Source organism: Callionymus lyra, chromosome 19 (assembly GCF_982586985.1).
Source record: "Callionymus lyra chromosome 19, fCalLyr1.hap1.1, whole genome shotgun sequence".
In the NCBI taxonomy this organism is placed as follows: Eukaryota; Metazoa; Chordata; class Actinopteri; order Syngnathiformes; family Callionymidae; genus Callionymus; species Callionymus lyra.
In genome coordinates this window covers 9651614-9795792 of record NC_141836.1, presented here as the reverse complement: position 1 = coordinate 9795792, position 144179 = coordinate 9651614, and the positions used below count along the sequence as shown (strand labels likewise).

General features: G+C 37.2%; 1 protein-coding gene across 1 annotated transcript; it reads left to right on the top strand.

The window, feature by feature from the left end:
* The first annotated feature begins 57666 nt into the window (after positions 1-57666).
* Positions 57667-102876, top strand: ajap1 (adherens junctions associated protein 1). The gene is made up of 6 exons (XM_087781820.1): positions 57667-58479; positions 80323-81065; positions 91553-91640; positions 91771-92013; positions 93742-93873; positions 96377-102876. Exons 1-5 carry the CDS (start codon positions 58463-58465, stop codon positions 93812-93814), a joined length of 1164 nt encoding a protein of 387 aa, XP_087637946.1. The 5' UTR covers positions 57667-58462; the 3' UTR covers positions 93815-93873; positions 96377-102876.
* The last annotated feature ends 41303 nt before the right edge of the window (positions 102877-144179 follow it).

Genomic DNA, 144179 nt, shown 5'->3' with positions numbered 1-144179 from the left:
GCTTTCAGCAGCCGACAATGAAAAGAACTTGAGAAGAACGTTTGCTAAAAGATTGTTTAGAACATGAGCATTTTCTTTCTTCTTCCAGGTCTTTCGTGGGTGGACTTGGGGATTTTCCAACTCGGTCGCGGCAAATCTATGAATCATCGATCCATGTCTTTTGCCCGGTGAGGCAGGTGACCTCTGTGGCACCGTGACCTTCGGAACAGACGGACTTTCTGGGAGCAGAAATGCTACGATATAAAGAATTAAAAAAACCAAGTCACTCAGAACTAGTTCTAAATGACAGGGTTGTGAAAAAGAGATGAATTTTCTCTCTCGTCTTCTATTAGATTCTTACATCAAACCATCTTGAATAAGGAGAGAAGGATCGTGTGAGTTACGGACGAGTCGGACACACCGGAGCGTTTTCTGAGCGTTTGACGGAAGTGAGATTCTCGGGGAGTTGTGAGGCGAATAATTGCGTTTCTCTCGCACACGTCATTGTCGTCGTCTGCTTGTTAACAATATTGTAAAAGTCGACTAATGACCCGGAGGATGACGCTTTACTATCCGGGTTGATCTTGAAGTGTGAGAGCCTCCCACAGAGCTCATTGTAAACACAGCAATATGAAGCTTATTATTGTATTTTATCGCAGCTTCTTTACTGAGGTTGAGATGCTCTGATGAACACGGTTGTTTTCCACGTCGATGAATACAGACTTGATATCGTGATAGAAGGCGAATGAAGAATAGTTTTAATAACCATGTCCTGAAAGTTCCTTGTTGAAGTATTTTACAAGTACTTTTTTACTTTTTGTGTTTATAATTATGGCTGTTTTGGGCATTTACAAGATTTATTCCTTTATTTGGCGTTATTTCAGCTTGACTATTTCTAATTCAGAAAACTGTTTCTATTCTAAATCTTTTCAAACTTGAATTTATTATTTAAATTGCTATTGATTTTTTTTTGGTCTTGAATTCTAAAAATGGTTATTAAATCTTTCTTTGATTACTATCTTTCGATATTCACCAATCAAATGAACAACCTTTGAACACAATAAACTATAATGTTTTATGTTTTTGTCGACTTGTTTTGTCTTACGTTGGAGTTCTATGTATAACCTGCTAACTTATATGCCTACTATGCTAACTAGTGCTAACTTGTATGCTAACTAATGCTTACTTATATGCTACCTGGTTCTTACGTATATGCTAGCTAATGCTAACTTATATGTTAACTAATGCTTACTTATATGCTCACTACTATGCTAACTAATGCAAATTGATATGCTACCTGATGCTTACTTATATGATACCTAATGCTAACTTATATGTTAACTAATGCTAACTCATATGGTACCTGATGCTTACTTATATGCTCACTACTATGCTAACTAGTGCAAACGTATATGCTAACTAACGCTATATAGCAGGAACCGCTGAAGTTTTATGAAAACTATCCTTATTTATATGTATTAATTACACAAAAAGTGAATTTGCATCTTTCCTTTCCCTCAACCTGATCGACTTGCTTTATAATTATAAGAACAGGAGTCTCAGTATATTTTAATAATAAATCTGCCTTTTTATTGGCTGATTAAATATGTATATTTTAACTCTTGTCTCTAAAGGCTTCGAGTTAAGATGAAACTTTTAAGCAGGTTCAAGATAAACAAAACAAACTCTTTCATGTTCCCGGTTCGAGAAGTTTATTCTTAAAGATCAAGAAGATTTTTTGTTTTCTTAACGAGATCTTTCTAACTTTGTGTATCTTTTGAAACTCCTCGAGGACCTTAAGATAAAACTTTTCTGCCCCGCTCAACATATTCTAAAGTTACAGCACTTCTTTCTCTTCAAATAAATAAGCTGCTGTTGATATTTGCAAATCGTTGGAGGCCAAAGTGTTCCAAACTGATGATTAACCGTCGCCCTCCGACCATGAATCACTAGACTACTTTAAAAAATGAAAGGGGAAAATGAGAATGTGTCTCTTGGGAACCGTCGTCGTCGATGACAAAAATCCCGTCCTAGTGACTTTGCTCTTTTTTCTTACGCTGTCAAAAGTTTCAAGAAATCATTCAGTGATCTTATTAAGGCGATAATCGCTGAGGAATGGCTTGTTAGAAACAGATTAAGAAGAACGGCGCGCCGGGGTTCACCTCTGAGTAACCTGCGCCTCCGATTTATCTTCCTATGATTCTCTCCCGTCCATCGACGACGCCGTAGATCCTATTTTCAGGTTTAATTTTGATGCAGTCCGCCGCTCAACATAAGGACCCCCTGCTGTGCTCGGTCGGTTTCTCAATTTGTCTTGCTTGTGTTTGGAGGTTTGACCGCCGCTCCGTCTCACGAGCAACTCTTGCTCTTTCGCCGAGCCGTGACTAAGGCTTCAACTTTTTCTTCCACAAACTTTGGTCATTTAAAAGTTCCCTTTTGACTCATCGTGGCCCCATTCGGATGGAATGGGGAATCATCTCCGCGCTCGAGAGTGCCAAGAGCAAAATGTGGATGTAAAAAGACGATTCCGGTCTCAAATGGGAGTCTCATTCTTAAAAATATATTACAAACCAAAATAAGATATTTGTATTTAATAAGAGTTTTAAAATCGAGAAAACACCCCATGTTTAACTCCTTACTTTTACCAAAAACTGTTTCCTTCAACTGAGAAAAATCTCTAACAGTTTATTTTGGTGTCTAAACAAGAAGGAGCTGTCTTGCCTGCAGTTGATACAAATCTCTGCTGTGAGAATTCTGACCTGCTCTAGTAGAAGAACTCACATTTCTCCGATCCTTAAAACCCTGAATCGGCCAGTATCTTCCAGGATCAATTTTAAAATTCAGGGGCCACATATACAAAGAATTTCGTTGCACTTCTACTATTAAGACCTATTCATGGTCAGGCTCCTCCTTCCATCAGTGATCTGATCCAGTCTTATTTGTTGGAATAATATTTCTCCTTCACCTCACCACCACGTCAAGGTCTTGAGTTTTCCAAAATATTTTTTAAACCTTACTTGTAGCCTTTGACTTTGTGCCAAAATGGGTCATTTGACCTTGAAATGTCCCGATCGGATGTATGAAATATCTATTTTATAAGACCAAGGAACAACATGAGAAAAAAAAGACTTGCAGTTCATCAAGTGTCCACTAGAGGCTGGCTGCAGAAAGTGCAAGCATGAGCAAGAGCAGAAGCTCAAATGCTAAATACTGCATTTAGAATTAAATTAATTGAGCGATGACATTTAAAACTATCACACCATATTAAATAAAAGGCTTTTTATTGTAACTATAGATGCGTTTTATTCATTTTAGAAAAGAACAACAAGAACCTATTCTTTGATATTTATTGATTTCTTCTCTTTAAACATCAAACAGATGGACTCCATAAATAAAACATGGTATTCCTCGAAAACTTTGCCCTTTAAGCACGACCGCGCCTGATCCAAAAACGGTCAAAGAACCAAAAGCTACAATTGGAGTCGACTCGCGCACCGGCCGACACAAAGCTCCGCCGGGGATAAAACGATTAGTTCAATCCTTTTGTGAGTGATGAGGGAGGAAGCCGAGGCCTCTGGAAACTCCGGTCCGATGATCAATGGAATGCGTTGAATACGTTCCCATTTGGAGGAGAAAGAGATTTAGATAGACAATTCAATAAAACTCTCCCACCCACCCGAAAAAAAAGAGCCTCCACAGAAACAGATGGACTAATAATGGTGGAAGGTTAACTTTCTGGAAGCAATTACAGCGAACACACAATTGCAGCACTCGTACCTGAGCGTGGTAATGCAATATATGGAATATGCTGATAAGATAGAAAATGTATTTTCAAGGTTAGGGCGTCAGGCAGGAACCCGAGGAGGAAATAAAAGAGGTGCGGGGGGTGGTGGTGGTGGTGGGGGGTCTTCTTCAGCGTGGACCTCAAAGTAATCAAAATTATGAAGGTGAATTGCTGTGCATCACATACTTGTAGTTAGAATCTGTATTCCTGCCAAGAGTGGCGCCGGCGTCCTCGGTTTGTGTGTCTGCTTAATGGCTCTCGGAGAAAGTATGTTTCTTTTCTTTTTTTTTCTTGCAGCTGCTGGAACAAACAGAAGGCCATGGAACAGTTGAATGGAATCTTTTGTTGGGCAAGTAAACAGGAAAGTAAGGAAGGTTTTCGAACTGTTGAACCGACGTGTTGACAATGGCTAACAACAGCGGAGCCATTACCTGAGGAATTCAATCATTTCATGTGGTTTACGTACAAAGGTTTGGATTCTTTCTCCGTGTGCCTGCAATCACACGGTTTATCCAAGTTTTCCTGTTTCCATATAGTTATGTTACCAATCCTCCATTTCCACGTTCATATGTGTACTTCCTTTTTTTTCAAATTGGATTTCCTTATAATTCTCCCCTAAAGTAATAACAAACGTTCATATTGCCTTTTCAATTTGCACAACCATTTCCCAGTCGTACGACTTTATTTTTATCTAACTGGCTGATGTGGTTTTAAATCAGAGACACAAGCTAGTAACTAGTTATATTATTAAGTTGACCTTCTGCGCTGTTATTCAAACTAATTATGAGTCATAATTCTTTTAACTAAATAAATGATTAAGTCATATTAAATAGACTTGAAAATATGGAGTTCTAGTCATTTCAATTCTGCTGTATTTTAGTGTTGCATGCAATGTTTACTTTCCACGAGCATGGGTGAATATTGCTGTGTTCTTTTGTATAAATGTAAAATAAAACACCAGATCTAAGACCCTCATGAACATTCAAACATGTCCCATCTTGAGGAACTTTAAACACATAGGTATAACAAGGGAGATTACTAGAATTTTAGCCCATTTTGTCAACTGTAAGGGGGCAGAAATGGGGGCTGAAGACTCCCATGATGTCCAAAAAAGTCAATTAAAAAAATAAATGCGAACTACATCTATAACATACCAAGTAATTTACCAAAACTTTTTTTTTAACTATTATTTTTATTTATGAACTATTGTGATTATACCTTTTTGTCCCTTGTTTGCATCTGAACTCGGGTCCGGCTCTAGTCCAAACCCCACAGATGGAAGATTGTGTGGATTTTAACACCTTTTTTATTTGTAAGGGGGCGGAAATATAGGGCAAAGACCCCCTTGAAAATGTGTGGCCAATTTTAATCGACTTTAAACCATATGTATTACATTTAAATAGGCAGGATTTGCAGAATTTTAGACCATTTTTTTTCTGAAATTGTAAGGAAGCGGAAAAGTTGGGGGGCAATAGACCCCCATGAAATTCCAAATACCTCCACTGGTGTTAAATGTAAGGGGGTCGGTAAGGGGGGGAAGAAGACTACCCTGCAAATTCTAATATGTCCAATTTTGAAAAAAAGAGTAGTGGAATATATAACAAGAGGAAGATTTCACGGATTTTAGCACCTTTTTAGTTTTAAGGGGGTGGAAATTGGGGGCAGAGACCCCCTTTAAAAATGTATGGCCAATTCTAATTAACATGAAATTATAGTATTATTAATACTGCCAGACAATTTGAATATGTCCAATTTTGAAAAACAAATAACTGTACAGTAACTGTATATAAAACAAGAGGAAGATTTGCCGGATGTTAGCAACTTTTTTATTTGTAAGGGGGCGGCAGAGACCCCCATGAAATTCCAAATACCTCCACTAGTGTTAAATGTAAGGGGGGGGGGCGAAGAAGACTGCCATAAAAATTCTGCCAAGTAAGTCTTTCCTGAATTTTAGTCCCTTTTTCCTTATTGTAGGGGGGGATGTGGGCTGCCATGAAAGTCCAAATGCCTCCACTTATTATTCAATATAAACCAAGGGAGAATTCTAACCCGCTCTAGTAGAAGAACTCACATTTCTCCGATCCTTAAAACTCTTCACTGGCTTCCAGTTTCTTTCAGGATCAACTTTAAAATTCTGGTTCTTACTTTCAGATCTATTCATGGTCAGACTCCTCCTTACATCACTGATCTGATCCAGCCTTACACCCCAGCTCGGGCTCTGAGGTCTGTGGATCAGAATCTACTTATGGTTCCACGCACACGGTTCAGGACCAGAGAAGAGAAATCTTTTCAGGCTGTTGCTCCTAAGCTTTGGAACGATCTTCCTCTCTCTTTGCGCTTGATGGATCTACTGACTCCTTTAAGAAACATCTTAAGACGTTTCTATTTGTTCAGGCTTTTCCTTGATTTTCTGGAACTCCTGTGTTGTTCTCAGTATTATCTTGATCTTTAAAGTATATACTTTTTTGAGTATTGTTTTGTTTGTTTAAGCGCTTTGTGACCCTGGTCTGGAAAAGCGCTATATAAATAAATATTACTTACTTACTTACTTACATATGTATTACATGCTAAATAATGGGGATTTACAGAGTTTCTCTGACCAGAAATGCTTCAACTCATGTCTTGTTTTCCACTGAAAACTCAAATGTGTTTGAAACTTTCATAATTGAGGCATCGTTGCCTGAGCGGCTGATCTCTCCTTGTGAATCACGGCCCACGCTGTCATTAACGGTTAGGTGCTTCATTCCTCTTCCCTCTAATTCCAACATCATTTGCGCCGCAATTGAATCAGGCCGAGAGAAAAACAAAAAAGAAAAAAGGAAAAGGCGGCGGACATCGCTCGGCAACAGAGGACGACACATTCCTCCACTCCTTCCCGGACGATGGCCCGGAAGCTCACGCGAGCATCTGTTGAATGTATTAAATTCTGAAAGAAAAAAAAAAAAAAAAACCCCGGCCAATTACCAGAGAGAAACACGGCTCCTGGCAAGTCTGTCCTCGGTCCATTTCTGGTCAGCTGTTGATGGCTTGTTTCCATCCTCCTTCCTCCGGGCGCCATTGGCCGATTCCAGCTCCAAGGACGAGGATGTGAAGAGCCGCCGAGGCAATAAAAAGCCGACCCGACTGACTCACGCCGCTCATAAAGGAATCCGTGCTGGAGTGGGTGTGAGGAGGTGAACCTCTTTGTTTATGTTTGGCAGCAGTGGAACAAAAGGTAGATTCATGCTCTTCTCCCAGACACCGGGGTGTTTGGAGGACCTTCTTTTATGTATAGATACTGCACCCTGGGAGGAGGTGGTGTGTGTGGGGGGGGCAATTAGTTCCTTGGACTTAAATGAAAGGATGACAGGATGGATTGGCGCCACCGCTGATTAATAGTTCCGGTCGCTCGACACCAGATTAAAGTGACAGCAGGAATCCAGATAAGATCCTGTTCGAGAAGATACATAATGTCGAGCGTCAACCGTTACGCGCCGCTTTTATTGCCTCGGGCGGCGACGCTCGACTTTACTTTGGAGGAACTTTAGGAACTCGCTTGAGTGACCCAAATACGGGACCAGATATTTAGTTCCAGAGGGTGGTTCTGGTCCTGATCAGGACGCTGTAGGGGAGGTCACTGGAGTTTGATTATCATCGATTTTTTTTTTTTTTTTTTACAGCATCAAAAACTGACTTTTCATTTGAAAAACCATCTAATTTGTTAACAAATATGTCAATATTTTTTACACCGGATTTCTTAAACTAAATTAGTTGTAGTTAGTACATGGGAATATTTGATTTTGAAATATTATACTTTTCTTTTTTTTAATACATGGTTTACAATGGATATTTTTTTTAAATTAAATAGTTTAGGGTTAATTACTTCATGCACTGAAACAAAAAATAGAAGAAAAAAAAATGGATTGAAATTTGATGTTTTTTAAAATTTAAAGTCAGATTTTGATTCTGTAAAATTAAAAGTATCTACAAAACAAAAAAACTGCCTTTTAATACTAGGTCCAAAATCCAAAAAGTATCCACAAAACAAGAAAGACTGTCTTTAATATAATAGTCCAAAATCCAAATAGTGTTCATGAAAGAAAAAAGCCGATCTTTTAATACAATAGTCCATAATCCCAAAATTATCTACGAAACAAAGAAGCCAGTCTTTTAATAAAATAGTCCAAAATCCAAAAAGTATCCACGAAACAAAGAAGCCAGTCTTTTAATAAAATAGTCCAAAATCCAAAAAGTATCCACTAAACAAAGAGGCCGGTCTTTTAATAAAATAATTCAAAATCCAAAAAGTATCCATGAAACAAAGAAGCCAGTCTTTTAATAAAATAGTCCATAATCCAAAAAGTATCCACGAAACAAAGAAGCCAGTCTTTCAATAAAATAGTCCATAATCCAAAAAGTATCCACGAAACAAAGAAGCCAGTCTTTTAATAAAATAGTCCATAATCCAAAAAGTATCCACGAAACAAAGTAGCCAGTCTTTTAATAAAATAGTCAAAAATCCAAAAAGTATCCACGAAACAAAGAAGCCAGTCTTTTAATAAAATAGTCCAAAATCCAAAAAGTATCCACTAAACAAAGAAGCCGGTCTTAAAATAAAATAAATCAAAATCCAAAAAGTATCCACGAAACAAAGAAGCCGGTCTTTTAATAAAATAGTCCAAAATCCAAAAAGTATCCACGAAACAAAGAAGCCAGTCTTTTAATAAAATAGTCCAAAATCCAAAAAGTATCCACTAAACAAAGAGGCCGGTCTTTTAATAAAATAATTCAAAATCCAAAAAGTATCCATGAAACAAAGAAGCCAGTCTTTTAATAAAATAGTCCATAATCCAAAAAGTATCCACGAAACAAAGAAGCCAGTCTTTCAATAAAATAGTCCATAATCCAAAAAGTATCCACGAAACAAAGAAGCCAGTCTTTTAATAAAATAGTCCATAATCCAAAAAGTATCCACGAAACAAAGAAGCCAGTCTTTTAATAAAATAGTCCATAATCCAAAAAGTATCCACGAAACAAAGAAGCCAGTCTTTTAATAAAATAGTCAAAAATCCAAAAAGTATCCACGAAACAAAGAAGCCAGTCTTTTAATAAAATAGTCCAAAATCCAAAAAGTATCCACGAAACAAAGAAGCCAGTCTTTTAATAAAATAGTCCAAAATCCAAAAAGTATCCACGAAACAAAGAAGCCGGTCTTTTAATAAAATAGTCCAAAATCCAAAAAGTATCCACGAAACAAAGAAGCCAGTCTTTTAATAAAATAGTCCAAAATCCAAAAAGTATCCACAAAACAAAGAAGCCGGTCTTTTAATAAAATAGCCCAAAATCCAAAAAGTATCCACGAAACAAAGAAGCCGGTCTTTTAATAAAATAGTCAAAAATCCAAAAAGTATCCACGAAACAAAGAAGCCAGTCTTTTAATAAAATAGTCCATAATCCAAAAAGTATCCACGAAACAAAGTAGCCAGTCTTTTAATAAAATAGTCCAAAATCCAAAAAGTATCCACGAAACAAAGAAGCCGGTCTTTTAATAAAATAGTCCAAAATCCAAAAAGTATCCACTAAACAAAGAAGGCAGTCTTTTAATAAAATAATTCAAAATCCAAAAAGTATCCACGAAACAAAGAAGCCAGTCTTTCAATAAAATAGTCCAAAATCCAATAAGTATCCACGAAACAAAGAAGCCGGTCTTTTAATAAAATAGTCCATAATCCAAAAAGTATCCACGTAACAAAGAAGCCAGTCTTTTAATAAAATAGTCAACAATCCAAAAAGTATCCACGAAACAAAGAACCTGGTCTTTTAATAAAATAGTCCATAATCCAAAAAGTATCCACGAAACAAAGAAGCCAGTCTTTTAATAAAATAGTCAACAATCCAAAAAGTATCCACGAAACAAAGAACCTGGTCTTTTAATAAAATAGTCCATAATCCAAAAAGTATCCACGAAACAAAGAAGCCGGTCTTTTAATAAAATAGTCCAAAATCCGAAAAGTATCCACGAAACAAAGAAGCCAGTCTTTTAATAAAATAGTCAAAAATCCAAAAAGTATCCACGAAACAAAGAAGCCGGTCTTTTAATAAAATAGTCCAAAATCCAGAAAGTATCCACGAAACAAAGAAGCCGGTCTTTTAATAAAATAGTCAAAAATCCAGAAAGTATCCACGAAACAAAGAAGCCGGTCTTTTAATAAAATAGTCAAAAATCCAAAAAGTATCCACGAAACAAAGAAGCCAGTCTTTTAATAAAATAGTCAAAAATCCAAAAAGTATCCACGAAACAAAGAAGCCGGTCTTTTAATAAAATAGTCCAAAATCCAAAAAGTATCCACGAAACAAAGAAGCCAGTCTTTTAATAAAATAGTCCAAAATCCAAAAAGTATCCACGAAACGAAGAAGCCAGTCTTTCAATAAAATAGTCCAAAATCCAATAAGTATCCACGTAACAAAGAAGCCAGTCTTTTAATAAAATAGTCCATAATCCAAAAAGTATCCACGTAACAAAGAAGCCGGTCTTTTAATAAAATAATTCAAAATCCAAAAAGTATCCATGAAACAAAGAAGCCAGTCTTTCAATAAAATAGTCCATAATCCAAAAAGTATCCACGAAACAAAGAAGCCAGTCTTTTAATAAAATAGTCCATAATCCAAAAAGTATCCACGAAACAAAGAAGCCAGTCTTTTAATAAAATAGTCAACAATCCAAAAAGTATCCACGAAACAAAGAACCTGGTCTTTTAATAAAATAGTCCAAAATCCAAAAAGTATCCACGAAACAAAGAAGCCGGTCTTTTAATAAAATAGTCCAAAATCCAAAAAGTATCCACGAAACAAAGAAGCCGGTCTTTTAATAAAATAGTCCAAAATCCAGAAAGTATCCACGAAACAAAGAAGCCGGTCTTTTAATAAAATAGTCAAAAATCCAGAAAGTATCCACGAAACAAAGAAGCCGGTCTTTTAATAAAATAGTCAAAAATCCAAAAAGTATCCACGAAACAAAGAAGCCAGTCTTTTAATAAAATAGTCAAAAATCCAAAAAGTATCCACGAAACAAAGAAGCCAGTCTTTTAATAAAATAGTCAAAAATCCAAAAAGTATCCACGAAACAAAGAAGCCAGTCTTTTAATAAAATAGTCCAAAATCCAAAAAGTATCCACGAAACAAAGAAGCCAGTCTTTTAATAAAATAGTCCAAAATCCAAAAAGTATCCACGAAACGAAGAAGCCAGTCTTTTAATTAAATAATTCAAAATCCAAAAAGTATCCATGAAACAAAGAAGCCAGTCTTTCAATAAAATAGTCCATAATCCAAAAAGTATCCACGAAACAAAGAAGCCAGTCTTTTAATAAAATAGTCAAAAATCCAAAAAGTATCCACGAAACAAAGAAGCCGGTCTTTTAATAAAATAGTCCAAAATCCAAAAAGTATCCACGAAACAAAGAAGCCAGTCTTTTAATAAAATAGTCCATAATCCAAAAAGTATCCACGAAACAAAGAAGCCAGTCTTTTAATAAAATAGTCCAAAATCCAAAAAGTATCCACGAAACAAAGAAGCCGGTCTTTTAATAAAATAGTCCAAAATCCAAAAAGTATCCACGAAACAAAGAAGCCGGTCTTTTAATAAAATAGTCCAAAATCCAAAAAGTATCCACTAAACAAAGAAGGCAGTCTTTTAATAAAATAGTCAAAAATCCAAAAAGTATCCACGAAACAAAGAAGCCGGTCTTTTAATAAAATAGTCAAAAATCCAAAAAGTATCCACGAAACAAAGAAGCCAGTCTTTTAATAAAATAGTCCATAATCCAAAAAGTATCCACGAAACAAAGAAGGCAGTCTTTTAATAAAATAATTCAAAATCCAAAAAGTATCCACGAAACAAAGAAGCCGGTCTTTTAATAAAATAGTCCAAAATCCAAAAAGTATCCACGAAACAAAGAAGCCGGTCTTTTAATAAAATAGTCCATAATCAACAAAGTAAGTAAGTAAGTAAGTAAGTAATTCTTATTTGTATAGCGCTTTTCTAGACCAGGGTCACAAAGCGCTTAAACAACCAAAACAATATTCAATAAAATATATACTTTAAAGATCAAGATAAAACTGATAACACAACAGGAGTTCCAGAAAATCAAGGAAAAGCCTGAACAAATAGAAACGTCTTAAGATGTTTCTTAAAGGAGTCAGTAGATCCATCAAGTGCAAAGAGAGAGGAAGATTGTTCCAAAGCTTAGGAGCAACAGCCTAATTAGCCAGTCTTTTAATAAAATAGTCCAAAATCCAAAAAGTATCCACTAAACAAAGAAGCCAGTCTTTCAATAAAATAGTCCAAAATCCAATAAGTATCCACTAAACAAAGAAGCCATAAGGCCAAAGCACACCTTTGAATCAGGATTCCACCTGTACCTAAAAAAAAGACAAAATGGTGACTAAATCAAAGCTCTGACAACGTTGGGAAACAAGAAACTTTCGAAACTCAAACACAAGCAAGAACGAATTGACGGCCGAACCTGGTCAGGAGACAAGTTGTGTCAACTTCTTCCAGATCCAGGAATTCCTTTTCGATGGGGAAAAAGCAAACTTTATCCTCCTGCCTGCTTCTGTCAAGGCGGAAAAAAAGGGTAACACAAAACTGCAAGGACACCAACAAACTAACACCTACTTTTTAAATATTTCACTTCACTTCTCCTTTTAATTACATTCACATAAGTTGAAATGATGCTTAAGCATTAAATAAAAATGTGTTTACACAACTTTTCAAGTGAGTGCAACCTTGTTTTCGGTCTGGAGAGCATTCCACGTTTGGAACACTCTTTGGGTGTCACTTTTAAAATGGAAAAATCGGATTTATTTTCGGAGAGACGGTTGAAGCAACGGGGGAAGTTTCAAATATTCATCAAAGTCAGTTTTTTGAGAGATGAAAAAAAAAGAATCCAACAAAGAACTGACAAACGACTGGAGCTGAAACTCGGTTACACAATGTTTGTCTTCTTGCCATGTTGTGATTTTCACATCAGGCTCTTTCATTTCACACCCGTCAGCGTCCACTTCCTTCTATGCATTACTCCGCTCTCGCTCACCGCGGGCGACTCTGATTCTTAATATAAACAGTGGAATCAGGGGATTTTCTAAGCAAACTCAATTTTATCCTTCAAAAAAAATCTAAATTGTAACAAAGCTGAAACACTTCAAACCAACGGAGCCGTTATTTGAAGTCAAAGTCTTGTTTGGCTTTAGAAAAGTTTGAGATATTGAATCAGGATTAGTGCTTTTACATCTCGGTAGATAAAGTAACTCAGATTGATTCTAAAAGAAAGAGACATAATAAATAAAAAAAACAAAGCAACTTTCTTGATCTTATTTTAAGTATTTCAAGGCCATCTCTTTTTATTCACATTTTTTATTTATTCAACACATTTGTTACTCAATCTTTATTTATCAATTGTTTTACTTCCAGGCACCCCAGTTTCCTCCCATGGCTGGGATTGAACCTATTTGCATTTACTTCTATTTACTGCAATTTCAATGACTTATTTCATATCAATTTTATCTTTAAACATTTTCACCAAACTATCATCATGCTATATTTATTTATTATCTATATAAATATTGACATTTTTTGTCACAGCCTTGTTTTTTGTGCTTCTCAATTCCATCCGTCCCTAGACACTTTAATGACACCTAGCTGGAACCAATCAACAATCAGTACCACTGTAGCTGCTACTTAACTGGTTCCAGTCCGTGGTGTCAGATCGTTCTTGTTTCTCCCTATTGTTTCGTCATCTCTGTTTGTTTAATTTTGTGCGTTTGCTCTTCTTCTGATACTTTCATCTCCTTTTTTCTTTCTTAATTAATTGTACACACACTTGGGTCCTGCTAGGCTCGTGATTATTTTTTTTGTAAATCTACAACCACTTTAAAATGTATTCAAACTCTCTTTACTTAAAACTGATATATTTAAAAAATATAAAATAATTGACACCAAGCTTAAACCAATCAACAATCAGCACCATTGTGGCTGCTACTTATGTGGTTCCAGTCCGTGGTGTCAGATCGTTCTTGTTTCTCCCTATTGTTTCTTAATCTCTCTGTTGTTTCATCATCTCTCTTTGCTTAGTTGTGTGTTTCCTCTTCTTCTGATACTTTCACTTCCTTTGTTTCATTTATTTTTTCTTAATTAATTGCACACACACTTGGGTCTTGCTAGGTTTGTGATTTATTTTTATTTTTTATTCTACAACCACTTTAAAAATATATTAAAACTCTCTTTACTTAAAACTGATATTAAAAAAAAAAAGAAAAAAAGTTGGTTCCAGTCCGTGGTGTCAGATCATCTCTCTTTAATTTTGTGTGTTTCCTCTTTGGGTGATGCATTACACACTCGGCTCCACTTTTTTAAAATATATTAAAAAACTCTTTACTCATTCTACAACTGTTATATTAACAAAAGTGAAATTCTAAACACGTCGTCTGACCCCGTAAATATTTTATATTTCCCACTTCAATTGCAAGAAACACTTCTAAAGAATTGTGTTGAATGGCCTTTACATTAAAACAAAATTTTCTATTTGCGGTAAGCGTTGGTTCTCTGCATCCTTCTCAGCGAGCAATACGTTTTCCCCCTCGCATCCTCCTCGGCCTCCGACGATTCTTTGTTTGTAGCGGCTATCAAACTGTGAAAATGCTTCACAGGGTGTCCGTCAACCACATCAAACTCAATTATTCTCAGTGAAGTCCCATCCTCGCGCCAACACCAGCAAAGTAATTTCACACCAATTAAAAGCTGCAACAGAATATTCCACGTGAGTGTATTCAGGACCCCTCGAAAATTCCGCCGGTGGCTCCGGCAATATGATACAATGAGGTCAGTCTCAAGCTGCGCGTGATAATCATTACGTCGTGGACATTATGGCGTTTGTTCGGAGACATTCTTCACTTGAAATTTTTTTTTTTTTGGGACAAATGAACAACATATGTTGACGGCTTACGTTGAGATAATTAAAAACCCACCGACTCCCCGCCCCATTGCATTTAAGCGCCTCGGTTAAAGTGCCAGATTATTCTTAATGGATATTGGATTGTGCAGCCTGAGAAGATGGGCATTAGTCTAGCTTAGAGAATCACCTCATCGGCTCGCTGGATTGTTAAAAACACCATAAAGGTAGAAGCCAGATTTTCCCGTGGCTGCGAGCGGAAAAAAGTCACTGAGCGTTCGGAATCTTTTTATTATGTCGTGCCACAGGGACGTGTCATCATTTCTCGTCCCGTCGGATCGGTCACGGGGGATTTTTTCTTTTTTTTCTCTCTGATACTTCTTACGGATGCTGTTCTCGTTTGAATCATTTCCCTACTCCTGGTTCTTCTATTATGATGAGCGTTTCTGGAGGAGTAAATTGATTTTATGTGGTTGTTTAAGATCATTCTCCTTAAAAATATTCCTCAGTTTACAGTTTAAATGTTGATAAGTTTGCTTTCAAATTTGTCTGAAAATGAAGGCACATCCTCAGGAATTCTGAGTAAAAGTAAACCCCTTTTTTTTTAATTCTTCCACTCATTCTTATATATATTTGAGTTGTCAGGTTAGGAATCTGTCTAAACCATTTTACTTAAACAAAGAATAGAAATCAGATCTGGTTTTAAGCAAAACGTGAGAAGTGAGAAAGAAGAACAACACAGAGCGTCTTACATGCCTGTTAGAATTGTTTCTAAAGCACAGAGCTGTTAGTTCGCTATTATATCTTCCTCGCAGTTTCACATTTTCTACTCCCACATTCCTTTCCAACACAAGCACTGATAAAAGCACTAATAGTGATACAATTAATAATATAATAATAATAATAATAAAAATATAAGTGGTTGGTTAATATATTAAACATACTTTAGTCCAGGACTTTCCCTTCAAAAATACTTGTGATGTTCTTTATATGTTGTGTTATATATGTTCCTTTTTGAGGACTTTTTTCTTTTCTATTTTGTGTGATTGTCTTGTCTTTGCAAAAGCTAAAAACTTAACAAATCTTTTCTCATTCTCATTCTCTCCGGGTATATATTCAACTTTAAAATATGGAAGTAGAATATTTGATTCCTCCTGTGAAGCCAGTCTGAGATGGCGGCCATCTTGAAAATACAGTTTTGTAGTTTAGTAAATGGTCAGGATTTATCGATAGAATATTAATCTAGGAGCATAAACTAAAGGTATGGGGACTTATAAATGCTCACTTTTGAGGTAAACCATGCCCCGTTTATGCAAATTCAGGAAAAGTGGTAAATGGGACTAAAATCAAAAGGAAAATTATACAAATAAAAAGTTCATTCACTGTAGAGCATTTTTTTTAAAGACCCACGATGTTTTTAGAACCAAAATTTCAATATGTTTAATGTTTTTTTCTGCTAGATGTGCACGTGACTTAAACACGATAAACTCCTGGTTTTTAAAACTGGATTATGAAAAATAATTCTTATTAAAATGTTGTTTTATTATTTATTTAATCATTTCCATATTTAGTATCCCATATTTAATTTTTTTTTTCTTCTAAATTCCTTGAGCTTATCAACACATATAAAACGGATTGAATACAATACAAATTCCATATGATGACAAAAATGATACGAAAATCAACACAACCAAGTTCATCCCTCAACCACAAGTGAGAACAAGTCAAAAAAGTTTTCCAGCAGTAACAAAACAACCGTGTCAATTTCATCCTGGCGGGGAACAGATAATTAACGAGTCCCGTACTGCGAACTTCACAGAGCTTTTGTACGTTTGTTTGATCGCTTTTGTTGCGATAGAAGCAGAAAATCTGTGCATGTTTTCTTTGAGAATTCCAAAAAGGCTAATTGGGCTTCGTTGCAGTCGCGTTTGAACTGAAAAAAAAAACAAAACAGCAGATGGTAAATTGACAGTCGGCGCATGTGGTCGAAGTATAACTATCATATTATGTAGCATTGTTTTGAAAGCAGAGAAACTTTAATGATACTCTTAATATAACTTAACTATTATGCAAGTTTTCTGTTTAAGGACTCGTTTTTTCGTGGTATTAGTAGCTACTAATGAACTGAGATATAATGTTAATTCAAAATGAATGATGCATTTTTCCTTTATCTTTTTTTTAACCATCATATAAAGGTTTATTTTCTTCATCTCTACATTTGTCTCAAGGCCCCATTTAAAAAGAGTCACGGTATATCATTTGGTTATATATCATCTCGTAGGAAATTAAATTGGCCTCCCTTGATTCAAGGTTTTGCTATGTTTTATTTAAAAAAAAAAATCAGGTAAGGTAATTTCTCAAGTATTCATTAACATGATTCCTTTAAGCATCTCTACTATGATCCAAACAAGATGCTTCTTTTATTTTGGCCAGGTTTTTTTTTTCCTGCAGCCATTAGCCCGGACTATGATATCAAAAATCTGTAATTTCTTGAGTGGAAAGTTGACATTTGGCTTGATAGTCTTGGCATTTGGGTGACTCCGACTGACGATCAACTCTGACAGTTTTGATATTTCCACTGTAGCGAATCAAAACATGGGCTCCAGCAAACACACACTTTAATTCACCCTGAAATTAGTTTTTTTTTTACGAGGCTCATGTGGGTTATTAAGAGCTTTTTTCACAGAGGAGCTTAGTTCGGACTTCACTCCAGCCCAGCTAATTAAATAAGTGTTAATATTTCATGCCCACATTCCAGACGGAATTACCTTGATGCTCATGAATATTCCAGCGGGGTGAGGTGGAGGTTTCACACCATCTCCTTCCACATCACAACGTTTCCATCTAGGCGGAAAATCCGTGATTACACGTGACATCATTCTCTTTGAGACAACGGAGCTGAAAATACGGAACTTTTCTCTCTCCTGTCAACGCGGTGTGTCAACAACGATGAGATGTTTGCGGCTCTCTGTACTTTGCAAAATGCATACATGTCTCTTCTTCAGACAGAGTGAAGCCGTTCTGACGAGACAGTGATGTGTTTGTACTTTCTGTTGATTCAAAGACTTTGAAATCTCTGCAGAAGACACGTTTTTCTGTGTATTATTACCTGTAGATCAATTTAACATGTTTTTCTTACATATACACGTACAATTGTATGATTTTGAACCATAAACAAATTAGTTTTGCATGTATTTGATCAAGTTTCAACTTTATTTAAACATTATCTAACTCTTATAAAACAATTTTCAGCTATAATTAAGCTATTTTCAACTGTATTTAAAGAATGCTTTACTTTATCCAACTGCAATAAGACTAGTTTAACAGAACTGTTATACAACTATAATCAAATTGTTTTGCAAACAATTTTTAAGCGTTGGCAAACTATTTTCACTAATCAAAGGACTTTTATTAAACTATTTCTGACTGTATTTAAACAATCTTTTCACTATTATCAACAGTTATAAAATAATTTTCAAACTTTTATTTAACTATTTTGATTTGTATCTAAACAATTTTGCATTATTATCAACTGTTATTAAATTACTTTCAACTTCTAATAAACTATATCCAACTGTATTTAGACAATTTTACATTATTATCAACTGTTTTTCAATTATTTCCAACTGTTATTAAACTATTTTCAACTTTTATTAAACTTCTTTCATTTGTATTTTAACACTATTCCATTATTATCAACAGTTATTAAACTATTTTCCAACTTTTATTAAACTATTTCTTACTGTATTAAAACAATTTTTCACTATTATCAACTGTTATTAAACGATTTCCAACTGTTATTAATCTATTTTCAACTATTTTAAAACAATTTCCTAGTGTATTTAATAATTTTCTCTCTGTTATTAACTGTTATCAAATTATTTTCTACATTTTTTTACTCTGCCTAAAATATTTTCAAATGTAATCAAACCATTTCTCACTATAATCAACTGTTATCAAACTATGTTTAGCTGTCAGCAACTGTATACAAACAATTTTTATCTGTAATCAAATTTTTGGAAACTGGTATCAACCACTTTTTAAACTATTTTATTTAGTCTAATTCCTTCCGTCAAATTCAGATTAGGCCCTTTATTTCCTTGCCAGGTAAATCAAACATTTTGTATCTTGCCAATGGCAAAATATCACACCCGTGCTCCTTCCAGGTAAATCTCTGGCAGAATCCACCTTTAAGAACATTTAAGAAAAATTGTGTTCATATCTCGGATTTTCTTTGAGCAAACAGAAAGCCAGCGGTGCGAGAACGGAGTGGGAGGCTCAGTCGTGAAGACTTTTAGGACGCCTTCTCTCCATGTCTAAGTGGGAGACGGCCTTGAGAGACTATCTTACAACACCTCAGTCCAGCTACAGGAGGCTCCGGTGGTGAGAAAATCCTTCGTTCTCTTATCCAAGACTTGACTTTGAATGAGCCGTGGGAGACGGATCGTGGACGGTGGAAACACGTCGGTCGACCACATCCATCATCCCAGCTGTGAACGTCTTATTCCAGCCGCATTTTTATCGGCCGCAGAACGGACACACGGAACAACTCCGGCGGCTTCTGATGCTCCTTTCACTTTCATACCATGAGGAATCGATTACCCAACCCGGGCCACACACTTTGTACTCTGGAGCACGTGTTTCCCTACTAATGGCTTCAATCTTAGCAGTGGAAGGAGGCGCCGGCGCCCGGATTGAGACATGAATTGGGTTCGGAATGAGGCCGGCGCTCCTGTACACGGATTAGATCCGAGTTTAAATGTGCGGCGGCGCTGATAGGGAAAGCGCAGGCTTCCCTCCTCACTGTTGATCTTGCCACGAATTGCTCTCCGTGAAATAAATGGACTCACCTTTGACAGTGAAATATATCATCTCAACAACCTCTGCACCAGTGATTTGTGGCACCACAAGGTCGTGATGGTGATATATCTGACTGCCAGCTTTACTGCCAACAGGTAGCTGTCTGCCGCATCACTCACGGGGTTGAACTCCGGGCGCGGCGGCGAGGCGGATAGATGAGGTGATAAACTTGATGTTCTTGGTGAAGACAAGTGAGATCTGAGAGGGAAAGGGAAGAGTCTGCAGTGCACGGAGGCTAATTAAAGCGATAGTTCACGCCAACATTCAAATTTCCCTCATGTCGACTTAGGGTTTGGATTGTTCTCGGAGTAAAATGTTCATTTTATTGTAGCGACTGAGGCGCAGTTGACTTCATCTTTATACCAAAAAGACACTTAAAAAACATCCTAATACCTCCATACTTCTCGTCTTTAACGTCCCTCTTGTATTATATTGTTCCGGGAAAAACTTTTTTTGTGCATTGAAAGTGTCAGTGAGAAAGATTCACACTGATAGCCCGGGTCCGCCGCTACAAACAATCTTAAAATATAGACTTCTTCAATTTGTTCAGAACAATTCCACTTGTCAAGGCTCCAATACAAGATGAACATTACAAACTAGCAGTATGGAGGTGTTTGGAAGTTTTTAAATAAGTATTTTCGGATGAAAATACAGACAAAGACAAGTGAGCACTGGTCGCTAAATTAGCTTTTTTGCCTAGAATTAAGATTTATACTCTTTGTAATCCAGTTATGACATCAGATGATGTTTGGGTCAATAGTAGAAACTCTTTTTACTTTTACAATTGAATTCTTCTGCTTTTAATGTCAGTCAATTTAATTCACAACCACTGATCTAATGGCTAAGAAGTAAATTAAGTAAGTCAATTATATTTGCAGAGCGCTTAAACAATCAAAACAAAACTCAATAAAATATATACTTAAAAGATCAAGATAAAGTAAGAACCAGAATTTTAAAGTTGATCCTGAAAGAAACCGCCAGTGAAGAGTTTTAAGGATCGGAGAAATGTGAGTTCTTCTACTGTAGCGGGTCCTTAAGCAGCTGCTGAGACTAGACTTATTATAAGACTTTCATTTTTTCTCAGAGCTAAAGTAAGTTAGTGCTTCTGGTTCAGCCTTGATCATCTGATTGAATGGTTTCCAGAAGATTTTTGGCCACTGCTTAAAATGATGGTGTTGGCCGAGGATTCTTCTTTCTTTTATAATCCTTTGATCTCGGAGTCCTTGCCCTTTAAACCACTCTCTGCTACTGTAATTGAGCCCAGATATGAGTTGGGCTCTGATGCCAGCTGACCGGTCCAGAACAAAGAATCTTTAACCCTCCAGCCATTCTCGAGACACACACACAGAGCTTCAAACTGAATTAAACAGAACTCCCGCTCTGAGTGCGGCACCGATATTATAACCCCCGAAAGCGACAAAAACGCAAATCAATCTCTCACATGAAATATGCAAATGTAGTGTTGCTAGGCAAATGGTAGCCTTTGATTTCTCCGTCTGCCAAATCGGGGCCGAATATTACTTTAGCTAATAGTTGGTTGTCAGGAGCTGCGGGGGTTCTGGTTCAAATAGAATTTGAGGTGAGGCTTTCTCTGTGTGTCAGAAAAGTTATCCAGGGTGTTAGCAAGAATCTCAACTTAACTTAATAATTAAAAAAAAAAAGGTTAGTTGAGTCAGAATGATTTTATCCAATGCGTTTAGTTTGCCAACCATACTATAGTAAGAAAACATCTTCATGAAAGTTTTTAGGTCTGAATTCGTTTGAAGACCATGACAAGACTGAGTAAACCATTTCAATAAAAAAATATATAAATAAAACTTAAAGAACAGACATTAGAGATAAGAATTGGTTTAAATTCAATTTTCAATTTCAAGTTTACTTGTACAAGGAGAGAAATCGAATAGCATACCTTCTCATAGAATTTAAGATTTTTGGTTGCATCTTTATACTCTATAATCTTAACGTATGCTATTGATTATCTGAGAAACAAGAACAAAGTTCACAACTGATAAAAAACACACTAGAATGAATTACAAATGGTCTTAATTGAAGCATATACATGTTAGTGTTCTTCCTTAAGGCTTATCTGGGTCAAGCTTGTATCTTGCTAGTTACTAGCTAGTACTAGCTCATGTTACACAACTTTAAAACACAAGAGTGATTAACATGTAAGCACATTCATAACACATAGTTTTTCCGTGAAGACATATTCCGAAAATTCCGATGCATCCCCTCCACTGTAACCCCTACACTCCCCTGTGGTTAAACAAGTTACAAAAATGGCTTTGATTGAGGAAAAAACAACACATCTCATTGTTTAAAATGAAACATTTGTACCTGTTGCTGAAGGTGTTGGAGAAAAGTTTTCCTAAAGACATATTCATTTATTTTTAGCCATTTTTTTTTACAAATAATATCATCAGTTCTTAATGTGTTAAGCATGTGGTACAACTTTAAAGAAATGTTTGGGGATTATATATTTAGCCAAAAACACTTGGTCCAATTTACCAAGTCAACCTAGAAAAATACAAGGATCAACAAAAGTATATTTTAGAACTTGTTTTACTTCTTAAAGTTGTACTTAACATTTGTGGGATTAGGCTTAGTACCTTTAACTTTGTCCCAAGCACTTAAAACAACATGAATTTAAAAAGATGGTTCATAATAAACTTGAGGGTTCTTAAAATAAATAATAAAACATTGAGATACTGTGTCAATAAAACTAAAGTTTCATGAGGGTATTTGTCGAGTGAAATGCATCGATGTGGCGAAGCTGAGCATAACCCCGTCATAATGAGAGCGATAGAGGCTGCGTTTGTAATAATTGCACTTTAAATTAAAAAGCCAGTAAGTGATTCCGGCCATGTGCCAAGAGGGATGAAAAGTCAAGCGGACATTCGACAATAAATAGACTCCATAAAAGTGTCAAAAAGCTACAAAGCGGCAGCTTTTTTTTTTTTTTACTTCCTCCCTTTATTAAATGATGAGAAGAGTGACTATTGGAGCAGGCTGTGACAGCTCACACTTCCTCTGCTGCGGAGTGTTATATTTCAAGATGATTTTCCACCTCCCTGCCTTCATCTTATCAGCACATTTGCATATAGTGTTGGCAAAGTTTGCCAGCCGCTGATGACAGCCGTCTAATTCCGTTGAAACCACGGCGTCTGATTCGAATGTGTGTGTTTTCATCCGGTTGGAGTTCTGGCACGGAGCGAGGTAAGTGGGAGACGGTTACATCACCGAATAACAAAGCCAGTGACTCACGTTTTGTTATTAGAATCAATCAAGTTTCCCTAAAATGATGCTTTGAAAAATAAAAATGAAATCCTGTTGTGTTCAGATACTTGTTTTGTACGGAGCCACGGACAGTACATGGTAAAAGAAACAACAACATGGCAACAATGAAGTATTTTGAATACATTTTTTTGCCATTTCATTTCTAGGGCTTAGTAAGTTTTACTATTGCTTATCTTGATCGCATATTATCAGTCGAGAGTATAAGAAATACTAACTAATATTTAGGTAAAAATTGATCTCGTCAAAGTTAGGTTAGGTAAAACTTTATTGATCGCTCAAGAGGGAAATTGTTTTGTTGTTTAAAAAGTGTGTCTTTGTCTCCAATATCAGGAAGTTGCGTTGCTCACGACACAAAATGGCAGGAAAAGTTGGTGGAGCTCCGCAAGCTGAAGTACCCGGGGTAGCCCGGGGATTTTGAAAAAGACACAATACTCCCAAAAGAAGCAAAACTGCTATAGGTAAAAAGAGCATTTACTTATTTTATGACCTTTCTTGTAATGAGACGAAGATTACACGCCTATTAAAGCTGTTGTAGCACTTATAATAAGGTTAGTAGTAGTTAGTAGTTAGCATAGTTTTGTTTTGCCTTTTTGGCTATTGCTGAAAAATAACGCCAAAAATGAAAAATCAGGCACAGAGCAGTTCATGGCGGCCATTTTGATCCCCAAAAAGAGCCCTTTAGACCCCTGTAGCACCGTGAGTGACTCAAGTGCCTCTTATAGGTATAGATTAAATATTGTTTTGAATGTTTAAGCGCTTTGTGACCCTGGTCTGGAAAAGCACATTATAAATACAAATTACTTACTTACTTACTTACTTACTTAGATTAACCCAATGTTAGAACAGTGCAATTGCAATGTCTTGAAAACTCTGTTGCGCCCCAGTCTGCATTGTTGTGGATTACGGTTTTTACATTTTTATATCCTTAGAAATTAATTTCACTACTTTGACTATTATGGAAATGAATGCAAACATACGTCTACAGCCGTATTGTGGTCATGGACAAAGTAATGTAGTAAAGATCTTTGTTGAAAAAGTCACCGTTGTAGTTGTAGTGAGTAAGTAACGTCAGAGAAAGGTGACAAATTACAAGAATAGCATTATAATGTTACGTAGTGCTGCTTTAATAGTTTGTTGTGGACACGTTTCTAGGTAAAAGTAACTTGAGTAAAAAGTTTATTTAGCATCAATATTTATAAAAATAAAACTTTAATGCTGTGCTCAAAACTTGAAACATTGACTGGACACAATTATAATGCAGGACTTTCAGCAGTAAGGAGGGAATTCTTAATAAAAGAAATAGAGTCGGGGATGCCATCTTGATTAATGACTTCCTCCATGGAAGAAAGACGGCTTATTGAATTTTTCTAAGGTCATCCTCTCGCTCACTAACTGTTGCTACTTCCTATCATCTGTATAATATCCATCCGAAATGTTCCCAGAAAGCCAAAAAAAAAAAGGTCAGATAGTCTCTATGATTTCAGCTCTCTGCGAAGAAACAAAATAAAAATAAATCCAGGGTTATTATTACAAAAGGGAGCAACCAGGAAATGAAAATGCAAACAAATTTCCACATGGATGATCAATAAAAGAAAGTAATAACAGCCGCCTTGGTTTTCTGTTGAAGGAGTGCGACAAACACTGCAAGGTTAGTTCCACCTGAGCCGCTGCTTTTAAAAGTAGATTCTCGGCGACACAATGTTCTGGTCGTAGTTTTGTATCAAATCCAACTCGGGTCGACATTTGGACTTTTTAAAAACACTGAATCAAAACAGCCGGACCTCACGAGACTCCAAAAAACGCCCGGCGGGCCGTAGACCCCGAGTCAGCAGTAAATAACACCCAGAGTTATGACTGCCCGAGCTGTAATTGTGATTGATCGCCGCTCGTGACAAACTGCATCATTCCGCCGACCGTGACATGTTTATTGTTGCCGCGTTTGTACTTGCTGAGTCACAACTCATTCTTTAAGTACGTGCGTTTGAGCGATGATGTGGACCCTTTTACATTCGGAACCCCTCGGAACGGCGGGGCGTAATTTCGACAAATGGCGGACCGTCGATTGGAGGTGTCCTGGGAGTTGTACTTCCTGCGATAATTCACTTTTCCCCGTCGCTCGAGCTCCACCTGGGGAGTGAAGGAATTGACGCCTTTTATATGTTTGAATCCCCATGCCACAGATTCTTGAATCATATATATATATTTTCACTTCCTTTTTCCACTTGCTTACCTCGTCCGTCTTGCATCCCCCCCTCCCGCCCTCCTCTTTCTCTCAATGTCTTCCTTTTTCTCTCCCATCACAATTATCTCTTATAGCCTGTGAGGTGATTAATGGGTTTCATTTGACGTCCTCTCTCTACCTTTTCACAGCACACTCGCAAATAAAACCGCCGCCCAACACACAAATTGTCCCTCGGAAGAGCCGTAAAATGAGGGGGTCGGTCGGGTAAGGGGGCGGGTGGGGGGATACGGGGGCTGCGAGGAAAACAATGAAGCAAAAGAGAAAACATTTGGAGAAGAAGAGACCTGTAACCATTTCCTCTCCCAGCCTCCTCTCCTCCAGAGAAATCCCGCTACTGCTAATCTACGGTTATTGCTACTGTTGTCGGCACCAAATTAAACAAGGGAGGAGGATAAAAAAAAAAACGCCGGAACACTTTTCTTTTTCCTCTTTGTTTGGGCGAGACTAGAGGGCGCCGTTATCTGGCTTGAAGTCGGCTTAATTATTCCGAATGAGAGCGTTGGAGCTTGTTGCCTCCGATTAGGAGAGTTTTCGGTTTGACGCCTGCACTTTGTATCGGGATGGATCTGAAGTCTGCGAGTGGAGAGTCTCGTGGGAATAAAATGTGTCGACTGAACCCAGAAGGTTTTTTTGTAGAGAAGAATAGGAACATCTTTTTTATCCGCTAATAGAATAAAAAGGAACCCATTACGTTGTTATCTATGATGTTAGCGAAATGTAATGTAGCCTCAACGACGTAATTTGATCACTAAATGTTAATGGAGGGTTTTTCCCCAGATTGGTTAAGAAGCTCTTAGCGGCGTCTTCTTTAATACGGCTCTTAAGGACGCTGTCCCAGAGGGGCTCTTACCTTGAGAAGATCAACGTCAGGGACATTTATAACCTCCACTTTTACAAATCATTTAGGAGGAAGCCAAGAGTTTTATTACACACACAACTACTACACTCACTTCTGTGACTAAACTGTTAAATAAATATAAATTAAACAATCTAATTAATCGGTAAAACAACATTAAACTCATGTTTTTGCATTTACTCTGCAATAAATCAACATATATTCTTATGAGAATGAAGGAAATAAGCCACAACTTTTGCCGAGCCGTCCGTTATACGCAAATGATTCGTTCAAAGACATAGGAATTTTAAAACAAAATGAGAAAACACACTAAAACCCAATGGTTTGCACTCCAATAAACCAAGTCAACATATAAAAAGTATGGACTTTCCAACAATTATAGATAAAAAACATCAACAACTCTGTGGTATTTCACAGATATCAAGGAAACACACCACTAAGAGGTTCTTACGAAGGTTTTTTTTCCTTGATATTAACCCTTGTGTTACCTAGCATACTGTATGTATTTATGGAAGGCAGGGAGGTCGTTCACCTTGACCCAGAGACAACACAAGGGATACCACAAACACGTTTGTTTTGGGGCCTTTGGGTCACCTTGACCCTGAGATAACACAAGGGTTAAGGTTCCCCTAAGAAGGCAGTAAAGAAGAGACACCTATATCTCAGCGTTTCTACTTTGCAGGACCCTTCTTAAGAGCCTTCTTACGTCCTTAAGATCGATCGAATTTGGGAAATCGTATCGTCCATCATGATGGTTCTATGTCAGCTTGTAATTTATAATCTATTTCGGTTTGAATGGGAAAAAGATTTGGTCAAAATGAGTTTCAGGATCTCTTGTCAGTTAAAGATCAAGAAACTGTCAAGAGGGAGTCAAACCTTCTTGAAGACACAGCTGGGTTGAAGCCTCGGGGCTAGAGTTGAGCGACATATTTTGTTAAAGGTACTTCTTTCAAAAGTTACTTTAAGTTTCTTGTTTCATAGTATTAGTTTCTAGGGAAGGGAGAGGAAAGTTTAGAGCAGGATGCTGCGAAAAAAAAGCTACAAAAACAACAACAAATGAAATAAACAAATATTTAATAAAGTTAAATTAATAAAAGTTGCCCAACCTTTTTTCCCCTAAGAACCTAAACACACAATATTCCTTTTCATTGTTTAAAAAAACCGTATTGAATAACACGAATAAAACTGAAAAACCCTGTATAAAAAAACAACAAATAAATAAAGAACAATACAAAACTGAACGTGTTAAGTAAAATAAGTAAAAGCATGAAAAACATTGATGAAATCAAACCCACAATGTAAACATAACTTGTCACTTCAATAACGCGGCGTTTTTCTTGACAAAAATGAGAATTTCTGCCATATTTTCTGCCAGACAGCTCCTCGTTGCTAATAAAAATTAGAACAAAGTCCAAAATGTTTTCGCTGTGTTCATTTGTTCACTGAAGTGATTGCCTTCAGTTTTACAGTGTTACGTGTTTAGATTTTTTTTTAAATCATACGCTAGTAAGTAAGCTAAGTGAAATGAATTGGGACGGACAGCTTTAAGTAACAATAAAAGATTCATGTTTAAATCGCAGTAAAGATCAACTCGTTGCGATTTATTAGGTACAGAACTCAGTTATCGTCCGATAAAATTACTTAATTACTGTAACAATGCTCCGGAACTCCCTGGAAAAGTTTCTTAAAACATATTGCTACGCTAACAAAAGAGCTAGCGAAGACATTTTAACTGCTATCCCTCATTTATACAATACAAATAAAGTCTTGCAATTCATTCTTGTGTTGTGAATTAGAAATATTTAAGTGGATTAAAAAATGTTTATGTATAAATTTATAAACAAGAGTGAAATTATTGACATGCTGTAACGGGACTATTTATTTTTGGTCAGTGAATGCAACACCTCAGTTTAACATTACTCTAGTTGTCGAAAATTCCAGGTAAAAATGAATAAAATAAAACTACTGCCAGTTCATGCTCTTGCAAATCTGATTAAAAATGTACATTTTCATTAGCTCCTAAAATCTATGACCTATGGGTACAAAAGAAAAGAAAGAACAAAAACAATAAAGCACATAAAATATAAATCAGTTCAAGCATCTTACTGTCTTTGAAAAAAAGGATTTGAACCCAACACCTCACAGGACATACAGTAAAGACACTAGATTTTGTGTTGCCTCTCTTTAATCGCTTGAAGCAGTTTTCGGCACGCACACGAAAACCTCCCTGGCAAATGCCAGCCATTGGCATTCAGCTCAGAAAAGGCTACATCAGTCCATCTGCATTGGCGTTCACAGCTGTCTCGACCGCTCGCCAAACCTTGTCCGGGGCATGTGTCGTACTTCTCCAGACATACAAGCAGAGGTCGCACACTTCTGGGGGAGACGCTGGTGGACACGAACACAACTCCAAAGAGACGTTTAATTGCGCTGGTGTGTGACCTCGCATGTCGAGTACCTACCCAACCTTTACCATGACATTTATTTCATGATATGATTGCCACGAAAAAAATACCAGCCGTTGTCGACAAAGCCACTGTCCACACAAAATAGCATGTGAGGATTAGTGTGACTTACATGCCGGGTGACATGTTTGATTCTAGAAACAGGACTTAAATTGACATAAAAAAACCCCCCAAAAATACAGTTGCACTGCAACACAAGTGACTCTTCGACTGCATTCAACCGGTTCCAGTCCGTGGTGTCAGATTGTTTTTGTTGCTATGCTAGTAAAGCTGTCCTTCCTTTTGTTCCCCTGATTGTTCTTATTTGATCTCTCAATAGCTCTGTTATTTTTCATGAGTGTCATTTCAATCCTCAGCGCTTCAAATTTCCACTTATTTCCTACATGTGCGGCCATTTTGAAACGAAGCAACAGACTTTCCTAGAGCCTAACTTCAAGGGAATATTTGATTTTTTTTTATTTTTTAAAGCAACCTTTGAATGGTATTTGTGATTTGAAATGTGCCTTGAGCGGTCAATCTTAACCCTTGTGTCATCTCTGGGTCAAGGCCAGAAAACAAAAAGGTATCCCTTGTGGGAATACATTTGTTTTTTCTTTAATTTGGTGGTCGACAATTCCATTTTCTAGGGGCCATAGGGGTCTGTAAAGCAAAAATAAAGGGAAGTAATAAAATCAAGCTAAATCAGATAAAATTTTGATTTGATTGTTATTTTGACTACTTTTAAACATCACACAAAAAACTTTTTCCTCATAATATTACTTTCTTTATTCAATAAAACCTACTGGGGGGAAATAAATACTCACAAAATGACTAAAACTAAATCCTATAGTCATATTTATAGACTAGACGAGACTTGAGTCCACATTTTGTTGCCAGATCGTTGCCTTCACGTCCTCGCCTCCATCATCCTCCCGTCATAACTTTCTCGTCACGGCCTTGCTTGTCGTACAAAGTGATATTTAAGACCCCAGTAGTTTTTAAAACCAGGCTATAAAAAATGCTGCAAGTTTTTCTTGCTGGGTGTGACTTTTAGCTCTTTTGACCCTCAATAAATGGTAATGTTCTGTTTTATTATTTTTGCATGTTGGTTTTTGTGAGCCTCAGCTGGAAGCAATCAGCAATCAGTGCAGCGGCTAAGCTTTTTTGTTCCAGTCTGTGGTGTCAGATTGTTCTTGTTCCATGCAAATGAAGCTGACCTCCCTATTGTTCCTTGTTATTTTTTTTTTCAATCTCTTTAGTGCCTTCAAGGGTGTTTTTCTACCTCTTAAATGTTGATTTTGTGTTAGAAAACACTCATTTTTCTCCACGATTGTTCAGAATTCAATATCGTCTCTATTTCAGAATTATTCCGCCGACTTTTATTTTGTTCCCTCTGGCAGTTCTGCTGCACTTCTTGTTCCTCATTTAAATTGTTGGTACTTTGCTGTGTAATTAAATTGTGTAAACATACTTTTCTCTGTGTCTTGTGTTGGCTCCTGTTAGTTCAAGTTTTAGTGTCGTTTAACAAGCAACAGAAGTTTTGACAAACTTAAATTATGAGGTAATATTTGACATGAAAGTTTAAATATTGTGTTGTATTTTGATAAATCTACCTGATCTTGAGCAATGGAACAACAAACATAGGATTTAAAGGGATATGTAGCAACAATGTGCTGTTTAAAAAGAGACATGTTTTACAAACATGTCAAATATGAAGAGGTTTTATCATCCACTAAACATACAGATGATTTTTGACAGAGCTGTTAGCACCGCCAGCGGCCTGATCTCAAAATCGATGCTTGGAGGATGAAGTGAACGCGACTGAAATGGAAGAGAGGGAGGTACGGAAGTGAGCGAGGTAATATCAAAAGGTGATTAAAACGGCGTCTGTGCCGGGAAAAAGGCTGACGCTGAATAAAGATGTGAAAGGGAGAGCAGGAGATCATCTTGATCGTGTTCTCTCCCACCATGAGGGAAGCAGTTTCCACCCTGACTGTGCTGTTTAAAGGCTCTCAATGTTCAACTATTTCAACGTTTCCGGGTTTTGCACACTTTGAAGCGGCGGATGATTAGTTTTTATTTAATTCCTGAAATCATCTCGGACTGTAAAACAGGTTTTTTTGGACGGCCTCTATCGATTCAGGAACGATCCATATTTCCTGAATGTGGTGCCGTTGACTGGATTAAACTAATTTGATTTGAGCCTGCGATAAATATTATTGGATTTACGACGCTCAAGTCAGAGCAAGTTCTAAGATAAGGTGTATTATGAGATAAAAAAACAACCTTTTGATATCATAAATAATTGACTTTGAAGTGAAGTATGTCCGGTTGTTACTGTGAAAGGATTTAAGTGAGTGTAAGTCTAGCGTCGGGGCGGACGTCGGAGGAGTATTATGGTCTGGCAGGACGTGCCACGAAGGCCGAGCGCGCCGCGTGGTTAAAACGCCCCGCTGGCAGTAAATGTCATATTTATGCAGCTTGCAAAGAGAAAAGAAAAAGTTCATCGCTGGAGTGTCTTTAATCCATTGGCTGACATTTTTTTATTGCTCAGCAGCAAAGTGATTTACACCGTCCCGGCAGTGCAGCCCGAGGAGTAATACCATCAATTTGCCCTTATTCAGTTTCAGTGACAAACCTCCCACACTGGGTAAACTTATTCACTCCCATCAAATCTCTGCTTAAGAGGCCAGCAGTTGAGGTTTAAAACGGCTATAGAATGCATTCTTCCGTATCTTAAATTATTCTCTAATGTCTTTTTAGACAGTGCTCGGGGGCCGGAATTGCCCATATGTGACTTTATGTGGCCATTCATAAGCCATGATTCTGCCGTTGAGTATTTTCTCCACGAGTCAAGTTGAAGATTTAAAGCAGCACGATTTGTTTCTGTTGTTTGTTTGGAGATCCGTACGTGATCCTTCAAAGTAACTGCTTTTAAAACTGTGTCAACGATGCTGGGAAAAAGCGTGTGAAGCCCTCCCCCGAGCTACACATTAAGAACCATATTGTCGTTCGTCATTGACGTCTCAGAATGTGGTCAGTGGGACAGAAGGGTTAGAGAACTTGCTTGCACAACACGCATTGTATGTTCTGTTTGTATAAATCATCCGTTTTTTTTTTTTTTAACACTATTTAACTTTGATGCAACAGCAGACCTTAGATAACCTCCTTGGGAGAGTAAATAAAATGTATATATTTTTTTTTGTTTGTCGACATTATTGGATAAAAAATTCCTGTCAATGTTACTAGTTGCTTTTACCAATATTTATTGTATATATGTCTGTAGTTCTTCAAATCTTCAATACATTGTTGGTGAAAATAAAAGACCAGATTCTAGTAAATCTTAATTTTTGCTGTGGTTACTACAGTTTATGCCTGAACTTGATGATAGTATGTGTTGGTAGACTTTATTTATTTATGGTTCTCCAAATGTATGTTGTTTTCTTTTTTAATTCTAGAAGGTGGAATGTATGTCATTGTGATGGTAGGGACCAGAGCTTACTTTTCTACGTCCAAAAAGACACTTAAAAACATCCAAATGTCTGAATGAAAGAAACTGGCAGCCATTGAAGAGTTTTAAGGATTGGGGAAATGTGAGTTCTTCTACTAGAGCGGGTCAGAATTCTCGCTGCAGAGTTTTGTATTAACTTCAGGTGAGACAGATCCTTCTGGTTTTGTACCAGAAGCTAACAGGCTAACATGCTAAACAGACAGGAAACACTACATGGTTAATATCGTGAGAGGTTCCATGGTAGACGGTAGACACCGGGAGCTCTCAGAAGAGCAGTATGGAGGTATTTGGATACTTTTAAAAGGGTATCTTTTTGGACGAGAAGTACGAAGATATGGACGTCCATTTTTGACTAAAACAAAAAACTAAAAATAAACCCAACCCTTAGTCGACATGAGTAGAAAATGAGTGACTTAAAAGACGAGTTCACCCAAACTTCAAAGGGTTATAGAAAGTATAATATAAACCCTGTTTGATCCTTTAAAGAACAAGCCGTGAAATGTTTCAATCCTTCAACTACACGTGTAGTTCTTCCAGTTTCCTCCAAGTTAAATCCACATTGCAATCTACTTCTGTCCCCTCCAGAGCTATCTGGTCCGACATATTGCGGAACTCAACCATGTGTGATATTGGCAGCGCTGGTCCCGGCGATGCCCACTGCTCTTGACTCTCATTCTGGTCAGAAAACTTCGACAACATTTCCCCGTTAATCCCGGCCTACACGAGTGACTGGAAACAAATTGAACCTGATGTCTTTATCTTTTGAAGTCTGAGATCTGATCCCGACAGCTGGCTCCTCCCTCCCTCCACTGCATAAGCGAGAACCACGAAGAACCGAATAACGTCGTCACCCTTTTCTTTTTTTTTCTCCCCCTTTTGTTGTCATCGACTAATCAATTAAAGTCTTCTTGCACCTTCCGCCTCAAAATCTGTGCTCTCGGTGTTTTCGCTTGTTTCCATGGCAATGACTCCATGGCTCCCACACGCTTCACTCACAGGTAGGCACTGTTGCGGCGACAATTCCTCGCCGATGGATTTCACATCATTACAGCGTCGCCGTGTTATACTCTTCAACGGCAGAAAGTCAACATCCTGGTGCACAAATATGAAGAAATGTCGACCGCTTAACAACGAAAAGTGGGTATTTTCTAGAACTTCCTTCCTCTCTGTTTTTTTTTAACCTGATGAAGAGCTGAATGTAAGCACTGACTTCACAATTCACCAGAGCGGTGGCCCTTTTGGAATGTATTTGTGTGGCCCCTCTTGAACTCTTTGCTGACTGATGGGAAAGTCTTGAGCTGAAGTACATTTATTTATAACCACATATAATATTTTTATAATTGTAGTACCAGTGTTTCCATCACTGCTTGACTGAGAAAGAAATGTCTTCATACCAGGAACTGGTCTCTGAAGAAGTCAACGCCACCTCCGAACTTGAGGATAATAATAATATAGTAATATATAGTATATATAGTAATAGATAGTAATAATCTCATCCGAGCTTGTTTTCCTTAAATAAAAACATTTGTAGTAAGTAATTTAAAATGGAGATATAACAGCAACATACCAGGTCTCTGATTCAGAATTCCGACATGTAAACTCTTCTACTTTCTCCTTTGCAAGTAAAATAATTGTGACTAAATGTCTTTGAGTTCATGTGCAAAGCTTGAGTGATTTATTTTGTTGATAAAGTTAAGTGATTAAATTGAAATTGCAACATCCTTTTGCATTTTTATACATTTTTCCAAGGTTCACCTTTAACTCGATTTTTGTTGTAAATTGAAAAAAAGGACAAAAGTATTTTTTGTTTAATTTAATGTTATTTTATTTGAGAAATTTGTACTTTCCTTAACTTTTTTTTAATCAAATATATGTAAATTTATTTCCCATTAGCAGTTTCTACCCTTATTATTATTTAATTATTCGTCATACTTTTGACGTGATTTACCTCAGAAATCAATTGTATGAAAGAAGTATTACTCATAATTGAATTCAAATCCATTAACACACCTTTCAAGTTCCTGGAGGCCACTTAAGTGACTTGTGTTTGACTCATGTTCTCTACAGTCGAGAGCTTTATCACGAAATAAAAGTGGATTTATTCGAGTGTCTGACCCACACAACGGTCTTAATGCAGATCAACGACAGGGTGGTTCATGAAAAAAACATGTGCCTCAGACGACGGAGGAGGTAAAACACGATCCGGGAGTCGATGTTCGAGAGAACATTAAATCAAGCTCGATTTGCTAATGACTTGCAGTGAGACCCTTATCACCATGAATGCTGAACCCCCCCCCTCTCCTCCTTGCCTTCCAAAATAAAGTAGCAGACTGCAAAACACACATCAAAAGCCTGTTGTAATAAAGCCCGGCTTCAAAAGCTCTCACATATTGCAGCTCACTCTTCCAGCTTCTGCTGCCTCTTATATTTTGTCATTTTGTCAAAACATACAAAGGCAGCCGGATAAATGAGTCGGAATATGAGCAACGTCAGCGCTTGCTGTTCGAAGGAGGGCGAGCCGTGATGAGAAATGTGGGGAAGCTGACCTTGAAGAATTGTTACAATTCTTGTGTTAGCGATGGGCCAAATCCAGCCACGGATGTCAGTACCAGCAACTTTTTGGAAATATATTTCACAAATGAATAACTGTTTATTCTTGTTGTTGTTCTTAAACCTCGGAGGCATGAGTTTGTTTTTTATTTTTTATCTCTGTTTCAGCAGAGTGTCGGACAGTGATACAGGAAGTTAAATAAACAAGACAATATCACTCATTTTTTCAGGTGGAGATACCTTTATTTAAGTAAGTAAGTAAGTAAGTAATATTTATTTATATAGCGCTTTTCTAGACCAGGGTCACAAAGCGCTTTAACAATCAAAACAATACTCAAAAAAGTATATATTTTAAAGATCAAGATAATACTGAGAACAACACAGGAGTTCCAGAAAATCAAGGAAAGGTCTTAACAAATAGAAACGTCTTAAGATGTTTCTTAAAGGAGTCAGTAGATCCATCAAGCGCAAAGAGAGAGGAAGATCGTTCCAAAGCTTAGGAGCAACAGTCTGAAAAGATTTCTCTCCTCTGGTCCTGAGCCGTGTGCGTGGAACCATCAGTAGATTCTGATCCACAGACCTCAGAGCCCGAGCTGGGGTGTAAGGCTTGATCAGATCACTGATGTAAGGAGGAGCCTTACAATGAATAGATCTGAAAGTAAGAACCAGAATTTTAAAGTTGATCCTGAAAGAAACTGGAAGCCAGTGAAGAGTTTTAAGGATCGGAGAAATGTGAGTTCTTCTACTAGAGCGAGTTAGAATTCTTGCTGTAGAGTTCTAGATAAAAAAAAGAAAAGATGATTGAACTCCTTAGTGCGAGGGTTGCCAGTTATATTCCCAAATGGGCCACATTATAAACTGGGTCTGCTGTAATGAGCCATTGAGCAGAACAAATAATTAAGGAAAAAAAACCTTTTTTTGTTTGTTTTATTTCAAATATCTTTATCAGTTGTGGACAAAATAATTAGTTAGATGCATGTATGACATACTGACGCAGATTTAAAGCAATTTAAGCAACTTTTAAACAATTCTTTTAAGCAATGTGATGAAAAAAAACACTATGAGACACAATCAATAAACCACTAGACATTAAAAACAGAGAAACCAAACACAACTGCGCCCGTAAACAAGGACAAAATATAAACAAAATGTCGCACACTACGGAGGGAAAATAAAATGGCAAAACCACCCCAAAGAAAACCCTTCTATACAACGTTTAACAACAAAATATTAATGACAATTGAAGAGTTATCTCTGATTTTAAAGTTTAAATAACACTATATAAGAGAAACACTTCCTTTTCAATGGCAGAAACCTGGAGCAGAACCAGTCTTCAACTGGGAGGGAGATAAGATAAGATCAGAATGCTAAATGAAGCCTCTAAGAATTTAGTTTTATAGTTTATTTCAGGAGTTTGTAAATTTGTTTGATGGTTAGAACATTTCTTTTGAGTTTTTTTTAATTGTGTTTCATAAGTTTTGTAAATGTGTTTCATGAGTTTTGCAAATTTCCTTTAAGAGTTTGTAAATTCTTTTAAAAAATTCTTTCAAGCAATTTGACTTAAAGAAAAAAACTATGAGCCACAATTAACAAACCGCTAGGCATTGAAAACAGAGAAACCAAACACAACTGAGGCAAAAGACCTCCAAAACATGGACAAAATATAAGCAAAATTTCGCACACTAGGAAGGGAAAATAAAATAGCAAAACCACCACAAAAAAAATTCCACACAACATTTAACAACTATATGTTAATGACAATTGAAGAGTTGTATTAGACTCCTTTTTCTTAAGTTTAAATAACACTATATAAGAGAAAAAGCAGGTCCTAGTGAATCACAATGAGCGATAATGGAGAGAAAAACTTCCATTTAAATGGCAGAAACCTCGAGCAGAACCAGTCTTTAGCTGGGAGGTAAGATAAGATAAGATTGCTAAACGTAGCCTCTAGGAATGTAGCATTCCCATTGATATACATTCATTTTGTTCAGGGAGAAACTTTTTAGATGTCTTTTTTGCCCTTTGTGCCGTACAGTGCTTTGAGGGCAGTTGTCAAATAATGTTCTAAGTTCATAAAACCTCAGAGGATGCAGACCGACTCGACAGCAATGACAGATAATATTGTTACCGTTTCTCCTCAGCGCCGGAGGGAAGATGGAATAAAGGAATCGAGACCGGACCGATGTGACCCGCAACAACTGACCATCATAGTGGAACCAATGTCGAGGCTGCAGAAACAGTACACAACTACACAACACACCTCTCATGATAATGGAATCGTCAGATTGTGCGAAGCCTTTATGTTCCCAGATAACTCCGGGATATTTTGTGTGTCAGAGCGAGTTTTAAAAACCTTTTATGACTACAAGTATATGGAGGTGGAATTCTATGACTGTAGGCAGTTATTCAACAAAACTCTGAGTTTATGTCTTTGTAGCATGAGTTTAAAAGGACAAAAAAACACAATGTAACAAGTAAATATAACTTGGATGATTAACGAATTGACCATGAGTTCAAATATATCTCTGTTTAAGATGCTGTGCTACGACTTATTATTGAATTAAAAAACGAATATTGTTGTATTCATGGTTTGGTGGCTTTAAAGTGTAAAACACATTAAAAAAAAACATAAAGTATTTGTTTCAAGAAATCCCAAATAGGTTTCAAGATTTTGTCAATTTGTTTTATATTTAGAATATTTCTGAGTTTTGTAAATGTGTTTCCTGAGTTTCTAAATAGGACCAGAGTTTGTAATTTGGCTTCACGCAAATGTTTTATAAATTTGATTCAGTAGTTTTGCAAATGTGTTTCAAGAGTTTGTTAATTTGTATCAAATGTTTTATAAATTTGATTCAGTAGTTTTGCAAATGTGTTTCAAGAGTTTGTTAATTTGTATCAAATGTTTTATACATTTGATTCAGTAGTTTGTAAATGTGTTTCAAGAGTTTGTAAAATTGTTTCAAATGTTTAATACATTTGATTCAGTAGTTTGTAAATGTGTTTAAAGAGTTTGTAAATTAGTTTTAAATGTTTTATAAATTTGATTCGGTAGTTTTGCAAATGTGTTTCAAGAGTTTGTTCATTTGTATCAAGTGTTTGTAAATTATTTTCAAATGTTTTGTAAATTTAATGAAGTAGTTTTGCAAATGTGTTTCAAGAGTTTGTAAATTAGTTTTAAATGTTTTATAAATTTGATTCAGTAGTTTGCAAATGTGTTTCAAGAGTTTGTAAATTAGTTTTAAATGTTTTATAAATTTGATTCAGTAGTTTGTAAATGTGTTTAAAGAGTTTGTAAATTAGTTTTAAATGTTTTATAAATTTGATTCGGTAGTTTTGCAAATGTGTTTCAAGAGTTTGTAAATTAGTGTCAAATGTTTTATAAATTTGATTCAGTAGTTTGTAGATTTATTTAAAAAATGTAAATTTGTTTCAAGAGATTGTAAATTTGTTCCAAAATCTTTATACATTTGATTCAGTAGTTTGTAAATGTGTTTAAAGAGTTTGTAAATTAGTTTTAAATGTTTTATAAATTTGATTCGGTAGTTTTGCAAATGTGTTTCAAGAGTTTGTTCATTTGTATCAAGTGTTTGTAAATTATTTTCAAATGTTTTGTAAATTGAATTCAGTAGTTTGTAAATGTGTTTAAAGAGTTTGTAAATTTGTTACAAATGTTTTATAAATTTGATTCAGTAGTTTGTAAATTAGTGTCAAATGTTTTATAAATTTGATTCAGTAGTTTGTAAATTAGTGTCAAATGTTTTATAAATTTGATTCAGTAGTTTGTAAATTAGTGTCAAATGTTTTATAAATTTGATTCAGTAGTTTGTAAATGTGTTTCAAGAGTTTGTAAATTAGTGTCAAATGTTTTATACATTTGATTCAGTAGTTTGTAAATGTGTTTCAAGAGTTTGTAAATTAGTGTCAAATGTTTTATACATTTGATTCAGTAGTTTGTAAATGTGTTTCAAGAGTTTGTAAATTAGTGTCAAATGTTTTATAAATTTGATTCAGTAGTTTGCAAATGTGTTTCAAGAGTTTGTAAATTAGTGTCAAATGTTTTATACATTTGATTCAGTAGTTTGTAAATGTGTTTCAAGAGTTTGTAAAATTGTTTCAAATGTTTAATAAATTTGATTCAGTAGTTTGTAAATGTGTTTCAAGAGTTTGTAAATTAGTTTTAAATGTTTTATAAATTTGATTCGGTAGTTTTGCAAATGTGTTTCAAGAGTTTGTAAATTAGTTTCAAATGTTTTATACATTTGATTCAGTAGTTTGTAAATTAGTGTCAAATGTTTTATAAATTTGATTCAGTAGTTTGTAAATTAGTTTCAAATGTTTTATAAATTTGATTCAGTAGTTTGTAAATTAGTGTCAAATGTTTTATAAATTTGATTCAGTAGTTTGTAAATTAGTTTCAAATGTTTTATAAATTTGATTCAGTAGTTTGTAAATTAGTGTCAAATGTTTTATAAATTTGATTCAGTAGTTTGTAAATTAGTGTCAAATGTTTTATAAATTTGATTCAGTAGTTTGTAAATTAGTGTCAAATGCTTTATAAATTTGATTCAGTAGTTTGTAAATTAGTGTCAAATGTTTTATAAATTTGATTCAGTAGTTTGTAAATTAGTTTCAAATGTTTTATAAATTTGATTCAGTAGTTTTAAATGTGTTTCAAGAGTTTGTAAAATTGTTTCAAATGTTTAATAAATTTGATTCAGTAGTTTGTAAATGTGTTTAAAGAGTTTGTAAATTAGTGTCAAATGTTTTATAAATTTGATTCAGTAGTTTGTAAATGTGTTTCAAGAGTTTGTAAATTTGTTTTCAAATGTTTAATAAATTTGATTCAGTAGTTTGTAAATGTGTTTCATGATTTTTTTTAAATTGGTTTCAGAGTTTGTAAATTTGTTTCAGTAGTTTGTAGATTTATTTTAAAAATGTAAATTTGTTTCAAGAGATTGTAAATTTGTTCCAAAATCTTTATACATTTGATTCAGTAGTTTGTAAATGTGTTTCAGAGCGTGTTAGTTTGTTTTCATGAGTTTTTAAATGTCAAGTACAGACTCATTACACTCCAAACCTGCAGAGGGCGAACAAAAGGCTCTGGTGGAACCAACATTCTGGCTTGTGTTTCCATGGGACGTAATTCACCAGGACACCCACCAGAAAAGCATGGCCTAATTTTTTGGAGACAGGACTGAAAACATGAGCACCGCTCCTGATCACCACGAAGATGCAACTGGTAGGAAAAAAAGACTTTTAATGAGGATTATGTTTTGCTCCTCATTGCTAATTGTTGATTTAGATACTTTTGTTTAAGACAATTTGAGCTTGCATTATGTCTTTTGTTTACATTTAGAACCGAATAGAATCGCTTACTTAAATAATACTGAAAACTTTGTTTGAAAAGCAAGTTATATTAACATTTTATTTAAGAAAACTTTGACATTTATTGAAATGTATTAAGACTAATGCAGGTTTGTGTTTTACAATTTAAATGGGGTCCGAACACACACAGAACTTAAGACAGTACGTTTGTAAATTTGATTCAGTAGTTTGTAAGTTTGTTTCAAGAGTTTGTGAATTTGTTTTTGTGTTTGATTATAAAGAAAATAGTACATTTGATTTTAAAGAAAATAGTACATTTGATTAAAAAAAAAAAGTAAATTCATGTCAGGACTTTGAAATTTCAATTAAATTTAGAACATTTGTTTTTTTTGCTAATTGTTGCCAGAGTTTAGTCATTTGTTTCAGAGTTTAAAGCAAATGTACAAACACCTTTTAGAGTTTGAACATTTCTTTCACGAGTTTGTAAATGGTTTCATGAATTTGTAAATTTGTTTCAGGAGTTTTTTTTAAATTATTTTCAGAGACAAATGTTGAGTACAAATGTTTAAACTAAGTTTGTAATTCTTTTTCAGAATTAATCAATTTTTTTTTAAAATATTTTGTCCATTTTAATTTGTTTGATAAGTCGGTATAAAATGTTCTGCCGTTCCCAGTCACCATAGTTTTGAGTGACACCCGCGCTCAAAAATGTGCATCTGAGTAACACACACTTACTTGTTCAACACTGCAGAAAACTGACCAGAAACTGTTTCCTTCAACTGAGAAAAATCTCTAAACTTAGGAAAATGTTGTCACAACATGATCTGGAGCTTGTAATCCATGCGTTTGTTTCTTCTCGTCTGGACTATTGTAACAGTTTGTTTTCATGTCTTAACAAGAAGGATCTGTCTCGCCTGCAGTTGATTCAGAACTCTGCAGCGAGAATTCTGACCCGCTCTAGTAGAAGAACTCACATTTCTCCGGTCCTTAAAACTCTTCACTGGCTTCCAGTTTCTTTCAGGATCAACTTTAAAATTCTGGTTCTTACTTTCAGATCTATTCATGGTCAGGCTCCTCCTTACATCACTGATCTGATCCAGCCTTACACCCCAGCTCGGGCTCTGAGGTCTGTGGATCAGAATCTACCTATGGTTCGCAAACGGCTCAGGACCAGAGGAGAGAAATCTTTTCAGGCTGTTGCTCCTAAGCTTTGGAACAATCTTCCTCTCTTTGCGCTTGATGGAGTCTACTGACTCCTTTAAGAAACACCTTAAGACGTTTCTATTTGTTCAGGCTTTTCCTTAGATTTCTCGAACTCCTGTGTTGTTCTCGGTGTTATCTTGATCTTTAAAGTATGTACTGTTTTGAGTATTGTTTTGATTGTTAAAGCGCTTTGTGACCCTGGTCTCGAAAAGCGCTATATAAATAAATATTACTTACTTACTTACTTACACTAATCTAGAAAACCCTACGATAATTTGGAGTCAGCATATCAAAGTTCCTCCGTGTCAATTAAAACACAGCTTTTAACTTTCTTATACTGAACAAGAATATTACACATATATCCATATTTGAGTTCTGACCCAATTTCCTGCAGCTAAGTCGGCGTAAAAGAGTCGATGCTAATACGAACAGTAGGTTGTCAACTTGAAGCCCGTCTCGAAGCCAAGGCTTCATCCAGCCGCCCAAGAATGTCATCTACAAACAGAAAAAAAAGGGTTTTTATACTGTTAAATTAGGAATAAATGACATTCTCCCCGGCAGCTCTGGGCACAGGCCCAGTGTGCTGACAGGGTTCCTCTGTCTGCCTTTGTGCTTCTGTGTGGGCGCCTTTGTTCATTTATTTAGGAGCCGAAATAAGTGTGTTCAGACGAGGTTCTCGCCAAACGCTCGCTGATGAGAGCGAAGACATCAACTCTGCATGGAGACGCATGGACTGTCTCGTCACTGACCCAGCTCACGAGCAACACACATCTGCATTAGCTCTTAGCTTAGCATCTGACATAGTTAAAAATCCTGTCTGAGAAACTTTTTTACCTTGGTCTAAATTGTCAGGTGTTCCCCAAGGCTCTATTTTAGTATCAACTCAGTTTACTGATGACTTAAACTGTAATTAAGTTTTAGAAAATAAATTATAATCTATTTATTGTCAAATAACATTATTGTTATTAGCTCTACATGATTAAATTATGTTGTGCATCTCAACACCGCTGCCAGCAAGCAATAAAATAAACAATAAGATTGAAATAAAAGAGATTTAGAATACAATACAAGTGAATGAAATAAACAACATTAATTGAATAAATATACAAATTACTTTATTATTTAAAAAAGCGCATTAAAATTGATAAATTGAAATTTAAAATCAATTGCCATCAAAATTTCACTTATTTACAATGCAATACTTTTGTTTTTGTACGATTATGGGTCTTAAACCTATTGGCCTTTAAGTCATTTTCTGTCTATAGGGTGATTTTTCTTCTGGGGCCTACATTTGATGTCTAAAGATCACTTCAAATGTGTTCATTTTCATAGCTTTGATTTTATATTTAAGATTGAAATGAGAAAATGAATGTTCTAAAGAACGCAATAAATCCACAAGAAAAACCACAGGAATATATAAATCGAATGTTGTATTGTAGAACAGAATATCAAAGTTAGTTATAGCCCAGTATTACCTCCATTAACACAAATAATCGACTCGGTACCTTTTAATAATCCCCTCTTTCTTTTTTTTTTTTGTTTAATTCCCTTTTCTTCCATTCATAATGACCAATAATTAGTTCTGGTTCATCCGTGATAATGGAAGTGACCCACTTCCTTCCAGCCTCTCATTGAAGCCCAGACAAAGAAGCCTCATCACAATAATGGGTACAGGTGTCTTTTCTTTCACGAGGCATCAAAGCAGCCATTTTATTTTGACCTTCAACAGAAAGTTTCCCACGAGTTCAAAGTCACTTCACGAATCGTTATATTGACGAGTTTGTCGTTCTCTCCTGCGTCGTCTTTGTTTTTCGCCGTCGACTGTCCGGCGCCGACGCCACCTGTCTCGCCACAGCTGGTCCTCATTAGCGCGTTAGCTCCTCTGCTGATCCGTGGAACGCTAGCCCCGCGCGCGCGCTCACCTGCGCGAGCTAGTGTTTCATTTATACCTGTCACTTCAGATATGCTTCGCGGCGATCGCACACTTTGAGCTCCATCGACTCGCTGTCGCCGAGCGAGTCTCGCGGCTTATTTTCTGCGCACAAGGTCTTTTTTATTATTCACCTCCTTCCATGATCGCCCAATACCTTCTGACCATTTATTACAGTTACTTTATTTTTTGACAACTGGTACTCAATGTACCGAGAAAACTTGTACCTTAAGAATCAATTGTTTAGTGAATAAAAGTTTATTTGTTATTAAAGTAAAAAAACAACAGTTTGTAAATAGAACCTTTCCTAAAAGGCACGATTCAGCAATTAAAAAATAAATATGTAAACTGGTTGAATTTAATATTTTTGAACATAATGGAATTACTATCGTATTGTTGGTGTTAGCATCGCCCATTAGCCAACAGTGCTACTTCAACGTTTTCTCTTATTGAAATAAAAGGTAAAATGAAGTAAATAAAATATCAATGATATCAAAAAAAAACTTAAAAATACCACAACTTTAAAGACAAACCCCCAAGATGGCATCATCAAAACATCAGAAAAAAACAAAAATAAATTTGCTAAAGCTAGTAGGGTAAGCTACAAGTTGGTGCTAATGTTTGCATAGGCTAGCTGACCTATGATGATGAAGAAGGTTCACTGAATTCTTGAATGGCATTATTAGTTACTAAAAACTCAAAAAAGAAATATTATTTGAAATTCAAGCAATGGACAAGGACTTAGAAATAAATCAAACAAAATGTCATGCTTAGTAAGGAAAAAACAAACAAAAAAACAACTTGTATATAGAAAAAGTCTTAAATGCAATAATGGAACAACTTAAAAACATAAACTGGATCCAATTATTGTTTTTAACGTGCAAAAAATTAGATTTATTATCGTATTGTTGGTGTTAGCATCGAAGAATGAGTAACGGTTCTACTTCAAACTATATCAACTCTATTCCGTAATTGGAATGAAGATTCCATTTAGATGGCAAGTACTTTTACTAAAGGTAAGACACCTCTAATGTATATAAATAATGTCACCATTATTACAACATCTGGACCCCCAAGATGGCATCACCAAAACATCAGAAAACGAAAGCTAAAAAGGTAAGCTAAAGTTTGGCGCTAACTTTAGCACAAGATAGCTAAGCCATGATAACAATAAATGTTAATTAAAGTCTGGAATGGATTCTTGGTTATTAAAAACTCTTAAAGCAACTAAAGGATGATAAGCAAGTTTTTGAAGTTGTTTTTAAAGGGCTGTGTTTTTTTATCTGGGTAAGCAGGGAATGTGGGTTCAGTGTCCGACTTTTCTTCCTCTATATTACAAGCGGTGATGTTGGAGTCCGTCGAGACGGATAAATGGGAGGTTGCCAGAAGAAGCTTAAATGGATTATTGGAAGCAAATTGTTTGGCAAGAAGTCATTCATCTCTCGCAATTATCTATCTTGTGCACGTCCTCTTTCTTCAGCGCGTTATTCCACTGTGAAGAAAACTGATTCTTTTGTGGAATAAAAATGAAATCGATTTTTCTCTTTTTCAACAGCTCAGAATCATTTTACCGAGCTTGTATCATTTAGAGAAGAGACACTTGATGCGTCTTCTTTTCAAAGCTATATTATTGTACGATGATAATCTCTAACATGTACAGCCTGTGTGGGAGCTGACCGTGGTGCTGAAGTCAAAGACGGGTCCAGTTTCAGGTCAAACCTCTGTCTCACAATGGAACGACATCTTTCCACAGTTTAAGCTCGGGACAGGAAGTGTGAATCTCATCGTGATATCACATTTTTTTTCCCTTCAAAGTCAGTTATTAGAAGTCTCTGTAGAATTGTTCACCTAGAAAACCTTGTTCGTTATCACAACATCATACAATTGACCATATCAATGAACATCTATCTACTTTGTTTTTAAGCAAACTCTTAAACACATAATGAGTTGGACACATTTTTTAGATCAATAATTTCAGGCCCAAACAAAATGTATAGCTTTTAAATTCATTACAATAATATAATACACATGCATTTACTTAAAAGGGTAATTTTAAATCTAGAGAAATTCCCCAAAAATATTAAATACATAGTAGCTAATAGCTCAGCTAATAGCTTGATTGAAATTGAGCGACAGATATCTAATTTAGTTTAAAACTGACGAAGAAAATTGGCCAATTACGATATTGTAGCGCTAAAAATCAGGGTAGTAGTTGATGTACAACTGTTTTTTGCCTTTGATGAGGAATAAGGCCCAGACCCAGAGCCGTTCATGGGAGCCATTTTGATCCCAAAAGAAGATCTTTGTAGGACCTTTGTAGCACCTGTGAGAGACTCAAGTGCTCAAGACTCGAGTCTTTATAGGTTTAGATTTAAGAGTCAATGTCTTGGTCCCGGGGCCGCATCGTGTCACTCTTGCCTAATAACGTGGTCCAAGCTTTAAGGCATTAAAATCTGACCAATAACTGAATGCCACTATTATTAGCATATTCGTGCTAAATGTGTAAAAACGTTGATACCGTATGATAACTTAAACTTAAACTTAAAAAGACAACATAATTAACTTTCGTAATACTTTTACATCTCAATGAAAGTTTTCTGATTCTGCAAAGTCCTATTGAATGTTTTAACATTTTAGAAGCTGCTGTAGAAGTATTTTGCTGCCATCTTGATTTTGTCAAAAAGGACAAAAGAGGGTTTTTATGTGTTTGTTTTGAGCAAATACGCGAATCATTTTCCAAATAATAGTTGAAGCAAGTGATTTTGCTGAATTAGAGCCTTAACTTTGAGAAAAGAAAGTATATATACAACCTTTAATTGTCTTTAAAATACATCTTAAGATAGAAGCTCATGTAAAAAGACTTGATTTTGTCTGGATCTAAAGTCTTTTTTTAAATTCTCACTTGATTGATCCTGACGATCAGTATAGAGTGTCTCCTCTAAAGCTTAAATTCATTTGTTTTGGATTGAAAGGCGGATGGACAGATCCCTGCAGTGCCTGCTGTCCACTTGAATTCCAACCATCATTAGCCAAAAGACCGATGCCCTGAAGTCCCTGAACACATCTCCATCTCCACACGCCGTGCACGGGGGCCGACATCACGGAGACGTGCGGCCCTGAACTCGACAAATCCACGTAGCAACTGTTTTTTTGTTTTTTTTTAATGCAGATCCACGAGGTAAAACAATCGGCTCGGTTCGCACCGATGTGTTCATCCAAGACGGTTTGGGTTGCCATGGCAACACATCAGCTTTCACAGCTCCACTTTATTCTGCCCTTTTGAGATCCAGTGATTATGTGAGATTTAATGACACACCGTGAGGCTTGAGACGGTAAATGACTGTATCAAGAGTGAGTGGGCATCTGTGTCCAGATCATCGCTTTCTGTTGAGGAATGTCTTTAACACCGGGGGAGGAGAAGTCAACACACATCAACCGGCGGCCATTATTCACACCGGAGAGTTTAAAACAGTAAATCAGATTTAATGAAAGCCTAAAATGGTCGTCTTTGTTTTTTTTGTTTGTTTTCAATTTCCTCTGGAGGAGAAATCCATTTCATAACAGGATGGAATGGAGAAAACACATTTATTATATTTATTTCTAGAGCTAATGACGCTGCACAAACACTCCTTCGTGGCTTGTTAGTTTTCCCCCAAATCCATCGCTTTGTGCTTCAAATGTTGTCCTCTGATGATCTGTCTACAAGTGATGGACTGAACTCCTGTCCAGGGTGTCCCTCGACCAATTAAACTGAAGAAAAAAAATGAAAGGGGGGAAAAGGTTTATTTGAGCCTCGAGTAATTTATATTTTTAAAGTGCTTTTCCAGACCAGGGTCACAAAGTGCTTTAACAATCAAAACAAAACTCGATAAAATATATACTTAAAAGGTCAAGATAACACCGAGGCAAACACAGGAGTCTCAGAAAATAAGGAAAAGCTCAAATAAAAAAATTATTAAGATGTTTCTTGTAGACTCCATCAAACACAAAGAGAGAGGAAGATCGTTCCAAAGCTTATGAGCAACAGTTTGAAAGGATTTCTCTCCTCTGGTCCTGAACCGTGTTCAGGAACCATCAGTAGATTCTGATCCACAGACCTCAGAGCCCGAGCTGGGGTGTAAGGCTGGATCAGATCACTGATGTAAGGAGGAGCCTGACCATGAATAGATCTGAAAGTAAGAACCAGAATTTTAAAGTTGATCCTGAAAGAAACTGGCAGCCAGTGAAGAGTTTTAAGAATCAGGGAAATGTGAGTTCTTCTACTAGAGCAGGTCAGAATTCTCTCTGCAGAGTTTTGTATTAAGTGCAGGAGAGACAGATCCTTCTTGTTTTGTACCAGAAGCTAACAGGCTAAGATGCTAAGGGGACAGGAACACTCAAGGGTTAATATCATGAGAGGTTCCATGGTAGACGGTAGACACCGGGAGCTCTCAGAAGAGCAGTATGTAGACACCAAAATAAACTGTTACAATGGTCTAAACGAGAAGAAACAAACGCATGGATTATAAGCTCCAAGTATGGAGACTTTTCTCAGTTGAAGAAAAATAGTTTCTAGTCATCAAATGTGAGTTCTTCTACCAGAGCAGGTCAAAGCATGAAGTCCACTGACTCCTTCAACAAACGGCTTTTCCCTGATTTCCTGAGACTCCTGTATCTGTTTTATGTGTCTTGATCTTTTAAAGTATATATTTTAAGTATTGTTTGTGATTATTAAAGCACTTTGTGACCCTGGTCTAGAAAGTTACTCTAGAAAAAAACCATTATTACTTACTTACTTACGTGACTGTTGTAATGGAAAATAGAATTTTTGTGTCTAAAAAAAAATCCTTAGATTTCATCTCGACATGTGCTCCTCGCGCCCCGAAGGTGTGTTAATAGTTTACACGACACTTATTATGCGGCGGCGACGACATCAGGACGAGGCTTCGCATGTTCCCGATCACGCGTGACAACCTTGTGACTCGGTCTCCGGGGCCAAATTAGCATAAAACGCTCCGTGTCGCGCAGACACACACCTGTGTTGGACACGCGAGACCCCGGAAAGGCGATGACAACGGTGAAGGAGAGAAAAGCCGGGTGTGGGCGACAGCCTCCAGCTGCTGGAGGGGATTGATTCCGACTCGGTATCAGACATCGGAGGTAGAATCCCGACAGACGAGGTCGTCGTTTCTGACCTTTTCGTTTTTTTTTTTTGTTTTTCTGTTAATTAGGCTCTGACAGATGTGAGATGTTTTCTCCAGGCTCGTGACGGAATCGCCCCGTCGAGGTGAAAAGTATTCGCCGGTATTTGAAGTAATACGGCGATGACGCAGCACTTTAAGAGCTCATTTACTTTCTTGTTCATATCTCTTCTAAGATGGATGACAACAGTGGACGTCAAGGACAAAAGTGCGCTCGCTGTTTTGTGTTTCAGATCTGCATTACCACTTTGGGACGCTGCCACCGCCTAAAAACCTTGAGGTAAACACTTTATGGCACTTTTCCCACTGACTCTGCAGATAATAAATTGGCCGCGGCTGGAGACGCATCACTTACACTCGTCTCCGGCGTTTGCTTGGTGGAGCAGACGTGGGGTCAGAGGTCAGCGGGTGGGGGGGGTAGAGAGTGTACACGCCGACATGATGGAGGTGAAAACAAATCTGTATTTGTCTTCAGACAGGCAAACGACTGAAGATTCATTGAAGTTTCCGTGAGAAAATTGACTGTGAATTAAGAACAGATGAATTATTTCTGTACTTTTTGATTCGTATGGTCTCAAACTGCTGCAGCGCAACCACCCACACAGAACTAGGAACAAAAATCTAACACAACAAATGACATTGCAAACCCGGAACACACACAGCAGTGTGTGCAGCGACTGGAGATCAGGGAGAATACACACTAAAGTTAACAATTAATTTACACAAACATATAGGAGTGGAAACATTTTTTTTGTTTGATTTTGAAGCCTTTTTTTCAACTTTTTCAAACAAATATAATGCTGATTTATTACGGCTTTTTTTTTTTTCAGAAAATCCCATTTACAAAATGTTGGTGACATTTATTTATGTTCACATGGTCTAATCAAACACAATTTTTATTTTTTTGCAGCATTTTTCCCCCATTTTTTTTTAACTTAACTTAAATGTTAAATGTTAACATTATTTTGAAAATGTTATTTTCTGAAGTCTTGAAAATCCATAATTAAACATTTTTTCCTTCAAATAATTTGATAAAATACCCCAAAATCTACGAATCTGAACGTGGGCAAAAAACTAAGTTCTGGCACAACATTTAAACATAAATAAATGTAACGGAAAAAACACATTTTTCATTTTAAAAAGTAGATAAAATGTCCCAAAATGAACATCACTCAAAGTTGAACAAAATGTTGCAAAATAAGTTAATGTTCAAAAAAGAATGTTACCTACATTCTGGAAATGTCTATAAAAAATAGTCAACAATTCTTCGTTCAAAGAGGTTGAAAAAAATGCCCAAAAATCAATGTCTCTGCATAACCAAAGTTAACGAAATTTCGTAAATTTGATTTCCTGAAGTATCAAAAATCCTGTAAAACTTTTTTTTTTAATTCAAAAAAGTTGAAAGATTCCACAAAACAATCATGGAATAAGGAACACATAGATAAACCAGAGTAAACAAAGCTCTCAACACAAGTGTAACAGTGAAAAATATGAATAGTATAGAAAACTGGGCAGAGAATCAAATTCAAAGTAAAATTGGAGGTCAATGTTACTTTTGTAAGAATGAGGACAACTTGACACCACGTACTGGAACCAGAATGTAAAGTTGAAACACAACTGTCTGTGGGAAACAACATGTATAAACAAATCCAAACACTGATTTAACATTTCCGACTGCCACGTCCCTGAGTTCAAAATCCTTCCAGAATGCCAGAGTAGTTCAAAATCCTTCCAGAATACTTGATTCGACTGGAAAGTCTGCTTTTTGGCACGAGGCCATGACTTTTGGACTGAATACATCGTAGCCGCGTTCATTTGATGTCACTTCAGATGTAGGTTTTCACCAACGCTTGTTCTATTTTTAGGGTTTGAGGGCATTAGCATATGAGAGCTGCAACTGAAGGTTATAAATGTTCCTTTGATTTTGTTCACTTAAGAATGTCAATGAAATACTCACGGGAGTCTTAAATCACTGTTGATGTACAGGCGCATGAATCTGGATTTAACAGCTGGTTAGCCTCAAAATTACAAATGATCCAACATCATTTCCTGTTGCCAGTTTCAAAAACGATTATTCACACATTGACAGTGAAGTAAACACAAGATACTTGATGGAAAAACAGATAGACCTGAATTTATTATATTTGTAGAAAAGAATTCATCATGAAAGAGTGAAGTGATGAAGAATTACTTCTTAGTCCGATTGTCAACACGGTTACAAATCTTTCTTACAGTTAGTTTCAAAACACTGGAAGACATTATTAATATAATTATTAAAATCCGATAAGAATTTGAATAAATCAGTAAAGGACCTTTTAAATAAAATTAAGATAATTAATAAAACACTAGAAAATATTTTAATTTAATTATTATAATTGAAAAAAAACATAAAACCTTTTAATTTTATTAATATAATAAAAAAAAAGAAGTAAAAGACAGTTTTATTTTAATAAATATAATTAATAAAACGCTAGAAGAATTATAATTTAATTAAAAAACGATGACAGTTTTAATATAATGCCATCAATTAAAAAACATTTTAATACATCTTTTATCTAATTTAATAAAACACTAGTGACACAAAAAAAAATTTTTTGTGGACTTCTGTAGATCCATCTGGATCTAAGATGGTTTTGAAGGTTCTTATTTTCACTTCTATTGCTTCTTATCTCTGCTGCTTTGTTTCGAACTACACAAAAAAAGAAAGAAAAATTGCATAACACAGCGGAAAAAAAGCCCAATTTTCAAAGTCGAATTTTGGGCTACAGTGATGTTAAACTGATCCCAGCTCCCCAGGTTCGAGTCCAAGTCAGGGTTTTTAGTGGTTGCTCATTTATAGACTTGATTGTATGATAGATTATTTTTAAAGGTTATATGAAATGAGGCCCTTGGCAGATGCATGCTCTGCCTCAGTGCCGGTGATTTAAAAAAACAAAAAACAACTAAAAGGCGACAAATGTGGACGAAGCCAAAAACAACTTTCACACCATCCTTTTGTGTTTGTGAGGATTAGTGCTATTAGGTGTGTGTCAGGATTAAATCCAATCCAATCCCGACACCGCACGCGCCAGGTGTGATGTGTCGGCTTATTCAACCTGTCACTTTAAGAGATTGTCATGTTAAGCAGATTGAGATTTGATTTGAGCGTTAAAAACATTCTCTGAGAATGATTTACAAATCCTTGAAATGTTTTGTCGAGTTAAAAGAGAGAAGACCTTGCTCTGGAAAGACACAACACTCTGGTTAAGAGATGTTTTAAAGCAGTGATGGTTCACGGTTGCTGAGGCACTGACTCCTTTAGTGTCAGATTTACAAGTAAATAAACACAAAAGAGAAGCTGATTCAATTTGCTACTGGCTATCTTTTATCTCATCAACATTTTTCACACGCATATGAAGTTTAAAAAATGATTTAATTAATGATTTCTTGGAGAATTTACCGTAAAGTTTAGCGAGAACTCTCCAGATTTAAGTTTGGCTCAAGAGTGAAGGAACAAGTGGTGCTGTATTGACAGATAGACCCGCCTTTTATTGCTTCTGATTGGTTAATATTGTGTTAGGCCTTCTGTGATTGGCTAGATTCACGCAAAACCGAAACAGTTTATTATAGAAAAGATAAATAGAGTATTAAATGGGTCAATATAAGCGTTATAAAAACTTTTTTTTTTTTTTTTAAATATTCTATTGTATTAGTCTTATCTCTTTTTTATATACGATTGAAATTAAAACCGTCAAATCCCCCACACGTCAAAAAGCTGTTCATGAAGAATATGTTAAAAAGCAAAAGTATCCTCACTTTCCTTTTTTCCTAATATCCTCTTGACATCACTTAACAGCTAATTCTGGCTTGTTTGGCTTTTTTTTAAATAATATTTCCTGGAATTAACCAAAACTGTTGGGCAGATGTTGTTTTATTCAGCTTTTTATTTTTTTTATTTTGGACGTTTGTCATTTTTTCATGGAAGGAAGAGTTGAAGCTGCTCAGCCGTGCTGACGCTCATACTTCCTTCACGCATGGCGGCCGGTCAAAAGCCAATTTGGAAATGTTGCCCAAAATCGCAGCAACTGTTTTCACGCTCGACTTCCCGGTCCGGACAGCGAATGGGAGGCGAGTAAAAATCCTTTTTTTTTTTTTTTTTTTTAAAGAGTCAATTGAGAAAACCATGGTCAGCTTGGCGAGCGTTCGAGTTTGAGAGAGATTGTAGAGAATTATTTTGGGAATTCTAAGCACAGAACAAAACTTGTCAGATAATAAAAGTGAATGTTTTCTCCACGTTTATGGTGATGATCCTCCAATAGACAAGGAGGGAAAAAGCACCACACAAGAATAACAAAAAAGGTAGTAGAGATCAAACATTTAAATGTAACACATCTACAAGAAAATGCTTGTGTTCAGTTTGTGTTTATCAAAATATTTCTTTATTTTCGCGCCTCATTTCAGTTGATTGAGACAATCATTTGAATTATTATGTATGTGGTAGATTTTTTTTTTTGAAGGATGATATAATCAATTAGGAATCTTCTATATTCCATGGATCGAAGATTTGACACAAAAAGTAAATAAAATAAAGACGTTCTTTCACTTAGACTTAAAGTTGAACCTCTGGGTCGCTATCAAGTTTTAGTTAGAAACGCTCAAACAAGAAGAAGTAAACATTTAAATCAATAAATTCTCATTCTTCTAATCTTTTTTTTCAGTGATTTAATTTGATTATTTTCCCATTGTTTGACAAGTTGACATCAAACATCAACATCTGACGATGATATGATCTAGTTTTAAAATTAAATGTTTTATTGATGATTAAAAAAGAAGGTTATGTAATCAATAAGAAATCTTGTTTGACAAATAAAAGATCCTTCAATGGAACTTAAAGTTGGACCTGTGGGTCTAGCTAGCAATGCTAAAACAAGATTAAAAAAATAAAACTTTTTAAATTCTGATTTATTTATTTTTTCTCTGTGATGCATTTGATTACTTAGCTTAACTTATCAATAAGAAAAAGTCAATATTTAGGATTTTAGAAAATACATTTTTATATACATTAAAATGAACGATCGTCTCTTTAGTGGAACTTGAACCAAAACCTCTCGGTGGTCCAACCTTGTTAACATCTACCAAGTTTTTGATAGCAACCCTAAAAGATAAAAAAACAAAAAAAAACTAAACAAAACACTTAATAAAATGGTTAATTTTTTTTTTTCAGTGATTCAATTTTTCCCCTTATTTTTATTCGTTACCAACAGAACATCAGCGAATATCTTTTTTTTTTTTCCTGAAATTGTTTCGCAAAAAAAAGGGTTGATGCTGGAAATGATATGATTTATGTTGTATTGATGATGTAAGAAATAAACTTAAAAAAAAAGATGTATAGGCAACATCAATAATTTCCTCCAGTGGGACTTGAACCAAAACCTCTTGATGGTCAAGACTAGTCAATCTCTATGAAGATTTAGCAACAATTACATATTAAGAAAATAAAATCTCCCACAAAAGAAATTCTCTTTAATTATATTTGCTAGTAAACACCAAAGCATAGCCAGATATTTTATCACTTCTTCCTTTTATTTGTATTCTTAACACGAAGATTGGTGCCGGAGATGATATTTTATATTTTGAGGAAGTACAAATATGGACTTTGTTTTAAAACAACAGCCGAAAAACGGTCTTTAACAACTGTGAGTTAAAGTCAAAACTATTGTTAATCTTTCAATGAATGCAATAATGTGAGCATTAAGTCAAAACAACCGAATATAACTTTTTTTTAAGGTGTTTTACATGTGTCTACTCTGTGTGGAGTAGTTTTCCGCTAACTTAACTCCATGCTTCAACACGTTTTTTCCAGCCAGAGCCGAGCATTGAAGTTCACTCGGTTCAAAAGTGGCAAACGTGAACCATTTGAAGCGACCCGAGAGACTGACGGGGGACGAGTGTGAATGGGGGTAAAAAAACCTCTCTGAATGCCGACTGCTGACATTGACAGGAAGCGGGGAAATCTATGAAAGCAAAACAAAATACAAGCAATTTGGGAGCAGAAATTGCCGAGCGATGACTCGGCAGAATTGCGCTCCTGAAACAGCAAAAGTCATTATGTGCTAACGGACGTGGATCCATACGTGATGATGGGTCATTTGCGCCCCGGCCCGGGAAAAGTGGAGTCGATAGACGAGGAGGAGGACGAGGCTTCCGTCACGAGCGGGAAATCTTGTTTTGAAGGTACAATTTTTTAAGAAATTTATACATCAAGATGATGCTATCGACTCGTCTGATGGTTGAACGCTAGCTTACGTATGTGGCGGATTAAACAGGGTAAAAAAAAAATGGCTTTACTATCAAAACATGTGCGTTAAGTGCATGGAAAATACATGTCATTCCGCTGAATCAGCAGGAGTCTTTTTTTTTTTACAGAATAAAAAAACACCTTTCAGGCAGTAATAATCGATAGGAACCACTTTAGATCGATAAGAAGAGTTAGGATGCAAATAAAACAGTCCCCGAAAAAGTCGATGGAACAATAAAATGGACCATTAAGTGCTGCCAAAGTGGTTCAGGGAGCTGAAAATGAGCGTTGATGTGTCTTTACGACACGTGATCGGGGATTTATTCGCTGCGTCTTCACTCGAGGAAAAAGTCACGAAAGACGTCGAGAATATCGTCGCGTCATTGTCTCCTGTGGACGATGCGAGGCCGGCGGCTGCGTCGCGATGAATATTTTTTTTGTTGATAATCATTATTTTTCACCTTATCGAGGGAACAAGAGCGACGTTCTGTCCTCGCGGCGGCCGTGACATCTCTCTGCCCTCGCAAAAAATAAAATATTTCCAGCTTTCAAACACTGTTTTCAATTAAATATTCAGTGAAAGCTTTTTCTGCCGAGAATATGTTATAATGAAGAAAATAAATATAAATAAATACACTTTTGAACAAAACGAAAAAATGAACTCGACAGAGTCGCCGTTACTATGGCAACACAGCTGCTCTAAATAAGACGTAATAAATCAATGTTTGTACTCAAGACACGCAAGCCGACAGCCTTTATAACCACATGGCAAGGTCACTGCCTTCATTTAGCGATTTATAAATCACTTTGTTGTCGATTATATTTCCGAAGTTAGTAAATACTGTGACTATATTAGAAGCCAGTGAGCAGAAAAATGTAGTGTATTGTGAATTATTTGATTTTATTCACATATTTTAATACAAACCAAAAGAAAAAAAACTACGGGAATAGAAGATTTAGTACTTAAGTGCCTTACAAGTGTTACATCTTAAAACAAATACTTGAACACAATATTCATAAAAATGTAATTTTTTAATAATGTAATTAATAATAATAATAATAATAAAAAAAACAGGTTTAAAGCTTTACCTGGAACTCCCGAGGGGCTTGTATGTCTATGATGGTAAAAAAAAAAAAAAAAAAGGATTGGGTTGATATCGGACCCCTGAGGTGCCCCCAAATCAGATTTATGCGTTTGTTTATTGTACATGTGTATTGGTCGGTAAAAAAAAGTAACACAAACTCTGGTTTCACTCTTAACAGACTTCCGAAAAGTGTGGCCCTTGGGCCCTTTGATCGTTATGTGGCCCTCATGAGGTCAAAGATCATGTAGAAACAAACTGTATTTTATATTTATTTTATGAATTACTATTCATAACTAATCTCTTAAAATACGACTAAAGGGTTTTGGTCTTAGGACTTGATTCATTTCTGTGGGTATTTATTGATCCTGAATGAATATAAAGAGAATATTTAAGATCATATTTTAAAATAAATACAAGATATTTAAAATACAATAAAATATATATATATATATTTGTTTTAGCTTGATTTGATAGTTTTCTCTTATTCAATTTTTTGCTTGATGGTCCCATCACAAGAGCCACTGTTTAAAATGGGCCCCTCAGGAAATTAAATGCCAAATTGTGAGTGTCTATATGTTGACCTTTCCAGGGTGTCACTCACCTCTCGCCCCGTGTAGCTGGCAATACTCTCCATTAACAAATGAAAATTAATCAAATATTGTCACGATTATCATCTTTCTTTATTTTCTTTATTTTTCCTCCTGAAGTGACATCAAACATCCATCCCCTTGACATGTTCGGCTTTAATGAAAAAAAAAGAATAGGCTTATATCCGTCCCCTGAGGTTCCCCAAAATTAGATTTATTTATTTATTGTATTGTTTATTGTTAAAGGACATTATTAACTCTTGTTTCACTCTCAAACAGACCTGGGCAAAGTGTGGCCCTCATGAGGACAAAAACCATGTAAAAAAAAAAGTAATAATTTGAACTTAGATCTTTTTTTAAAATTCATTACTAGTCTCTAAATGATGAAGACAGGGTTTTGGTTCTTGGACTTTTGTGTGTAGTTATTGACCCCCGAAAAGATTTAAGTGAATATTTCGGGGAAAAGGTGGTTTTAACAGAAATAAATGAATCTTTTGAGCATATTTAGCTATGTTTTCACTGTATACCTGAGTGTCCCTCGCCTCTCGCCCAACGTAGCTGCCACACTCTCCATTAACGGATGAAAATGAATCAAATATTGTCGCAATTATCATCTTTATTGGTTTCAAGTTTTCCTCCTGGAGTGACATCACTTGACACGTTTAAGTGATGTCACTCCAAAAAAAAATGAATGGGATGATATCTGTCCCCTGAGGTGTTTCAAAATTAGAATTATTGTTCATGTAAAAAAAAAACTGGTAGGTGGGACATTATTAACTCTGGTTTCACTCCTAAACAGATTGGCAAAGTGTGGCCCTCATGAGCTCAAAAATCATGTAAATGTGAAATATTTTTGTTGAAAAGGTGGTTTTATATCAGTTTTTTCAGATATAGCTTAATTTGCTCAAAAGATTATTTTATATTTGTACCTGAGTGTCCCTCACCTCTTGCCCCGTGTAGCTGGCATACTCTCCATTAACAGTTGAAAATGAATCAAATATTGTCGCAATTATCAACTTTCTTTATTGGTCTTAAGTTTTCCTCCTGAAGTGACATCTCTTGACACTCTCGGCTTAGTGAAAAAAAAAAGAAGAATGGGATGTAAACGGTCCCCTGAGGTGCCCCAAAACTAGATTTATTGTTCATGTAAAAAAAAATGGTAAGGTGGGACATTAATAACTTTGGTTTCACACTTAAAACAGACCTGGGCAAAGTGTGGCCTTCATGAGGACAAAAACCATGTAAAAAAACAATAATTTTAACTCGGATCTATTTTAAAAATTCATTAATAGTCTTTGAATATGAAGATAAGGTTTTGTTTTTTTTACTTTTGTAATTATTCTGAGTATTTATTGACCCCCGAAAATATTTAAGTGAATATTTGGGGAAAGGTGCAAGAGTGAAATAAAATACAATTCAATAAAACTTAATAAGTTCAAAAAATATATTTTACACTTCAGCGTCCCTCGCCTCGCGACCTGTGTAGCTGGGACACTCCCCATCGGCGGGCGGGGGGGGGGTTAAAAAAAAAAAAAATCAGAAATCCATCATCTTTCTTCATTGGTTTTCAAGTTTCTCCCCCCCTCTCTCTCTCCTGGCGTGACGTCACCCATCCATCCACCACGACACGTCTTTTAAAAAGTGACGTCACGCCCCGCACGAGGCTCCGCCAGCAGGTCTGCCCGTCAGTGCGCGCGCGAGAAGAAGAAGAGGAGCAGCAGGAGGAGCAGGATCATCATCAGCCTCCTTTTCTCCTCCTTTCTCCCCGACGAGACCCTCCATCCTCCCGCAAACTCCTCCAGCACCAGAGACGCATCTTCTCCTCCTTCTCATCTCCATCTTTTTTTTTTTTTCTATCCCCCTCTTTTATTTTATTTCTTATTATTCTTAAGGATTCATCACCCGGTCCTGGTGGTGGTGGAGGGCGAGGACTTGTCACCCCCCCCTCCTCCCCGGGTTCTGGGGGTGTCGCTCACGATGCGGACGCCGAAGGTGCGCTCGTCATTCCCCGCGACGCGCGCTCGCACCTGCACGAGATGATCTCCTAACGGAAGGCAAACTTTGAGGACAACCTCTATCTCCCGCGCTCCCACTCACCTGTCCTCCTCCTCCTCCTCCTTCTTTTTTTTCTTCTGTCTTCTTCTTGCGGGAGAGAAAAGATCGGACAATTTTTCACAAGTTGACATTTGTTGGGATCCTCTGCCGCCGCCGCCGCCGAGGAGGAATTTATGGTGCGCCACGTCCGAGGATATTTCTCCTAAAAAAAAAAATGTTATTATTGACAGCTGGAGTAAGATCCGTCACCTGAGCGCTTTTTTTTTTACCCCCCACCCCCTCCCTCTACTGGTGGAGACCCCCCTAATCTCGATGGGAGGCTACCTGGAGGACTGAGTCCGAATCGGGTGTCACGGGAATAAAAAAAATAAAATGTGGATAAAACGCAGGTAGGAAACATTTTTATTATTATTATTATAATTATTATTCAATGCAAATAATGCTTTAAATGTGTCACAACTTTTGCAAGTTGACCAACAACGCATTTGTGTTTTTAATGCTGTTAAATAAAAACAAAAATGATCCACCAAAAATAAATTCAAACCCTGCACACTGGGGGTCGCCAGTACGATGAAAAGGAAGAACGACGGAGCTAAAGGTGACGTCTGGTCTTGTCCGAGAGTTGACAGTTTCATTTAAATTATGTTGTTGTTTTGTATAAAAAGAAAAAAGGGGAATCTATTTCTATTCATCTTATCTATTTAGTAGTGTGTGTCTTAAAATAAACGTTGATGCAGTAACTTTAACTTGAGATTTATATATAAATATTCTCCAAAAATGAACTTGTTTTTGAAGATTTTACCCTTGAATAGTTTCTCTAACGGATTCAATATGGTTGGCTTTCTGAAGAATACATTTAAATAAGCCAATGTTGACGACACAAACTCTCCTGGAAATTGTGAGTGTTCTTTATTTTCCCCTTTTTCAGTTGTTTATTTTAAGGCAAACCACTTTGCTGTCTTGACTAAGTGCATCAGTCTAGCTGATGACACCCAGTGAAAGAAAGCAGCCAGCGGGTGGATCTCGTCTCCGCTGCTGGATTTAATGGCTGCATGTTTGCATCCCTTCATTAAAGCAAACCCTCGACTGGTGCTCGGCAAGACAGGCTTCCTCTCGTAGAGATCAACAATTTTTCGGGGGGATGTTTTTTTCGGGGGGAGAGGGGGACCTCTAATGGTTAGTGAATGGAGGATGGGAAGTCTAGATGTTTTTAGTTCCTTTAACACTTCATGTCGACTCAGTGCTGGGATTCTTTTCAGAGTAATCTGTTGTAGACAAAAATGTTTGTTCATTTTAATGTAGCAGCTGGAGCTCAGTTGTCTTCGTCCAAAAAAGACACTTAAAAACATCGAAAATACCTTCATGCTGCTCGTATGTAACGTCCCTCTTGTATTGAAGCCTTTACACGAGGAATTGTTAAGAAAAAACTTGGATAAGTCTTTATTTTAAGCTGGTTTTGTAGCAGAAGTTTAAAGAATAACGAGTAACAGGAAGTACTCCCGGTAAAATATGGCGAGTGCTTCCAGTGTGGACAGTAGACTGCGACTGAATTTTGATTGTTGTGTTGCAAATTCAAAAAGAGATTTCTGTAGCTAGTTGATGATTTTGATGCCTACATTCAGCCTTGTTGTCATCACTGCCGATCAAGGGAAGACCACTCTTAAGGCGACACCTTAAACTCAAGATATCTCCAGATAAATGTGCCTACTTTGGGGCGTCTCCTCCCCTATAGCCTCGCCCTGTACGACCTCTAACCCACGGCTCCTGGATCAGGTACTGAAGAGTGACACTGGCTACAAGAACGCCCCTTATTGATGCGTCTACCTTGAGAAACAAATGCTTCCCAAGACAGTCGGAAGGCAGCGTCTGACCATCTGACGGATATTCCGATGGCTCCGTGGTTTAGGTGTCATCTTCAACCGCCTCCATGAGGAATATTAGCGGCGTCTCTCTGGAGCGTGATTAACCCAATTTGCGGTGAAATAGGCTGTGTTACATCTCTAGGATCCTCCAGAGATGTCGTAAACATCATGTGCTCGGCGGCCCGATGAATCCTGACGGAGCGGAACAGGTTTTTTTCGTGATGAAAATCACTAAAAAAAAAAGGAGAGGGAAGTTTGTCTGACCGAGAGTGAACCACAAATGACTTGTCATTGACTCGAGCAGAGTCATTAGGACATGAAGAGAAGGAGATCATAACGGCTCATTCATATTCATGAGTTGATCTCCATGCAAACGGGCGAGAGGTAAAAACAAAACAAACCATGGTGTGTTTATACTAGTGTGTGTCTTGGTAAGACTTCATCCATCACATGGATCTTCTCCCAGCGATGATGTGTATTAATGCCAGGAGGGTCAACAGGTGCTACTTTGACCCGTCATAAAATGCTTCTAATGGGGCCGTGGCTGAAATACATGGTCGTAAAGTGAAAAAGCATGTATTATATCACCTGTCATAAGAGCGGTGAAGCAACAGGGAACCCTCCCAGCATCCTGAGGTGTTGCCATGAGTGTGGTCAGCACATCAGATTACTGGAACAATGACCTTGAATTCAGCTTTTTTTCGGTTCGTACAGACGTCAATTTCGCACCATTGAGTTGATCCCAAACAGAAGCTTTAATGCTTTAGAAAAAACAACAACTACAATGTCTTATGGGAAATGACTTCTCTATTGGGTTGATTTTGTGTTGTCAAATTTGCTTTTTAATCATTTCTTGTTTTTAAAATCAATGCTTGGTCTCAGATGAAAATGCAATGTGTGAGAATCTCCCTAATGATGTGTACCTTTTAAGTCAGAGAAGACATCAGGATACCTTTTTTAATGCTTCATTTAAGAGCATAAAAGAGCATCATTTATTCCACTCAATGTTATTCCTGTTTTAACTTCTTTCTTAGCTCTCAGACACTCAATAACTTATGATGATAAAGATGCAACCGTTGTTCTTGGCTACTCAATTACTTGAGATAAAGTATAAAGTTCCAACCGTTGTTCTTGGCTACTCAATTACTTAAGATAAAGAATAAAGTTCCAACCGTTGTTCTTGGCTACTCAATAACTTACAACGAAGTATAGAGGTGCAACCGTTGTTCTTGGCTACTTAATAACTTACGATGAAGTATAAAGATGCAACCGTTGTTCTTGGGTACTCAATAACTTATGAAGAAGTATAAAGATGCAACAGTTGTTCTTGGCTACTCATAACTTACGATGAAGTATAAAGATGCAACCGTTGTTCTTGGGTACTCAATAACTTATGAAGAAGTATAAAGGTGCAACCGTTGTTCTTGGCTACTCAACAACTTACGATGAAGTATAAAGATGCAACAGTTGTTCTTGGCTACTCAATAACTTACGACTAAGTATAAAGATGCAACCGTTGTTCTTGGCTACTCATAACTTACGATGAAGTATAAAGATGCAAACATTGTTCTTGGCTACTCAACAACTTACGATGAAGTATAAAGATGCAACAGTTGTTCTTGGCTACTCAACAACTTACGATGAAGTATAAAGATGCAACCGTTGTTCTTGGCTACTCATAACTTACGATGAAGAATAAAGATGCAACAGTTGTTCTTGGCTACTCAATAACTTATGATGAAGTATAAAGATGCAAACATTGTTCTTGGCTACTCAACAACTTACGATGAAGTATAAAGATGCAACCGTTTTTCTTGGCTACCTGATAACTTATGATGGAGTATAAAGATGCAACCGTTGTTCTTAGCTACTCAATAACGTACGATGAAGTATAAAGATGCCACCGTTGTTCTTGGCTACTCAAAAACTTACGATGAAGTATAAAGATGCAACCATGCAACCGAAATGGTTCTTACTTCAGAGTGAAATGGAACCTTCTAAAGAGAAGGTTCCATTTTAAACTCATTATGAGTGAAATGGTTGTGATGTATTTAAACCAAATCTAATGTCTCTTCTTTGTCAAACTTCACAGCCTTAAGTCAAATTCTTACAACTGTCATTTAAAATAACCTCTTTTTTTTAATCAATCTTTTAAAAGAAGAAAAGCCCATGAAGAGGACGCCAGCTTGCGAGGCAGCGTTCCAAATATGAAATTCCTCCTGAAAGTGTGTGCAGTGATTTGGTGCGATTCACTTTTCATGCTTCTTCTCAACACCATGTCGTTTGAGTGGGAGAGTGAGTGTTGGAGCAACAGGAGTGTAGGATAAGCTGTTCAACTTCTGTGTATTGCCCAGTATTATACTACAAATGTGATGGATATTGGATAAGGATTATACAGCGCTGCTCATCTAGACCTGGACCAAGTTGAATAGAAAAAAGCCCAAAACCTCATATTTGACATTTAATGTATAACCTGATAATACTGTATCTTTGCATATGTTTTAATGATTTAAAAATAAATTCTTTAAAACTCCAACAACAACAATGGTGTGTGAAAATGGTTCACCATTCAACCCCAGTGAAACCACAATCATTTATTTTAGGTTATATTTAACTACATTCATCAGTTTTGTTGTGTTGTTCTTCTTGTGCTTGAGTTGATAGTGTTGAAAAAAACACAAATTTCTTGTCAACACTCCTACACTATTAGTTCACTCAGTCAAATGTTTATTATTGAGGAAGTTATTAATGCTTTATTTTACATCCATAAAGTGAACAAATGAATTCATCTGTTTTCTGATGGATGATGCCAAAGTAAAAAATGAATAAAAATAGAGGGATTAATTCATGAATTGAGAGAAAGAAATTCAGTTCAACATAATGCAAAAAATGATGTTCCATTTCTGTTCTTAATTTCCAGATTTTGTCACCTAAAGATTTTTGCTAAATTGGACAATATACTGTTTATTTTTAAGGATGATGTCACGTCGGCACCTGAAGAAGAGTCATTCGTAGTTTTACCCTACCTTTGAGAAAAGAAAATGAGTATTAAAAAGAGTTTTTCAAAACTTCTAACCCACCTTCGAACAAACTTTACACTTGGTCTTGGTTGTTGTCGTGTTCAAGAGAACATCAACCATCTGTCAAATCCTGACATAAAGAAATGACATTCACAGGTGAGCACTGTTGCTCTACGGAAGGCAATTTCCCTGCCGACTCTCACCGTCAATGGGGGTGTTTATGGGGGCGATGAAGCACAATCCATCAATTCATCAGTGACTCACAATCCACATTTAAACATGGTGACTTAAACCACTGTGTCGAGAAAAGACTTTAAAGTTCGTGTCCAGTCCGGTCTGTTTCAAGCTGCGTTCCAGTTGCACCTGAGGACATCCATCCCAGCTCATACTTGATTCATGTTGTGAGCTTTTCCTGGATCAATACCGACTCTGTTAAGGTTCGGCTTGATCCGTCACGGACGTTCCCCGCTAACTGGCTTTCTCTCGGTTCTGCGTGCCATCTCTCAGCGGAGCGTTTTTCTACCAAAATAGTTCTTAAATGAACGGCAAAACATCTTTCCACCCTCTCTATTTATTCACAGCAGCAGCAATTGATGTGGAATGAGGCAGAAAGTAACATTGGAGAGTGAGGGTCTGAGTAGAGCATTGTGGGTTTTTTTGTTTGATCTATTTTCCTCCCTCTTTCAGTCTAATTCCCACTCTTTTTTTTTTTTTTAAACCAATGTTTATCTTGCCAGAGCATGTGGGTCATACACATGCCAGCTTGGTCATAGTGCTATGATTGTGTCTGTCATATTTAAAAACACAATCTCTTCCACTTGTATTCAATAGCTTTTTTTAAATAAATGAACGTCTATTTTTTGAAGGTTTATTGGAAGTCAGGCGGATTTTACTCCAAAAAAAACAAGTCTTTTATCATCCTAAAGTGGTGATTTTTTATTTTCCACTCGCCCTTATGTTGATATCCATACGATGGTTGTTCTTCGTCCAAAAAGACACTTAAAAACATCCAAATACCTTCATACGGCTCGTCTGTAACGTCCATCTTGTTCAGTCAAAACACAAGTGTCAGTGATAGCCTAGCAACACCCGCTAAAAACAAGCTTAAAATATAGAATTGGTTGATTTTATTCAGAACAGTTGCTATGTCGAGGCTTCAATACAAGATGGTCGTTACGGACGAGCAGGATGGAGGTATTTGGATGTTTTTAATTGTCTGAAAGAACAGATTACACTGAAAATAGCTTGTTTGTAGCAGAAGCTAAAAGGATAACATGCTACACAAACGGTAAACCGTTAATCTGTATGTGTCATTTGTCGAGGCTTTGTTACAAGATGGACGTTACAGACGAGCAGTGCTGAGGTATTTGGATGTTTTTAAGGTTTTTTTGGACAAAATAGAAGAAAACTGAGCACTAGCTGATACATTAGCATAGACGTCCATTACTGTCTATTACTTAGATTAGAGTTGAATATTGGTTAAGCTATCGAAATACACAACAAATTCCGTCACACAATCTGCACTGACAGCACGGTACACTCAAATTATTTGGAATTTATATTTCTGTTTTTGCTCAAAATAGCTTCAAATAAATGTAAAAAACTTTGTCTTTTAGGACAAGGTGGACGAAAAGAAGTAGACAACGTCTGGACCATCATGTGGACATACTTTTTTGACTATAACTCTAAAAAGGAACGCATTGATCTGAAAATAATCCTGAATCTTAGTAGATTGCAAATTTGAAACCATTTCTGTTTTTAAAATCCAGATTTTGAGACCTAAAGATTTGATACAAATTGGAAAATATACTCTTTATTTAAAGAACCATGTCACGTCGGCACCCGAAGAAGAGTCATTCGTAGTTTATCTCTATGAGAAATGCACATGTCTTGGTCTAGAAGATAAAAAATACCATTTCAACTCTTACACAATGTCCTACTTCAATTTCCAGATGAATTTAGTTTTGCCCCTGATGAGAAAAAAAGGAGCCATTACTAGGACAGTGTGCAACAATCCGCCGCGACAGTTGGAACATATTCCTTTGTGTGGAGCCGTGTGTGCCAGGTGCTGGTTAAAAAAATGTATTTTAAAGGGAAATAATGGAGGAAAGCTTGGAGCCTCATAATTCATAAATGTCTGCGCGGCGCTGTTCGTCAAGGTGGGCGCGAGAGCCACGTCGCCGTATACCTTCTGACAGTTTCAATTTGCTTTATCATCGGCGGTTTATTGAGTTTATTGGTCTGGGAAAAAAAGGGAAGCACTGAAGAATTGTTTATTTGAATTGCAAATTTTCTTCTGAGCTACTTCTCCTGCAAATATAAATGATTTAGTCTCGCTAATAATTATCTTTAAGTTGAGTAATGAAGTTATGAGGTTAATCAATCGCTGTTGGAACTACAGATTCACTTCTATTCTTGCTTTTCTTGTTTTTTTTTCAGCCTTATTTACATTCAAGACGAATTAAAAATGCATTTAATTAAAATAAGATCAGAAGATTACCATATACATGATTAGCATATATACTGTATGCTCTGCATCTATAAGCTCCGGCTCCGATGTAGGTCTTGATCTCTATTCCGAGTCCTCATCCATGTTCTTGGATTAAATATGATCCGTACTGGAAACTTTCAGCCTCAGTTTTGACCCACCAGGGTTGTTCAACTGTCTCCGGTCTTCTACCCAGCACATGTGGAAGCTAAATGACTCCCCGCTCTTATTATTTTTGACAATGACTGGTTGTTACTTAATGCACTTCTCGAGGCAGTTTGAGCTGGAGAACATTTCTGTTGACCTGCTCTTGAAAAGAGTAATTATTCCGGGTCAGAAGCTGTTAAGCGACACGCTGGGATTAATGAAATCGGGAAGGACATGAAGAAGAAGCGCTGTAGTGCGGCGGCAAGGCCAGAAAAAAAAAATTAAAAAATGATTTATAAATGTTTTAAAGGGTGTTGTATTTTAAACATTATGCTAGTACTTATCGACAGGTCATGTCGCATCTGGGTATTATCTGGTATTGGTGTCAAACTGGTACCATTCAAATGGGTTGATCCTGATGTGTGTCCAGAATTTTTTTCTGAAGTTTTCACAGTTAAATACTTTGTTTTATTATGTCTGTATCATTTTGGGGATAAAAATATTACGTTGAATATTTGTATTTAAGAAAAATAAATTAAAAAAAAGAATCAAAAAGTTGCACAAGGGGGTTTTAATTTCACGGTTGCACCTTATGAAGAGTCATTCCATTTCCCCTTTGGCTTCCTTTATTAAGAAAATGTCATGGTTTCTGGTTCTTGTTTGTTTTCAGTACAGATTTGGGACTACATTTTGTAATCCAACATCATTTTTTTTGTAATACCTTGATTTATTTGGATTTGGACTAAGAGCTATTGTCAGCAAAGCAATCAAAAGGTTGATGACAAATTAACAGTTAGTCAACGAAAGGATGGTTTCACGTTGGCACCTGAAGAAGAGTCAGCCGTAGTTTCACTGTATATTCATTTAAAAATAAAGCCTCCCATGTTTGATTAAAATTCAATGTTATACCCAATTTACACTGACAGACAAAATATTTATCTCTCTCTCTCTCTCTTTCTCTTTCTCTTCTTCAGGTGCCAACGTGAATAATCCTCTTTGTTGACTTCCTGCTATTTCTTCTGCAAATGTATCTTCTTTTTTTCAAAGTAGCCATCAACCGATGGATAGATGGATGGATAGAAACAAAGAACAGAGATATTCACTGTGGCTTCAAAATAATTAACGTTTTGTCCCTCAGAATAATTTTGGGTCTTAATCTTTTCAGTAAAATTGCATTGCAATCAGTTGAATGTTTATATCTTTGACAAATAGTGCTTTTCTGTACTTATTTTAGTGTAAATTTGGCTCTATATATATATTGTGATAATGTGAGTAGTCGGATGGGTTTGTGTTTGTTTAGATGCTGTGGATCAGCCTAAATATCTACAAGATATGTGGCTGAATCTCACAGTGAAGATTGTGTTGATCTGTTTGTGCAGAGGATCATTATTAATCTCTGTGAAAATGGAGGCAGTTCTACTTTCCCAGCCTGGGCCGAGGGGAGGCTAGAAATCATTTAAGGTCTGCCTGGGAAGAGTGCAGCTCTCTGTAAAATAAGTCTTTAAATTTTTCATCAGTAATTAGTAGGTCAGCGCTCGTAGCTGCACGTCAGACATGTTTTAAGTCTCCTCTGCAAGCCAGTCTTTCAGTGATAACATTAAAAAAAAAACACCTCAGTGGTTTATTTTTATGTTTTCCTAACGTGTGAAACCTCAGAGCGTGAGCAGGTCCCATGTGGACGACCACGGTATTGGATATGAAGCGCGTGAAGCAGATGGAAATAAATGTAGACGCCATCTTTACCATCTTACAATCTGTGTAGCATTAGCTTGTAGTTTGTTTTTTAAGATCCAAAGACAAGACAAACAATAAAAGACCTTCGTGGTGTCTCTGGGTCAAGGTGACCCGAAAGCTTGAAAACAAATGCCACAAACACATTTGTTTTCGGGGCCTTTGTGTCACCATGACCCAGAGACAACACAAGTGATACCACAAACATTTGTTTTCAGGCATTCAGGTCACCATGACCCAGAGACAACACAAGTGATACCACAAACATTTGTTTTCAGGCATTCAGGTCACCTTGACTCTGAGACAACACAAGGGATACCACAAACACTTGTTCGAGGCCATTTGGGTCACCATGACCCAGAGACAACACAAGATATACCAGGAACACATTTGTTTTTTGGGAATTAGGGTCACCTTGACCCAGAGACGACACAAGGGATACCACAAACATATGTTCTTGGGCATTTTGGTCACCATGACCCAGAGACAACACAAGGGATACCACAAACAGTTGTTTTCAGGCATTCAGGTCACTTTGACTCTAAGACAACACAAGGGATACCACAAACACTTGTTCGAGGCCATTTGGGTCACCATGACCCAGAGACAACACCAGGGATACCAAGAACACATTTGGTTTCGGGCATTCGGGTCTCCTTGACTCTGAGACAACACAAGGGATACCAGAAACGGTTGTTCTTGGGCATTTGGGTCACCATGACCCAGAGACAACACAAGGGATACCACAAACATTTGTTTTCAGGCATTCAGGTCACTTTGACTCTAAGACAACACAAGGGATACCACAAACACTTGTTCTAAGGCATTTGGGTCACCATGACCCAGAAACAACACAAGGGATACCAAGAACACATTTGTTTTCGGGAATTAGGGTCACCTTGACCCAGAGACAACACAAGGGATACCACAAACATATGTTCTTGGGCATTTTGGTCACCATGATCCAGAGACAACAAAGGGGATACCACAAACATTTGTCCTTGGGCATTTGGGTCACCATGACCCATTGACGACACAAGGGAAAAGCTACAAACACATTTGTTTTCGGGCTTCCGGTTCACCTTGACCCTTAGTAACCATGAAACCACTTTATTTTTTATCAATCCCAAGGTGGCTCAAAAACAAAATGCCTCTAACACATTTGTTTTCGTCCATCCAAGTCACCATGACCCAGAGACAACAGGCAGGGAAAAAAACACATCTGTTTTCAGGCCTTCAGGTCGCCATAATAAATCCATCACAATACAAACAGGAGGTCAGTTCAGATGAAGCGAATACAATTGAAATCAGTTTGAATAAAACAGCGCTCTGATAACAGAAAAGGAATCGGTTTTACAGATATGGCCCTCCCGCCCCCCGAAAACGAATATGTTTGTGGTATCACTTGTTTTGTCTCTGGGTCAAGGTGAACGACCTCCACCACTGCATATGTATGTATGGAAGCCAGGGAGGTCGTTCACCTTGACCCTGAGACAACACAACGGATACCACAAACACATTTGTTTTCGGGGCCTACGGGTCACCTTGACCCTGAGATAACACAAGGGTTAAGAAATGATTATTTTTCTAAATGAATACCCAGAGAGGGTTAATATGATTAGCAAGTACATGTTACATTTTTTGATGTATCTTTGGAGGAAAAAAAGCCTGAAAAAGACAAAAGTAAAACAGTTTGATTAGGATTTGTACTATATTCTCTGTTGGTGTGAGGTTTTCTCTAGATAAGTCCGGGGTAAATAGCGGCCAGGGGTCTACATGTGACCCTTTAACTATATTTATGTGGCCCTCTGAGGGTCAAAGACCTTGTTAGAACCAACAATTGTATTTTGTATTTACTTCTACTATTTATTACCGGTCTCTATGACAATGGGGTTTTTTGCTTCTGGACTAGTGGTATTTATTGTACCACAACTATTTGAAATAGCAAAAAGAAGAGATTTAAAATGTTCAACAAGTTGAATAAAATACAATATCATGGTCATTTTGTGGTCAACCACAAAACAGCCTCAAATCCCATCTAGATGCCATTGGCTTCGACCTACGGGGAACCAGAGAAGGAATATGAATATATACTCAGTCCAAAATCCAACCAATGGAACTATTTCTTAATTGATTCTTGGTCATCAAAGTAACTTGTTTTACCAATAAGTCCTCAGATTGTACCTCCGTTGCCTCGTGTCCTTGTTTCTTGGCCCGAGTTTTTACCCCCCGTGGGGAGGGATTGTCAAACCGACCTCCTCCCTGTTCTCTCTTCCCTCCATCTCCGTGGCTCTCTCAGGGTAATGTAAATGTATATCCCCCCATGTCTATTTTAAGAGTCTCTCTACTGTGTGAACAGTTTGTCCTGGAGGCTGACACAATCAGGGGAGGTGGAATGAATGGAAAACACATTGTACGAGCCCCCACCAGCAGCGTCGGTCTCCGTCCATAATTAGGCTTTTTCCATTTTTTCCCGGGTCTCATTGGACGCCGGAGGGGTTTCAAACAATTATGATGTTCCCTGTGGTTTTGTGAAACATAAAGAAATAATCTGTAAATCATGGTAGGAACTTTAAAAAACCATTTCCTCTCTGAAAGTGTTTATCAATGATTGAAACGTTTCTCCATTATAGGTTTGCCCTTTTTGTGAAAGTGTATTTTGCAAAGTACGTCTTTTTTTTCACGGTGAATTGAGTAATAGACATGTTGACATGACTTCTCACTGTCTATACTGTTGAAATATTAACATGTTGAATAGACTGTGTACGACTTTAAAGTCGAGTCGTTCGACCCACGTGGTCCGATTTCCCCTTTTATCTGATTTACAATTCTTTGAACAAAAGTTATTCTACGATAAACACAACCGTTCGTCCAAGTCTGCAGTTTGAGTGTTTTCCAGACAGTGGCAGATAAAAAATAGTGTTTTAAACAGAGAATAAATCATCGCTGAAGTTTGTAGAAAAGTGTTTACAGAAATAAGCCATGCAAGTTCCCTATCTCTATGGAAGGAAACCGGAGTTTACCAGATTTATACGACATAATTCATTATTTATAAATAAGAATTTCTAAGTTTAATTTTATTGTTATTGTTGGATGCAAGGTTTGTGACTTTTAGTTTTTTAGTGAGGCGGAACCACTGTCGGGGTCCAGAGTTGCGTGGGGAAGGTATAAAAGGTCGCAATCAGAGTGTAGTAAGATGCAACTTTGCTGAAAACAAACCAAAATCTTGAGGTTTCTTCTCCCGTTTCCACCTTCACAAACGGATATTTACTACATGGTCGACCACTCTGGGACCTGTAACAAAACTCATCTAGCGCCATCTCATGGGGAAGATTTTGGGCCGTACATGTATATAAGTGTCATTGTACCTCCAAGACAGTAGGTGGTGTATTTTTACACCAATCAACCATTCATTGAAATCCAGACAATGGTAAACGTAAATGGCGGTAAACAAAAAAGCACGGACACATTTTTAAAAGTCACGAAAAGAAAGGGAGAGAAAGACTAAGATAATGAAACGAAAGCTAAGGAAATACGTAGCATATGTAGCGCGAGCATCACTGTGACAATGGTGTGAGTGTTTACTGTGTCTAAAAATGTCGGCAGCCAAATAAATGAAGGTGCTGTTAAAAGGTTGTTTTTTTTTATTTGTGAAAACGTGCCAACTATCAAAAACTCTAAACTATCTTTCCGCTTCGTAAAAGTTACTTCCAGCCAGTTATTTTCTCTGGCGTCTCTTGCTTTGATAAACTCCTCGGAACAAAACCTGCTCATTCAAGGCATCAATATTGACCTCATTTTAAATAGGGATTAATAAAATGATTTTAAATTATTATTATGATTTCAAGAAACACTTTAACTTTCCTGATCCAGACTCAAAAACAATGTTGGTAAAGTTATTCTTTGTTGTTGGTGTATCTTTATTTGTTTTCTTATAACAATTGTATAGACAAATTATACTTTTTATCGCCCCAAATGTTTTCTTTCTACTTAAAGGGGGGCAAAACTAAATGACGTTCAAAAGCATAACTTCATTTGTTGGAGACACTTTTGTCATTTTAGTTAATCTCCAGGTTATACTGGTTTTCCTGAATGTTTACTCGTGTATATGATGATAATCATGAAAATATCTTAACAATATCATTTATAGATAGTTGTACAAGCTCAGGTACATGACATGAAAAAAAAACAAAGTAGAAAGTTTCATTAGAGATTTTTATATTTTTGTCTCATAGTGGGACAGTTTGAATTGAATCTTAAACCATCAAAACCACTAGTTTGAGTGGAAACTTCAAGCCACTCCGGTCAGAAAAGAAAACACTTAGAAGCGAATGATGTCGGAGGACCGAAGGAAAGAAGCAAATAAAAATGTTGTGTTTGTTACAACTTGAAATTTGGTTATTTTATTGTTTTAAGTTGCTGTAATTTAACAATAATTATAACAATAAATAATCCTGATTAAAATGTTAATAAAAAACAATTGTGATTAGAGTGTTGGCCCTAATTTATCATAAAAGAAAAAAAAAGGCTTAAAAAACACATCAGGTTTGTAGATAAGAAAAAGTTAGTGTTGACAGCCACGATGTTGTCGTTATTTTCATAGTTTTAAGAGTCTATTTGTTTGTGTTTGTGCGTCCGGCTCCTGCAACATAACAAATATGGCCGCCTCTTTAAAAAAAAAGAAGGCAAAACTTAATAGTTTTATTATTAATGCTACTTCAGAGATTAAAGAAAGTGAACTTGTGTTAAAATAAACTTTTTGCAAATATGCAACGAAATCATCGATCTTAAATCAGTGAAAATAACATTAGAAAAGCGGCTTCTTGTGTAAGAAGCGTATAGCTTTTAAAAAAGCCACTAAGTGAGGCCTTAAGTTAAGTGCTGGAGTCGGCATCAGAGGAAAGCGAACACTATTATTGGGTTTGGGAGTCGATCAAGTGTTTACGATCTGAGAAATACGCCAATAACTGAGAGAACATTGACAATATCAGTCGGACACAAGTTTGTTCTGGAATATAGTTGGAAAATCCTCACAAATTCTTGCGTTGACCCCGATGATTTCCAACCCACCAGAGAAAAAACACCCACTGCAGTTTGAAACATCATGAACTGTAGCCGCTGAGCTTTTTCTTTTTTTTTTTTTTCCTCTTCTCTTCCTTCTCTTTTCATTTCAGTGCCATTTTCAGAGCTGTGTGGGAGTGACATGGTTTACACAACTCCACATTGAACTGTCCTATCAATCATTAGCACTTTTCTGAATGTGAAACACAGGTTTTTCTTTTTCTTTTGTTAAACGCTGACGGAGTGACACGTCTTTCTTTTACCCCCCAAGACCCCCCCCCCCCCCCCAACCCCCTGTAGGAAGGGTAGAGAAGACTCGGAGTCTCTTATTTTTGCAGAGGTTGAGTCATGACAAACCGGAGTCGCAGTGTTGTCATGCTGAGATTGTCTCTTCTTGTTCCGGACTAGAAGGTGAGGGAAACCTGTCTTCTTCTTCCTCCCCTCCCAGAGGGCGGCGGGGGGTGGATCTTATCTCCTGAGACCTCTGCAGAGAAGCCTTTAATTAAGACACTTCTCACTCGTGATCACCGTGAGACGCTGGCACAGGAAGTCGCGAGAAATGAGGGACAGAAACGACCCGAGAAAAAACCCTTTCGTACAGACGTGACACGTTTTGTTGACGCCAGTTGAATCTTGATTTGTGATCCAGGCTTATATAAGCCAGTAAGAATTGATACGACTGATTTAATGCTACAGTTTTCGTCAGATTTCTTGGCTAAACAAATATGTACAGTGTAAAGAATACTTTCTATGGATGTTAAAAAATATTGATACAGCGTAATATCGCAATTTCACGACACATTATCGATACTCAACGGCACTGTATCGATCAATTTTTTTCAGGCTTTCAAATCTTTAAAAAAAAAAATGTTTATCATAGTTATTTTATGGTTTACAGTTTAATAGATAAAGTACTTAAAAATAAAGTTTATAATAAAATGATAATCTTTTAAATTAACATGCAAATAGTCAACGCTTTTGTTCATTTTTGTGTCGCAATTAAACTTCCGGCCCGCTAGATGGCAGCAGTCGTTCAGCTGTCTTCCGCAGCTACAGGAATTTCCATGAGAGCCCAGCTATGACTCGGGACGAGAGGATACAGTGGAATCCAGCCGCTTTTAAAGATGATGTTTTGACATATTTTGGTGATGACTGGGGACGAGAGGATACAGTGGACTCCTGTAGCTTTTAAAGCTGATGTTTGGAAATATTTTGGTTTCAACACCAATGAAATCAGTTACGACTTCGTCAAGAGTCATGTAGTCTGTAAATTCTGCAACACCAGAGTCAAGTACTCGACAATACTACATATATATCATATATATCCTTGTTACTACAGTATTACTATATATCGTTTGGTTGCCCCTGTTTTGTATGGTCAGCTTCTTGTCCATACAAACCTTTAAAAGTTGAATGATTTGCAACTCTTTTGTGCATATGCATTTAAATACACAACTTTATATATAAAGCCGATAATGTAATCTCTGTATCATCTAGTGGTAAATAACAAGATTTACTTTCAATGCGTTCTAGGAATATGTTTTTCTTTTTCGGCCGGCATTACAGTTTAGCAGAAAAACCTGCTGTGAGCTGTGAAGCTGTGAGTTTGTGTCTATGATCATTATAACTGAGTTTGTCCTGCAAAACAATGGTTCTTGTCAGAAGCTCCCGGTTTACCACAGGGTTCATAATTGGGTCATGTTTCAACTAATTGTTCCAAGTAGAAGACAAAACGCTGTGTTACACAGAACTCCTTTTTCGTCTGAATCAGTTCTCCAATAAATACAGGCCAGTGAGCGTTCACAGGTCACAAATATATGTTGACTCAAAGTCCATAGAGGTTGTAAATGTGATACATCTTTTACTTAAAAAATAAGAGAGATTGTCATGATTTAATCCTGTGACATGTGCTCTTGTTACATCCCCTGAATTTAAGGTTTAATTTCTTAGGTTTTTATCAATTATTAATTAATTTAGTTCGGACTAAATATTGAATTTCTACTTTTTTTTTTCATTTGACACGTACTCAAGAATCTTTTTTTTTTTTTTTAATATTATAAATATTTTATATAAGTCTTTGATTCTTGCTGTGATATGATTCGAATTAAACCAATAAATGGCTGATTCATAGTTACATGGTTTGCAAAAATGAATGTATTAATAGCACAAGTGGCTTTGATCTGAGGTGAGCGGAGTCCGAATTAAAAATGTTAAGTGTGTCCTTATCTTATCTATATAACCCACCCATGAATTTTCCGGTTCTTTAAACAAAGGATTGTGTTACGTTAGCTGTATCTATTATCTGATACCCATTCCTCCAGGGGAATATCGAGGCTTTCCCTGGATGACGTCATTTCTCCCATGTGTCAGAGGAAGCCGGTCTACTGTGAGCCTCAGAGACGAGCGAGAGTCCAGGCACTCTGTGGAGAAAGTTTGTTTTATAATCTTGTTTGCTACTGAAAGACCAGAGCTATCAAACTGCCAATTGAGGACTTTGCCCTTTGGCTCAGCTCTTTCTTCAATAGCACAACATCCTTCAAAGTGTTTGAATCTGTCAAGAAACCCTCAAGATACCTGAACGCCTCGGACGAACACAAAAGAATGCGTAAATAACACTTTAAGAAAAGGTCAGGTTGCGTAAGCGAATAATTTGTTTGTGTTTATAAAGGAGCACTTTTAAAACCATCTGGACAAAAAGCGACTCCTAGTGTCGGCGGTCTTGCTCTTGGGTTGTATGAAGCTTGTTCTGACGCGCAGCACAGTGCACTGTCAAGGCAGAGTGGTTTCCATGAATGGGCTTTTATATTCCTGCTGTGCTCGAGCCTTTTATTCACTTTTCCTTTTTTTTATTTATCTTCCAAACTTCAAAGGACACTCTGTATTCAATTGGCCTTTTGATGGTATTAAGTGTATATTTTATGCTTTCAAGGTGCGGTAAACGCTGTTAAACATGGTGTCATATTTATATAGACATTGGCTTTTAAATCGAGCTCCGCTGCTTTATGACGTGTATAAAAAAAAAAAAGAAAAAAAAGCTGCAACCAATTTTCCGCCTTAATTATTCTTTGCCGACTCATTCTTAAGTGTGTTGACGTATGACGATGTGTTTTATTTTGAGGGCCTGTCAAAGCCTAATCCAGCCCCCCCCCCCTCCGACAGTGGCGTTTGTTGGAAGCTGCAGAATAAGTTGAAAGTAGATTTGCTGAATATAGCACGGCTTAAACTGGCTCTGCGGAGAGAGGGAGAAGTCAAGCTCGGCGTACCCTCCTCCACCGCCTTTTTTTTTTTTTTTTGGATGAAAGGAATAATCCAAATTTACTGCTTAGAAATAACATGTCTTTCATGTCCCGTTACATCACTTGCTTGTGATGAAGGAGAGTCAAGGTCAGGATGGTGAATGTCTTGACGACGGATTGGAGATGATTTAAAGTTTGTCTCGTCTATACGTCCTGACAAAGCGCGAGTCGGTTCCTGGTGATGATGAGCTCACTGTTCTGGGTGCATCTCAATCTTCTTACAGCAGCATTTATGGGGGGTTTAGCTTCTTTCTGAGGCTGATAACAGAATGACGGTGCATGAGCTTAAACAAACCAGCTCAGCAGGGATAAAGCCCGACTTGTTATTATTCCAGGACTCAATATCCCTTTAACAACCATATTTTCCTGCATCCAGATACGACAGACTTTGTGCGGACAAAATGTATAACACAGAATATTATATAACATACATTTGTGTGAGGGGGCATCTGTATATTTTCCCTGTGTTGCGTGGGTTTACTTCGGACACTCCGGTTTCCTCCCACAGTCTAATAACATACAGATGTTGATTGGGAAACTGTCTGATTGTGTGAATGGTTGTATGTCTTTGTGTGTCCTGCAAAAGACTGGCGTCCTGTTCAGGGTGTCCTATACCTCTGGCCCGAAGAAACTAGGATATGCTTCATCCTTCTCATGAGGGGAAATAAAAGGCAGAAAATGAATGAACAAATGTTTGTGTAAACTGTAACGGTTTGTGGATCATGAACTTTTTACTAACGACAAGAAGGTTGTGGGACCATCAGCTCTTATTTGTCGGTAAAATAACAGTTTTTTCCAAAACAAAGTTTGCAACCCGCAAAAGATAGTGAAATGTGTTGGAGTTCCATCTGGATCGAGGGTGGTTTTGAAGAATTTTTCACAAACTCGCTATTGTCCCTCTTACTTAGATGTGGCTTTAATGGCGATTTGTGTTGTTGTTGTTAAGACCAAGACCAAAATAAAATAAAAAATGAAATACACAACAACTTGCTCAAGTTTCAACATTAGCATTCGTGTGGGACTAAAAAAAATTGATCAGTCGGGAGTGAACTGTAAGACAAAAGACTATTATGACCTGATACCATCAGGGCTGGGTATCGAACTAGGTTCTTTTTTGGCAGCGACCAAAATCTTTTGGTATTACCAACTACGGAAACATGCCTAAACTTTCGGTTCCAAGTTTTGATACCCAGATGTGATCAAAAACGTATAATGTTTGATTTTTTTCTCTGAAGAATAACTGATAAGAAATATTAAACAGCATTAAACATATGATTGATTAGTCACTTGTTAGCAAGTTTTCTTTTAAATGTATTTATTCTGTAAGAAAACAACTTGAAGTGGAAATTTACCAAAGATGTAAACGTCAACTTGGCATGTGTGATGCAATTTTCTTTCTGTTAAAATTGATCTTATAAAATTGTTATTGAAAAAATTATAGTTCGGGAACCAGTATTGAAGTGAAGGACCACTGTTGAAAATTTAGAAAAAATTTGATTGATACCCCGCCTTAAATACTATGTAAGACCCAGAGAACCAAACCTCCCCCAAAAAAGACTAAGACTTTAGATGATCGAGACCAAGACGAGTCTTGAGACTTGATTAAGGTTTAGGTCTTTCAAAGATGTTACATGCATGTCTGAGTCAGTACATTGCTGTTCATGTACACACTTAGTTAGAAACACAAAGACAACAAAGTGAGTTGATCTTCCGTCCTCATTTTAAAACGTTCTTTTTGTGAAATAACCCTATAACCACCATTAGCTATAGCAGAATGGTTTTGGCGATAACAAAAAGCTGAAGACATTTTTCGGTGTTATTTCTAGTGATAATGCCACAGGGATACATGTGATAGAAAGAATGGATGATCAGACGATAGTTGTAGCGCTGTCCATGGTGCTGAATGCTGTGTTGAGCTGAAATACGCTCTAAACCTGGCCAAATGTTAAAGCTTGTTATTTTTTGTTACAGTCCACCAGCAGCACCGAGTTTGCTGCATCACAAAAAATATATTAGACGTGCAGGGAAAAACAGGATTGGTGGTTTTACTACACCTGCAGGCAAACTTTATCACGGCCTACTTCTCCACATCTAGGAGCAGCTCAGCGGTCTCTCTCTGGCTGGTGATTAATGGTGCGAACGTTCATACTGAGTTTGAAGAGCACACCTGAACAGCCATGACAATGATCTGTGGGGTTCCCTTTCAGGGTTTCTTTTTTGTTGCTGTGTGCTCCCACTCAGATGAATCATACATCGGCAGCTTCCAACCGTCTCCCTGGAGACGTTCTGTCAGTGCATCACACGGATGAACTTATTTATCTGTTCCTTCTCTGCAACATAAAGCATAGAAATAGATGAAATAATGTTAAAATGTTAGCGAGAAATGGTATAATTTATAAAGTTTAAAAAGCTTCTCCTAATATATATTTTTTATTAATTATTTGTTACACAATCATGACACAATTTTGTCATTTCTTCGTATGAGTGGCACCGTGGTTACATAAGAGTCGATGAACCTGTTCACCGACGTTATTCAAACACGTCATCATCTTCTTTTTCCTCCCGCAGTGGGCGCTTAAATTGGCCAAGGACAGCTGAGATGAAAGATATCCCATAATGAGGTCCTCCCCTTTAGAATCGATGCGTAGCTTTGTCCCAGGGGTCGGCGAAGGTCGCGCGAGCAATCAGTCCACCGTAGGGTCCCCGGCCTCAACCGTCAGCGAGACCCGACTCGCTTCCATCCTGCTGACGATCTAGACTTGTCAGGCGCGAAGGACGTTTTTTTTTTTTTTTTGATACTTTTTTCTGTGATCTGCTGCTCGTCTTTCTGATCCCTTTTTTAGCTGCATAATCATATTGTCTTCTGGGAAATGAGGTGACTTTTTGTGAGATAATGCGGGAATATGATGATTAGCTAAACCTGGCTTGACCTTGTGTGTCGCTGCAATCATCCCTGGATTGATATGAATCAGAAACATCAAGGAGAAATCTTTTCTTTTTTTTTTTGTGCTTTTTACAGCGAAGATCAAAACCATAATAATCTCGGTTAGTTTCACGACATTTACTTTAGACCTTTTTCTTCTATGCCGCCTCCTGGATCGTCACCACAAGTCAGGGACTTGTTGAGATTCAGTCGAGACAAAACGTTCAATGACCTTTTAAATTCCTCAGGTGTGAATTTTCTTCTCTTCGCCTGAATAAGCATAGAAAATAGACAAAAATACTGGATCGACTCGATCTGGGCAAAGTGTGGCCTCTTTTTATATTAATCCAAGAACTGTTTCTAAAGACGGACTCGTATCCAATGAGGGTCCCATCAGGTCTACACTGTATCACCGATTCTGTTCTATGGACAGAATTTCTTAGGATTGTATGGGGTCCAGTTTTGTGGTCTTGGGATCATGTCGCTTTTTGCGGATGACTTTCATAGTACTGTGACCTTCACCCAGGTTGGGGATAAGGTCCTGCCGCAAACAGAGACGTTTAAGTACCTTAGGGTCTTGTTCATGAGTGAGGAGAGAATGGAGGGTGAGAATTGGGGCAGAATCATCCTTTCTAAAAAGAGAGCTTAGCCAAAAGGCACAGCTCCCTGTATACTTGTCAATCTACAGCCCTTCCCTCTCCTATGCTCACGAACGGTGGGTATTAACCAAAAGGAACAGGGTCGAGGCCTAAACAAGTTTTCTCCGTAGGGTGTCTTGGCCCTCCCTTAGAGATAGGGTGAGAAGCAAGGTCATCTTAGAGAGGCTCGGAGGCAGTCGAGGGGGCTTCGGGTGTCTGATCAATACGCCGCCACGACGCCTCCCTGGTGAGGTGTTCAGGGTATGTCTCATCGGTAGGAGACCATAGGGTAGACCCAGGAAACTCTAGAGAGACTGTGGGGTTCCTCAGGAAGAGCTGGACGACCTGAACCCGATTAAGCAGAATCAAATTGAATCTCAGAAATGTTTAAAAAACATTCCTCCTATCAGATTATATATTTTTCAAATGTAGCTTCTTGAGCGTTCTTGTAAAACTTAATTTAATATAATCTTTCCTTCTTTCAATTGGCTTAACAACAGTCACAGTATTTACTGATAAAACTGAATAACAAGCTTAACCCTTGTGCAGTTTTTGGGTCAAGGAGACCTGGATGCCTGAAAACAAATGTGTTGGAGGTATCCCTTGTGTTGCCTCTGGGTCAAGGTGAACAAGGGATACCACAAACACATTTGTTTTCTGGCCTTTGGGTCGCCTTGACCCAAAGATAACTTGAACGATGCCACAAACATCTTGGTTTTATTGGGCCTTTAGTTTCAGTTTCAGTTTATTTAAAAGGCCTTGGGGTCACCTTGACCCAGAGATGACACGAAGGATACCACACATATTGTTTTTTTGGACCTTGGGGTCACCTTGACCCAGAGATGACACGAAGGATACGTTTTTGGGCCTTTAGTTTCAGTTTCAGTTTATTTAAAAGGCCTTGGGGTCACCTTGACCCAGAGATGACACACAATTTGACTTAATACTTGAATTGAAGAAGCACCGTATGTTCTTCTTCACTTAACGAAGTAACACAGTTCTGACTCGACTGTCATTTGTTTACCGGAGAAACTAACTAATCATCTACTTCCTTTCGTCTCTGCAGTTTGTCTGCGCTGAGGCCGGGCATCCACGTGGGCCACCGGATGTGGCTCCTGCTGGCTGTGACCCATCTAACGATGGACTTCTCCGCATGCAGCCCGCTCAGTCAGAGTCTGGCGGTGAAGGTGATGCCTAAACCGCTGCCTCGCTCCCGACCTCGCTTGCAGCCCATTTGGGACACGCCCAACAAACTCCACTGGAGGACAGTGAGTCCTCTGGCCCGCCGCCTCCTCAGCCCCGTCTCCTCGCCCCAGGACCTCAGGGCTGGCTTCGGCTCAAAGGTGAAGGGTCAGAAGTTCCGCAAGTCGCCTCATAAAGGACAAACGTGTAAGGAGTGCCGGTGGAGAATCTCTCAGATGGAGGGCGGGGACGTCGCCGAGGGAGCGCTCGCGCCTATAGCGAGTCGGAGCCGAGAGACGTCGGTGAGGTTGTTGCTCAGAGCCCGGAGGCAGCTCAAGTGGGACAGCTATGACAAGTCTCAGGAGGGTCGGACTACCACGGTGGCTGGATTTATCGACTGGGGTCCCACGGGAACAGACAGCGTGGACGACGACGGCAAGCCCGGGCCGAACTCGACGCTGTCCACCAAGGCCTCGACCACGACGGCGCCGACCACCTCCGTCACCACGAGACTTTTCCAAACGACGCTGACTGTAGTGACCACGCCTGAGCCCAAGAGGATAAGCACCACCACTAAAAGCTCCGGGGAGACTGTCAAACCACCAAAGCCATACGGGGAAACACCTGGTAAGAGCGACGCGGTCACACAACCGAGTAACAAAATACTTAAACCGACAAGTTATGTTTGATTTTGAACAACATGGACTCTTGTAGTAGAATTTTCTAGCTATTTTCTTAACTTTTTCACAATGTAACTTTGCTTGAAAGACCCACCTTGAAAGTGGGTCACGTGACCACAACATTTGCATTTGGCAAGTACTGAGCAACTGTTTGAACTTACTAAAAACCGATACGATAGCTTTTATCACGTTTAACATGCAGTAGAAAAGGCAATAGTGAAACTATTTGTAACAATTGCAGTTATACTTTTACGCATCCAGGGGGCGCCAGAAATACAATTTAAAAGTACTTATAGGGCCTTTAATATCGCTAAGTCTCGAGGTCGTGCACAACAAATGCCTATTTTAAGCCAGATTTTATGGATATTTATAGACTAGTAACGCGACACAGTAACACTATTCCGACACTAGACGGGGCCAGAAACACTATCGTTAAAAACTATCCATAGACCTTCAAATACTATTTAATGTACTTTGCTTTATTGGATTTTTTAGATAGTCCTTTGATTAACATACATGTACTTTTGCACTTCCACAAAAATAGATGAACCATGTAGTGGTATAAATATCGGTTCTATACTAGTTATAAAAAAAAAAATACTACGAAAACTTCCTTCCAGATAGGAAATTGGTCGACCCCTCGTGAGTTTAAAATAAAAAAGTGAGCAGCAGTTAATTAAATGTCGAGTAGAATCTGCTTTTAGTATTTGCTTATAATATTGTGCTTCTTTTATACTTGAGTAACATTTGAGATGCTGTACTTTCAAACTTTTACTTGTGTACAAGCACTATTACCATACGACATTTTCATACATTTGTACTTACTTACTTACTGTAGGTACAAGTAAGTAAGTAAGTGTTCTCTTGACCTTTTAAGTATATATTTTATATTATATTTTATATTTAGAGTATTGTTTATAAATTACGTACTTACTTACCTACAGTACAAATAGAATAAAGTTGTTTTAAACCAGGGGTCCTACATTTGAAGCCCTCCTTATTCATGTTTTTAAGATGGCAACTCCATGTGTGTACAATTACAGCAGGTTAAGCAATAAATATCATCATATCTGATCATTTATATATATTTTTATATAGTTTAGATGTTGCAGATTTTAAATGGACTCAATAATAATTTCTAAATGGAATAAAATGACTCATAAACTAGGACAAAAATGGCAGAAATACTCAGTTAAACTACAAAAAATAAGTCTCTCGTCTCATATATATCTCTCTAGGGCCCCTGGCCAGTTGAGTTTGAGGCCCCTGATTCGGAGTATATCTGTGAAACGGTCTGTATTGACTCAAGGATCTTAACTCTGAGTCCCTTCTTTCTCTTCTGAACACATCCGGCAGTCACGAGCGAAGTAAATTGGAGAGAAGATGAGGTTAAAATTGTGATAATGACTCATCAAGCCGTCTCACCTGTTTCCTCTAATGATATAAAGATGGCTTCTTATCATCCGGCGTGAATGAAGAACAGAAGTAATGGGATTTGTATCTCGATGTGATCCTGCTCTTCGGTGACGGCGCCACAGATAAGTGGTTTGAAAACGTGCCAGGAATGTAACCATCAGCATTTTCTTGCACTGTTTTTAAACTATAAAAGTTATGTCTCAATCATTAGAACGAAATCTGTCACTGTCCGACCAACGTTAAGCCTAAAATCCGCAGAGCCAAGCATTAAATATACCGAAGAACCTCAGACTGACTTCAGCCTCCATCAATCATCACAACTTGGAATACTTGAGGACACAAAATATGCGATCATTCCCGCCTAAAAGTTCTGTATCAGCATCTCTGCCTGTCTCTCCCGTTTAACATCACGGACCAAACTCCTCCTGGAGGAAGACGGTCGTGTCAGATGTTACTCTGGAGGGAATTTCTAACATTAGCTCGTCTGTAGACGTGCTGCTCTTTTTTTCATTTTACCGTGTACTGTGTAAAAATCCCAAAGAAAAGGCTTAAAAAAAAAAAGATCATTTTAATACAAGCAACATCTTTTTGGGAAAAATAAATCCTAGCTCTGGATAAGATTGTGTTTATCCTGATTGCTCCTGAGGGTTGAGCTGCATCGCGGCCTACTCCCGTCAGTGTGTGAATGCCTAACTTAGTGCAAAGTTTATGCTGAAAAAGCTAAGAAAAGCGCGTAAGACAAAAGAAAAGAAGTAAGAGCTATTTATTATTTACCATCTTGGGTTGCAAGTTTCATGTTTATTTCACAAACACAAGCTCAAAATTAAATAGAAAATAGATTCAAGGATGGGTCCAAAAATGTAATTGATCCTTATCGTGTGTCCTGTGAGAGACCGGCGTCCTGTCCAGGGTGTCCCCCGCCTCTCGACCTGTAGAAACTGGGATAGCACCCAAGAATGATCTGTCTCGCCTGCATTTAATACAAAACTCTGCAGCAAGAATTTCTGAGCTGCTCTAGTAGAAGAACTCACATTTCCCCCGATCCTTAAAACTCTTCACTGGCTGCCAGTTTCTTTCAGGATCAATTTTTAAATTCTCCTGCTTAAATGTTATAGTTTTTGATTGTTAAAGCGCTTTGTGACCCTGGTCTAGAAAAATGCTTTACAAATAACCTTTACTTACTCACTTACTTACTTAATATACAGCTAAGCTAGGACTGATTTAAAAAGACTTAAAAATAGGCGGAAAATCCCCAAATAAACTGTAAATTGTAAATTAAATTCCGATCAAAAACATACAAAACAACAGAACTAGACTTTTTGATCCGATAATTTGTACACATCCCCCAAACTGTGGCCCAGTGTCGACACGAAAAAACAAGTATAAAATCTCATTGTTTGACTCATAAACTGAGTGAGTGGTTCTAGTTGGTCGACCGCCATCATAGAACTGGAGATTTTCCCACAATTCCCTGGCATTAAAAGGTTTCGCATCACCAGCAATTTATGACATAATGCATCCATTAAGGTAGCATTTTTGTTCCTACAATAGAAAGACTCCAGTGAACTGTAGACAAAGACGATCAGAACATGTGTGCCTGGACCAGGATTCCACTCGTCCCTGAACTCGCAACAATCCATTAGTAACACGAGCCGGTGAAAAATGTGTGAGTCCATTTTTTCCTCCCAGAAGACTTTGTTTGCACCACTTTTTTTTTTTTTAGTTTTGCCAGTTGCGTGAGCAGCTGTTTCCAGCGAGACGAAGGAAGTTTGTAAAGTGATCCTGACATGTTTAAAGTCTATTTAAAATGTGTCTACGCGGATCACATCAAGGTACTCTAGCATGGCCAGGATGGCATGCAGGGATCTACCACAGCTGTTCCATTACTCAGCCGCGGGAGATAAAAGCAACGTCGCCCAATAATACATGTTGTTGTAAGTAAGTTAGTAAGTAATTCATACTTGTAGTCCTTAAAGTCTGTTGTTCACACGACAGCCTGACAGTTTGGGTTGTAATGTAAATGGTTGATTAATCAAACTTGCTTAACCTCTTGGTTAATATTAGTTGAAACAATAATTGGCTGAAGAATCCTTCAAGACCTACCTGGGTCCAGATGGCGCTCCAGAAGAACATACACATTTATTTGTGAATGTGTTTAATAATAAAAAAATACTTTATGATGGAGATTTTTCTTTAAGCCATACAAGTCACTAAGGAATCCTTCAAAAACACCCTAGGTCCAGATGGAGCTGCTGAAGAACATAAAAGACTTTCATTATGATTTATACATCATAAATCAATAAATAGACAATTTAATTTTCCTTTTGAGCCATACAAGTCACTGAAAAATCCTTCAAAAACTTCCTGGATCCAGATGGAACTCTAGAAGAACATTTTAAAAACTTCAAGATAAAAAAAGATCAAGATTTATTCATTCAAGTCAATGAAAAGACAATTTAATTTATCCTTATAAGCCATATACATTTCTGATTAATCCTTCAAAAACCTCCTGCATCCAGATGGAGCTGCAGAAGAACATAGTAATCCCACCATGATTTACAGCAATTAAAGAAAATGAATAGACAATTGTATTGTTCTTTTTCAGCCAAGTCATTGAAGAATCCTTCAAACATGTCCTGGATCCAGATGGAGCTGCTAAAGAACTCCCATCATAATGTATTCATTATAAGACAATGAGTATATTTCTTTAATTTAGGCCATATAAATCACTATTCAATCCCTCAAGACTCTAGATTCAGATGGAGCTCAAGAATAACATACACAATGAATTTGTTGTCTTATGACTAAATCCTGAGGATCTCAATCGGAAAATGCTCATAACTTTCCCGGTTATCAGCCTGGAAATGCAGTGAATAGTTGTTACATGAGCTGTGCATGAGTATGGAGGACGAGCCCCAAAGTTCCCTCAGCCTTCACCTCCGATCCGTCTGTTCATCACGGTTGATTCGAACAGAGTCTAAAGTGTAGAGCAAGTGTGGTGCTAAGCGGGCACATGTAAAATGTATGTTGAGTATCTCAGCATGTATTATTAAAGCAGGACGAACATTGTCATGCAGCACGGGGGGAGCCATGATAGCGACTCATATTTAACATCCTCCTCAAAACTGACGCTCACAGAGGCGTAGAGAGAAACACTTTTCTCAACCGTCGCCATGGCAATCCAGTAGATTTCTACGCCGCACTCTCCATTGAATCCCAATAAAGTAGATAAAACGAATCTCCTTTTCTCACGCGTTAAACCGGGACTTAAATGCTGATGCTCGGTGACAGGCGTGCGAAGTCTCAGCCCCTTCGCCCGATTTACAGGAAGCCCAGCCAAGAGGAGATGAAGGGACCAGACGGAGCAGACGCTGCTTCTTTCAGTTACTCCACAGCTCAGCACTTTCACCGGGGCCTGACGCATGAGCCTGCAGGAGGACGAGTGCAGATGTTGACTGACACATCATTTTTGGGTGAAGGACATTATGATGTCCGGCCCATCTGAATGGTGTCATTGCGCAATGCCGTTATCCAGCCCTCTGTGCGCGGACAGATTTTTTTTACATTGAGATCCTTTTTTAACCTTCAGGATTTGATCAGAAATCATCAGGAAACTTTGTGTTGTAAACATTTGTCGTGGTTGCATTTCAGAATATAGAAATTAAATAATATGAATTAAATAAAAAGAGAGTTAAAATATATAATAAATAAAATACAATTAGAGGAATTGCCATAAGTCGTTATATATAAAAAAAAATATGATAAATGACTCAGAATTATGCATTTATTTTCTTATTATTTTAGAAAAGTCTCACGTTTATCAATTCTGATTTAGTCATTAAAAAGTATTTTGTATTTTCTCTGTTTTCAGTTTGCATTGACTTTTTCAAACGTTTTTTTTTTCTCTCAAATTCAACAGCTTTCTTAATTCAACCCTTGTTCTATCTCGGGGTCAAGGTGACCCAAAGGCCCGAAAACAAATGTGTTTGTGGTATCCCTTGTTGTTCTCTCTCTTTGGGCCTTAGGATAATAAACAGTAGAATAAAGAATACAAATAAATAAATCAATCAACCAATCACCCTAAAATTGCATTTTTAATCTTATAAATGGTATTAAATGAAATTAATCTGATATTTTCTAGGCACCAAATAAAAAAAGGATAAAATATATATGTTTTACGTGTTAGGAGTGAGATACACAAATTAATATTTGAGAAACAAGATTAAAAAAAAATCAGATTTAGGATTTCAAAAAAGACGCAGAAAAAAGATCAGTGGAATACTTGTTCCAATAGGTTTACTCCTGACACCTGTTCAGGGTCTTAAACTGCCTCTTGCCCTGAGCAGCTGGGACAGGCTGTTGCCCTGCCATCACCCCTGAAAAGGGAAGATATGTTAGAAAATGAATAATTGAAATGAAGGGGCAGACAGGGGACCTCAGTGACCCACATTACACATTTTAAAAAAGGAATTTTATCTATTAATGATCAGAATTATCTTGTTATTGATAATGTCCGACACACAAGACAAACTTGAACGTCTTTGTCGTTGAAAAACTAATAGTTTCTGATCAATTTTTCCTTCCTCACACTTCTTTCAAACCCTCGTTCTAAGTGTTGATTTCGGGGTGCGAACCCGTGTTGATTGACGCTCTGACAACGACGTTAATTGGCAATTGTTGACTGACAGCAGCGTTCCGCCGTTGATCGAAGTTCTTCCTCTCACCAGCGGCCTGGTGTTTGTTTGCAGGATCTGAACCGGGATTCGTACCTTCTGAAACAAATGTGCGTTTTGTGCGGCGTGGGCGTCCAGGAGCTTGACCTCCGTGCGCCGCAACTAGATTAAAAAAATTACAGGCTTTTCCAGCATTTTTATGAGGCTTTCAAAGCAGCTCTGTGTGGGCGTCCACTGCAATAACGCTAAATAGCTCTTCTGCTGAGGGTGTCTGCCACCGCCTGGCTGGTATTCATGACAAACCTTCCACATATTTACGCGGCAGTTTAATACACGCTCTCCTTTATCATCCACCTTTTCTTTGCACGGTTGTTAACAGAGAAATGTGACAGTCAATGGTTCTCAGTTGTTTATGACTTTCGGTGGATACTCTATGAACTTATAGCAATAATGAAACGTAGAATAACATCATGACTTCACATGAGTTTCAATTTCTCCATCTCTTGGTCTGGCCCTTGGTCTCCCCCTGACTGGAAGAGTAGGGAATGTGTCTGGGAAATAAGACGGATGAGAAAGAAATACAATCTTCGCATTCAAAACTACCAAAGACCCACATTTTTTGAGGAATTAACCCCTGATCTATCATCCCACCTTTATTTGGTTGTGGGGCAGAATCCAAAGTACCTAGAAAAGGGTTAGCCTGAGCGACCTACACTTGATTTTGTAAAAATAAGTTGTTGATTATTTTATGTCCTTCCTACTTGTAGAAGTTTATTTATTCTTTTTTTTACTGCCTGTTTTGCACATTAGGTCTCAGTACACTGCAATTTCATCTGTGCTGTGCTTCGTCCATACAGTATATTTGACAAATAACTAAAAAGCTTGGCTTGACTTGACTATATAATGAAAAGCAGTGGCTCTACTCTGAGTCCCTTTTGGATGACGGTGCTCAGAATCCTCTAAAATTCCAGTCATTTACTGTTTTTGTCCCGTCACCCACTCCCCAAAGTTTGTAAAGAAGTCGAACAAGAACCAAAGTTATTTAAATCCTGATACTGGAATCCTGATCTCGATAGTCCAGCCTTTCATTTCATTTAGAAGTTTTGGGGGAATAAAAGTCTCTTGATCCAGAACAAAAAGACGTCTACAAGGGAAATAAATGGTCAAACAACTGAAAAACAGCATAGTGTAGTAGCGATTTGATCATAGTTGTTTTTTTGGCTAGTCCTGGTGCGTGTGATATTTGGCACCATACAATTCACACATTGATCTGGATCACCGAAAAGCTTTGTGAAAACTACAGAAAAGGAATATAATATATACATCCATTATACAAGGTTTTTGTTTTCCAGTTTTTCGTAAACGAAGAAATGAAAAAATGAATACCAGCACTCTCAATTAACACAAAACTCATGGACCTCTAGTATCAAACGGCAAAAATTGGACATAAAACACATTCACTCTCGAAAACTGTCAATTTTTCAATACCATGACAACCACTCATACACATGACCACCATGGGCGCTGAAAAACACCACAACACGTTATCAAAATAAACTTAAACTGTGTTCTCCAATAACCTCCTTTGCTAATTGACTGCAGTGAAACAAAAGTGCTAAAAGATTCGAGCCTACAGAGGAGAAGCAATAAATAAACAGTTGCGTCAGCAGTTTTTGCAACATAAACACTCCGCGTTATTAGTTTCCCCGTTTATCTCCGGGACAAACACTCGCTGATTAAAACTTAAATATGAGACGGTCCCCCATTAATTAGCCGGCTGAAAGGTCACGCCGCGATCCCTGATGTCACGTTCGCCATTCAACGTTTCATTTGGAAACGCTGTCGCCGCGAAGGAGAAAATAAAACTCTCACGCAGCTTCTTTATGTGATTTAATCCGATCGGGTCTTAGTGGACAAAAGAGTGGCTTTTTTTTCCCTGAAAGAGTAGATTTTCACTCTGAATAAATTCTCCGTGGGGATCACGGCTATTGATCAAGGTCAAGGCCAGACTCCATTATGTCTGGATTTAGATGTACATTTATAAATGGACACTTTTAGCTTCTCATCCTTTGACGTCAGCGGCCGGAGAGATTGAGGGACGGAGCAGATTGAAGAAGGAGATAGAAATGCTAATGATGAGACCAACGTGGTTCTCCTGGAGCACTGCAGACCCACCAGGACAGCACCATCTTCTTCTTCCACAAGAGCACCTTGAACCAAAAGCTAAAGCTAACTTTGACAGCTATAACTAGCTTGCTAGTCCTGCCTCAACTGTGTTGAGTTACAATAAAAGCCAGGGAAGCGTTTGATGCTAAAGCTAACCTTGACAGCTCCAGCTAGCTTGCTAGTACCGCCTCGACTGTGTTGAGTTACGATTAAAGCCGGGGAAGCTTTTCATGCTAAAGCTAAAGCCAACTTCAACAGCTACTGCTAGCTTGGAAGCATCGCCTCGACTGTATTGGGTTACAATGAAAGCTTGGGAAGGGTTTGATGCTAAAGCTAGCTCCACTTGCTACAGCTAGCTTGCTAGCACTGCCTCGACTGTGTTTAGTTACGATGAAAGCCGCTTTGATGCTGAAGCGAAAGCTTGCCTCAACTGCTACAGCTAGCTGGCTAGTACCACTTTGACTGTGTTGAGTTGCAATAAAAGCCAAGGAAGCGTATAATGCTAAAGCTAGAGCTAACTTTGACAGCTACAGATACCTTGCTAGTACTGCCTCAACTGTGTTTAGTTACAATGAAAGCCGGGGCAGAGTTTGATGCTTAAGCTAAAGCTAACTTCGACAGCTACTACTAGCTTGCTTTTACCGCCTCAACTGTGCTGAGTTGCGATGAAAGCCGGGGAAGCCGTTTGATGCTAACACTAGCTCTGGCTGCTACAGCTAGCTGGCTAGTTCCACCTTGACTTCCGCGTGACAGGCCTGGGAGACCAGAGGAAGTCGAAGTACTAGGACTGGGTCCACGCTAGACGAAGAACAGTCGGTGTCAATCGGTTTTGAGTTGTTTACTCGTTACACCTTCACCATCCAAAAAATGTAAATCTCCTTATGTTCTTCCGCTCAAACCCTTGAAAATAAACTCTGAATCAAAAACAACTTTTCTACTATCACAACAAAATATTTACAGAAAATACAGAGTATACAAACAAATATTTACTGCATTTAAGTGTATCCTATAACTGAGTCTTACGCAATTATTAAAGTTTTGTTTTAACTATAAGCCAGGTGTCAACCTTGTTTCCGGGTTGGGTGGAAACGCCAACGTTCGAGAGCAAAAAGAAAGAGGTTGGTTGTTGTTTCATGGAAGCGAAGGCTGCACTCGATAATTTGACCAAGTCTTCTGAGGACGAAAGGCCGGGAGTGACAGGCGGGCAGCTGGCTGATGGGGAAGGCGAGATGCTTCCAGGCCATGTGGCGTTTTGGTTATGACAGCTTTTCCCCCCCCTGTGCGACTTGTCACCTGCCGCAGTGTCTTAATCACCTTCATGCTCAATCAATTACCGACGCGTGTACATGGCGCCGGTGTCACTGTGAGGAGGGGAATGTATACATATCTCACAGTGTGAGGTATCGCTAATATAGTACTTTGCATAAACTGTTTCATGCCTGTTTTATTGTTTAAATGTGTTGATTTAATTGTCTCTTAAATAGATCTTGAACCTCTACTGTATCATCAGTGTGTGTCTTTTTGTACAAAACTCTCTTTTCATTGAAATATTTACATTAGAAAATGTGCTTAAGCCACCCCCACTGAAAAGTCTTTTGTGGGGATGAAATCTTGTTTACCATTACCACGCCCACTCTGCTGTGATTGGTCAAACAATAAAGTTGATAGATAGTTAGATAGATGATAGATGATGGATGGATGGATGGATGGATAGAACAGCAAGGTTCATAAAAGCAAGAACAAAGTGCAAACAAAAGAATAAAGTGCAAGGGTTGATTTTCACTGGACGTCATCGGTTCTGGAAGTCTCCACCTCCAAGGGACTTGTTGTATAAACAAAGTGGGACGTGATTACAGCTCGGCTACAGGAGGCGTGAAGCCATTATTACATCATGATAGACAACAATCTTGTAACCTCTCGTTCGCCCAGATTTCAGAATGGGAGTAACTTCATAAAGTACTTACTTCAAAACATTGTCGGTAAGTCAGGAAAAGTTGGGTTTTTAAATGAGTCGCCCTTTAAAGACAATTTTATGGTTGAGAAATCCCTCTTATGGGTGTAGTAGCAACCTCCTGCCACTACACGGCACTGTTTCCCATCACAAAAGTGTTAAGTTAAAGCAGAAAAAGTCTTTCGTTTAAAGATTTTAATTCCAATTTTTCTCCTTGTGTGTGTCCAGGTTTGGCAGTCCACCAGATAATCACAATCACTGTGTCCCTCATCATGGTTATCGCAGCCTTGATCACAACACTCGTCCTTAAGAACTGGTAGGAAAGATTCTTCTTCTTTTCTTCACCCTTCCCTATCCTTCGGTTCGAGCCCCGGAACCGCCTCCCCGCGGTAGGTTCAAGGTATGATTTTATCTTTGCTTCTTGTCTTTGGTGCGTGTTTTTGTAGCTGTGCGCAGTCTGCAAATGGCCGCCACAATAGCCATCAGCGCAAGATTCACCAGCAGGAAGAAAGCTGCCAGAACCTGACCGACTTCACCCCAGCCCGGGTGCCCAGCAAGGTGGACATCTTCACTGCCTACAACGACGGCCTGCAGTGCTCGCACGAGTGCGTACGGACTGCCGTGCCCATCTACTCGGACGAAATGATCCAGCAGACGCCCGTCTACAAAACTTCGTACAACGGCAACAGGTATGTTTTTGAAAGCTCCTTCAAAACTATTGTCTTTGTAGCTTGAGACCCAAATAGAGCTCCGTGTCCTCGCCGGGATTCGTTCAAGGCCGATCTGTTCCCGACTTAGAGAGAAGATTAGTTTAGATACAAAGTCAATTCCCACAATCGCCATCCTTATGTTCCTCCTTTTCATGCCAAGGAGAGAAAAAAAAAAAACAGAAGATACTTTTACCAATTTAGATCAAAGATATGAAACGCTCAAACACTTCCTTTTATCTCACGCGTCCTCAAGAAATATTCCTTTGACTTGTTTTTCTTTCTGAACTGTAGCTTAAATGTCTTCAGTCAGGGACTGAAAAGAAAAAATCTTGCCTTCATTATTTCATCGTTTGAAGGGAGTGAGTTTGTCCTGTCTACTCTCGACTAAAGCAAGGTGTGGCCCTTGAAATAAAAAAAAGCCTTTGCAAATAACAAGACAAAAGACTTCAAATACAAGTCACGATATTTCCTGTACGATTATTACCTCTGCCAGAGAACTCATTCAAGATGACTTCATAGGGATTTCAAGCAAATACATTTTAGATAAAAGGACTTAAATCTATAGATGCATCTCTTGTTATGTCAGGGGGGTCCAACTGAATCACACAGGGGGGCAAAAATCCCTTAACAGTCGAGGTGAATCTTGAGAAAAAATTGGAACAGGAAGTATAAGTCTGACTGCGATATTTCCTTTCAGTTAGTGATAGTTAATTCAAAATTCACAAATTATCTACTCAACCTTATCTTGACTTCCTTTCAGAGGTGTCCCTTCCATTTTAGAGTTATAGGCAAAATTTATGTTCTTTCTAATGTAGCGACTGATGTTCTTCGTCTTTATCTTCGTCCAAAAAGACTTGTATTGAAGCCTCAAAATTATTCCTAAAACTTAAACATGTCTACATTTTAAGCTTGTTTTACGCGTAAGATCCCAGGCTATCACTGTAAATCTTTCGCATTGACACTTGCAATGTTTTTGAATGAGGAAAAACTTAGAACTATCTTTACAATATACAATATTTAAGGTTTTCCTTCAAAAAAAATCTGCGAGTTGAGGCTTCAATCCAAGATGGACGTTACAGACAAACAATATGAAAGTATTTGGAGGTTTTTAAGTGTCTTTTTGGACAAAAATAAATACATAGACAACTGAGCTCCAGTCGCTACATTAAAATGAACAAACGTTTTTGTCTATAACTCTAAAAAAGAAAAGATTTATCTGAAAATAACCCCAACCTTTAGTTGACATGAGGTTGAGTAGAAAATGGGTGAACTTTGAACTTGTGGACTATCCTTTAATTTGTAACAGATCTTCTTAAAGCATTTAGATCCACAGATTGCGAGTTTTTAACTATTTCTGTTGTAAAAATCTGGATTACGTTTGATGTAAATTGAAATAATGTCACTTTTCACTGTTCTATAACTGAACCGGTCCATCAGTTTTATTGTTATGAGAAGTAGAAACCTCTGTTCCTTATGTCATCTAAAACACCGGTATCTTCAAAGGTCAGGATATTGATCATGATCGTGTCGAATCAGGTCGAGTCAACGCGATCTGGACGATCGATAATCCGACTTGTAGACAATTTCGTAGACGCGTGTTTCCCGTCTGTCGTCTGAGTGCGCCTTTTGAAGTTTCTATTTTGGACGGCGTGGAAGCGCAATCTGCATATTACCCATCCTCCCTGATGTGTTCATCCTCTCCCACAGGCTCTCCCCGACTGAAAGGCAACTGATTCCTGTGGCCTTTGTGTCAGAGAAATGGTTCGAGATCTCTTGTTGACGGCATGAAAGCTTTCATCTCTTCCTGTGGTGGAAGATACCGAGTGAATTCATAATCTGGTAGGTACCGGGCTCGCTTTTGTCGCTGTGCAAATCATTGCCCGCGTAATAGGCGCAGCCGTCGCTCGCCCTACTTTTGGGGGGAAATTGACATATGTTTGTTGTTTGTGACACAATTATTCTCCTCGCGCTCTTTTGTGTGGTATCTGAAAGGGGGATTAAGGGATGTAATTCCACGCTAAATCACGGGGAGGCGAGGCGTTGTTTGCGGCAGGAACAGGCTTCACGCCCGCGGTAACAACGTCTTTTAGATCGTCCATTAAGTTTGCACCATCATGCAAATAGTTGCCCGGCACTGAGGTTAGCTTGCTCCGGCGTCAGCGAGCTGCTGGACGCCCTGGGAGGGGGGGGGGGGGGGGGGAATCTCATGTCTGCCATTGACCTAGTTTTTAAGAAGAATGTATCGCCTGCAGGGGCCGGAGTGAGACTGCTGTCTTGATAACGTCTGGACTCGCATTAAGGCTTTTGTGGCTGCGGTGTAAAAAAAAGAAAAAAAAGCTCTTAGATATCTCCGCAAGGTTGTTTTAAAGTAAAGTGAAGACGCTGTATTTGTGGTGGCATGTTTTTTCAAAACATTAAATGATAAATACTTAAAGATGGTGATGTTATGATGTATTTATAGCAAGATGATCCCTTTAAAATGTTGTTTTTTTACTGCACCACAGATATAACTTTAATTGATGTGATTGTGTCATTAACAAGAAATGAGAAAGCGCATACCCCTGCCAAGGAGTCAAATTTGACATGTTTTTAAAACCATGGCAAACTATGAAATTATTATCACATGATTCAAGGATTTTATAACCATTTCGCCCACAAAAAATAACACAACATGTTGCAACCCTAAAACAATGAAACATGGAAAATGCATTTTGCTTGTTTTATTTGATCTTGATCTCTTGATTTTAATGTTTTAAAGATTAAGTTCCAGAAACTTTTAAGTTATTTTCTCAACTGACATAATCACAAAACGTCCTTGGTGGAGATAAGGACGATGTGTTGCTGTGTGTTCTTTGATAGTTTTAAGAAACTAAAAGCTAAAGAATGCCGAGACCGTTTCATGGAAATAAACCGGTAAGGAATTTCTGTCTTCATATGCCGACTGAGATTTCTTTTGCAGTCTTTCTTGATAAGGGGTCCAAAAGGTGTCGCCTTGACAACATTAAACGTTGTTTTTGGTTTTTTTAAAGAAAAGGGAAACTTTATGTTTCATCAAAGGCTGATATTATGATGATTTAATTATCAATTAAGTTTAAACTTTTCCATGATAGTGGTGAACATCCTTTATAAGAGATATATGGCAGTCAATGATTGTTACTCTGTGAAATTATTGATTTATTTTAAACTTGCCATTTTAAATGATCTAAAACATGTCAATAACGTCAACCATCGATAGATTTGGCACAAAATAACAAATTAATTAATTAATAACAAACATACATTTTAAATATGACTGAGTATAACAGTGATAACTATACAAGAGAGTGATTTGCCCCGTTTTGAAAAAAACTATGAAATATACAAAATAGTCAAATCAAATTGATAATTTGGACTTTTATCTACATTTTAAAGTTAGAATGGTGTTTCTATGTGAACGTATGCTAGAGCAGGAGATGTTTGAAAAACGTCGTGGATTTGAGACTTTATTGACCTCGTCCTATTCATACCTTATGGGAAATTTATCGCAGAAAAATGTATATTCTGTTGAAAAAAAAGCTATAGCATCGCGAGTCCGATAGAGCTGCACGTTTTTATGTATTTTTTTTGTTTGTATGCACTCAACGGATAATAAGAAGAGGCCTAGGGAAGAGCAATACTGTAGTGGCCCAGCGAGCACTAGTAACAGATTACAAGGCTGACCGACTGATTTAATGCTCTTAATTTGTACGTTTTTTTCCTCTTCCTGAACGACGTTTGGTGGATTTGTCGTTTGACTGCATTAATCCCTCTGGAGATCCCCTTCGGAAAATTGGGTGACTGGATCACTTGTGTTTAAGTAGCGCTCATAAGTTAGTCTTACTTCTGGGTATATACTAAGCCACCAGCAAGACGCGTCGCCGTAGCAACCGAGCCTAGCGAGTTGCGCTGTACAGCTCACAGACGGACCAAGACGTGAACGACAACAAGACATAGAAGTGCAAATTGACAACTTTAAGGAACACTGATTGGTCGAAATGCACGTTTAAGAAATGCTTGATTTATACAATAAAAAAAATACAAATTTTATCACACATGTTTTCGATATGAATATCGCACGTGCCAATATCGATATTTTTTGCCAATATCAATATTTTTTCGATATATCATGCAGCCCTAGAATAAATCATCTTTTCACTCCTGCCCCAAAATTCATAATTAAACTAATAGCACGAGGAATGAATGAGTCCCTGAGTCTATTAGTGTTGCATCATGGGAGGAGCATTCGTGCACTTCAAAAAAAGTTGTTCTTAACTATACATGGTCGTGGATAATTGTTTTTTTGTTTTCTCTACCTTTCCCACAGGATCCAATCGGAGACCAGAAACACAAGAAAACTTCTTTTTGTAAAAAAAAATGGCTCACTCTTTGGACGCTGGTGAAGATCTTTATTTTTCTAGAATTGACGAGCAAAGCAGCTAAAGACGCTGCCATTCCACACTCCCAAGAACTCAAGATAAGAAGACGACATGTAGGTACATTCGCGCCACGTCGCGGAGCCGAGAGAGCGAGAGAGACGGGAATCTATTTATTGTTCGACGACGTGGGCGGAAGAGGAACTGTATTTCTGAACAATGTGCCAATAATGCCACTATGTGCCACAACTTGGAGAACAAAAAAAAAAAAAAAAAAGGATCAACACCAACTGATGGACAAAGAGACAAGAGTTTGACTCAACTACATAGTATGTTGTGTTTTCTTTTTTTATTTAAAGATGTGACAAAAATGCTACAAATGTATTTGTTTTTAAAAAATAGTTTTAAGAAGAAATGTATCACTCAAAAGACGATTTATATGAAGCGCTACTCTATCACGGGCTGGGGGGGAGGAAAAAAGGGGGGAGAGAAATGGAAATGCTTTATTTAAAAACAAATGTTTTTAAGAATATTTCTTAGGCTCCCAGTTAAACGAATAATCAGGATAGTTGTTTCTATTTTTTTACACAGAGACGTCACATTAACACGAGAAGTCCCGCGCAGAGAAGGAGGAACCATCTGAATGCAAGATTATTTATTTATTTATTATTATTTATTCAATGATGCTGTTTTGTTTTTTGTTTTTTTTTCGGGGGGGCAGTCGAGTTGAGGGCGAGTGCACGGAGCTGGACAGGACATTTCTACTGCCTCAGGTCTGTCTAGCTCTGTCGCGCACGTTTTGGTTTTTTCAATCCAGCGGCTTCACACGCGTTCACAGCAACTCATTTCGACGAATAGACAAAGACATCCGACGATCTCATTGGGTCGCATATCACATTCCGATTACTTTGCACTTTCTTTAAGCTCCAGCCAATAACGTGTCGCCGGAGATGAAGCAGGAAGTAGAAGAATCCGCCGAGAGGAGGTTAGAAGGTCGAGCTGCCAAGACGACAAGAATTGTTTCCTCTCAGGGCCTGATTTATTAAAGCCGAAAAAGTCCCATAATCAGTTTTTGGAATGTGTATATTATTGCATAATCTTTTGTCAGATTCCTACCCTCTACCGGCGACCACTGGGTGGCGCCGTGACAATTTTGGGTCGCCAACAAATTGACGAAGCGAGGACAAGCAAGTGCCAGATTAGCTTCTTCGTGTTTTACCTGCAACATTTACTTCGACTTCTACTTCTAATACTACGTGCTTTGGCCCCGATATGTCTCCAACAAAACTACTATCGAAACAAATTTGACGGCGAGTTCCGAAAATTGTTAATTTTACTAGTAATTCTCTGCCGTGTCGACGGCCACAGACCAAATGAAAGCTGTAAAAAAAACATTTGTACGATGTTATTTTTAAGTTATTATACAATGATTTTGGATCTGTCTAGCTAACCTGAGTTGACACCCCTGTACTACCGGCTATACTCAACTGTTGCAGTGCATTCTGGGTCTTATCGTGTTGTTTTTCATTATTTAGAGGCTGCGTGAGAAAAGTGATCCGGTGACGTTCTGAGTTGCCATGGAAACGCAACGGAGGTTTCTCGAATGTTTACGATGGAGGTGAAAAATGTTTTCGGTGACATAGAAGTTTCATACGTGGAGCAGAAGTACGACTAAATTGAACAAATCGAGTGAGAAGAAATTTACCTTAGTGCGGCTTTAAATCGGGTTTCGGCGTAAAATTATGATTTTGTTTCAAGTGAAAGTCCTTAATCAGGAATAACATAAGTTTTGACGTATTATGAGCATGAAAATCTTCCTTGTGTTGGTATAAAAACCCAGGATATATGTGCACTGTACACACACACCTTTAGTAAATCAGGCCCAGTGGAGGAAAAAACTGTTTTTAAACGTTATAATCCACGGAAATCGAACGTACGATGTGTTACGGTACGAGAGGTTTTTAAAAAACAGCCATCTTACGAGAAACAAAGCACAAACACGACGTGACGCTCCTGGCTGCAGACGGCAATATGTACAGACCGCGAGTCCAAGCACAGGGACGTGGGACAGCGAGAGACTCCTTGGTTCAGATGGTTGTGGATTAACACTGTGGTACCAAAACCTGCTTTCGCCCATTTAAAAAAAAAAAAACAACGGCCACACGAGATCGACCGCGCGTCGGCCTCACTTCGACATATATTTTTGTGACTGAAGCGTGCAATCTTACCAGAGGGTTACGAACACTTAATGTATATTCTACACATGTAAATGTATTTTCTATATATTTGCTTCTACTTGTGTATAGGTGTGTTCTATTTTTCAAAGGCCTCGCCCGCTTTCTGGGGAGGTTTTCAACTAGGTCTGGGATAGTGTCTTTGTTTACATGTGTAACTACAGTATTTCTTTGGAAACACAAAAACTAACCTTGTGCCAAGCTTCCTACCTGCACTTTGGAGCAGTGTGTGTGTGTGTTATATCTTTAGCTACAGTATAATACTTCAGTAGACGCTGCGGTCGTTTCAAGAGAGACTTTCAGGGTCGAATGTTTCCCAAACAAAAAAACAAAAAAAAAAAGAAGAAGAAAAATTGTGCTGAGATGACGTCCGGTTGTTCTTCAACGTCATTTTTACATCGATGCCATTCTTCAGTGTTTCCTTACGTTAATAATAAACAGTGTGTATCGAAACCGTAGAACCACTTCATTTGCTCCAGACTGGGTTTTCATTCATTCATTCTTCTAAATTTCAGACGAAAAAAACACTAATTTTAATGTATTCCTTAATTTATGCGTCTTGATGTAGCGTCTATTTTGAAAGTGTCTCATCAGGATTGTTGAATTAGGTCAGAGGGTGACTCCAATTTAAGACATTTACCAGAAAGCGTTTTTTAAATATTTAGACTTTAAACTTACACTTACGATCAAATCACTTCTTAAAGGTGGTGACAAGCATTTTATGAACTACTCCAGGTAAAGAAAAGTAATGTACGCGACCTTTAAAGTTCCTTATATTCCCAAAGAAACGAACGAGAAATCTGGTAAAGCATGAGATATTTACTTTATAAACACTAAATTAACTATTAATTAAAAGTAGCTTATGACATATTTAGCAAATGTTTAATTTTAACAAATAAATGAGAGTTTATTTATTTATTTTTCCATCTCAAACTTTGTATAAGTCTATAGATATATATAATACTTTTAGTGCCAAATGCTGTTGACGTGGACTGCAATGCCCAACATTTACACAATTTTTCTGTTTGTTCACCAATGTTTACTTTTCCTTTTGTTTCCAAAACCTTTGGTCCTGAAACGAGGCTTCGACTGTCGACAAACACACAAAGCAAGCCACGGAAACGCCCGCTTCACATACTGTATGTTCTTACCTTTTTATCTTTGTGTGTGGATCAAAGGAGTTGCTGGTGCTATTATTAGAGCGTCATTTCATTGTTTCATAACAATTTATTAATGTCCCAATATTTTCTTTCATATTCTCCCCCTTTTTTTCTATATTTATTCCCTTTTTTCTGTCAAGAAATATTAATGTATTTCACTTTTAATGAATCCCTTCCTTTTTTATGTGTGATTCCATAAAACTTTTTATTTAAATCGTTTTTTTTTTATATTTTTGTAAAATAAGGTCATGTCAAGTACTTACTGAAAAAAAAGAAAATTTAAGTTGGACTAGGTGATTTTCAAAATGATGTGAGCAAGCAGAATTTGAAATTTAAAAAAATCAAACCCCTGCTTTCCACAGGATTGTATTCCGTTCATCTGCTTATTCAAAAATGCTGCCATGAATACATATTTTTATCGTAGTTTATTTGTATATTTCCCTATTTTACACCAAAAATGTGATGTTCTTTTTCTTTAATAAGTCATGTTTGTGACTTCATTGTACAAAAAACAAATATAACTTGCATGTGCTTATTAAAAAGATGTTACCATTTATTTATATTTTTTCATATGGTTTTTCTTTTTATGGTAAAATAAGTTCATGTCAATGACTTACTCAAAAAACTAACTTAAAGGTGGACTAGGTCTTTGTCAAAACAGTGTGAGCAAGCAGAATTTGAAATGTAAAAAATCAAACCCCTGCTTTCCATAGGATTTTATTCCTTACATCTGCTTATTCAAAAAAAAAATGCTACCATGAATAGATATTTTTATCCTATAGTTCATTTGTACATTTCCCTATTTTACACCAAAAGAATTGATTTTCTTTTTCTTCAGTAATTCATGGATGTGACCTTCATTCTACAAAAAAACAACTTAACTTGCATGTGCTTATTAAACAATGTTAACATAATACTTGTTTTAATTTGTATATTTCCCTATTTTAAACAAAAAATTAAAATTTTCTTTTATAAAAAACATATTTTCAATTAGATTTTTCTGTTTCCTTTATCCAGTATTTGAAAACACGCTCAGAAAAACACTTTAGATTCCAAATAAATGTCTTTACTGACGATGTATTTACGTCCCACTGCTCTTGTTAAGTGTTGCAGTCCATGTTCGGTGACACGTCCACAGAGACGTGAATCGTTTTAAACTCGTGTTTAAGGGGACGATAAAATCTGCGACACCATCAGAGGGAGTCCGTCCACTTCCTGTCCCGGGAGGCTTATCTTCGCAAAAAAACAACAACCAGGCAGTGGCAGAGGTCAACTTAAAGGGCACATTGATCTGCAAAAAAGACAACAAAAAAAAGCATCTTTTACCTCAACATGAAACGCCTTGTTGTTGTTGTTGTCGTTGTGTCTGTTCTTTTTTTCTTCTGACACGTTTATCGCCGTCATCGGGTGAAACGTTCCTCACTTCAAGGGTCTTTTTCACGAAGACATTTTTCTCCCGGAACGAGTGCAGACGCCGGTTCTGTCTCCTCAGCAGCTCGTGTTAAACCCTCAGCACAAACAAACTGTCAATCAAGCAGCTTCTTTTTTTTTTTTGGTTGTCGGGATGAAGCGCTGATCTGGAGCGAGGCCACAATTCAGGTTTTCGCGTGTCAGACGTCCGAGCACGTGCCGCCGCCGGCTCTTTATTGACGTGTTTTTAACGTGTTCCTGAACACCACACGTGATGTTTTCCGCTGACTCGTCGCGAGAGGTGAAGGAAGGAAACATCCCTGAGAAAAATCATCCGTTTATTTAGCGAAAAACTCAAATTAAACAAAGGTTTTGCAAAGAATCTTAACCTTTGTGTTAGCTCCGGGTCAGAGTGACCCGAGGGTCGGAAAAGGGTTAAGTTGCGTCATTGTTTATCAACTCATTTCACAGTGAATGAATAAGAATAAATCAGTTATTATTGCATCTGATATTTGTCATTGACGCAACATTGGTGTCGAGATAAAGGGGCTAAGTTTATGTTTAATGACTCATTTTTTTCTGTTTAATAAAAAAAAAAAGTGGATAAAAAGTGTTAAAAAATCCTCAATCACAAACCTGTACGTGTGGTTTTTCTTTTTTCTTTTGTTTTAAAGGGATAAATACTTCACTGATCAATTAAAATAATTGTCTAATTACGGATCTAAAAATGATTATTTTGTATTTTTGCAGAGAAAGTTGTGCGTTCAATTTAATGTGATTTGGTGGAAGTCGACACTTAAATTTGATTGATTCTTTTTGTCGAATAAGACCAAAATAAGTATCGTAAAAATAAAAAGCTCCATCTTGAAAACTGTACCCACTTGCCAGTAAATGTGTTTTTCTTTTTCTGAGACATTGATTTATTTGTTTTTTTGTTTTTTTTTGTATCAACTGTCACTCACTCGGCTTCGACGTCTTCAATCCCACGTCCCCCCGGTACGAGACTCAGACTCAAAGATACCGACACGAACGAAAACTCTCCGCTAATCCCCGATCTAGATGAAGAACGATAACCACCCGAGTCCGCCTTTCATTAGCGAACGAGTTGAAAACAGACGACAAAGAGCTCAACTAGCGTCGAACCCCGACGGACACGATGACGACACAAAAGCAGACGACGACACAATAATGGGAGTGTTTTTATATGATTTAACGAAAAGAGAATCGCTGGTCCATCGACGCTGATTTACAATCACCAGTCACACTTAACATGAGGGACGTCGTGCTGTCGCCATACAAATGAAGACTTTGTACTTTGTGACTTTGAACTTTTTATATTTGTGTTTAATATATCAATGAGTACCTCTGTTGACTTTTGTACACACACACACACATACACACACACACTTATATCTGTGACAGCTAAATGTTGTACAACTTTCATTTTCGTGTCGGATGGACAACACACCTCTTCCTTTTTTGTAGTTCTTGGTAACTGTTGAGACTTTTTTGGGTGACTTTTCATTTGTTGACTCTTGTACTACTTAAGCTCTGTATTTGCAACTGCACTGTAAATGCGACTCGGATCGGATTCGTCCTCTGTACATTTAATACTCCAATGTTGCTATAAATAAAATGTGAAACTACGGCTTGAATCTTTTTTAATTACAGCTGCAGATCTTACGTTAATCAATATCACGATTAATGAAGAAACGTATAATTGCAAAAATGATATTTTAAAATACTGATCCTTTTTGTTTATAAATGATTTGATAAAAACAAACATTTATTTCAGAGCAAAAATTCCTTTTTTTCAATATACCAATATGAAGATATCACTGTGTTTATATTAATAAAAATAAATGTATAATAAAACGAAACGATAATAATACTGAAAAAAGATTCATGTATTAAAAATCAGGAACAAAAAAAGGATAAAAACAGGGTTATTTTATTTATTGTTCTATTATTTTATTATAAATAATGTAATTCCCAAATCATATTTTAAAATACACAGTTAAATAAATATTACTTTATTAAATATTCGAATTATTCAGAAACACTAATAATAAGCTTGAAGGAAAGGTTTAAGATTTAATTAAGATTAAGAAATATGATATTAAGGAAATAATTTAAAAATATATATATTCTCCTTAAAAAAATGTTTTTCTTATATTAAAAAAAAAGTATTTTTAAAATAAAGAGTTAATTAAATATTATATTGATATTAAAATTTGAAATATTCAGAAACAATTTCAAAAAGCTGGAAAATATTTAGGATATAAAAAAAATTAAGAAAGATACTATTAAAGAATTATTTTTTTTAATAAGTTCTTTGATTTATTTTCCTTAACTAAATATTATTTTTGTATTAAAACGTTTATTTATTCAGAAACAATTATACAAAATATAATTGTATAAAAATATTTAGGATTTACTAAAAATTAAGAAAAAAAGAAATAAAGAATACAAAATGATTACTTTATTTACCTAAAACGGTTGTTTTTTTTCATTAAAAAAAAGTTTTATATCGTTTTTTAAAAAACACATTTAATTAAATATAATTATTATATTAAATATTCGAATTATTCAGAAACACTTGTAATAAGCTTGAAAAAGATTGAGGATGTAATTAAGATTAAGAAATAAAATATTCAGGAAATAATTAAAAATATATATATATTCAAATCTCGAATTTCTAAATACAAATAAATATATAAATATATAAAAAATATTTAGGATGTAATACAAAATTAAGAAAGAAAGTAATAAAGAATTAAAAAAACTATAAAATTAAAATGTTCTTATTTGAAAAAATAAATAAATCGTAATATCCTTTAATAACATATTATATATATATATATATATATATATATATATATATATTATAAAACTTTGGTTATTTAGAAACACTTATAATGCGCTCAGAAAAAGATTTAAAAAATCTTTATAATAATTATCTTTTATAATTTATTATTAACTTACAACTATATTATTAAAACTTTTTGTTTTTCTTACTTGAAAAATTTACAAATACTTTTTTTTTTAAATATACAGTTAATTATATTATATTATTATTATTATATTAAAACTGTAATTATTCTGCTTTTTCCTTTAAGAAAAAAACGATTAAACATTTAATATATTTGCCTTGAAACGTTTTATTCACTTATTTGAAAGAAAAAAAATATATATATAATATTTAATAATTATTTATTATCATTGTGAGTGAATTCATATGTTTATTTATTTGTGTTTTAATGGAAAATTGAAAGACTAAAAGCAACAAAGTTGACTGCTTTAATATTATAAATAAATTGGTGAATGTGACCAGATTATATAATAACATTTGCCTTACATACGCTTAAATATATATATTTACTGAGCTTTTATCAAAAACAATATATTCTGCTCACATGTTCAAGTGTTAAATGATAAAAAGTGACTTAACATTCCGCTCACAAACACACCTGCTGCCGTTTAAATGCCTCGTTTAATTAAAAACGCAACGTTTCAAGTGGCTCTGGAATGAATTGGAGGCAGAAAAGATGGAGAACACAATAGAATCCTTAATACCTGAACAGATAAACCAAAAGAAAACAGCATTTGTAGAGTAAAAAAAAAAAATCTCTTATCACAACAGCATCTCTGGTGTCATCAATCACGGCTGCCGTGCTTTGTACAGTGACAAAAATAACATTGGTCCCATCGCTCTTCGGGATAAACATCTCCAAAATGAGTGCTGGCATATTTGCGGGCCGAGCCACAAGTGCTGCAAAAGCTATTTTTCTATCTGATTAAGGTGTGAAATGGCTTCTGAGCGGCCTTTTCTTCCTCCGCCGAGCAGTCGGCCATTAATAATAGCATTGATTAAAGCTTCATGAGGCCGCCATTAGTATTCCCGTCACAGTCGTCTCGCCGTTTAACATTCAAACAAAGTTAAAACCTGACGGCAGCTGCTCTCTCGGCGAAGCTTTCAACCGTGAGGATCGCGTCAAACACGCTCAGACCTTACGAAAATCCTGTGATTAAGTCACTTATTTAGTTCTTGATGTAGTGGTGGAGTCGAGCACTGAAGATGTTTTGGAGGAATTTGAGCAAATATTCACGTGTACTCCTCCTGGTACTATTCCTGGTGAGGACCAGGTCGTTGTCTCGGAGAAGGTTCCAGCAGACGGGGAGATGACCGGGATGGTGAGAAGAGAAGGCGCCAAACTACAAATACAACGTCCACTGAAAACAAATACAAAATTTTCTTCTCGGTTTTTGGCGAAATACAGAGGCCAACTAGGAGACCATCTTCTCCACGGTGTCCTGGATCTCAGTTTAATTCTATATCTACTATAAATGTTGAGGGATCAAAACAAATGCTTGTGCAGCAGTATCTTTGTAATAGTATTTGCTTGTGTGTGTAGCTAACTTTCTTTAGCTTACACATTTATTAAGTTTATAATAAGTAGATATTCACATAACCTATAAAAATAAAAGAACTACGAACATATTCCGCAGAAATCACATCAAAACACGACCATGAAGATTGTTTAATGTGAAAAACCAGCCATAGCCATCGCTGAAGCTACATAGTACTGCGTAATATTAGTACTTCTCGGATAAACCTCGGCTCTATCTTGATCTTGAAGTTTATCTTCAAAGAGATATGTCGTCTAGAAAATGACATTTAACTAGTTTTTGCCATTTTTAGATTTCTTTATTAACAAAGAAAAATACTTAGATTTGTAGCTCGGCTTCTTCCTGGCCTTCTTCTTTTGTTCTCTTGTCATCATGATTGTCCAATGATTATTGTTCATATACATTTTTATCCATCCATCCATCCATCCATCCATCCATCCATCCATCCATCCATCCATCCATCCATCCATCCATCCATCCATCCATCCATCCATCCATCCATCCATCCATCCATCCATCCATCCATCCATCCATCCATCCATCCATCCATCCATCCATCCATCCATCATTGTCGTTAAGTTAAACTTAAGCTCAGCTTGTCTTTTATTTTTTGTTTTTTTTGCTGTGTATCTTTGTGAATCAACATTTACAATTGTCTGTGTTGTTCCGTGTTGTTTTCTCACAGAATGAAAAGATGAAAAAAAAAAGTTATTAAGCTTTTTATAGTGTATTCAGTTATTGTCTTTCCTGTCTGGACCTTTTTTTTTTTTTTTTTATGTTTTTATTTTATTTTCATTAATTCTTTATTATTTTATGAAAATGTCTCTTATTTTATGTATTTTTTAAAATTTAATTTAATATTATTTAATTTGCTTTTTGTTTTCTGATAAGACACACCGAATAGTTTTATGACCTGCTTTTATTTTGGTTTTATTTTGTACAACCACTTCCTGTTGTCCTCTCTGCTCTCTGTAAACAGGATGTTACTGTCACAGGTGTCTGTAATCACAGGATCTTTCTGAGGAACTGAACATTTTGTGGTACGAACGCTTCCCTCAGTTCTTAAGTCATGGGTTCATTTTTGTCTGATTCTCTTTTATGTGTTTTTAAAACTGACGCTTGTCTTGGTTTTGAACATCTTTGTGTACTTTTATAAGTCATGGTTTGCTTTTTTGTTCTCTGAACTCGTGCGATGTGTCATTGTCAATAGTTGTGTACTACTTTTGCAGTTAAATCTGTTTAGTTTATTATTTGTGTCTTTTCTTTCTGTTATTTGTGTATTTTTTAAATGTAAAAATAAGACTTAACTTTTTCATACAAATGTATCAAAATATTATTTGTATTATATTTTCTACTCAGCCAATATTTTTTATACTTTTTTGAGGAATTTAAGATAAAGCTATTCTAACTATTGGGTTGTGGTCATTTCTGAGTCGTAACGTTAACAAACAAAAAAATAATCAAAAAGCATTTTTTTGTACAATAGAAAAAAAGACTTTCATTATCTGTTTGAATGTTTGACTTTTCTCTAAATTATAATGAGAACTAAAAGATTGTACGCACATTAACTAGAATATATGATGTACTTTTTCTTTATTCATCAGCTGCTGTAGAAGTCTTTTGTCGACATTCCTGCCATTGTGTTTTCACCGAAATCTTTTGAGGACTTGTCGCCAAAAAGTTAGTTTTTTTTTAGACTTGAAGTACTCAAAGTAAAAACAGTAAAAAAAAAAATGTTGTATAGGATTATTATAAAAGTTGATTCATATTTTTAAAAGGGAAATAATAAGATATTAATTGCTTTTGAAAACAATAGTTATTACTTGAATTTTACATGTTAAATTGTATCAATATAATTATTTTCTTTCCAAATAATTATAAGTCAATTTGGGGTTTTATTATATGTTTATATATATATTTGTCATTATTATTTACTTGCCTTTACCAGTAACATTGAGCGGGAAAAAAGTCAATCAGAGGTTGTAAAAGTTCTTATAATTAATGTGTGTATTATTGTAATAAAGTCATAAACGACTACATCAAAACTTAAACCACTTGATTGATTTCCTTCTCTTGCATCAAAGTTATGGCCTGTTTTGAAAGTATTTTGTACTCCCTGGTCTCCAGAGAGAAATCCGAGTGCGTGCGATCACACGCGAGCTCCAGACAACAAGCTTTTGACGTCCACTCAAGTCTAACAAGAAGTGACTCGCCTCCAGAGTTGTGCATTTTTAGTTCCTACTTAAAAAAAAAAAAAAAAACCTCTCCAGGTAAGAAGGAACCTCTGTATTCCCTCCCGTGGATCAATATTTCATGGACGACATTCTTGTGGAGCTTTGACCACTTTCTGTCCGCCGGGTTTAACCCTTTTTTTTTTTTTTGGTGGGAAAAGAAACATTTCTGTGTTTGATTCAATCGAAGACGTAGAATCTCGAACCTATGACCAGTTGTTCCTCCACCTGCTGTTTGACGAACCCGAGTGGGCAGAATGAGTCCTGCTCCCTGGAGCCCCCGACGCTCTCCTCTGGAGGATCCTGCCGGCTCGCATTAGCAAGACTCCCGTTGGATCCCCGTCCACTCTTGACAGTGACAAGCCTGGAGGACCCCCCAAGACCCTCACGCCATCTGCACCTTATACATTCAGTAGAATTATGCAGGATCAATGCGGTGGACGCGACACGCCGGCAGCTGCCAGGGAGATGCTTTATCGCGCTGGGATCAATTCTGCGGGCGAACCTGGATCTGTCAGAGGCTCTGGCACCAGCCGAGCTCCGGCGGTTCAGTCAAAGTTTATTAGCGGGTGAGACGGAGTCTTTAACTGGCGAGTGCAGAAGGGCAAGGGCGGGTCAGAACTACACTGGTGAAAGTACAACTTGGAAATGTTCTATTTTGGGGTTTTAGGAAGAAAAAAAAAGTTTAATATTGCACAATAATTGTTTCTTATGTTTGAAAGTATTTTGGTAATGACTGAGGATGAGAGGATACAGTTGATTCCAGCGGCTTTTAAAGCTGATTTTAGTACATATTTTGGTGATGATTGAGGATGAGAGGATACAGTTGATTCCAGCCGCTTTTAAAGCTGATGTTTGGACATATTTTTGGTGATGACTGAGGACAAGAGGATACAGTTGATTCCAGCCACTTTTAAAGCTGATTTTAGTACATATTTTGGTGATGACTGAGGACGAGAGGATACAGTCGACTCCAGCCTCTCTAAAGCTGATAATTTGACATATTTCGGTGATGACTGAGGATGAGAGGATACAGTTAATTCCAGCCGATTTTAAAGCGGATTTTAGTACATATTTTGGTGATAACTGAGGACGGGAGGATACTGTCGACTCCAGACGCTTTTAAAGCTGATAATTGGATATATTTCGGGGATGACTGAGACGAGAGGATACGGTCGACTCCACCTTCTTTTAAAGCTGATGTTGGTACTTATTTTGGTGATAACTGAGGACTAGAGGAAACAGTCGACTCCAGTCGTTTTTAAAGCTTCTGTTGGTACGTATTTTGGTGATGACTGAGAACGAGAAGATACAGTTGACTCCAGCCTCTTCTAAAGCTGATTTTTGGACATATTTTAGTTTCAAAACAAATGAAAGCAGTTACGACTTCATCAAGAGTCATGTGGTCTGTAAATTCTGCAACACTAGAGTCTTCGAAGTATTCGACAATACTACTTTCAAGAAACATCTTAAGACGTTTTTATTCGTGCAGGCTTTTCATTGATTTTTCTGGAACTCCTGTGTTGTTCTCAGTTTTATCTTGACCTTTAAAGTATATACTTTATTGAATATTGTTTTGATTGTTTAAGCGCTTTGTGACCCTGGTCTGGAAAAGCGCTATATAAATACAAATGACTTAATAACTTACAAATATATCCTTGTTCCTACAGTATTGCAATATATTGTATCCCCAGATTCTTGCCAATACACTCTATTAATGATGTAATTTTCTTACCCAAATACACGCACGGTTGTGTCGTGCATTACCCATAAAAAAGCATCTGAATAGTTAAATGCGTTGGGATCGATCCTGAAGTTTTGGGGGTTTATTTCATAAAAAATAAAAAAGGCGTTTGACATCGCACGTCATCACAATTATTTTTACCAGCAGGAGGAGCAGCACCTTCGCTCACTGACAAACACATGCGACGTTGACACTGTGTGACTCAGACCAGCAGCAACTCTGTTGGATTGACAGCCTGCGAGGTGAGATCACAGGTTTATAATGGCTGACGTGACTCTTCGCACACATGTTTGAGACGGTTCCGGCCTCGCGGCTTCATTTCCTTTGTGACGTGGTGTTGCTGAGCTTCGTAGCTGCTGCTCAAGTTGTTCAAAACTTCAAGTTGTACATTCCGAAGCTTAGATGAATAAAAGTAATATTCCATTTAAAATGTCCCCAATGTGGGAAGAAAAAAGGTTTTCTTATCTTACTAACTCCTAAAATAAATCTTAATTAAAGTAGCATTTGAAGAATACAAAAGAAAATGTTAATTATTGACGATCAAATACTATGCTGTGGATGTAAAAAACTTTGCAGTTAAATTAACTACAACGATTAAAACGTTATGAAAGGACAAAATATTAACACAAGAAACTTTTATATTGTGGTTAAGATTTGGACACACAGGATTGATACGTACATGTTTTAAAAATGAAATTAGGAAATTGTGAAAACCAGACACAATGGAAAGCGTAACAACTGATTGTCCAAAACACAGACAATAGAGGAAAAGTGATTAATTTGGCAGTCAATCAAGATATTATTCCTATTTTAGGAGAACGAAGTGAAGAGAACAAAGAAATTGGCGAGTTATTCATATAATTTATAAAAGTTTATTTATATACCTTTTTAGTGAAATCAAAAGAACAAGTCGATTCTGATCCACATTCCACACCAGTAGTTGGCAGTAATTCACCTTTATGTTGTTGATAACCACCATAAAAGATAAAGAAGAGCATATATATGTACATAGATTTTGAGACCAGCTTGTGCGCCAATTAAAATGACCAGGGGACCTTCATTTGTCCACCGGTTTATGGCATAAAGATGACTTTCTAGTGTCATTGTACAGGGAAATACAACAAATTTCAGCAGCTAAGAGAAGTTTTACCACTTAGTTTAAGTTGTAAAATTAGTAGTAGAGTTAGTAGTAAAGGTAGAAGTAGTATAAGTACAAATAGTACAAGTATAAGTAGTAGAAATAGTAGTAGAATGAGTAGTACAAGTAGAAGTAGAATTCCTAGTAGCAGAAGCAGTAGTATAATTAGTAGTAAAAGTACAAGGACAATTATTAGAAGAAGTAGTATAACTGCATGCAGTAAGTAGAATAAATAGTATAAGTATAAGTAGTATAAATATGAGTAATAGAACCAGTAGTAAAATTAGTAGTAAAAGTACAAGTATAATTAGAAGTAGTAGAATTAGTAATAAAATTAGTATTAAAATTACAAGTTGAAGTAGTAGAAGTAGTAAATGCAGTAGTATACTTAAAAGTAAAAGTAGAATTAGAAGTAGTTGTAGTTTAGTAGTTAAAGTAGAAGTTGTACAAGGACAAGTATAATTAGTAGTATAAGTATAAGTAGTAAAACCAGTAGTAGAATTATTAGTGGTATAAGTAGTAGAAGCAGTAGTAGAATTATAGTAAAAGTAGAAGTAGAATTATTAGTGGTATAAGTAGTAGAAGCAGTAGTATAATTAGTAGTAAAAGTAGAAGTAGAATTATTAGTAGCAGAATCCATCTAGGAAGTCTTAAAGAGTTCAATATTGAACCTGATGAAGTAAAGGTACAACAATACAAACCAGCTCTTTGATAAATATACATTTAAACGTACATTTCACGACATTTATTAAAAGAAGATCAACGACGAGCTTCAACGGGAGAAGAGATTGTTTTAAATATTTCTACTAACGAGCCACAAAAAAAGAGGAAGTTTGGTCCCAGGATGTCAGCGAGTGCGAACCGTCAAACGACGAGCTATTAAAACGCACTCATCCCCGGCGCCTGCGGCCACGGGCGGTTAAGCGAGTAACCGGAGGAACATTTGCGGCTAAACTAAAAAAAAAAAAAAACGGTGAGTGATGGCGAAAAAACTTTGGGCTCGCAAAAAAAAAAAAACCTCACGAGGGTCGGTGACGTCATCGTGCTAAAATAAACGCTCATTAGCACCTCGGAAGCGCGCGTATGATTAATCGTCACCGAAGATTTACAATCTAATTAGAGAGAGTCGAGGTGCGGAACTAATGACTCACCTTTGAGGCAAACATCAGCACGAGGACCTCGAACTGGCTTTTTTTTTTTCCTCTTTTTCCAGAAGAAGTTTTTTTTGCGCCCGTGGCTGATTGATGTCGGATTAGATCGCTCGACGTCTCCGGGAGTGCGGATGTTTGTCACATCCATTGGCCATCACTCACCGCGCCGGGGAAAGCTTGTCATCAAAAATCGCGGTTAGTAAGTAGATTTCGCCGCTTAGCCTCACATCAAACACTTTTTGGGTAAAGTGATTTTATATTACACTCTGTCACAAGCAACAACTTGAAATCAAATAAATAATCTTTTTTTTGACGACGTTTTGTGCGATGCTGGGAATGACTCATTTAGCCTCGCCTGGAGTTTTTAATCCGCGACATTTTGCATGGCTAAACATAGACGAGCCTCCGAAAACATCGCCGGATAGATCGACTCGAGGAAGTACTTCGAGATTAAACATTTACTTCGTCTACCTGACGATAAAAGAGTGAAAAACTTCCCACCGAAATGTTGATGTCTGTCCCTGTCAAGGCCCGGCTCACTGTTCCGCGGCGCGATTCAATCCCTCGCAAATGTGCTTCTCCGAGCGTTTAAGGGAGAATTCATAGGATGGAATGCAATAACCGCCGACTCACAGCCACTGATGGAATAGCTTTATCAGACAGCTATGATGTCGAGACATGCAGCGCGAAAACAACAACAAAAATCCTAGATTGTTTTGTGAAATTTGGGGTTTTTCAAAAACAAATTAAACAAATTTAATATCGCACGGCCATCAATGACAATTATTGTTACTGTTAATTTCAGCCACTAGATGGTAGCAGTCATAACATCCTGCTAAAGAAACAATTAAATCGAGCGAGATCTCACCAATGACTGAGGACGAGAGGATGCGGTTGACTTTTTAAATTTATTATTGCACGTCACCATGACCGATAATTATTTTTGATTGATTTTTTTGCTTTTATAGATTCTAGCAGCTTTCACAGCTGATGTTAGTACATATTTTGGTGATGACTGAGGACCAGAGGATACAGTAGAGTCAAGCATCTTTCAAAGCTGATGTTAGTACATATTTTGGTGATGACTGAGGACAAGAGGATACAGTTGACTCCAGCAGCTTTTAAAGATAATGTTTGGACACATTTTGGTGATGACTGGGGACAAGAGGATACAGTAGAGTCCAGTAGCTTTTAAAGCTGATGTTGGACATAGTTTGGACGAGACTGAGGACGAGAGGATACAGTAGAGTCCAGCAGCATTCAAAGCTAACATTTGGACATATTTTGGTGATGACTGAGGACAAGAGGATACAGTAGAGTCCAGCAGCTTTTAAAGCTAACATTTGGACATATTTTGGTGATGACTGATGACAAGAGGATACAGTAGAGTCCAGCAGCTTGTTAAGCTAACATTTGGACATATTTTGGTGATGACTGAGGACAAGAGGATACAGTAGAGTCCAGCAGCTTTTAAAGCTAACATTTGGACATATTTTGGTGATGACTGAGGACAAGAGGATACAGTAGAGTGCAATTGCTTTTAAAGCTGATGTTTGGAAATATTTTGTTGGAGAATGAGGACGAGAGGATACAGTAGAGTCCAGCAGCTTTTAAAGCTTACATTTGGACATATTTTGGTGATGACTGAGGACGAGAGGATACTGTTGCTTATACATATTTACCCATTTAAATATATTCTTGAAGAACTTCATAAGTACTGGCCACAGCCCATTAGGTAACACCGGCTTTTAAAGTGTTGTGTTTGGACATATGTGGACAAAGCGTCACATATTTGGACACATGAGGCTCACTGTTCCGCGACGTGATTCAATCCCTCGCAAATGTGCTTCTCTCCGAGCGTTTAAGGGAGAATTCATAGGATGGAATGCAATAACCGCCGACTCACAGCGACTGATGGAATAGCTTTATCAGACAGCTATGATGTCGAGACATGCAGCGCGAAAACAACAAAAATCCTAGATTGTTTTGTGGAAGGCACAGATTGCATTCAATCAAATGGTCCAGCTTGGGATTTTCATAAATGATGCCGATATATTTATATCTCTTGTGTGTTTCATGCTCAATGGAATCAAAATATAGAGTCTTTTGCCATCTGGATCATTCGAAGAAACCTGTTTCCAAACAAACATTTTATCACCAATAAACATGTATTCATATAATTCTAGGTGTAGTTTTATTTATTTATACTAATTCTATTGATCTGAATGTTGATATTTACAATTCACAGTCACACCCACTCATCAGCAGTTTTTTATTCTTTTAAATAGTTTTTTTTTTTATCCTTCTAGGAGCTCATAAAATAGATTCGACACAATACTTTAATTGGTAAAACTACCCATTTAGCCTTCACAGTTGGCTTAAAACTGCCCTGTTTCTTATTTCAAAAGCATTTTTTTGGGGGTATTTTTTTGCCCCAAACTTGTTTTATGATGCTTATGAAGGACATCTCTCTTACACTTCTGCTACTTTGCAATACAATTACATACAAAAACAAACAATAAAATGTTCAATTTGACATTTTGTTTAGCTTTTAAAATCTCTAGGAGCACGTAAAATGGACTAGACACAAAATCCAGTTAGGTCAAAAAGACCCATTAGGAACTGCTTTGCTATTTTACCCTTTAAGTTGGATTAAAACTCCCTTTTTTTCTTATTGTAAAAGTATTCTTTGGTATTTTTTAGTTGAATGATGCAACGTTTTTGCCCCCAACTTGCTATATTGTTATACTGTAGTACCCTAACTCTCGAAGGATCAATAAAGTTCTATCTATCTATCTAAAAAAATAATTGTTCAATGAACGGTTTTGCTTTTGAATGATCTTTATTAATTTTTGGGAGCTCATTAAATGGATCAAACACTTTTGATTGGGAAAATAACCCATTTATCACTGCTTCACTATACTACCCCTCAACCTTAGCCTCAACCTGCCCCTTATTTAACTTTTGCAAAATACTTATTAATGTATTTTCAAGTAAAATAATGCCCTTCTTTTATAACTTTTCTTTTTCGAAATGCATTGTTTGGTATTTCTAAGGTTTAATCGCTTACTTGCAGGATTGCTTTAAAATTACCTCTCTTACAATAAACTGCTGTAAAAGTATAAAATTGGTTTATTAAAAAGACTGAACACAATATCTCGATTAGTGAAATGACTCCTTCGCTATATTGCCCCTCAAGTGTTTTTTTTTCTTTTTCCAATTGCATTGTTTTTTAGGTTGAATAATGTGGCATTTTTGCCCCAACTTGCCTATAAGGGACGCATCCAACAATTTTGGTACTTCGTTGGATATGGCTCTTTGACTGTCTTGATCATTCTAAGTAGAAAATAAACTCAAATGTTAAAAATAAATATATTCAAAAAATTGTGGGTAAAAGCATATGTTGCATACTTTCGGTAGTTTTATACAAAGTTGGAGGACAATGAACATTATGATCAAGTAACTTCCCTGGAGGATGAAATAAAATAATAAAATAATAAAATGGACCTGAAGTGGACCCAAATTTCCAAGGCCAAATCTAATCTATTCACCTGAATCTCTTTCCAACATATCTTTAGCATTAAAATGCTAATCAATCAATATGAAAGTGATTGTTATCCGGTCATTACAAAAGTCTTTACTACGTTACTATTGATCTTCACGAACCAGCACTTCTCAGTGTCGTAACTGTTAAAAATGGAGCCTTTTTAATGTCCCAAAATGTCATTTATATTCTGAAGCGTCTTCTGTTTCCTGTACTGCTCTGATTTATCCTGGTCGCCCTGTCGTCCCCGGGCTCTCAGGAATGATCTGGGTCGAGTGAGAAAGTTCACTCGTATACGATGTCCAGACTGTTAATTGATGACATGAAGCCAACAGTGAAAAAAAAAAAGAAAAGACGATAAAAGGCTCGTCTGAGTTAATCCGGTGACCGTAAATAAACTGAAGGTTTTTGCTTGATCATCCCTGACACCGGCTTCTACTGGGACTGCTGTCCCGCTTCACTCAGAATCACAGCGAGTCACTAGAATTCCGCCGGATCAAAGGCAACGTGGAGAAGAAGGATTTTTTAAGGCGACGGGACGAGAAAAGTGTCGACACATTGTTTCCTCTCATCATCGTGTGCTCTTGATTCCTTTTGTAGAGACGTTATGTGTGACAATTTAATTTCTTTATCGTCTTAATTCCCTTCCCTTTTGATGTGTAAAAATACAGAAAAACAAACTATTAACCTTTTCAAAAAGCTCTTTAAAGAGATGAATAACTATTGATCACTTTGAGGGAAGTGAAGGTCGCCGGAGAATTATATCATCATGAACTTCCCGCGTGTTTCTTTTTCTCCCTCTAGAAAATCAAAAAAAAAGTGAATTCAATAGAAAGGTGTTGCGGCGCGGTGATATCCTCTCCTCTCACAACAGAACTCCACCTTTCATCCACTTCTTCATTCTCCTCAGTCGAGCGAACACAGACTGACTTAGGCGGCGAACAGATCAGCTTTTTTCCCATTTATCTCCGAGCTGCAGCTTTTCTCATCACGCCGCTGTCCTTCCCTCGTCCGCACAGAACTTTGATTACTTTCTCTCATCCCAGTGACTCTGAATGTCAGCAGCGGGGCCGGTTTTTCCCAATAACAATGCGAGGAAAGAATCGAGAGCCTCGGTGTTCCGAGGGCCCGATGCCTTTTTTTTCCCTTTTTGTCCGACCGAGCAGGTAAGTAGGAGCCGACGGCGCGACTCAAAAGGCGGGATTTGTCGAGGTCTGTGGCAAGAAGTTTGATGAGACCACGATGTCCAAGAACACGATAATCGCCACTGATCTTTGACCCCCCCTGGACTTCAGTTCTAAAGGAGGAAGTTGATCAAAAACTTTTGAGAAAAGTCAAAACGTTTTTTAAAGCAATTTACTGCTTTCAAACTAGACGCAACACGCTAAAAAATGGAGGCAAACGAGTCTTAAAGCGGACATTTTAATTAGCATCAAAGAAAAGTATTGAGTATTCCCTTTCCTAATTTGTGTACAGGCGAATGGAGTATGTTTGTATTTAAATATACTGTATGTACCATCTTTTTGAAGTTGCCTTTAGTCCTCGTATGCTAGCATTAGCACTACTGTTAAAGAATTTATGTTGCTTTTATAGTCTTATCACAATAAACATGTAAGTAAGTAAGTAAGTAATATTTATTTATATAGCGCTTTTCCAGACCAGGGTCACAAAGTGCTTAAACAAACAAAACAATACTCAAAAAAGTATATACACTTTAAAGATAATACTGAGAACAACACAGGAGTTCCAGAAAAACAAGGAAAAGCCTGAACAAATAGAAACATCTTATGATGTTTCTTTAGTTATGTAGTTATGCTTGCTGCGGCTCACACTGAGCTGGAAGGAATATTCCAAGTTAGAGTTTTTCGTTCCTCGAGAAGATACAGTTTGTGCATTGAGTGTCCACAGTGACCTCACCAAGATATGCGAGGTCTCCCCGTGCAGGCTGTTATGTCGCGCTCACTGACTCATACAGAAAATCGGTTCTTGCTGGCTGCGTCCAGCAGCAAAAAGAACCAACTGTTTAAGTCTGGAGTTTGTAATCTTCTGAGCTATAGAATAAAAAGCCAATAAGAAGAGAGGTACATCAGTGGTTTGGGACGAGCCGTGAGAGGCGCCTTCACTTACTGGTGGTAAATCTGGATTCTGTTTGTCTTTGGGAGAAAATCCCGGACAACTACCGGAATGATGCTAGCGTGAGCAGAGTCGTACAGCTAAACGTAAGCTGTGATTTAGTAGTATAATCTGTGTGATGCTATCTTAATGTTTTCTGTCAGTACAGGATTAACACCTTTATATTATTTACTAATTCTGTCCACAATTAAACAGAGATAATCGATCGCTGTTAGGATCGCAGTACAAATGTTTTAACGGATGTGACATATCACTTTTGTAAAAAACACTAAAATAAACCAAAAGATTGTTTGATAGTAATTAACAACCCTTTTGCAAGTGCGTATCTTGAATGCACTTGCGATGCTAGCAAGCTAAACATGATGTACAGCGAAGTTACAATTAGCATGGTGATGCTAGCCGGCTAAACGTTATCTAAGGTGGATTAACTATCAGAAGTGGGGATGCTAGCTAGCTGAAGATGTGTGGAAGAATCCCTCATTTATACCCCACAATAAACATCGTAGAACTTCTATGAAGTAAAGTTGACTACTGACCAAGTCTGAACCTTTTTATTGTGTTTTCCACTCTGTTGAAAACAGGAACAAAAATAATAAAAACAATCCATCTTTCACTGACTGTCACAGTCCTGATGATTCAAATCAGAGTTGTTACAAAATATCTTTTTCCATCCATCATTCTCCTCATGGACACTAGCTTTGAACTGGTTTCCTTTTTTTCCTTTGAAAAACCAACAAAAAACTGAATACACTGAATACCAATCCAAAGGACTTGGGGATAGTCCAGCATCATATTTTGCATTACATTAAAGCTTTAAGAGACAGAATTCCGAGTCCCTTGCCAGGAATGTTGCATTGATTAGCATCTCCTCGGCTAATACACCCGGAAGACAACAAAAGCAATTTCCTTTCTTCACTTTCATTGATATCTCGTCTGTACTGTAATGGAGGAAACAATCAACGTATGAAGTCACGGAATAAGGGACTGAGATTTTTCTTGGCTTCATCCTTGAGAAAAATAATGGCATCTTTTTATTTTCCGACAGCGGATTCTTGCTGGTTTGTGTTTGATGGTGAACAGCATTCCACACCCAACTAAACGGAAGGAATAGAATCTCTAAGATAAAAAGGAGAGTGCAGGTCTTGTGGAACAAGTGGAGAGGATCGTCGAAGGTCATCTGGTGAGACTGAAAGATACAGGACTGAAGTAAGAGCTGCCATGACAAAGTAAGTAAGTAAGTAAGTAAGTAATATTTATTTATATAGCGCTCTTCCAGACCAGGGTCACAAAGCGCTTTAACAATCAAAACAATACTCAAAAAAGTATATACTTTAAAGATCAAGATAATACTGAGAACAACACAGGAGTTCCAGAAAATCAAGGAAAAGCCTGAACAAATAGAAATGTCTTAAGATGTTTCTTAAAGGACTCAGTAGACTCCATCAAGCGCAAAGAGAGAGGAGAGGCGTTTTCTATGTATTTGCCACCCCCCACAGGTTAACAATTCTCTTTTTAACATGTGTACTGTGGAGATTCCCTTTAGGGACATTTTATATTTTGTCAAGCCATTTCCTGTCTTGTCCCCTTACCATGGCAGTTGTCTCTCGGCTGCCGGCAATCTGCCCATCGTTCAACCCTACTTAGACACTTGCTTTCCCATGGACCAGCGTCGGCTCGTTTTACTGGTATGACTGACTTGCCTCACTCCGTCCGTCAATATCCCTTGTGTTTTCTCTCGCAATGTGATCCACTTGCCAAAAAACAAACTTGTTGGAGGTATCCCTCGTGTTATCTCTGGGTCATGATGAACGACCTCCACCTCTGCATTTGTATTTCCTGGAAGCCAGGAATGTCGTTCTCCTTGACCCAAACAACACTAGGAATACCTCCAACGCGTCTTCTCTTTAGCTCTCTTGGAAGGCGGTCGCTTTTTCTTTCCCTCCTGCCCTAAAAACTCCTTACTGCACTTGTCCTTTCCTATCTATGAGAGACTCACTCGACATTTCTTCCTAAATCGAAATCATCTATGGATCTGGTCAGATGGTCTCTCAATGCAATGGATAACGTTCTTTTAATCAAAAGAGCTGTCGGGGCTTTCCGTGGAGGACGTTGAAGATATCTACCTATTTGGATCTAATAAATCTGGTGTATCACAAAGTTGGACAAGTGATTGGAATCTCAAATGCATTACAGCGTAGTGTGGACTTAACTCTGACTTAAGTGCTGACGGAACATGGTCGGAAACTGGACGCCATTCTCGCTCAGAGAAAGTTCAGAGACTGGCTGCGGTTCATGACCTCGTCCGCTCATCAGGTACCATCTTTTTGTTTTGTATCCCTGCACTGCGCCCCCTTCAGGAGCAGCCCTCACCTTCCTCATGTGACCAAGTGCAAGACGAGTTTGGCGCTGAATATCAACTGGATGCCTTGTGATTGTCTCGCTTTTTCCACTTCACCACGACAACTTCCTGTTTTGTTCATACATCACTGGCAAAAAAAAGCTGATTCTGATTCTTATATTCAGAAGGTTAAGAGAGAGGTGAAGTTAGGTTACTGAAGCTGTCGTTGGGAGTGAGCTAAGAAATGGATAAAGTAAGAGAGATTTGTACAAAGACAGTTTGAGATCCTTGGTTAAAAAGAGAAGAATGCGCTAAATGATGCGTAACCTCTTATGTGAGATTCACACTTTAGTATCTTCTTGTTTTCCCTCTCACTTGCTAATTGGCAGCAGGTTCAGACGAGGCTCAACACTGTGACGTTCATATTTTCCCCGATATCGTCGTTTTGACTCGACCTTTTACGTTGTTTTCCTTTGTTCGGGATCAATACTGCAACACTCCTCCTGAGTCTCGGGTCGTGTTCACGGAACGCTTCGGATGAGGCACGTCCGTCCGCACTAATATAAACATTCTTTTGACACGTTGGCTCTGGGTATTCAAAGTGAATGCTTTGTAGGGATGGGTTTCTGCAGAGTAATGTCACGATAATTACTCGGCATTACTGACCCAGACCTGCAGCAGCACCAGCAGACTTTCAGAATCTTTCCTAATTGGTCAAACTGACGAAACTGCTGCGGCTTTGTTTTGACTTTAAATCTCCCTGAATATTTAAAGGAATAGTTCACACGGAATTCTTATCTTTCTGATGTTCGTGTTATTTGTCTTCATCTTAAAGCAAAAAAGACACTTAAGAACATCCAAGTACCTCCATACTGCTCGTCTGTAACGTATTGAAGCCTCGACATGAGAAATTGTTACGAAAAAAAATTGGTTTTAGTGTAAGATCCCAGACTATCAGTGTAAATCTTATGCACTGACACTTGCGATGTATGTCAATGAGGAAACGCTTGGAGCTATAGCTGAGGGACTGAATGCTTCCCCTACAATTTGAGACCTATTTAAGTTTTCTTCGTAACAAATCCTCTTGTTAAAGCTTCGATAAAAGATGGACGTTATGGACGAGCAGTTTGGAGGTATTTGGATGTTTTAAAGTGTCTTTTTGGACAAATATTAAAGGGTTATTTCATCCAGATTTAAACCATTTTCCAATCACCTTCATGTCGACTAAAGGTTGGGATTATTTTCAGAGTAATCTGTTCCTTTTAAGAGTTGTATACAACATTTTTTGTTCATTTTAATGTAGCGACTGGAGCTTAGTTTTCTTCGTCCAGAAAGACACTTAAAATCATCCAAATACCTCCATACTGCTCGTCTGTTACGTCCATCTGGTATTAGAGCCACGAAGAAGTCTTTATCTTAAGCTCGTTTTTAGCGGAAATCTTGCGTGATGACACTTGTAATGTGTATTTATAAGGAAAGACTTGGACCTGAAGTTGAAATACTGGGATCTTCTGCTACAAACTTGCACTTATTTGTTCAGGCTTTTCCTTGAATTTCTCGAACTCCTGTGTTGTTCTCAGTATTATCTTGATCTTTAAAGTATATACTTTTTTGAGTATTGTTTTGATTGTCTAAGCGCTTAGTGACCCTGGTCTGGAAAAGCGCTATATAAATAAATATTACTTACTTACTTACTTATTATATTTGCCCTTTGTTATATCGCAGCCCTTTCTATTTGCACTTTGTTCTGGTTCTGGTTGGATGAAACTTGCTGTACCTTTTATCGCCTTCTGTGGACTGGAAATCTCATTTCCCGAAGGAGATCTCCAGAGGGTTTAATAAAGTCAATCTAATCTAATCCAAACAAACCTAAAATACAGACTTATTTACGTTTTCTCAGTGCAATTCCTCATGTGAAGTCTTCAATACAAGATGGACGTTACAGACAGACAGTAGCATGGAGGTAGTTGGATGTTTTTAAGTTTGTCTTTTTGGACAAAGAAAAGTTAGCCCTAAATTAGCATGGACATATATTTTTGCCCATAATTCCAAAAAGGGATGCATTACTCTGAAAATAATGAATTCTAAGTCGACATGAGGGTGAGTAGAAAGTGAGTGAAATTTGAATCACTTTAAACAACGAAAAACAGGGAAAGTAGCTGGTGTTGAGTCAATATTATTCTTATCAGGATTGTGATGATTCATATTTGTTTACGCTCTGAGTCCACCATCGTTCTTCAAGTGTTAGCATTAGCCCCGTCGAGTGCTCCGTGGGAATGATTCCGCGATTTGTTTGTCAGGAGTGTCAACGCCGCTGTGCGTTTATCACACGCGATTGTTTTGCACAAACAAACCCAAAGAGCGTATTTGCTGATTGTCGGGCGTCGTGGTGAGCGCGGCGTAACCGAGAGATCGCTCACACTGCGTTTAATTGTTCGATTCATCAGCGCTCCTTGATCTGCGGCGGCACAGGTGTCTGGTCGCAGGCAATTTGTGTTCCTGTCTCATCCCTGCAGTGGCAGCACATTTTCCCCGGCTTCCAAACATGATCCGGCGAACGGCGTTCACCTGTGGGTTCTGATGTATGATGCGGCGACGAGCAGAGAATGTGGGGCAATTAGTGAAGTTTGTTTTTGGTTTCAAATTGTTTGTTCTTTCCTTCACAGGAGGATTCCGAGGTTGACATTTCGTGTGATGCCTGTTATTTCGGATCAACTTTTTAAACAATAGTTTGTTATAAATAGTAAAGCTCTGCAATAAAGAAGACATTATTATTATTATAGAGACATTATTTTCTATGGTACTGTATCTATATTTGTCAGCAATATATCATTTTTTGTTTTTAAATTATATTTACTTGTCACCATCATTATTAGTTCCAGTAAAAACCCTTTTTTATTTAGAATTAACATGCAAATATTGAGTCCAGGTTCATTTTTGTGTTGCAATTAAAACTTTCGGCCGCTATAAGGCAGCCGTTTTTCCGCAGCTAAAGAATAATTCAAATCAGTCGAGATACAGCTGATGACTGAGGACGAGATGATACTGTTAAAATTGATGTTTGGACATATTTTGGTTTCAAAACACAGTCGACTCCAGCCTCTTTTAAAGCTGATGTTTGGACGTATTTTGGTGATGACTGAGGACAAGAGTATACAGTTGATTCCAACGGCTTTTAAAGCTGATGTTGGTACTTATTTTGGTAATGACTGAGGACTAGAGGATAAGGTCGACCCCAGCCGCTTTTAAAGCTGCTGTTAGTACAAATTTTGGTGATGACTGAGGACTAGAGGATACAGTCGACTCCAGCCGCTTTTAAAGCTGCTGTTAGTACAAATGTTGGTGATGACTGAGGACTAGAGGATACAGTCGACCCCAGCCGCTTTTAAAGCTGCTGTTAGTCCAAATTTTGGTGATGACGGAGGACTAGAGGATACAGTCGACTCCAGCCGCTTTTAAAGCTGATGTTTGGTTTCAAAACAAATGACAAGAGTCATGTGGTCTGTAAATTCTGCAACACCAGAGTCTAGTATTCGACAATACTACAAATATATCCTTGTTACTACAGTATCACAATATATTATGTATCCCCAGATTCTTTACACGACACACCTATATCACATAATTTTCTCACCCGCAAACACACATGGTTGTGTCGTGCATTACCCAATAAAAAAGCATCTGGGTAGTTATATGTGATGGAATCGATCCTGAATTATTTATTTTTTTAAATAAAAAATAAAAAAGGCGTTTGACATCCCACATCATCACAATTATTTTTACCAGCGGGAGGAGCAGCACCTTCGCTCACTGACAAACACATGCGACGTTGACACTGTGTGACTCAGACCAGCAGCAACTCTGTTGGATTGACAGCCTGTGAGGTCGCAATATAGTGTATTGCTGCCCCTTTATGGTGATACCTATCGTATTGCCAGATACACAAACGGACAATAAATTTAAATTATAATATGAATTAGTAGAAGGATTGTCAATCGAATTTAAAAAAAATGTGAAAAGTAAAAATGTCATCATGTAAGTAATGTATATGTGGATTTTAGATGTGATTTTTAATACAAATGTCATAGAAAATAATGATAGTAAGTATAATGATAATGAGTATTTAATACTTATCATTTACCTTTTATGCCTACGTTATATTTACCATTAATACCAGTAAAGCAAGAATAAAAAAGTAGTTTCATTATTAAAACACCATAAAAATGAAAGATTCAGTATATTTTGTTGTTATATTTCATATTTTTAAAGACAAACGGCAACAAAAACATGCATTGGATTTGAATTTCCAAGTTCATCTTGGCCGCTTCAGTTCATTTCGTCACCGTCGGTGTGAACATCAGTCTCGCAAGATCCGTAGATTAAGACCATCTCATCTGCTTAATATCGTCCCCCCGCCTCCCCGTCCTCTCATCCACTCACTGTTGTTTAATTGGCAGCCGAGCGTAACGGCTAAATGAAGTATCAAATCACCCGAACCATTTGGCACTTTTCCTCCCAGAAGCCCGAGCGAAAAAACTGAAGCGGCACGAACGACACAAGACTTTTTTGATCCACTTCTCTCCTCCTTTTTTTTTTCCCACTCTTGCAATCCTTCATCTTCTTCAACTTTACCCGCACTAAGCAATCCTCTGAGCCTCCTTGAAGAATATTATCACCACAAATGGTTTCTATCTGACGTTTTGTTTTCGAGAGGCCCTTGAACGCAACACATCGCCTTTGCTGACTTCATCTCCGGAGCCTGGAAAAGCCATTTAAATTCACCTTTATTCCACTTGAATCCCCTCCCTTGAGAGGTGCGACATCTCCGGCAATGATGCCGGGCTTTAGCGGAGATGACGGGCCGCTCGGCTCGGTCTGACCCGCCGTGTCAACACTCGCATCAGGACTCTTTTGTTCCGGGTCACCGGCGTCCTCCCTGTCTCTCCCGACGTATCAGGAGATGGATGAAGGTACAGATAAAAACATCTATTATAGCGGAGTTTCTAAGATAAACAACACAAAAAAAGTTGACGACAAACCAGGTCAATGCAATTAGCTTTGGCGAGATGAACGTTCGTCCTTCTTCTAGAGAAAAGAAGGTGAGTCACCGCGTTCCATTCATCGTTGGTGTGACTTCCTCCCGACCATCCATCCCTTCACCTTACGCGACAGAGCAACGATCCATTCATCCTCACTATGCTTCAGCGCCATCACCCATCCGTCTTCGGTAGCGCGGCGCCGGAGCATTAGCATTATTGGACGATTCCTCATTCTTGGCTGAAGAATACAGAACAGTAAAGCATTGTTGCCAAACAGGGGAGGAGAATCCTGATCCTGTTATGATCTTCAGAACTCACCAGATGTGTTTGTTTATGCCTTGATTTAGTGGAGCCGGTGTGTAACCGTTGTCGCCACCACAGGTTTTTGAATGACCTCAGAAAAGTATGAAAACCGCTAGAAACTTCGGAAAAATGTAATGTAATGTACAATGGAATTTTCAAATCAACATTTTTGTCAATAAAAATGCAAGTGCATCATTATTACATTTTTTAAACTTATGTTTATTGTCATTACACCTCATCCATAGATATCCACGATATGTAATATACATACAACACTTATTCATATTCAAGTCACCCCATTACAAAAAACACAATCGTACAAAGGCGTCTAAAAACAATACAAAAAAAACTGTACCATGAGACCGTTTTTACATTTTTGTTAGTTAAAAATGTTAGTGAATCATATTAAAATATTTGTAAAAGATTTATTGCATCATTATTACATTTTTTGTTAGTAAAAATATACAGTGTAAGTGCATCATTATTTAAAAAGTCGTTCGCAAAAACGTTGGTGCATCATTATTACATTTTTGTTAGTTAAAAAGTTTGTGCATCATTGTTTAAATGAAGACGAAAAAAGGAGCCGTCTGGCCTGCAGTTAATACAAAACTCTGCAGCAAGAATTCTGACCTGCTCTAGTAGAAGAACTCACATTTCCTTGATCCTTAAAACTTTTCACTGGCTTCCAGTTTCTTTCAGGATCAATTAAAAAATTCTGGTTCTTACTTTCAGATCTATTCATGGTCAGACTCCTCCTTACATCAGTGATCTGATCCAGACTTACACCCCAGCTCGGGCTCTGAGGTCTGTGGATCAGAATCTACTGATGGTTCCTGAACACGCATCAGGACCAGAGGAGAGAAATCCTTCCAGGGTGTTGCTCCTAAGCTTTGGAACGATCTTCCTCTGTGTTTGATGATCTACTGACTCCTTCAAGAAACATCTTAAGACTTTCTTATTTGTGAAGTCTTTTCCTTCATTTTCTGTGTTTGTCTGATGTGTCTCGACCTTAGAGTATATATTTTAACTGTGTATTGTTTTTGATTGTTCAAGTGCTTTCTGTTGATAGTCGGGCCTGTAGGGTCTGACCGTTGGCAACAGTACAAACAAGGAGTGACCGGGAAGGAAAGTGTCTTTCAGCACAGCGAGCACTGTAAAGATGAAACTTTAGAAACAAATCAAGGAAAAAAAGCGCCACTGTACCCTAGTGTACCCTGGAGAATAGAATGTCTTCTTCCACCCTCTGAACTGTTTGAAGTAGGTCACCGTGTCTGTGCATGCAGGACCAGACAGCCTGATGAAGAGCACTGGAATACGCCCTCAGGAAAGAACGAACGGGTCTTTTTTTTAAAAAAAAACAGAAAATGGCGATCAAGCACGGTTATCAGAGGATTTATCTGAAGGTTCTGTTTACTCGCCGCCGGAGCAGAAGAGGCAAAGATACAATGTCATGCAGGTTTTCATATCGGCAGCATTTCCACAGAGCGCTTGAAGACAAATAAAGACAACATGAGATCTGTCGTGTATCATCGACGCCTCATTTTGATTCTATTTATCAAACCATTTCACTTGCTTGAGTTTGCTGAGGCATAAAAATACAGTCCATTGTAGAATGACTGGTTAGCATTGTTGTTGAATGACTAAACTAGCAATGATTAAGTTAAATTTATCTTCATTTAACATTACAATTGAACAAGAATAGGAGTTAAATGTATTTGTTATGAGCTCAAGTGATTTTCTAACAATTAAAATGATTGCCTCACATCACAAAAAGAAACAGTGTCTTTGTACCCAGTACATGTTAGGGTAATGACATAATAACTGAAGGTGGAATAAATCAATGTTTATATTTTTATTAATATGTATAAAACTTGAAAACTGTACATTATAAAATAAACATGGGAAATATATATATATATATTTTTCGAATCTTTATTTTTTTTAACTACTTTTTATTGTTTATTTTAGTGTTAATTTTCCATCAAAAACAATATATATATATATATATATATAACATTTTAAAGTACTTAGGGTTGGGTATATTTCGTATATATCGTGTTTTTTCATGATTTATTTCTGTTTTGTGAATGTAAATTAAAATAGAGATTGTCTTATAATATATTCATACTTTATATGTTTGCTTCATTTAAAAAAAAAAAATGGTTGAAAATCTATTTTTTTCAAACAAACGTTACTTAAAAGTGACAGAGATGTGTAAATTAATACAGTAACATTGATTGATGTTTTAAATTGAATTAAATCCTAATAAATACATTTTTTGAAATTAAGTTCTCATTAAACATTTGGGCATTTCTTGATCTTTTGTATTACTTTGATGATGTTGTATCCTCTCATCCTCAGTCATCGCAGGGATCTGACTGGATTTTATTGCTTCTCTAGCTGCGGGGGGCATAATAGCTGCTGCCATCTAGTGGCTGTACATTTACTTGCTACACAAAAATTGACAAACGATGTGAAAAATTAAATAAACACCTGTATTTGATTCTATACAATATATGTTTTTCAAAATATAACAAAATAGTTACCTTTTTCTCATTAAGATACTACCTCGTAACGCTAACGATATACAACAAAAGATACTGTGGTCTTGAAAGACTAAGGAGCCAAGGTCTCAAGCTGGTACACATTTAATGAAAAACCCAATATCTGTGTGGATACATAAGAACATTTTAAACATAGTCAAAATTACTCAATTTATTTTGCATTTTGAATATATCTATGTGCTTTTTCTGTCATAGGTAGTTAGAACAAAATAGTTGTTTTTTTCTCGTTTAGATGTCAAGAGATTGAGCGACGGAATAGTTTAAGGACAAAAGGATGGAGCGACACAAACGTGAAGTTAATGGTCGGATGTAGGCGTTTTCTAATCACGCCCACGAAAACTTCAGGTACGTCTCTGAAGTCTGGGCTCACCAAGAGACCCTTTTTGATTTCCTCCCCCATTTAGATCCCTTTTCTTCACTCGCTCCCCATCCTTTTTTTTCCTATTGTAATAGCGGCGGACGAGCATCCGACGTCTTGTTTTCAGCAGCTGCCGCTCGTGTCTCTGTTGAGTTTTTCCTAATTACCTCCCGAAGGAGTCGTGCTGCTGTCAGACAGACCGAGTAGGAGGGTGAGACGGCGTAAGGAATAGATGGGAGGAAAAAGACACAATGTCAACGGGAACGGGGGAAGAGAACAATTCCGCTGGAAAAGAGCAAGTTAAGGATTGCATGCAGGATTCAATTTAGTCCGTGTCGACTGTCAGAAAAACTCTGAGTCACGGAGAAGGGGGGTGTTTTAAAAATTCATGTCGCCGCTGTCTCACCCGCTAATGGGTTATCATAGAGGTGCGCGGTAATTGTTGTGTTTCGACGCCAGCCCGACGGTGACGGCCCCCGCGTAATGACGGCTAGAATGGCGAGGTGGCGTTACACAGGGGGCGGCGGCGGCGTGACATTTACACAGGTTAAAAGCTATGATGCGGCGGGGAGTCTTATCTGCGAGAGTGAAGAGGTTTGTGCATTGTGTTGGCGTCCTCCGCGGTGTCATTAGCTACGACTAATTGCCGATGAATCCACCCGTTTTTTTTTTCAGTGCCCTCGGAGGAGAAGCTGGTGGTTGATGGGTTATCTTCTGTTCGAGCGTGAATGTCGGACGATTCGGTCCGGGTCGTGTGTGGGTCGTTCTTTGTTCGGTTCCGTTTCATGATCTCTGGGAAAATGTGTCAAAACTGTTCAATGAATTGTTGTGAATTACACTTTAAGTTATTGTAAATAAAACTCTTAGAATTGTAATCCTTTTGTTGTCTCTGGGTCGAGGTGAACGACCAACACAAGGGATACCACAAACACATTTTTTTCGGCCTGGACCCAGAGATAACACAACGGTCAGGTCAAGTCAACCCTAAGTTTTTGAAATAATACTGGCATTTCGTAACCTTGATTGAGGGTGAGTCGGTATCACAATAAAGGAACAATGATACAATATATTGTGATACTGTAGTATATACAGTACTTGTAGTATTATCGAGTACTTGACTCTGGTATTGCAGTATTTACCGACCACATGACTCTTGACGAAGGCATAACTACTTTCATTTGTCTTTGAAACCAAAATATGTCCAAACATCAGCTTCAAAAGCTGCTGAAATCAACTGTATCCTCTCGACCTCAGTCATCACAAAAATATGTACTAACATTAGCTTTAAAAGCTGCTGGGATCAACTGTATCCTCTCCTCCTCAGTCATCGGAAAATATGTCGAAACATCAGCTTTGAAATCGGCCGGAGTTGACTGTATCCTCTCGTCCTCGGTCATCACCAAAATGTGTCGAAACATCATCAAACACTCTTGACGAAGTCGTAACTGCTTTCACTTGTTTTTAAGCCAAAATATGTCCAAACGTAAGCTGTTAACCCCTGTGTTATCTCAGGGTCAAGTTGACCCGAAGGCCCAAAAACAAATGTGTTTGTTGTATCCCTTATGTTATCTCAGGGTCAAGGTGAACAACCTCCCTGGCTTTCTGAAATACATATGCATTGGTGGAGGTCATTTACCTTGACCCTGAGACAACACGAGGGTTAAAAGCGGATGGAGTCGATTGTATCCTCTCGTCCTCAGTCATCACAGGGATCTCCTTTCTTTAGCTGCGGAGTGTGTGATAGCTGCTGCCATCAACAAAACGATAATATCGATAATCTAGTACACGAGAAAAAATAATTAGGCGACATATCCATATTTTCTTTTTGATTCTAGAAAGATACCTTGTTCTTTAAGACAATATACTGAGATATCGCCTTGCAGGAGCCAAGGTCTCAAGCTGGCACACCAGTAAATGAAGAACCCAATATTTCTATGGCTACATAAAAACATTCTTGTCATAGTAAATATTAAAATTACTCCATTTATTTTAATAAAGGTAGTTTTATATTTTGAATATACTTGTTCACGCGATTTTTACAGAAATTAAAAAGGCTATAAACTATCAAAAATTGATGGAAAACAAACTCTGTAGGGGGCCATAAGGTGAGAAACCAACCCAGGACTCAACCCTTGAATTCACTTTTCGATGTTGGACCATTTTTTTATTTTTTTTGTAATTTAATACGTGGTTTTTATCTGAAGAACCTTAAAAATATTTCTTATTCTGAAAAATGTTGGGGTAATAAATGAGATTTTTCTGATCGATGAATAAATCTCTCTTTGGAAAATGTCCACCGGCTCATAAAAACAAGGTAATATTGAAAGTGATTTTTTGCTCAATGTGGGGGAAAAAGTCTGTCTGGCTGTAGATGATTTAAAAAGTCAAAGAAAATTTGTTGAATTGCAAAATCCAAAAGAGATAAAAAACTTTCGAGTCACTGTTATTCCTTAAGGTTTGACACCGAAAACAAGACCAACAGCTGAGACGATGCAATATGACAGTTGAACAAGTGACAACCATTCAAAAAATGTTTATTTTTAAACATCATTTGTTTGTTTCTCGTGGCAGAGGTTCCTCGGTGACCCCGGTGTGACCCCGGTGTGACCCCGGTGTGACCCCGGTGTGACCCCGGTGTGACCCCGGTGTGACCCCGGGGTGACGCAGACTCGTCATAGCAGTTCCGAAAATCAAGCTGAAGCTCCTGACTTCAAGTGAAGCGCGACGTCTTCAGAGACATTGAACTGATCGTATCACCATGACGATCGGATCTCAACCCACTTACTTTTTGAACTCATCGGCCGGAACCGGGTCACTGGCCAAACCAGGTCAACAATTAACCCAAACATTATTAGAATCCAGGTCGGCAAAAAAAATCCCATTGTTGAACTCAGGTCAAATAAATGATTATTCATCTAATCTTCGTGTTCCGAGCTTTTAATCATCATCATCGTGTAAGTTTTCGTTCATGTGTCTTTCATTTGTTCAAGTGTAGAAATGAAAAAAAAAGTTTTACCTCCTGTACTTATGAACTTAAAAATAAGATAAATAAAGTGTATGAAGCTACTCAGGTCACGTGACTTTCTCCTCTGCAATGACCTTTTCTCTCGACTGCATGTCAACAAGTAAATAGATGTTGATGAAAGTAAAACTGATGTTAAAGGAAAATGTTTTTGGTGAAGGAGGAAAAACATGTAGATAATGAAATATACATTATTTTACTCCTGACAAAAAATATATACTTATATATATAGATTTATTTTTGGGGCTTTCAATGAATATTTTATTTTTATCATTGTTCTTTTTTGCTTTATTTTTCAATAAAGTGTATGTAAAATACATGATTTCATTTTTTTAAATGCACCATTAACATGCAAACCTTCACAGATTTTGTTCATTTTAGTGTTGCAATTACACTTCCGGCCTCTAAATGTCTGCCGTCATTATGTCCTCCACAGCTAAAGGAACAATGAAATCCCCATGAGATCCTGGATTAGGCTGAGAACTAGAGGATGCAGTCGACTCCATCTGCTTTAACTTGTTTAACAAAAAGTGATTCATCACCTGATGGCAGTAAAATAAAAATTTTCCCTAAAATTTTTCCGAAAACTATGCAAGGGTATCGAAATATATCGTATTGCATCGTATCGTAAGCCTAATTTATTGACTGATATCGCGAGGTGAGTATATTGTACGTGTCATATCCTAATGTGAGATGAATATATTGTATCGTCAAGAGAATATATCGTATCGAATCGTTTCTTGAGATGAATATATCGTATAGAATCATTTCTTGAGATGAATATATCGTATTGAATCGTTTCCTGAAGAGGATATATTGTATCGAATCGTATCGTAAGCTAAATATTTCGTATTGAATCATATCGTGAGCTAAATATATCTTATCATGAAGAGAATATATCGTATTTAATAGTATCGTGAGCTGATTACATTGTATCGAATCATTTGGTTAGCTAAATATATATCGTATTGAATAATTTCATTAGCTAAATATATATCGTATTTAATGGTATCGTGAGCTGAATATATTGTATCGAATCGTATCGTGAGCTGAATATATATCGTATCATAAGCTAAATTTATCGAATCGTGAAGAGAATATACTGTATTGAATCGTGAGCTGAATAAATCGTATTGAATCGTATCGTGAGCTGAATACATATCGTATCGTGAAGAGAATAAATCGTATTGAATCGTATCGTAAGATGAATACATATCGTATCGTGAAGAGAATAAATCGTATTGAATCGTATCGTAAGATGAATACATATCGTATCGTGAAGATAATAAATCGGATCGGATCGTATCGTGAAGAGAATAAATCGTATTAAATCGTATCGTGAGCTGAATACATATCGTATCGTGAAGATAATAAATCGGATCGGATCGTATCGTGAAGAGAATAAATCGTATTGAATCGTATAGTGAGATGAATACATATCGTATCGTGAAGAGAATAAATCGTATTGGATCGTATCGTGAGATGAATACATATCGTATCGTGAAGAGAATAAATCGGATCGGATCGTATCGTGAAGAGAATAAATCGTATTGAATCGTATCGTGAGATGAATACATATCGTATCGTGAAGAGAATAAATCGTATCGGATCGTATCGTGAGATGAATACATATCGTATCGTGAAGAGAATAAATCGGATCGGATCGTATCGTGAAGAGAATAAATCGTATTGAATCGTATCGTGAGATGGATACATATCGTATCGTGAAGAGAATAAATCGTATTGGATCGTATCGTGAGATGAATACATATCGTATCGTGAAGAGAATAAATCGGATCGGATCGTATCGTGAAGAGAATAAATCGTATTGAATCGTATCGTGAGATGAATACATATCGTATCGTGAAGAGAATAAATCGTATCGGATCGTATCGTGAGATGAATACATATCGTATCGTGAAGAGAATAAATCGGATCGGATCGTATCGTGAAGAGAATAAATCGTATTGAATCGTATCGTGAGATGAATACATATTGTATCGTGAAGAGAATAAATCGTATTGGATCGTATCGTGAGATGAATACATATCGTATCGTGAAGAGAATAAATCGTATTGGATCGTATTGTGAGCTAAATAAATCCTATCGAATCGCATTGTATCACTGAAGTGAGCTGAATACATCAAACCGTATCAGGACTTATCGCTCCAGCCCTGCCCTTGACCTCCACCCATTAAAGCCGTCGACCCCTCGTGTGATTATTTCCTCACCCCTGCTCAAGACGTTAGTCAGTGAAAGTGTTTATTCATCATCGTACCAACCAGGAGGCATCAGCATATCGTCATATCATTTTCTACCCAATGACCCGCCCCCCCCCCACTCCCTCTCGGACCACCGGCGCCAGGGAAAATGCTCGCTGACAGCAGAGGTTACCTTGAGCAGGACGCCGGACCCGGGGGCTGTATGTCTTCATTTACCCCGGTATCTGCAGATGCCAGGGAAAAAGAGAAAGTTATTTTCTGTGTCTGGCCCGCGGGGAAATCTGAGGCTAACGATCTTGGCCGTGTTGATTGTTACCTTGTGCCTAAGAATAGCTCTTCACTTTCAGGAGCCGGCGCGAAGGAATCCCAGCTGGGAGGACCACAGGTGAGAGCTGGGGAGTCTGGGTCACGCCTAACACACACTCGGAGTATTTACACACTCAGCAGGAGAGCGGCGAGTCCAGGTGGAAGTCACGATTGTGGTGTGATTAGACTGAACCCCGCGTGTCCCTCGATTAATCATTTCACGCTGGATTATTTGGGTCAGCCGCAAAGAAAAATACTTCTTGAAGTCGGAGCATGTAGTGGCTGGAAAAACCACGAGGAGAACAAAACACGGTGTGTTTTTTCACGATTGAAAATCAATGCTCAAAGATCAAGGTTAAGTGAAAAAGTGCAGATCCAGGGAAAGCGTATCAGTATGAATGAAGCTTTAGAACACAGTTGGGAATACATATAGTATATAAAGGTGACTTCTAGCAAGTAGTTTTAAGACCCGGTAACCTTTGCATTTTAAGTCCAGTTTAAAAACTTTCAAAAAGAGTCAAAAATGTACTTAAAGGATCCAAACTATTCATTTAATTATCCTGAATTACAATGTTTATCTAAATCTACAAACACATTTGACGAAAGAACTATGTATACTTGCACAATAATATACAGTTTGACACTATTATATATATATAAATATTTAAAAAAATATTAAATTCTGTAAATGGCAACAGACAAGCAAATCGTTTACCATAGTGCAGTTACAATTTTCGGACAAAAGGGTGAGCCAGAAACACATTTTTAAAAACCACATGTTAGCCCTTTAATCATCTATTGTTCCATTTTATTTAACTTAATCCCAACCTTATAATATTGATAGATATTCATACAATATGTTTAGAAAAAAAAAAGTACATGTATTTTTCGCAAAATTATGATTCATGTTTGAAATCAGCAGCTCTAATTTCTTGTTATAAAAAGTCTGATTTATTTTTTTAAAGTTATTGTTTAAATAAACTTGAATGCACATTACATTTTTATCCAGGACACTTTTTCAAACTACCTTTATTATTAATTTCATTATGGCAATTGTGACCCAGATACTATACTACAAATGTTTTAAATGATATCGCTATAGTATACTTTTTACTTATTTGGATACCACCTCGTAACGCTTAAAATTTTAATCGGTGACATCTGAGGTATCACTCAAATCCTTGCAGGAGCCAAGGTCTCAAGCAGGCACACAAGTATTGTATTTAGAAGCATTTTTTTTAATCTTGAAAACTAAAATTTAGATACTTTTATTCACCTATTAAATACACTTTTAGGTGTAATAGAAATCAAAACTAATTATTTTATGAAAAGTAATGTTTGCTCAAGGGTTGTCTCGAACGCGTTTCATTCAAGTTGTTAATTGGGGCGGTTTCTAAAACTAGAAGAAATATATATAAATTATTTAAAAACAACGCTTTATAAAAAATATCTGTGGTGAAAGATTCATTTTTGGTACTTATTTTGTTGTTTTTCAGCCTTTTGTGGAACGTTTTTGATGTTTGGAAATATAATATTTAGGATATAATTCTCCTTTGTTGGGTTAAATAGATATAAATATAAATTAGTTTTATCTTAGAAGCTCTTAGTCCCAAATAATTAAAAAAACAAAAGACTGTTTTAATGGTCGATTTTATTTTCTCATATTTCTCCACAGACAAGTGCGACAAGTAAAGTTTTATTTGTTTAAAGTTAGAAAACAGGGTTGTTTATTCAGGGACCAACAAATACATCTTTGCTGTGATGGAGCTTTTTCCTTTAAACTACATTAGTTACTGTTTAACTCTTAATGAGTTGGTCCGAGAAGGTTCGACCGGTCGCCATTAACGGATCAATACACAATAAAAAAGTGCCACAAATGTCCTTCGCCCTCGTCATTAGACTTCTATTAGCAGCATCGTTTATCAGTGATTTAAAACCACGGATTCAAAAACAACCCAGATGTCTTTTTTTTTTTTCATCGCGTCAAAGACACAGAGCGCGTCTGATTTTCAGCGACGATGAAAGAGATAATGATTCATGTGGCAGACGAGGGAGCGGGAGTCTGTGTTCAGACACAAAAATGAAGGGTTATTATCGTTAAACACAGGCTGACACTCTGTCAGCTAATCCTCAGTGCAGCCATTACCATGAAAACTAATAGACTCATCAATAATGGTGGACAAATTCACTGTCTCGGGCGCAGCACTCCAGCCACCTTTTAAATAGTTAACCATCTCAAGTTCACAAACTCTTGCATGTGAGTAATGATCTTGACTTTGTGCTGCTCTGAGACATAAAAAAAAGAAATAAAAACACCTTGTACAACACAGTTAAGGACATCAGGTATAATGATATAATTTTATTTGAAATACTTTTCACACTTATTAACAGTGTTGGGCAATTACATATCCTCAGGAGCCACATTTTATACAGTGGCTGTTGTGAGGTACCATCAAGCAAAGATAAAGTAGGGAAAAGTATAACATCTAGTAATTAAATCAATTAAATATACTTAAATTATTATTTTATTGTAATCATTACAACTTTTGGGGTTTTAATCTAATATAAAAGCACTTTTAATAATCACTTCTATTGTTTTGAGGGGCAATAAATACTCAAAAGAAGACGCCAAATAATAATTTATCATTTTATATAATATATATATTTTTGATATAACCTGATATAGATGCATAAACATTTTTATATTCACTTAAATCCTTTTGAGGGGCAATAAATACTTACCCACAGAAAACAATAATTCTAAAGTCATATTTAAAGCCGTTTAATGGATAATATAATTAAAAAATAATAATAAAATAAATCGTTGCTACATGACTACACACACATACAGTAAAATGGCTGCATTTGTTGAGACCATTGCGCGTATATCTTTAATTAATTCATATTTTCGCATTATTACTAAATACAGAAACAAACAAACAAACAAACAAACAAAAAGTTATATTATTGTTACTTTATAGACTGACTAATATTGTGTTTTCATTCAAACCACAAAAGCAGTCTATTTAAGTCTTAAATTGGTTTATTTTGTTGTTATTTATTAAATAAATGGTCGTTTTTCCACAACATTTTTTCCCACGCTTGTGAACGCACCATACACGTTCCTAGGTAAGTGAACGCACCACCATGCCCGCTGCAGGAGGAAGTGGATTGTTTTGGTTTTTTTTTTAAACGCAAATAAATAATTTATTTCGATCAACTTCATCCACACAAAGGTCAGAGAGACTACAGTCATGATCAATTTATTTTTTAAACGCTGATATAGTTTGAATCAATTAACCAAAGGTGCGTTCGCTTCTCAGCCAATCAGCGTCGTCGGTTGATGACGAAGGCGAGAACACCTGTGTCACTGTCAACTCACGTGGAACCGCTTTTTACAAACTTTCGGTTGAAGTAAAACTAACAACAACAATGAGTAAGTTATATTCGTTTGTTGTTACATCTTTAAAGCTGCTGTGCTAAGATAGTAAGACATTCATCCAGTTGTATCATGAGTACAAACAGTTTACACTTCATTTTAAACGCAAAATAAAGCTATGTTGGGCTATTTATTGCTATATATAGCAATAATATATATTATATGGTGTTATTTATTGTAGTGGTTGCTTATTTATTCGGTTTTTCATATTGACCTACTTTTCTATCTTTCTATAGAACACAAGAGTCACCCAGGACTCTATGTCCATGTGGGTCAAGATTTTAAACAGGTAAGTCTTTTTCTATTTCCATTTTTATTTTTTATTTTTTATGTTATTTCACCAGACCAGGTATTGTATTCCTGATTTATTTGTTTTGTCAAATTCCATCTGAATTCTTGCGGCCCTTTGACTGTATTTATGTGGCCCTCATGACGCCACAGATCATGTAGAAACTAACAATTTATTTTGTTCTTATTTATAATATTCATTTTTAGTCTCTAAATCAAACTATATAGGGTTTTTGTTGTTTTATTTTCTTTTTCTGAAAGTGTATAAAACGTGCTGTTATATTAGATTAAAACCAAAAAAGTTACAATACAAATAAGCATTTTTATTTTGTATATATTATTTATTCATTATTTTGTACTTGTGTCCTTTTTAATGTTTGCTTAGTGGCCCCTCACAAGAGCCAGTATATCAAATGTGGCCCTTGAGGATATTACATTTTGTTGCTAAAGTTAAATTGATTTATATATTTTATTCTTAAAACTTAAGCAATCCTGCCCTCATAGACTTTGAATTACTTTAAATAACCTTTAGTGTTCATATATATGGAGACACTGGTAAACAGTAGAGTTGTAGTAAGTAATAGTAAAGGTCATTTCAAGAGCGGCTTTCTAGACCAGGGTCACAAAGCGCTTTAACAATGAAAACACAATACACAGTTAAAATGTACTATTAAAGATCAAGACACATAAGACAAACACAGGAGTTCCAAAAAATCAGCCTGGACAAATAGGAATGTCTTAAGATGTCTCTTGAAGGAGTCCGTAGATCCATCCAACACAGAGGAAGATCGGGAAAATGTGAGTTCTTCTACTAGAGCGGGTCAGAAATCTCGCCTGCAGGGACTAATCCAGACGAGGCCAAAACAAAGCAGTTTAAAACGATAGACTCACTTATTTCTTCTTACTGTTATTCCTCTGTCACTTAAAAATCTTGTCATCACAACAATTGATTTTTGTGTTTGGAACCATTACACAATCTGTGATTCTTTTCCGATGACTCTTGCAGTCCGTCTGTGGAACAAGGTATTTTTGGAAACTGCAAATCCTCGGGTGCTGCTTGATTTGCTTTTTATCTGCTAAATCTTTGATCCCATGCCAACATTTTCAGACTGTCTCAAGACTATTACTACCTATTTATTTTCTTCCCAGTGTGTGTTTTCCTGCTTCCTATTAGGCCATATTTCCATGGACTGGATCTGCAAACATACTGGGCGATCATTGGCCTCGACAGCTGAAAGCTGACGTAGCATTTCTCCAACACTGGCTCAAGAATAATGAAGTCTAGACTCCTTCGTCTTCTGAATGTGTTTTTCTTGTTTAGCTCGTTGACCGACCGCCTCTGATCCTGCGCTTCATTCACGCCTCCTGACGACCATCCATCTCGTCCGGCCTCCAAACTGCATAGAGCACCTTGAACTTCCTGATTACTTCCTGTTGATGTTTCTCTCCATCATGCGTCGGAAAGGTAGGTGGCGCCGCTCTTGTCTGACATTTAAAATATGCTGCAAATTATACCGTCAAAGTTTCGGGTCAATCGTATCGGATGGTTTTGTGAAAAATATGTGTAGTTCCATTATTAATGCAGAAGAATACTCTTTAAAAAAACAAAACATATTTGTATTGATGGGTTTTACAGAAATAATAATCACTCACTGAAGCAATCTTTGTGTGAATGCTGGGTAGCATTCCTGTTTTCTTCTGACCTAAACTTTGCGCCGCTTTTACTCCCACAAGTTTTGTCCGATTTGAACCGTTCAAACTTTTATCGATTCAGCTCGTTTCCAAAATGCGGGCTATGTTCTAGCTTTCTTTTATCTCTTCCACTCTTTCTTTTATTCCTCTTTTTCTACCCCATTCATTTCAATGGGGAAAATATTCAACTCAGGTTTCAAATCCTTCCACTTTGACCTACTCCTTCTACTTTTACTACTACTTGCACTACTACTACTTCTACTTTTACTACTAATACTACTACTATTTTAACTACTAATTCCACTACTACTTCCACAACTAATTCTACTACTTATTTTATATTTCTACTAGTATGTTTACTACTAATTCCAATTCTTCTACTTTAACTACTAATTCCACTACTTCTTCTACAACTAATTATATGTTTCTACTACTTATATTTTTACTACTAATTCTACTTTAACTTCTAATTCCAGTTGTTCAACTTTTACTACTAGTTCCACTATTACTTCCACTACTACTTCCACAGCACAGCAGTGTCAGCATTCACACTGCATTTTCTTCTGGAAATGCACTCTTTCTAGTTCAATCTTGTTGTCCTTTATCCGGTAACTCACTTAGATGTGACTAATCTTTCTTTTAGATACTTGAAAAATGCTCCAAACTTCTTCCAAAAACCTTTTATCCTTCATCATAAAAGTGATTTTTCTTTTCATATGGAGACAAGTGGGTCAGTACTTGTTACCAGGAACCAAAATTCGAGACTTTTCCAGCTCAGTGCCTTCATTTGTTTTCCTTGTAAAAATATAATTTCACTTTTCTTGTAGTTGGTGATTTTCTCGGATAAATTCCAAACAAATAAAGGTTGACACAACACTTAATTTAACCTTTTTTCTACTGCTGTCATCTATTTGACAGGTGTGGTATGTTTGGGTTGAACCTTAGCTATTTATAAGTTATATACACTTTCATTTACCATTTTTAGAATAAGTATTAAGAGTTTTAGCTGATTATTCATAAGCTCTTAACACATTTTAATTTGCAGATTTTGATGAATGACAGTTTTTCTCATTACTGCCTGCTTATATCTAACCTTTTATAATTACCTGTAATATTTGAAAAAAAGTGTTTGCGTGGGATGTTGTCAAGTCCAACGGTTTTCACGTGATCGTATCCTGATGCATTCAAGTCTTTAGTTTCCCTTCTATGAATGAACATGAAGATTCTTGAATATATTTTCCAAAGGATTTATTCATTCGTCAGTACTTGACAGGTGACTTGGTCTTTAGGTTCTGTGAGTTCTGAATGGCGCTTTGTCATCCGCGGGATGAGCATTATGGTGTACGTGGATTTGATGCACTCAACTTGAAATTCATTTTGTCCTACATTCCCTAAAAAATGAGTGTGCTCCGCTGACTATGATGGGAGTAGGTGGCTGACGTAACTGCCAGAGCTTCCTGGTGGAGTCGGCTGCTTTTCTTTTTTAACTCGGTGAGTTAAAAGTTTCAAGGCAGATGCAAAGAAAAAGGCGAGAGGCTGCGTGTGATGTTGTTTTGACGGGAGAACTCGAAGAGAAATGGAATCCATTAATCAAAATATTATTTTGAAAATTCAAAAATAACTTGAAAAAACTAATAACTGGGGAGTGTTTGACATTTTCACTAGATTATTAAAGTCTCCGGAAAAGACATTTCAAATAAGGAATCGGAAGAGAACGGAAAATTTGTTGCAGAAGTAATTAAATGAACTGATTGTTTTCCATTTATAGAGCACATTTCAGAGAGTCTCTCAAGGTCCTTTAAATTAAAATGCAACTTAAAAAATTATGAGGATGACGGTAAAATTATATATATATAAAAAAAGATTTAATTGGCATAATATATCTTAAATTATATTTAGCTAAAACACAGTAAAAGTAAAAACCCCGTTGATTAATCCAGTTCAGTATATGAAACACCTGTCTGCATTTGTTGTCATTATTTCTAGTCTTTAAGTGTCTATAAATGATTGTATATATTGTTTTCATTCTTGTTCAAGCTTTAACATGACAATACATGTTTTGTATATATTGAAAGATAAGGAAGTTGTTTTGTTTTTTTTACTGTGGGTGTGATGACTAGTACATTTATAAATTGGTTGATGTACTTCTAGTTGTAGTAAGACAATGGAGAGGGGAATGAAAGACCAGTGGAGGTATCAGGGAATGGATCTGTGAGAGAATAGTTACAGTAAAGTTATGGGTTACAAAAGCTATATATGATGTAAATGTAAGCATAATAAGGTTGAAAAGGTTGTCGTATGGAGGTTTGTGTATTTGCAGAAATGATTTTTAACCCATTTTTGACATTCTGCAATATTACAGAACACTGAAAAAAAAGTATTTCTACCACAGTAAAGAGTTAAAAGGGACATCACATAAATTCTAGTCTATAAAATGCCCCGTCTCACATATAAGTATGTATTGTTCAAGACATCTTCCACTAAATTTTACTTTTTAGTATTTTTCCCTGTAAACAAGACAAGTACGGGTGATTCAGAGTGAAAGTATTTTTAGAAATGCCTGGTAAAGCTCGACACCTGGGTATGTTTGGCTGCTGGAGGCAATAAGGAAGGCACTGGTTCACGGTTGGCTTCCTCGCCGTGCTGCCCGTCAGCGAACTGACCGTCCACTCCAAGTACTCGCAGTATTCCTCCCTAGCATAACCAGTCCACTATAAATCGCGACTGCCTCTGTAACTGCACGCATCTCTATTATGATTTTAATTTTTTTTACTCTCTAGCCTTCGCTCTCTCGCTTGTGTCCCGTCGGAAGCAGCAGGTGCACTTTGCGAGCGCTAGATTACGCGCCAGCAATGTGAATGAGCCCTTTATGGAGGCTCCTTCAATGACTCTCCTGTTCACGTTCTCCTGTCGCTCGTCGCTGTTATGATCAACAGCTGAGCAGAAACGTGCGCGAGCGGTTCAGGGTGTTCATTTCAATTATGCCTGTAAAATATCCCCATCATTCCCTTCACCCCGACCGCACGGAAACTAAAGGCACACGAGTCCCATTATAGTCCCCGCCTGGTGCTTTATGTAGTCTGGGAAGTTTTTATTTAGATCACGAGGAACATTGATTTGTTGCTGTTGCTCATCTCCTGATGTTATTTATCGCTTTCTGGAAAATCATTAAGACTGTATTTATATTATGCTAAACATTTTGATGTGAAACATTTTAGGTGTCATCGGTTATTCCTGCAGCTCCACCTGGGGAACCAATAAATGATAAGTACTGGATTACATCTGAGTAAAGTGAGGGTTAGCAGGGAAATGTAGTCTGTTGCTTGTGGTTTGTGGCAAGAATCTGGTGATATGTATCACAGTACAGGGGCAACGATACGATATATTGTGATACTGTAGGAAAAAGTATACATTTGTAGTATTGTCGAGTACTTGACTCTGGTGTCACGGGATTTACAGAACACATGACTCTCGTAAGTGCTTTCATTTGTTTTAAAACCAAACTATGTCCAAACATCAGTTTTTAAAGCTGCTGGAGTCGACTGTATCCTCTGGTCCTCAGTCTCAACCAAAATATGTCCAAACATCAGCTTTAAAAGCTGCTTGAGTCGACCGTATCCTCTTGTCCTCAGTCACCACTAAGGCTGAACGATTGAAAAATTCTTTAAATGTCCTATTTCATGCGTTTCTCTAATAAAGTAATTGATTTTACAATAAAATATATGTCTTTGACTGTTAAGATAAATTGATGAAGTTAAATTAAGCATTTATCGAAATAAAATGTAGTTGCTTTTATAATGACTTGAAGACTTGTAAACATTCATTGCAAATACTATAGAAACTTGTCTTGGCTCTTGTCACTCTGTCGAGTGCATCTCCTAAAATACAAAATAATATATTGTAACTTATACGATTTTAACTCCATACAGTGCTTAAGAATATCGATACAGTATCGTTAATAAGAAGCCAGAGCTGAAACTGGCATTTAAAAAATCTTCCCTTGTCATTTTGAGTTTCAATAAATGTGTATTTATTTAAAAAATTATAAATTCAGATAATAAATTAAACTAGTGCATATGAAACGCAAACAATAAATGATTTATTTTTACTGTTTTTAGGTGCAAAAAAGGTTAGTAGCCCTTACTATAAAAGATACATCATCACATAGACGAGTGTCAAGAATTGACCTCCTTACATTAACTTTTCTTCAAACTTGAAAATGACCTGAAGCGAAACCTAAACATGGACGTCACCTTTATGCATTTGAAAGTAAATGAAGTCACGTCCTCATTCGCCAAGAAGTGGGCTCTCGTCTTTTCCCGTCGTCACATATTCATTAAGGCCCTGAAACCATATCCTGGATCCACTTCCCGCTTCGATCCTGACTGCGGATGCTGTTTAAAAGAGAAAAGCCCTTCCAAGAACAATTTGTTAATTATTCATCAGCTCCCGCACTTAGCTGTAATGAAAGCTTTTAGAAGACCCGGCGTGCCCTTTTTACCCCTTCAAAACATGTTCCGAATAGAAAACATTGATGGAAAAACAATGTTCGACGACTTTTTTTTTTTTTTTTTTGCAAAAGCAGGTAGAGAATCCGACTGAGCTCGCGTCGCATCGATTCACTCGTCAGAAAACAAAGCGCTGGCATTTTCCCTCCGTCAAAGTGAGAACTTATCAACAATCTTGTCCATGTCCTGCTTTTTTATCGCGTGCCCTCTATATTTTCCTAAAAGCCCGGATCCTGCCAGAGACTCCATCACCTTATTAAAGTCACGCCGGCGGAGCTGTCGCCGGGTAAAAATGCATCGTGAGGAGTTGGTGACAAGTGGATTCATTGCACCACTCGTGTTGATGGTATTTGTCAATTGGAGATCCTGAGCAAAGGTCGCCTGCGATTGTTGTCGTCCTTCGAGGTCAAGAATGTGTTTTACCTTAACTTTTTTTTTTATGTGTTTTGTTAAGTATCTTGTAAAAACTCTTGGTACACTTGACCGCACCTCAATATTGAATGCACAGAACAAAGCATAA

Coding starts and splice junctions, on each gene's coding strand:
- ajap1 (XM_087781820.1), top strand. Junction 81,066..91,552: donor GCCATACGGGGAAACACCTG/GTAAGAGCGACG, acceptor GTGTGTGTCCAG/GTTTGGCAGTCCACCAGATA. Junction 92,014..93,741: donor ACTTCGTACAACGGCAACAG/GTATGTTTTTGA, acceptor CCTCTCCCACAG/GCTCTCCCCGACTGAAAGGC.